Source organism: Pygocentrus nattereri, chromosome 5 (genome assembly GCF_015220715.1).
Source record: "Pygocentrus nattereri isolate fPygNat1 chromosome 5, fPygNat1.pri, whole genome shotgun sequence".
NCBI lineage: Eukaryota > Metazoa > Chordata > Actinopteri > Characiformes > Serrasalmidae > Pygocentrus > Pygocentrus nattereri.
Genome location: NC_051215.1, coordinates 28889508 through 29033686, shown reverse-complemented (window position 1 = coordinate 29033686; position 144179 = coordinate 28889508). Strand labels below are relative to the sequence as shown.

The 144179-nt window shown below is 39.2% G+C and overlaps 1 protein-coding gene across 1 annotated transcript; it reads right to left on the bottom strand.

Annotated features, from left to right (window-relative positions):
- Nucleotides 1–31322: 31322 nt before the first annotated feature.
- Nucleotides 31323–83077, bottom strand: pkdcca (protein kinase domain containing, cytoplasmic a). Its single transcript, XM_017690633.2, has 8 exons — nucleotides 82999–83077; nucleotides 80437–81400; nucleotides 61363–61485; nucleotides 52850–53118; nucleotides 51752–51831; nucleotides 50144–50251; nucleotides 36441–36614; nucleotides 31323–33357 (listed from the first exon to the last, which is right to left on the bottom strand). The coding sequence occupies exons 2-8, from the start codon at nucleotides 81040–81042 to the stop codon at nucleotides 33272–33274; spliced, it is 1446 nt and encodes a 481-aa protein (XP_017546122.1). The 5' UTR covers nucleotides 81043–81400; nucleotides 82999–83077; the 3' UTR covers nucleotides 31323–33271.
- Between the last annotated feature and the right edge of the window lie 61102 nt (nucleotides 83078–144179).

The window sequence follows — 144179 nt, the reverse complement described above, 5'->3', positions numbered from 1 at the left end:
CTCATGACCCACTTTGTAGTAAGAACATTAGTTTTTGTCTTCTTTATTCTTCTTGAGATATGAAGTTTACATATAACTATGCTATAATGAGTGTATTATTGATTTTTCATTCATGAGAAGCTACACATTCGAATCGAGCCAGTTGATCTAGGTGCTGGCTTCTTGAAAAGTAATGCTGTAGTGACTCAGCATTCTCACTCTTAAGAGCCTGAGATGGTCAAGACAGATAAGGCCATGGTCTGAGAGGGGACTGTTAGACCTGGGCAGACAGCTGACTGTTTATATTTGATTTTTTACAAGCTGTTATATTCAAAATTCTTTGTTCATTTTTAGGTTCTGAGCAATCTGCCTCATCTGCATTGTATATCCAGTGTTGTGCAAAAGTCCTCTGAGAAAATAAAATGAGAGTGGAAGACAATAAGTATTAAAAAACAGTAAACAAAATTGGAGTAAATACAAATACCCACATAAACTAAATTATGATTTTATGTATCCGTGTTATTTCCAAACTTTTCCTCAAAGGAGCTCAGTAATAACTGTGACCATCCATTAGTTTGACTAATCAACACATTAAAGGCTCCATATCATGGAACAACAATTATTCCACCTTTTCCTGAAATAAAGGAGTTTGATGTAAAATGTACATTTACATTTTTATCTGCCTTTTCATCCTACATTGAAAAAGAATGGCACAGTTCATCAATCAACACAGTTCATGCCAGAAGAACTTAAAGATAGCAAATATGTCAATGTAACATTTTGTCACTGTCAGATCTAAACCTTGTACCCCCCTTGTACATTTAATGGAAGCTAATGCAATAACCATTTGTATTGAGTTCATTGTGAAATTATGCCACAATGTAAAGGGCAGGCAGGCAGCATTTTTAAATTACAGAAGAATAAAAAACATAGCAAAAATGGAGATTCAAGGTTTTGTCCCAACAGCGTTATTTTCCTTGTGTGCAGCCACCTGAGTCCCTCGTGAACAATTTTTCCCAGTACGCAGGAGATTAGCCCTGCCCACTCAGGTTGAAGTTATGAGGGGTGTTTCAGCCTGAACTGTTTTTTTAAATGAGGCACATTTTAAATGTTGTATCAGTCTAAAAGCCACAGTAACAAAACAGCCTGTGCAGTTCTAAGAGATGAGGGAAGGTTGGACTGCTGTTGCTACATAAAACCGCACAAATGTTTTAGGTGGACCTCAGAGAAAAAAAGGCATTAAATGACATTAAATGTGCTGTGCTGAAGTGATGTTAAACATATCCATACACTCTCAGAAATGGGTCTGAAACTGTCACTGGGGGCAGTACAGTACTCTTTCCACTGGGGTGGTTCCCTGAAGGGTACATCTCAGTACCTCTAGGCAGGAAACATAATTGCACCAATATGAAATGATATTTTCTAAGTTGTACTGACTCCACACCCCATCTTGTCTCCAGGCTTTTTAATCTCAGTGTTCTGGTTTAAAACATAATGTTATGAAAAGGTACAAATGTGTTTTTTATGTAGAAAAATGTATTTAAGTTGCATGTTAAAACCACTGTTGTACCTTTGAAGGAACGTTTACCCTGTTTGTACCTTGATGAATGAAAAATGTACCTGCACAGAACCTTAATTTCTAACCGTGTAGAGTAGTTGGAGTGAAGTCAGAAACCAATCTCTGTATTTCTATATGTATGTTTATTTGTACTTATACCAATGTTATATATTGTTTTCACTGGCAAAAACACACAATAAACACTTTTAAACAAATTTTCTTGGCTGTGCAATACTGTACATTGTCTATGCAGCCTGCTTACAAATGACCTGAAGGTATCAATATTTGTCATGTATGATAGAGAAACTACATTGAGATAAAGTGATACATTAAACTGACGAATCCAATGCATTATTTCCATATAAATGAAATGACATCAACACAGTTTGCTTGGCAATAATGCTGTTGTGATGATGTAATATAAGTAATGAATGCAAAACTACACCTGCAATCTGCATCATCTTTTTCAGTGTAACACTGATCTGGCTGCTGGCTTCTTGAAAAGGAAGCGACCGTAGTGAGTTCGCATTCTCACTCTTAAGAGGCTTAGACGGTTGAGACAGATAAGACCCGGGTCCGAGAGGGGTCAATTAGACCTGGGCAGACAGCTGTACAGCTTGGAGACCTCTGACCTCTGACTGCCCTATCCGTCCGGCTCACATTCTCCTGATAAAGATGAGGAGATAAGGAGGTGAACAGGTCGTGTCTGCAGGGAGAGCGAGAAGAGAGGACAGGAGGTAGAGCGAGATAGAGAAGGAAAGAGAGAGACAGAGGGGGGGGGGCAAGAGGTTCAGGTGAACCGATCAAACACAGGGTTATCAGTGCTGTCAGCGAGGATTCTCATAGTGATGTTCTCTGCTTGTCTGAGTCTGTGAGGAACATGTGTAACACATGTTTGTGCCTGCAGTGATATGAGCTCAAAAAAACTGTGTAAGCCCACCCACCCCCACCCCCCAACACAAATGCCCATATAGGTAGTTTCAGGTTATTCCACTTGTATGTTGTTCTCAGAATTCAATGCTATAAACAGGAATGTTAAAACCTAATACATTGTATCTTGCATACATGACATAAGACGTGTACATTGTGTGTCAGTGGATCGGCTGAACTATGATCTCATTCGCAATCAATATATGAATTATGCTACATGTATGCGACAAGCGAGCTAACAATCCTGTGCGCAGAAATAACACTGCATGAAAGTAAGTCTGCTGTTAAATTTAAATAGTTTTTGTATTTACAGAACAACACCAGCACCTTAACTACCACATTTGACAAAGTTTGCTGGTTTGCGTGTTGTGAAGTTGGCAGTCTTATGATGTCAGTTCACAGCACAGCAGTGTTAACTTGCATGAAGCAATATTCACATCAACCTCAATTCAGAGGATCCAGTGACATTGAGAGGACAATTTTTCATACAGCAAAATGATCAGATTTGGAACATTTTTGTTTGCCACATTTTTCTTAAACGCAATTTCTCTTATAGAGTAACCAGTTTATTATGCATCATTTGGACGCCGTTAAGAGAATGATGCACGACTTCAGAGGGCTAGTAACGTCCAGAATGCCTCATATTTGAAAAGTGGTGATCAAATCCTGAGGGAGCTAACTGATTGATAAATTACTGTGAACAGATCATTACATTACTTTATTTATCAATCACTTTGATTCAATGAAATTCAGTACAATTAAAATTTGATGAATTATTTACACATTTATTTTATTTTCATAGCGTCCATTACAATATCCATTGTCACAAAGCAACTTTACAGAAAATCCAGGTCCAGGTCCCAAGTGAGCTTTGCTGAGGGCAACAGTGCCAAGCAAAACTCCCTAAGAGCAAGAAGAAGAAAGCTTGAGAGGAATCAGGACTCAAACTCATCCTCCTCTGTTCGACACCGAACAGAGGAGATAGCAGATAATTAAAGAGCAATATGAGGGCATGATTATACAACAGTGAATGTACAACAAAGAAAAGAAGTGAGTCTGTCATTGGACAAGAGTATATAGATTAACCATTGATACCAGATGACCATTTTAGAGGCCTATCAGACTAACACAGGACAACAGATCTATGAAGACCCATGACTGCTGCTAGAAGCCTGTCATGATGACACATTAGTATGAATATGTGAAGAATATGTAAAGGAAAAGATACACTATCTAAGATTGAACAGTTGTAGTTAATGTCTGTGCAGGCAACATCAGAAGGTTGAATGGAGCAAGGAGGTGACAACCATGGTGGTTAACCCAGAACCCCCCCCCCCCCCCCCCCCAAAAAAAAAAATAAATAAATAAATAAAATGCCTTCAAATGTCTTATAATTAAACAAAATAGCAATTTTTAATATGATAAGTGATTCAAACTTTATATAACCATATACAATATATCGCTAAAACCTTGTATCTCCATTTTGTCATTTTTCAGTTTCTGAGATTATTTAAAAATGCCTGTTACCCTTTACATTGTGTGTACATTTCATGATGAGTACAGCCAAAGAAATGGCCCAAATGACTTCTAAATACACCTGGTTCCACTGACTTACATTAAAAGTAAAGTATGTTTTTTACTTCTCCTGTAAAGTTACCATTTTGGAGATACAAGGTTTTGTTCTGACAGCAGCAAAATATGGAACACATGCAGGTGTGTGTGTGTGTGTGTGTGTGTGTGTGTGTGTGTGTCTGTCACTTCAGCAGATTCAAGTCAGCCAACATTACTGAAGCAATACTGTGAAGGTTTAATACAAATGATTTCTGACTTAATGACCTTTTTTACCTTTTATATAAAACCTCACTATAAAACGTGAGATTTCCTGTGGCACCAAGAAGTTGGAACTGAGTTGCAATTTTAAATTAACAATCAATATTTCCAAACCAGCTCCTGTTCCAACGCCAACGTCACACATTTTCACAACATCCAAAACACACGCACGCGCTTCCCATAATGGCAGTGACACAGCACGGCAGACTCCCCTCAGTTAACCTCTCTCTGGGTGGCATGGCCGGGGGCGCTGGGTACAGTGCTTGCCCCCCCACCCCCAGCCCACTCTGATTGGTGCTCGTAGAAATGCACTCACCCATGCGGCAGTCGGTGCCCTCCTCAGCATCAGATATGAGCTGGGGCTTTCCGTCCACATCCAGCTCTAAAGAATTCCTCCTTTGCGCAGAGAAAAGGACAGGCAGACAGAGAAAGGAAAGAAAAGGTCTTTTCAGGTTGTTTTGGGCACTGCCTGCCACACATCCGTGCTGGCGTTCCACAAACAAGCTTTCCTTTGTTATGGACAGCCGTGGCTTGCCTCTGTGCAATGGTGGCTCCTTTTGTGGAGGTGCATTCCTCCCTCAGCCCACTGTCTTCTGCTGCCTTGCCACTTCAGTGCTGTACAGTCTTTGGGTAAACATGCGTGAGTCACTTTCTTCAAACAAATTGACTTCAGTGTCACAGACAACGGACGTTTTTTGTATTTGCTGTGAAAGCCTTTGATACAATGACTGAAACACATGGTCAGTCTGATTTATTATAGCTCAGGGGACAATTGCAGGAGAATTCCACATATTTTTAAACATTTCTATATAACTGAGTCTTTGAGAGTCTCATTGAGAGTGGTTTGAAATGCTCCGTTCGGAGAAACTTGTTGATTTAGATTTTTTATCTTGGTGATAGCAGAAGTCACAGCATCTACAAGATAAATATAGACATTTTATTTTCTAAACAAAACCACCATTGAACCTACATAGGTCACAGTTGTATATGCAGTGTTCAGAAAGGTACAACACCCTACATCCCATGTATCAAACACAAGGCCTGTGGGCCAGTTAAGGCCCGTGACACAGTCCTATTCAGCCTGTGAAAATGATTTTAATTTTCTATTAATATTAGCCCATTTCGCTGTGATCTGCACTACAATCCCCAGCATGCACTGCAATGTAATGTGCCTCTATGGAACAGGATCATAAAAAGAAAAGATGCCAAATGTCTTGTTCAAGCAAACAGGCAGGTTAAAAAACCTACTGTATGCTGGGGACTTTATTTGAATAGATTATCTACAGATAATTAAATCATTAACACACTTTCTGGTGATAGTTGATTAACAGCAACATTCAAGTTAGGGTTAGGTTTAGGAGTAGGTGTAGGGTTTGCCTTGAGGTTAGGGTTAGGCTTAGTGTTAGGGAGAGATTTAATAGAATCTTCACACAACTTCAGTTGTATTTAATAGATGTTTTTTGAATGTCAGTTAAAGATAAACTGATTGTCTATATAGCATCTATATTGGACTATCCAAATTAAGAGTTGCCCACAGCTGACCCAAAGATTTGTTGAGATTTTGTAAAAAGACCCTTGTAGTGGTTGAGTTTGTGTAACGTGGAGCGAGGTTGAGGCAGACGCATACACTGAGATAAGTGACTTTTATTATGGGCAAATCCAGGATCGTGGTCAACAGTCCATTTTCAGGTATCCAATACGGAGAGCAGGAGGGACAGACATGATGAAATGAACACTGAATCAAACAACACCAAACACCATGAGCATACAACACATACAACACAGTCAAACAGTACAACCAGAACAGTACAAAGCCCAGCGAAAACAAAGGGTAAACACGGGGCTTATAAAACACAGGGATAAGGAAGGACAGGCGGAAAACAGGTGGTGACAATCAGGGGTGGAGTCACAAAACAAGGGGCCGGACTAGGATCAAAACAAAAAACACATGGACTAGACCAAAACAAACGCACATGGACCGGACTGGGAGGGGCCGGTCGTGACAGTTGACAGTGACAGTGACACTCCTGCCCTACATGTACCCCTCCACCATTTAATTGACTTAGCCCAAAACTTTATTTTAAAACTATCATACAACAAAATCTCAGGCATCAGGCAACATATTCATTACCATTCTGTGTAATCATGTTCTGTTAAGGAGTTTTTAGAGGCATTGAATTCTTCAGACGTCTGGTTCCTATCACCACCACTGTAAATGACTCTGACTTATAGTTTCTCTGCAACAGAACATTATGTACCAAAACACTCTAAATGACTTTATTTACATATTAGCCACTTGATTATGTTTGATTAGATACTTGGAAAATCAGTGCACAGAAAGCAGAAACCTAACCCATGTACTAGGCATTAGACCCCAAACACAAGATTTCATCTTTGTAGTATAAGCTCCATATGTTCCATTCATATTTACCACTATTTATTCCGTCCACAACCAGTGGTGGACAGTAACTAAGTAAATGTAATTCGTTTCTGTACTTAAATAGTTTTTTCGTGTATCTGTACTTTACTTAAGTGTTTCCATTTTGGGTGACATTTTACTTTCACTCCACTACATTTCAATGTCAAATATCTGACTTTTTACTCCACTACACTTTGTGAAATCTGTCATTCCTTTTGGTTTTTGTGTGTATAAAAACGTAACATGTCAAAACAAAAGAAGCGCAAAGCAAGAACACCAATCAGGGCACAGCGGTCACTTTGCTCTGAGCTTGTTTTGACTAGTTGGTCATACCGACCCAGTGCAAGCACACGGTTCAACATCAGTGCAGCAGTGTAAATTTTGGGAGTACATACGTCGACCTAAATGATGGAACTAACCTAACAATATAGAAATATGTACACACATGCAGTCGTGACTGACGTGTTTCTTTGTTCTGAATTCATACAAACACTTTCATTTTATAGTAAATTAGTTTCAGTTAGTTTATGTTTATGAACAGAGACCTACAGATCAATATAGTAAAGGAAACTCATCTGTGATCCTGAGTTTAAAGCCAGTTTTTATTAAACTTGGAACTAAGTTGCAAATAAATCTTAAACTGAAACTTTACTTGTCTGTAAAAGTGATTTCAGAGCCACTCAGGTCTCCCTGATGGAAACTGTTTACCTTCAGTGTTTTGTGCTTATGATCATTTTAATAGACGTCAGCGTCACTAATTAATGACATTCTATTAATAGACTGGTTTACCAAGAGAGACACTGGAGTATTTTCATCTAAAATGAGTTCATGAAGTTCATGAAACATCAGAGACATAACTAATCTTTTAGTACTTTTACTTTCAATACTTAAGTGCATTTGAAGACAAATACTTTTGTACTTTTACTGAAGTTGAGGTCTAGAGTAAGAACTTCTACTTTTACTTGAGTGATATTTTACCTTGGGAATCTCTACTTTAACTCAAGTACATGATTTGTGTGCTTCATCCACCTCTGTCCACAACTAAGAGGATCCACTTGGAAACACCACCAATCTGCCGGTTTAAAACCTTCTAATCTGTTCTATTAAAAGAAGAAAAACAACTCTAGAGGAAATGTAGCCTGTTCTCATGCTCCACTACTCAGAATAGAGGCTGAATTACCAAAGAACTGAACCATAAAAGACCTGATTACGGTAATGACCCTGTTCATCATGAACATTGCTGTATTCAGTGAACTCATTTAGACAAATACAATGAAAGCAATTACGATATCTGTCTACTCTCTCCCTCGCTTTCATTTCATATCCTTTTCTGTCTTTTCTATGGAGGGGAAGAGAGTCACGAGGACCTGGCAGCAAGCCACCTGACCCCCGAACAACCTCAGTGAGAGAGAGAGAGAGAGAGAGAGAGAGAGAGAGAGAGAGAGAATGAAAGTGATAGACAGAGGGAGAGTCAGGATGAGAGAAAGAGAGTCGGAGAGAGAGAAAAAAGTGAAAGGCAGCCAAAGAGAGATGAGATCAGAGCCACCATTCTTCTCGGCTTTACACTCTCGCTGCTACACAGTCTTGTTGCCTTTTCAGCCCGGCGCCTGCAGGGTTCAAACGTTACAGGATCAAAGGGCAGAGACTTTTACCCTCCAACACTCTCTCTCTTTCTCTCTCTCTCTCTCTCTCTCTCTCTCTCTCTCTCTCTCTCTCTCTCTCTCTCTCTCTGTGTTACTCTGTTCCCATCTGCTCATGGTTCACCCTGCAGTCTTCACTCTTTAGCAAACAGGAGCTCACTGTCTCTCTAAATAGGCCTTTGTCTCTCTTTCTGTCTATCTCTCTCTCTCTCTCTCTCACTCTCTCTCTCTCTCTCTCTCTCTCTCTCTCTCTCTCTCTCTGTCTCCCTGTATCTGTACTGTGATGCCCACTGGGTCAGAATCCAGTTCCTACTCTTCGCAGTCTGATGTGGTTCAGTATCTTTGAGCACTCATATAACTGATAACTGACACATTAACACTCTGCCCACAAATGTATTGTAGCACATGTTTCCAGGTTGGACAGGCTGGAATTCATTCAACCAAATGAGAAATTATAGCGCACAACTCAGTTTGGTGCAAAACTGTTTAATTACTCAAATCAGAGCGCTTCACTGTTGACTTACAGACACTTCATCAAATTGAGTTAAAATGCTACGCTACTGAACCTACATTATGTTATTGTAGTTAGTCAAACTATGCAGCATGAAAACGATAATGAATTTGCCACCATGCTTAAGCTAACCGGAATCCAGGACAAAAACATTCGGGTTAGCTACATACTCCAGCATCGGTAGCACATTTTAAAATGGGAACTTACAGACTTCCTAATAAAGTATAGTTCTGTAAATCTTATTCAGCCTCACATCAGCTGCCTATAAAACAACACAGTCACTCGTTCATATTTTGATTATAAAATCTGAGTGAGACTCTATACCTCATACTATACTAATGCCTGCTGTCAACAAACACAGATGTCCTTGCTTGTAACTTACACCAGCACACCAGCGGATTCCTCTCACATGCCCTGCACTCATTGGTGAAGAGGGTTGGCTGGAATGCAGCTGGAGGTGCCAACATGGTCAAGCAGGCCTGCTGAGTTCTTATGGTGGAGATAAGTGAGGGCTGTGTGGAGCTGCTGTTGAGGAGCTGAAAGCCATCACAAACTGGCATAATCACCTACAGTCTTAGAAGACATCTGTCATCAATCTTACACATAATTGTCCCTTTGTACACCAACATAATGATGCACTGAATGCATTATTTTCATGTTAATAAAACACATTAAATCAGCACAATTATTACCAAGCATTAATACATTGAAAGGCAAAATTTTATTAATGTTTTATATATATATATAATTGCCAATCCCAGCGGTCATTGTTTCAGTTTTATTGAGTGTTTGAGTCTGTTAGCCCAATCGATGGGCTGTGGATATTAGTCCTTAACTAGTCCTTAACCAGTCCGTCACAGGACAGACAGACAGACACACAACATATTTCAAAGTATCTTGAAGTAAAGAAAACAAAATGGATTCTTAAATCAAGTCAAGCCTCAGCTCTGACTTACAGCCCTCACTGTTAGAAATAAAGGTGCTGTGCAGGTACAATTTTCATTCATCAAGGTACAAACAATGTAAATGTTCCCTCAAACGTACAACAGAGGTTTTGAGGTCCAACTGTGTAAGTTAAAAAGTTTTTCCCACATGAAAACTCCGTCTTTGTATCTTTTCAAAACCTAATGTTTAAAAAAGAACGATATAATAAGAAGCCTGGAGACAAGACGGGGTGTGTACAACTTAGAAAATATCAGTGCAGAAAACCAAACTGAAGCTTTCATTTAAAAGAAATCAGATGAATCACAATCAGATGAATCTTGAGCATGCCATTAACAAGGCTGAAGACTCAAACAGAAGAGAGGACTTTCTGGAAAAATACTATTTACAGGGTCAACAGGTGACAAAATTCGAATTATAGACTCTTAATAATAATTATATATGTGGCCAAAAGGTATAAGGCAATGCCCTCTACAATAATTTCAGTGCCTACTATAAACACAAAACTGAAAAAGTATAATTTTCTATAAATAATACAATATATATACGCAGCAGCGTAAAAATGTGGGAGTACATACGTCACGTCACCTAAATGATGGAACTAACCTAACTTTGTGTTAATAGACCACAATAGAAATATGTACACACATGCAGTCGTGACTGACGTGTTTCTTTGTTCTGAATTCATACAAACACTTTCATTTTATAGTAAATTAGTTTCAGTTAGTTTATGTTTATGAACAGAGGCCTACAGATCAATATAGTAAAGGAAACTCATCTGTGATCCTGAGTTTAAAGCCAGTTTTTATTAAACTTGGAACTAAGTTGCAAATAAATCTTAAACTGAAACTTTACTTGTTTGTAAAAGTGATTTCAGAGCCACTCAGGTCTCCCTGATGGAAACTGTTTACCTTCAGTGTTTTGTGCTTATGATAATTTTAATAGACATCAGTGTCACTAATTAATGACGTTCTATTAAAAGACCAGGTTCTCTCAGGTTTACCAAGAGAGACGCTGGAGTATTTTCATCTAAAATGAGTCGAGTCTTGTTACAAAAATGATAACAGGACATTAGCGTCATAAATTTGTTTCTCCTTGATTAACCATTTTTAATATTTTTTAATTTTGTTATGGCTCAGCATTCCTTCATCCCCAACCCATCCTCATCCCCAACTGTGTCAGTATTACATTTATGGGTGCCACTTTACAAGAAGACTATCCTTATAAAGGGTTTGTGAATAGTTTCAGTTTTTAAAAAGTATTAATAAACAGCAATAATGCATAAAACAGGTAACAATGTGCTGTTATGTCTGATAAATATACATATCTGATGAAGCTATAGAGCAGACAAAGCAAGATAAGTAACCAGCAAGACCTGAGCTTGAAGAGCAGATGAATGTGGGCTTACTATTTGGCAAATAACAGGTCTCCGTGGCTCTTTTTATTTATGTGTTAGAACCCAAACAAAACCTTACAGTCATTGTCAGCAACTGACTTGGAATGAAATAGCCAATCAGAGTAAACATCATTTAAAAGGCCTGTCAGTATCTCTGCCTTTAAACAATACTTTTGCTTGATTAAAATTACGAGCAGCTGCTGCTGTTTGAAAAACTAGAAACTACTCGGTAGAAAGGGTTTAAAAACACATGGCTCAAATAAAATCTTTACAAATAAGATATAAAGCTTGCAGAGCAGTTTCTGAAACTTTAGTCTAGTGTTTGTAGGTTAGGCCCTTCTGCAGCATAGAGATCTTTATCTGTCAGCTTCATATTAGCCTGATTAGATGCTTCACTTTCAGTTTATGGTGTTTGCTGTGCTCATATCCACAACCAAACTCTCACAGTGAGGTGGAGCAGAAAGCACAGGCACAATGGATCACACTTTATTTTGGATGGTCCCTTTAGATGCTCTACAGATATTTAAATCATTAGCAAATTTTGAAGTGTTCAGTGGATTTTCAACAACATTGTGGTTCAGGTTAAGGTTAGGAGTAGATGTAAGTTTAGCCTTAAGGTTAGGGTTAGGAGTAGATGTAAGTTTAGCCTTGAGGTTAGGGTTAGGAGTAGATGTAAGTTTAGACTTGAGGTTAGGGTTAGGAGTAGATGTAAGTTTAGCCTTGAGGTTAGGGTTAGGAGTAGATGTAAGTTTAGACTTGAGGTTAGGGTTAGGAGTAGATGTAAGTTTAGCCCTTAAGGTTAGGGTTAGGAGTAGATGTAAGTTTAGCATTAAGGTTAGGGTTAGGAGTATATGTAAGTTTAGCCCTTAAGGTTAGGGTTAGGAGTAGATGTAAGTTTAGCATTAAGGTTAGGGTTAGGAGTATATGTAAGTTTAGCCTTGAGGTTAGGGTTAGGAGTAGATGTAAGTTTAGGCTTGAGGTTAGGGTTAGGAGTAGATGTAAGTTTAGCCTTGAGGTTAGGGTTAGGAGTAGATGTAAATTTAGCCTTGAGGTTAGGGTTAGGAGTAGATGTAAGTTTAGGCTTGAGGTTAGGGTTAGGAGTAGATGTAAGTTTAGCCTTAAGGTTAGGGTTAGGATTAAATGTAAGTTTAGCCTTGAGGTTAGGGTTAGGAGTAGATGTAAGTTTAGCCTTAAGGTTAGGGTTAGGAGTAGATGTAAGTTTAGCCTTGAAGTTAGGGTTAGGAGTAGATGTAAGTTTAGGCTTGAGGTTAGGGTTAGGAGTAGATGTAAGTTTAGCCTTGAGGTTAGGGTTAGGAGTAGATGTAAGTTTAGCCTTAAGGTTAGGGTTAGGAGTAGATGTAAATTTAGCCTTGAGGTTAGGGTTAGGAGTAGATGTAAGTTTAGGCTTGAGGTTAGGGTTAGGAGTAGATGTAAGTTTAGCCTTGAGGTTAGGGTTAGGAGTAGATGTAAGTTTAGCCTTGAGGTTAGGGTTAGGAGTAGATGTAAGTTTAGCCTTGAGGTTAGGGTTAGGAGTAGATGTAAGTTTAGCCTTGAGGTTAGGGTTAGGAGTAGATGTAAGTTTAGCCTTGAGGTTAGGGTTAGGAGTAGATGTAAGTTTAGCCCTTAAGGTTAGGGTTAGGAGTAGATGTAAGTTTAGCCTTGAGGTTAGGGTTAGGAGTAGATGTAAGTTTAGGCTTGAGGTTAGGGTTAGGAGTAGATGTAAGTTTAGCCTTGAGGTTAGGGTTAGGAGTAGATGTAAGTTTAGCCTTGAGGTTAGGGTTAGGAGTAGATGTAAATTTAGCCTTAAGGTTAGGGTTAGGATTAGATGTAAGTTTAGCCTTGAGGTTAGGGTTAGGAGTAGATGTAAGTTTAGCCTTGAGGTTAGGGTTAGGAGTAGATGTAAGTTTAGCCTTGAGGTTAGGGTTAGGAGTAGATGTAAGTTTAGCCTTGAGGTTAGGGTTAGGAGTAGATGTAAGTTTAGCCTTGAGGTTAGGGTTAGGAGAAGATGTAAGTTTAGCCTTGAGGTTAGGGTTAGGAGTAGATGTAAGTTTAGCCTTGAGGTTAGGGTTAGGAGTAGATGTAAGTTTAGCCTTAAGGTTAGGGTTAGGAGTAGATGTAAGTTTAGCCTTGAGGTTAGGGTTAGGAGTAGATGTAAGGTTAGACTTGAGGTTAGGGTTAGGAGTAGATGTAAGTTTAGACTTGAGGTTAGGGTTAGGAGTAGATGTAAGTTTAGCCTTGAGGTTAGGGTTAGGAGTATATGTAAGTTTAGCCTTGAGGTTAATGTTAGGAGTAGATGTAAGTTTAGCCTTGAGGTTAGGGTTAGGAGTAGATGTAAGTTTAGACTTGAGGTTAGGGTTAGGAGTAGATGTAAGTTTAGCATTAAGGTTAGGGTTAGGAGTATATGTAAGTTTAGCCTGAAGGTTAGGGTTAGGAGTAGATGTAAGTTTAGGCTTGAGGTTAGGGTTAGGAGTAGATGTAAGTTTAGCCTTGAGGTTAGGGTTAGGAGTAGATGTAAGTTTAGCCTTGAGGTTAGGGTTAGGAGTAGATGTAAGTTTAGGCTTGAGGTTAGGGTTAGGAATAGATGTGTCTAGCCTTAAGGTTAGGGTTAGGATTAGATGTAAGTTTAGCCTTGAGGTTAGGGTTAGGAGTAGATGTAAGTTTAGCCTTGAGGTTAGGGTTAGGAGTAGATGTAAGTTTAGCCTTGAGGTTAGGGTTAGGAGTAGATGTAAGTTTAGCCTTGAGGTTAGGGTTAGGAGTAGATGTAAGTTTAGCCTTGAGGTTAGGGTTAGGAGTAGATGTAAGTTTAACCTTGAGGTTAGGGTTAGGAGTAGATGTAAGTTTAGCCTGAAGGTTAGGGTTAGGAGTAGATGTAAGTTTAGCCTTGAGGTTAGGGTTAGGAGTAGATGTAAGTTTAGCCTTGAGGTTAGGGTTAGGAGTAGATGTAAATTTAGCCTTGAGGTTAGGGTTAGGAGTAGATGTAAGTTTAGGCTTGAGGTTAGGGTTAGGAGTAGATGTAAGTTTAGCCTTAAGGTTAGGGTTAGGATTAAATGTAAGTTTAGCCTTGAGGTTAGGGTTAGGAGTAGATGTAAGTTTAGCCTTAAGGTTAGGGTTAGGAGTAGATGTAAGTTTAGCCTTGAAGTTAGGGTTAGGAGTAGATGTAAGTTTAGGCTTGAGGTTAGGGTTAGGAGTAGATGTAAGTTTAGCCTTGAGGTTAGGGTTAGGAGTAGATGTAAGTTTAGCCTTAAGGTTAGGGTTAGGAGTAGATGTAAATTTAGCCTTGAGGTTAGGGTTAGGAGTAGATGTAAGTTTAGGCTTGAGGTTAGGGTTAGGAGTAGATGTAAGTTTAGACTTGAGGTTAGGGTTAGGAGTAGATGTAAGTTTAGCCTTGAGGTTAGGGTTAGGAGTAGATGTAAGTTTAGCCTTGAGGTTAGGGTTAGGAGTAGATGTAAGTTTAGCCTTGAGGTTAGGGTTAGGAGTAGATGTAAGTTTAGCCTTGAGGTTAGGGTTAGGAGTAGATGTAAGTTTAGCCCTTAAGGTTAGGGTTAGGAGTAGATGTAAGTTTAGCCTTGAGGTTAGGGTTAGGAGTAGATGTAAGTTTAGGCTTGAGGTTAGGGTTAGGAGTAGATGTAAGTTTAGCCTTGAGGTTAGGGTTAGGAGTAGATGTAAGTTTAGCCTTGAGGTTAGGGTTAGGAGTAGATGTAAATTTAGCCTTAAGGTTAGGGTTAGGATTAGATGTAAGTTTAGCCTTGAGGTTAGGGTTAGGAGTAGATGTAAGTTTAGCCTTGAGGTTAGGGTTAGGAGTAGATGTAAGTTTAGCCTTGAGGTTAGGGTTAGGAGTAGATGTAAGTTTAGCCTTGAGGTTAGGGTTAGGAGTAGATGTAAGTTTAGCCTTGAGGTTAGGGTTAGGAGAAGATGTAAGTTTAGCCTTGAGGTTAGGGTTAGGAGTAGATGTAAGTTTAGCCTTGAGGTTAGGGTTAGGAGTAGATGTAAGTTTAGCCTTAAGGTTAGGGTTAGGAGTAGATGTAAGTTTAGCCTTGAGGTTAGGGTTAGGAGTAGATGTAAGGTTAGACTTGAGGTTAGGGTTAGGAGTAGATGTAAGTTTAGACTTGAGGTTAGGGTTAGGAGTAGATGTAAGTTTAGCCTTGAGGTTAGGGTTAGGAGTATATGTAAGTTTAGCCTTGAGGTTAATGTTAGGAGTAGATGTAAGTTTAGCCTTGAGGTTAGGGTTAGGAGTAGATGTAAGTTTAGACTTGAGGTTAGGGTTAGGAGTAGATGTAAGTTTAGCCCTTAAGGTTAGGGTTAGGAGTAGATGTAAGTTTAGCATTAAGGTTAGGGTTAGGAGTATATGTAAGTTTAGCCTGAAGGTTAGGGTTAGGAGTAGATGTAAGTTTAGCCTGAAGGTTAGGGTTAGGAGTAGATGTAAGTTTAGGCTTGAGGTTAGGGTTAGGAGTAGATGTAAGTTTAGCCTTGAGGTTAGGGTTAGGAGTAGATGTAAGTTTAGCCTTAAGGTTAGGGTTAGGATTAGATGTAAGTTTAGCCTTGAGGTTAGGGTTAGGAGTAGATGTAAGTTTAGCCTTGAGGTTAGGGTTTGGAGTAGATGTAAGTTTAGCCTTGAGGTTAGGGTTAGGAGTAGATGTAAGTTTAGCCTTGAGGTTAGGGTTAGGAGTAGATGTAAGTTTAGCCTTGAGGTTAGGGTTAGGAGAAGATGTAAGTTTAGCCTTGAGGTTAGGGTTAGGAGTAGATGTAAGTTTAGCCTTGAGGTTAGGGTTAGGAGTAGATGTAAGTTTAGCCTTAAGGTTAGGGTTAGGAGTAGATGTAAGTTTAGCCTTGAGGTTAGGGTTAGGAGTAGATGTAAGGTTAGACTTGAGGTTAGGGTTAGGAGTAGATGTAAGTTTAGACTTGAGGTTAGGGTTAGGAGTAGATGTAAGTTTAGCCTTGAGGTTAGGGTTAGGAGTATATGTAAGTTTAGCCTTGAGGTTAATGTTAGGAGTAGATGTAAGTTTAGCCTTGAGGTTAGGGTTAGGAGTAGATGTAAGTTTAGCCTTGAGGTTAGGGTTAGGAGTAGATGTAAGTTTAGCCTTGAGGTTAGGGTTAGGAGTAGATGTAAGTTTAGCCCTTAAGGTTAGGGTTAGGAGTAGATGTAAGTTTAGCCTTGAGGTTAGGTTTAGGAGTAGATGTAAGTTTAGGCTTGAGGTTAGGGTTAGGAGTAGATGTAAGTTTAGCCTTGAGGTTAGGGTTAGGAGTAGATGTAAGTTTAGCCTTGAGGTTAGGGTTAGGAGTAGATGTAAATTTAGCCTTAAGGTTAGGGTTAGGATTAGATGTAAGTTTAGCCTTGAGGTTAGGGTTAGGAGTAGATGTAAGTTTAGCCTTGAGGTTAGGGTTAGGAGTAGATGTAAGTTTAGCCTTGAGGTTAGGGTTAGGAGTAGATGTAAGTTTAGCCTTGAGGTTAGGGTTAGGAGTAGATGTAAGTTTAGCCTTGAGGTTAGGGTTAGGAGTAAGATGTAAGTTTAGCCTTGAGGTTAGGGTTAGGAGTAGATGTAAGTTTAGCCTTGAGGTTAGGGTTAGGAGTAGATGTAAGTTTAGCCTTAAGGTTAGGGTTAGGAGTAGATGTAAGTTTAGCCTTGAGGTTAGGGTTAGGAGTAGATGTAAGGTTAGACTTGAGGTTAGGGTTAGGAGTAGATGTAAGTTTAGACTTGAGGTTAGGGTTAGGAGTAGATGTAAGTTTAGCCTTGAGGTTAGGGTTAGGAGTATATGCAAGTTTAGCCTTGAGGTTAATGTTAGGAGTAGATGTAAGTTTAGCCTTGAGGTTAGGGTTAGGAGTAGATGTAAGTTTAGACTTGAGGTTAGGGTTAGGAGTAGATGTAAGTTTAGCCCTTAAGGTTAGGGTTAGGAGTAGATGTAAATTTAGCATTAAGGTTAGGGTTAGGAGTATATGTAAGTTTAGCCTGAAGGTTAGGGTTAGGAGTAGATGTAAGTTTAGCCTGAAGGTTAGGGTTAGGAGTAGATGTAAGTTTAGCCTTGAGGTTAGGGTTAGGAGTAGATGTAAGTTTAGCCTTGAGGTTAGGGTTAGGAGTAGATGTAAGTTTAGCCTTAAGGTTAGGGTTAGGATTAGATGTAAGTTTAGCCTTGAGGTTAGGGTTAGGAGTAGATGTAAGTTTAGCCTTGAGGTTAGGGTTTGGAGTAGATGTAAGTTTAGCCTTGAGGTTAGGGTTAGGAGTAGATGTAAGTTTAGCCTTGAGGTTAGGGTTAGGAGTAGATGTAAGTTTAGCCTTGAGGTTAGGGTTAGGAGAAGATGTAAGTTTAGCCTTGAGGTTAGGGTTAGGAGTAGATGTAAGTTTAGCCTTGAGGTTAGGGTTAGGAGTAGATGTAAGTTTAGCCTTAAGGTTAGGGTTAGGAGTAGATGTAAGTTTAGCCTTGAGGTTAGGGTTAGGAGTAGATGTAAGGTTAGACTTGAGGTTAGGGTTAGGAGTAGATGTAAGTTTAGACTTGAGGTTAGGGTTAGGAGTAGATGTAAGTTTAGCCTTGAGGTTAGGGTTAGGAGTATATGTAAGTTTAGCCTTGAGGTTAATGTTAGGAGTAGATGTAAGTTTAGCCTTGAGGTTAGGGTTAGGAGTAGATGTAAGTTTAGACTTGAGGTTAGGGTTAGGAGTAGATGTAAGTTTAGACTTGAAGTTAGGGTTAGGAGTAGATGTAAGGTTAGCCTTGAGGTTAGGGTTAGGAGTAGATGTAAGTTTAGGCTTGAGGTTAGGGTTAGGAGTAGATGTAAGTTTAGCCTTGAGGTTAGGGTTAGGAGTAGATGTAAGTTTAGCCTTGAGGTTAGGGTTAGGAGTAGATGTAAGTTTAGGCTTGAGGTTAGGGTTATGATTAGATGTAAGTTTAGCCTTGAGGTTAGGGTTAGGAGTAGATGTAAGTTTAGCCTTAAGGTTAGGGTTAGGAGTAGATGTAAGTTTAGCCTTGAGGTTAGGGTTAGGAGTAGATGTAAGTTTAGACTTGAGGTTAGGGTTAGGAGTAGATGTAAGTTTAGCCTTGAGGTTAGGGTTAGGAGTAGATGTAAGTTTAGCATTAAGGTTAGGGTTAGGAGTAGATGTAAGTTTAGGCTTGAGGTTAGGGTTAGGAGTAGATGTAAGTTTAGCCTTGAGGTTAGGGTTAGGAGTAGATGTAAGTTTAGCCCTTAAGGTTAGGGTTAGGAGTAGATGTAAGTTTAGCATTAAGGTTAGGGTTAGGAGTATATGTAAGTTTAGCCTGAAGGTTAGGGTTAGGAGTAGATGTAAGTTTAGGCTTGAGGTTAGGGTTAGGAGTAGATGTAAGTTTAGCCTTGAGGTTAGGGTTAGGAGTAGATGTAAGTTTAGCCTTGAGGTTAGGGTTAGGAGTAGATGTAAGTTTAGCCTTGAGGTTAGGGTTAGGAGTAGATGTAAGTTTAGCATTAAGGTTAGGGTTAGGAGTAGATGTAAGTTTAGCCTTGAGGTTAGGGTTAGGAGTAGATGTAAGTTTAGACTTGAGGTTAGGGTTAGGAGTAGATGTAAGTTTAGCCCTTAAGGTTAGGGTTAGGAGTAGATGTAAGTTTAGCATTAAGGTTAGGGTTAGGAGTATATGTAAGTTTAGCCTGAAGGTTAGGGTTAGGAGTAGATGTAAGTTTAGGCTTGAGGTTAGGGTTAGGAGTAGATGTAAGTTTAGCCTTGAGGTTAGGGTTAGGAGTAGATGTAAGTTTAGCCTTGAGGTTAGGGTTAGGAGTAGATGTAAGTTTAGGCTTGAGGTTAGGGTTAGGAATAGATGTGTCTAGCCTTAAGGTTAGGGTTAGGATTAGATGTAAGTTTAGCCTTGAGGTTAGGGTTAGGAGTAGATGTAAGTTTAGCCTTGAGGTTAGGGTTAGGAGTAGATGTAAGTTTAGCCTTGAGGTTAGGGTTAGGAGTAGATGTAAGTTTAGCCTTGAGGTTAGGGTTAGGAGTAGATGTAAGTTTAGCCTTGAGGTTAGGGTTAGGAGTAGATGTAAGTTTAGGCTTGAGGTTAGGGTTAGGAGTAGATGTAAGTTTAGCCTTGAGGTTAGGGTTAGGAGTAGATGTAAGTTTAGCCTTGAGGTTAGGGTTAGGAGTAGATGTAAGTTTAGCCTTGAGGTTAGGGTTAGGAGTAGATGTAAGTTTAGCCTTGAGGTTAGGGTTAGGAGTAGATGTAAGTTTAGCCTTGAGGTTAGGGTTAGGAGTAGATGTAAGTTTAGCCTTGAGGTTAGGGTTAGGAGTAGATGTAAGTTTAGACTTGAGGTTACGGTTAGGAGTAGATGTAAGTTTAGCCTTGAGGTTAGGGTTAGGAGTAGATGTAAGTTTAGCCTTGAGGTTAGGGTTAGGAGTAGATGTAAGTTTAGCCTTAAGGTTAGGGTTAGGAGTAGATGTAAGTTTAGCCTTGAGGTTAGGGTTAGGAGTAGATGTAAGTTTAGCCTGAAGGTTAGGGTTAGGAGTAGATGTAAATTTAGGCTTGAGGTTAGGGTTAGGAGTAGATGTAAGTTTAGCCTTGAGGTTAGGGTTAGGAGTAGATGTAAGTTTAGGCTTGAGGTTAGGGTTAGGAGTAGATGTAAGTTTAGCCTTAAGGTTTGGGTTAGGATTAGATGTAAGTTTAGACTTGAGGTTAGGGTTAGGAGTAGATGTAAGTTTAGCCTTGAGGTTAGGGTTAGGAGTAGATGTAAGTTTAGACTTGAAGTTAGGGTTAGGAGTAGATGTAAGGTTAGCCTTGAGGTTAGGGTTAGGAGTAGATGTAAGTTTAGGCTTGAGGTTAGGGTTAGGAGTAGATGTAAGTTTAGCCTTGAGGTTAGGGTTAGGAGTAGATGTAAGTTTAGCCTTGAGGTTAGGGTTAGGAGTAGATGTAAGTTTAGGCTTGAGGTTAGGGTTATGATTAGATGTAAGTTTAGCCTTGAGGTTAGGGTTAGGAGTAGATGTAAGTTTAGCCTTAAGGTTAGGGTTAGGAGTAGATGTAAGTTTAGCCTTGAGGTTAGGGTTAGGAGTAGATGTAAGTTTAGACTTGAGGTTAGGGTTAGGAGTAGATGTAAGTTTAGCCTTGAGGTTAGGGTTAGGAGTAGATGTAAGTTTAGCATTAAGGTTAGGGTTAGGAGTAGATGTAAGTTTAGGCTTGAGGTTAGGGTTAGGAGTAGATGTAAGTTTAGCCTTGAGGTTAGGGTTAGGAGTAGATGTAAGTTTAGCCTTGAGGTTAGGGTTAGGAGTAGATGTAAGTTTAGCCTTGAGGTTAGGGTTAGGAGTAGATGTAAGTTTAGCCTTAAGGTTAGGGTTAGGAGTAGATGTAAGTTTAGCCTTGAGGTTAGGGTTAGGAGTAGATGTAAGTTTAGGCTTGAGGTTAGGGTTAGGAGTAGATGTAAGTTTAGCCTTGAGGTTAGGGTTAGGAGTAGATGTAAGTTTAGCCTTGAGGTTAGGGTTAGGAGTAGATGTAAGTTTAGCCTTAAGGTTAGGGTTAGGATTAGATGTAAGTTTAGGCTTGAGGTTAGGGTTAGGAGTAGATGTAAGTTTAGCCTTGAGGTTAGGGTTAGGATTAGATGTAAGTTTAGCCTTGAGGTTAGGGTTAGGAGTAGATGTAAGTTTAGGCTTGAGGTTAGGGTTAGGAGTAGATGTAAGTTTAGCCTTGAGGTTAGGGTTAGGATTAGATGTAAGTTTAGCCTTGAGGTTAGGGTTAGGAGTAGATGTAAGTTTAGCCTTGAGGTTAGGGTTAGGAGTAGGGATAGATTTAATAAACTCTTTCACATCTAACGTGTAGTTCAGTTGCATTTAATAGATATTTAGTTTGATGTTACTTATAAATAGACTGAGCATTTATAAAGCATCTACAGTGGATCCTCCAAATAACACTCAACTTAAAGTTCAGTTGCACTTAACAGATATTTAGTTGAATTTTACTAAGTGCTACCGAAAAATCTATATGCTTTAAATGTATCACATACTTAATATTGCTCTGAGATACACAATCAAACTGCACTTTTGTAGCTAAAGAGGTCTTATGAGTTTGAAGATTCTTATCTTCTACCATCCATGTCTTTGACGAGGGAAGGTGTTTCTGATCAGGCTGTTTGTCTTTAGCCTCAACAGTATGAACCGTCAAAGAGTTAATGTAGGGCCAGAAAATGATGAACAGCGAGTGGCAGAGGTGTGAGGATGGTAGAACACTCCCTAAAACTGGAACAGCTCGCTTCTATTTATTTGTTCAGCAGGTCCAAATTGAATAAAATTTGCATCCTGATTGCTTAGATGAATTCAGAATGACTAAAGTGGATTTGAATAAGTTTGATTCATTTTAACATAGTCTATTAGTCTATTATGAAAATGTATTTTCCACTAGCTAAGCCAGGGGTCGTCAACACGCGGTTCCACAGCAGAATTAGATTTTAGGTAAAATAAAATAATCCTCCTTTGTGGTAAAATAAAACTCTGACAATAAATGGTCTGAAACACTGGAGTTAATGCAGAACTGCTAATTCACCAACCTCTAATACTGAAGGTTGCTGCACAGACTACTGGTCACCATAGCAACACAGAAAAATCTCTAGCGCGTAACTAACAAAATGGCAAAGAGAAAGATTTAAGATGAACATCGATAAATTGGAGACGAATGGACTTATTGGTGTTTATAAGCCCTCAGCTGGTTTCCTTGTTCATTTAATCTGCAACCCGAAACTGTCAAACACTAAATCACAAAAATGAAATCTTCTCAAGTCTTCGGCGGCTTCTTGTTTGAATTCTCCCGTTCCACCTTAAATAACAAAGCAGTAATGTATGTTCTAGATAGAAACATTCAAACAAGAAGCAGGAGAATGAGAAGCTACTTCAGCCTCATAAAACAGTTGAGTGTTAAGAAACATTTTCCAAGAAACTATACTTTAGCGGAAAAGTTTCCATGAAAAAAGCGGCTACAGCTGAGCTGAAGCTGAAAGCAGAGCAAAGTAAGTCTGTGTTTTTATGTTTGGTCTGTACTAGCACATTAGCACCTACGGAGACATATTTACAGCAAAGATAAAACACACATAAAATGTTGTGGCTCCCAAGGTGGTTTAATTTTTGTTGAAAGGACAAAATGGCTCTTCTTAACATTTCGGTTTCCGACCCCTGAGCTAAGCCTGATAGTAAGGGGTGATCAGCGTGTGCCCATTTACTGTCCATGGCTCAGTCAGGATTGCACAATCACCACCAGCCCAGTTAATGACCGTGTTCTACGGCTTATATTTTGTGCGTATTGCCTGAAGTCTGTAGCAAAATTGTAGTGAAAATCATCGCTATGGCTACACAAAAATTTGTAGGCGCTACATTTTTTGTACTAGCTACAAAAACGTGTAGTTAGCTACAAAAAGCTACCCCCCATCCCTGCTTTTAACCTGATCATTAATAACTAATTTACTATCACTGATGTTCTCACGGCAGGTTTGTTCTAAGTAGTTTTCCATAGTGATTAGCGATGGTTTTGACTTGCTAAGAGATGTTTAACCCTTGTGTGGTGTTGATGTTGTTACTCAATGGTCTTGTGGACCCACTGCATTATTGGTTTTCCAAATCAATACAGCCATAACAATTTATGTAAAAATACCGATGTTTAAAATATCACAAGTGGTCAGCATAGGGGTCTCCTTTAGCAGCTGTAGCCAGTCAGCAGCCTGTCCATGTTGTCTAACCTCACACACACACACACACACGCACACACACTAACAGCAGGTCATGTAGGAGGAGAACAGAGTGAAGAGACACAGCAGCTCCACACTTTTACTCCCTGCGGCTTCACTCAACACTACATGTGTAATGTAAATGTATAGGGGTGAAAAATGTGTGTTATTTTATGTTAATAATAATAATAATAATACATTTTATTTCATGGCGCCTTTCAAAAACCCAAGGTCACCTTACAAAACAGGAAAAAGCAACAATAATAATACATGTGAGTCAACAATCATTTGAATACGTCAAAATAAAACAACACTAAAAGAGTCACGGTAAAACAACAAACCAGTTTAAAGAGAATATGCTTGCTTAAACAGGTATGTTTTCAATAGAGATTTAAAAGAGAGAAGAGATTCTGCATTCCTAATAACTGGGGGGAGGGAATTCCAAAGCTGAGGGGCACAGCGACTAAAGGCTCTGTTGCCCATAGTAACAAGACGGGCAGAAGGAACAAAAAGATGGGTGGAGGATGAGGATCTGAGGGAACGGGACGGAGTAGAGATGTGTAACAGTTCAGACAGGTAAGGAGGAGCAAGGTTATGAATGGATTTGAATGTGAGAGTTAAAATTTTAAAATTAATTCTAGCTTCAATGGGTAACCAGTGGAGCTGTTGCAGAACCGGGGTGATGTGTTTTCTGGGTGGAGTACGAGTAATGACCCGGGCAGCAGAGTTCTGGAGAAGTTTCAGTTTGTGGAGAGTCTTATTCGGGAGACCAAACAGAAGAGAGTTGCAGTAATCTAACTTGGATGTGATAAGGCTATGGACAAGGACAGCAGCAGCATGAGAAGTAAGAAAGGGACGAAGTCGGTTAATGTTACGCAAGTGAAAGTAGGCAGAACGGGTGATAGAATTAATATGAGATGAAAAAGAAAGCGTACTATCAAGTATGACACCCAGACTCTTTACCTGAGGGGAAGGATATACATGAGAATTATCAATAATAATGGGAAAATTCGGAGATTTGGTTAAAGTGGAAGGAGTGCCAACAAGTAAAACTTCTGTTTTCTTACTATTGAGTTTAAGAAAATTAAAGGAAAACCATGACTGAATTTCCATCAGACAGTGCGAAATGGAGGAAGGTGGTAGAGATGAAGTAGGTTTAGAGGAAATGTAGAGCTGGGTGTCATCAGCATAACAATGAAAATTGATATTATATTTGCGAAATATGTAGCCAAGGGGGAGCAAATAAATAATAAATAAAAGGGGCCCTAGTACGGAACCCTGGGGCACACCAGCAGCAACAGGAAACAAACTAGAGGAATGAGATTTAAACTGAAGAAACTGAGTGCGGCCAGAAAGATATGAACTAAACCATGCAAGCGGAGTTTGACTAATACCGATGGATGCTAATCTGTTCAGAAGGATATCATGAGAAATAGTATCAAATGCTGCGCTGAGATCCAGCAGGATGAGAATAGTGAGAAAACCAGAATCAGCTGCCATCAAAAGGTCATTGGTGATCCTTAACAAAGCTGTTTCAGTACTGTGGTGGGGGCGGAAACCAGATTGGAATTGTTCATAGAGATTATGTGTACTGAGGTATGAATGGAGCTGAGAAGCAACGACTTTCTCCAGAATTTTTGCAAGAAAAGGAAGATTAGAAATTGGGCGAAGATTATCAAAGTTGTTAGGATCTAATCCAGGCTTTTTTAGAATTGGAGTGACGGAAGCTGTTTTCAAAGATAACGGAACAGTTCCATTATTAAGGGAAGAGCAAATGATAGTGGTAATGAGAGGAGCCAAGGTAGGTAGACAAGCTTTAACCAACTTTGTGGGAAGAGGGTCAAGCTGGCAGGTGGATGAGTTCGATTTATGAATAATATTTATTACATCAGATAAAGACGGAAGAGTGAAAGTTGAAAAGGAATGACAGACGGACAACGAGGAGAACAGGGAATCAGCTTCAGTATAGAGAGCTCTTACAGAGCTAAGTTGTTGGTGGATATTAGAGATTTTATCAGAAAAGAAAGACAGGAGAGAATTGCAAAAATCAGGAGAGTGCATGTGAGAGGGAAATGGGTCAGGAGGCTTAGTTAGACTGGCAAACAGAGAAAACAGAGACTTGGAGGAACCTTCATTAGAGCTAACTAAACCAGAATAATATGCAGATTTTGCTGAGACAATACAGTCCTTATAATATAAAATATGGTTGTCATACATTTCTCTATGTATTGTAAGTCCAGTTTTTCTAAACAGACGTTCCAGTTGGCGTCCTTTGGCTTTGAGAAGCCGCAGGTTAGAAGTAAACCATGGAGCTGAGCGAGCAAATGAAACAGATCTGTGTTTGAGTGGAGCAAATGCATTTAGAAGATGCATCTTCACAGAACATTTTTTATTGTGGTAAACATTGAAATTGGGTCCCACAGACCTGAACACCACACAAGGGTTAATCATTATCACTTTCCTGGAGTGTCCAGTGGTCAAAGATAGCCCTGTTATGTGTCCTTAAGGATGTAAACAAACATCAAGCCTGGTTAACATAACGCTCCTCCATTCTCTGAGAAACATCCCGTCTGCAGGTTCAGAGAGGATTGTTCACTCCTGTTGTCTGAGAGACCGTCTGAGTGAACAGAGAGAGGACAGAGGTAAACAGGTGGAGAGGGAGCATGCAGGAGTGTGTGTGTGTTGGGGGGGGGGGGGGTCATTAGAGGGTTGAGGTGAGTGTTTAGCAGTGCGTCTGTCTCTCATTAGAGCCCCTTATGGCTGACCCATGGCCCCCATACTGCCTTTCTTCCTCTCTCTCTTGCTCATACTCTCCCATTGCCTGGGGCTGCACCTCAGGAAAAAGTTCTAATCCCTCAGGGCAATAAAACACAGATGCTGCTTTCTCACACACACACACACACACACACACACACACACACACACACACACACACACACGCACACACACACTTTATCTCTCTCTGTCCTTCTCTTTCTTACATTACTCTCATCTCACTCTCTTTCCTTCTCTCTCCCCCTCTCTCCATCTTCCTCTCTCTTTCCCTTCATCCCTCAGTCTCTCCTTCCTTTTTCTCCCTCTCTCCTCGTTTCAGTTTTCTTCCCCTTCTCTTTCCTTCTTTCTTGCTCTTCTTCCATTTCTCTGCCTCCTTCTCTCTCCCCTCATTCCTCCTCTCTCCTCTCTCTCCACCTCTGTCATCCTTCCTCTTTCCCCTCACTCTACCTTACCCACTCTTTTCTTCTTCTTCATTCTCTCTCTCTCTCTCTTTCTCTCTCTCTCTCTCTCTCTCTCACTTTGTCATAAATCTTTAATTCAGACATGCACATGCACTGTTATACATACACACAATGGTGTATCTAGATGTGTGTGTGTGTTTGTGTGTGACACAGAGAGAGAGAGAGAGAAATAGAAAGAGGGCATATGGAGCACAGCTGTTGGTAAAGGAAGGACAAAGGCCTTTACTGAGGCCCACTGTGTATTGCGGCTTTACCTGTTTGTGGAGTCGCTTCATGTATAGCTCTGCTGGATCTTGTGGGCTAGGAGTGCCCCCCCCCCCCCCCTCTCTCTGACTATTAAACTTTCCTAGTTGCTTTGTATATGAGCTGATCTGCTGCTTTGACTTTCTTCATTCTCTTTGAATGCTGGGAGAGGACGGCTCTGGTGCTTCACAGCGTGTACTTAAACAACAATCCATGTGTGATATCATGGCTAAAGAACTCTTTAATGTGATATAACCACATAGCCTTGAGTGTCTTGTTGCATAAACAAGAAAAAATATAAAAAAAATAAAAAACATAAAAAAAAATATATATATATAAAGAATATGATAAAATACACCAAAGTTTACATGCACTTAATAATCTGATAACTGCAAAAAATCTGATTTTGTCAGTAATCCAATCTACGTGTTTACACTGGATCTCTGCTTTGCAACTGCCAAAAGACTCAGAAGATGTGATGTAAAGGTAATGTAAGACTCAAACATCACGCCGTGGCTTTAAGAAAAAACACATCATGCCACCTCATTTAAAATATGAACATACATCATCTACAAGATAAAGATATTTCATCAAGCATATAGTTGGTTTTATTGTCACTCCATATGTGTTTTGCTGCTGTCTGGAGATAATACTGCTCGCTTATTTCCAGTCTGAGAAATCTGAAAGAAATCAGAGTAAGAGTTTACATGCCCTGAGAAATCTGATTACTGGTCCACTGTAGATGTTTTGTAAATGCTCAGTATATCTTTAAGTACATTCGACTAGATATCTATTAAATGCAACAGAACTTGAAATAGAGTGTGAAAGATTCTATTAAATCTCCCCCTAACCCTAACCCTAACCCTAACCCTAACCCTAACCCTCACCTCAAGGGAAAGCCTACTCTGAAACCCAACCCTAACCATAATGTTGCTGATAATCAACTATCACTAGAAAGACTGTTAATGATTTAAGTATCTGTAAATCATCTAAACAGGACCATACAAATAAGGTGTGACCCAAAACTGTGACAGCAAAAACAGACTTGAACTATTGAAAAATAATAATAATAAAAAACAATAGGCTTTATATAAAATGAAAGGCAACAGTAGCTACACACCTCTTGAAATGTCCCCGGTGTACGGTAGGTGTTTTAAACCTGCCTGGTTGCTTGAACAAGACACCTAGCATCTTTTCTTTTTATGGTGCTGTCCCATAGATGCACATTATGTTGCAGTGCATGCTGGGGATTGTAGTGCAGCTCATGGTGAAACAGGCTAAACTTAAAAGAAATTTAAATAATTTCACAGGCCAAATAGGACTGTGTCACAGGCCTAACTTGACCCACGGGCCTTGTGTTTACATGTGGGTTCTATAAGATGAGATTTGATCTGCAAGATTCCAAAGAAGAGTGTTGATAGCAGGACTGCATTAGATTCTGAACCAGACTTTGTTCTTAAACAAGCTTTTCAGCTGGCAGCTGTGATGGAGGAACAACTAAGTAAACTGAAAATATTATAATAATTTGCAACAAATGGGCCGTGCAATGTTTTACATACTGACTGGAACAAAATGACATTCAGGTCAATCTGGCCGATTTTGAAAAGGCTCAGCTGAACCTGATATTGTGACGGTTTATGGCTCTAAGTGTAACACAGAGGCTACTACGTTTTGGAGTGGAAGGAATTGCCAACGTCAAAGCACATTTACTGCAACATTCAGGGTTTTTTGCTTTACTTTGTTCTTTATTTTGCACAACTGTTTTGAACACTTGCCGTCACACGCTACTCCAAATCACATCACAGCTGCAGTTATCTATAATCACAACTGTTATGTTATTCACGATAACGCACAACCTCGCGTGTTAACTGGCATCTTCATAGCAGCTTTACCCGTGGCTCAGCCAATCAGATTTCAGAAGTGGATCTGACCTGTTTTATAATGTTGAATGAATAGCTTCAGAACAGTAAACAAGCGGCCTCTCTTTGTCAAGGACACACACACACACACACGCACACATACACTCACACACACACACACACACACACACACACACACACACACACACACACATACACACAGGCTTTAAAAGCCTCCCTTCTTTTAAAAGGTCACAAGGCTCTGGGGTCAGAGGTCATGCTACTTAATGTTCCTCTAAAGCAGGCAGACAGAAGGAGGAGGGGTCTTCCTCGCCCCTTGCTTCTCCCTCACATACACACACACATTACCATTTAAAAGTCTGCGATCACTTCCAATCAACTGATTTTTTTTTTCATTTTATGTACAAGCACTTACATGATGTGGACTTAAATATTACAAAATAGACACTGAAACGTGTCTACTTAGATGGTTATTTCTTTAGGATACAAGATATTACTTTACAAATCAATAAATGTAATATACACAGAAATACAAAATATATTAAACGCATGTAGTATTGTAGTACTTTCATATTTTTCTTGAATTTATTTCATTTATAGAATTTACTCTACAACCACGGCAAAACGCTCTTAAAACAGCCATTAACATACAAGATGTTCATTTTCTCGGGAAATTGCATACGAGGAAGGAAAAATGAAAGGAAAATGAGTGAAGTTTTCAACGGCCAAAAAATGATTAAAAACACTGAGATAGTGGAGCTCCCAGCAAGTGTGTAAGATCTGGACAAACAAAGCTCCTGGTATTCTCAGAGCAATGGACTGACCAACCCAGAGTCCAGATCTCAACATCACTGAATGTGTTTGGGAATATTTTAATCGCAAGAAGCAGAAAATGGAACAAACTTCTAAGACTGAACTTTGGAGATGAACTGAACTGAAAATGAGTCTCCTGAAAAGAATAGAAACTAATAAAGGCAAAGAGTGGACACACAACCATGTTTTATAGTATTCAGAGCACTGACTCCAAACTTTTGAATGGTTGTGTACACACACACACAAACACATTGAACATGTGACATCCACATGCACTGATACACATACTCAACCATCCATGCCTGCCCTCTTTTTTAAAGCTGGGTGCTGCTGCTGCTGCTCCTCTTGGCCCATGTCCGGCCTGGATCGGCCCACCGCTGGCCCACAGCTTTATGAGGCTGTTTCAGGCAGTGACCCAGTGCCAGGCCAGATGCAATGAAGACCCGTGCCAACCCTCCAGCCCCACTGCCTCACAGTCTAACTACTTCCAAGATTGTAAAATTGTGTTTGTTCTCACAGCAGAGACACACATACATTTGCTTTCTTTCATCCTGCTTTCTTTACTGAAGAACTGATTAAAAATCAGCACCGCATGTAAGAATCAGCACATTTACTTACATGACACGTTTAACGAGTTTCATTCCCTTCACTTGTGGCAAATATATATGTATGTAAGTGGCACAATACCACATAGGAACCCCTTTTGTTTCTCTAAAGAACCTTCTATTGTTAAAGAACCATCATTGTCAATGAGATGTGAGAATGTGAAGAACATTTTTAAAGTTTAAAGCCTATATTCTACATTTTTCTTCTGTTTGTATTTCATTTGTCTATCATAAGTCTTCAAACATCTTTTGTTTACTCTAAACGATTACATGTTCACGTCCCAGCCTCTCTTTTCCCCTTTTGACTTACTTTGTAAATGATCCAACTTTCTGTAGTTTAAAGATAAAACAGACACAATTTTATACAAAATAGCAATGACTAGCTGTTGGATTCAAGAGCCCTAAAGTCTAAAGAACTAGTACGTAACCTGGGTGTACTAATGGACTCTGATCTCAGTTTTAGTAATCATGTAAAAGCAGTTATGAAATCCATATTCTACCACCTTAAGAATATCAACAAGATCAGAGATTGCCTGACTAAAGCATGAATTCATCCACATCTTTATTTCTATCAGGATTGATCACTGTAATGGTCTCCTAACTGAACTAACTGAATCAAGCCGCTTCAGCTGATTCAGAATGCAGCTGTCAGAGTCTCACTAGGAGTAAAAGAAGGGACACATCGCCCCTCATTCTGAAATCCTTACACCGGCTACCAGTCTGTTACAGAATAGACTTTAAGACACTCCTCTATAAATCATGCTCAGTGGTGCAGGACCAGCATATTTATTTCATATGCTGCAGTGACATGAGACGAGCAGAACTCTCAGATCATTCGGAACTGGTCAGTTAGTCCTGCTGAAGGTGAAGACTAAACATGGATAAGCAGCGTTTGGCTACTATGCCACTCTTAAATGGAACCAGGGATCATTAGAAGAGCACAGACTCTGGACACATTTAAATTTGGGAAGCTTTCAGCTCAGTTTAAACACTTCTTTCTATTTTCTAAATTTCTAGCTCCTTTTCCACTGTAATCGCACTTTTTCCATCCTAATTTAATTTTTACTTCGATTATTTAACTTTCCTAATTTCTGGTTTGATTTTTAATTTAATGATTTTCTATTTTAAATCTATTGTTTTACTCCTGCTTTTAATTTCTATTCTGGTTCACTTTTTTAAACTATTTTCTGACGCTTCATTTGTAAAGCACTTTGAATGACAGCAGTGTATGAAAGGTGCTATATAAATGAAGTTGCCTTGCCTTTATAATTAAACAGACTGTTTTTGTTACTGTGCTCTGTTCTGATTACCTGTGCCTCATTCAAAAAACAGTCCAGGCTGAAACACAACTTATAACTTCAGTGTAAATGGGCTAAATAATGAACAATTGGATGTATGTTTGCGACATCACAAATACAATGAATTCACAACAGCTCTCTTTCCTTCTGGACTGTATGGAGGGGAATGAATGGCATGTTTAGAAATGTTTACATAGTACATCTTTTTTCAAAAAAGTGGGGAAAGTGGTAACAATTTTCTATGCTAATAGCCCTTTAGAAAACCTCCACACAATGTAATGTCTATGTGCATTATGTCTATATATTACATTTTTTCCTAGAATTGTACATCCATGTATTTAGGAGCTGTTTAAGAGTGAATATAAAACAGTTTCCATGGAAAAATGACCACCACAGCATCGTAAAGCCATAGGACTTATATTTTCATACAAAAATATTGCTTTCATCAACACTGTCATTATATACATCATTATAAAAGCCAAAGCTCATGTACGTGTCGACTTCAGTTTCATTGCTTTCTCTGAAAGCAGAGAATCATTCAGTCCTTCACCTGTCAAGTAAAAGCTTCACATTTCCTTGGGAAATTCATAGACTGAGAAATATACCTTGTTCACTGTGTTACAAGGGGTCATGGACACAGTGGGCACAAGCTTGGATCTCCACTTAACATAAGAGTAAATGGACAAACACATAGACTGATTATTACAGTTGGTCAACAAACATCCATTTGGAGGAAAATATATTTCAGCTTCGTCTTAATGTTTTACAGTAACTTTCATATATTTCAGTTGCTCTACAGAACCACCAAAATCCTGAATCCTACGTTGTACCATTTCTTTGTACCATACAAACAAAGCCCTTAAACAATTTGGAATCAAAGTGGAAGTTCTTTTTAAAAATTCAGCACAAAAATAAAAGACCCTGTTAGACTTGAAAAAAAGTGCTGATGACCTAAGAGAAGAAGGGAGAGGAGTACAAGAGAGTGGATATGCAGATATGGGCTGTACCAGACACACCTGAGATATGCAGACCGAATCTGATGGGTCATAAAAAAGAAAGGACGTCTTTCTTGACAGGTTCTTGATGTGTGTTTGACTGTGATTGAGAACACTTGGGCTGCACAATATGGATAAAAATGCCACGTTGCAATTTTAATTCTATACATAACCCTGGCAATATTTGTTGCGTTACATTAAAGTTTGTGTTTTTTTTAAAGAAATAGTTCACATCTTATGGGTGTTCTGGTGTAGTGGGTTGGCCAAGACATGTTTAGCTTCACTATGAAGGAACTGAAGCCAATTTCCTACAACAAACATCTTGGCTGATTGTTTAAATTTGATCAGATAATCGTTAGACGTGACACAGTTGCATTTATTAAGACAAATGTTTGTTGATTGACTTCATTTTGGGCATTCTGGTCTAAAATAAATGTCACACAATTCCTGTGGTGTCAATGAATCCTGACTGCTAGTCTAGCCACTAGACACTACTGGCCTGTCGATTCTATCACTAATCGCAGCAAAAAATGGACACCAGACACCACGTATTACCCTTTTAGCCACAAACAAGAAGCCAAACTGAGGTAAGTTGTCTAGAGAGCCAAGTAGCTGCCTTGCTAATTAGCTTTTAGCTTGCTATCTTCATCTCATGAGTCATTTCGGTCATTTGAGAGACCTATCCACTATTGTAATCAAAATAATTAACACAATTATACAGTTCCAATTGATATTTGGCCTTCCAGCAATAACATTACCTCTCCAGCTTCCTTCAGCAATTGCCAGCTCAAACAGTCCACCTCCAAAATTTCACCTTAAAGCAGCTGTACTATTGCAGACGTTCCTCCCACCTTCAAGATACATCAGAATGGGGGTTTCCTACTATTTAAACTGGGAAATCTCACTTTAGAGACTACTGCACCACTGTGTCCCTTTAATTCATCAACATATCCACAGAATTCTCTTAGCTTTGCTATGAGACAAAACTTTGTTTGTGATCTGCTAGAGGGCTTGTGTCTATTGTAGCATTCTGTGGTACCAATATTTGAAAGGTGCCTAAACAGACATACAGGTAGAAGTCCAGCCTGAACATTTAGCCCATTTGAAACATTCATATCCACGTTCAGAACCTCAGAAGAGGAAGCTAAGCTTCAGACAGAAGATACTGATATTGCACTCTGGTGGGGCCTCAATGTGGTCAGCTTCCTCTTGGATCATTCAAAAAAAACACATGGAGGAAGGAGCGTACAGATGATTTGACCACACCTTCCTCAACTCAGTCCCATAGGAGACGATTAGAGGGAGAGATGGCGGTGCAGGACCAACCTCTTCATCTCTCTCTCTTTCTCTCTCTCTCAGCTGCCCAGTTTGACGTATGTTAGCTTGCCTTTAGCTGACGTCATGCTGGTCGAGCCCGTCTTGAAGAGCACAAGCTGGTGTCCTGCAAAAAAGAAGCAGAACAAGAGACAGACTGTCAGAGAGAAGTGTCCACTGCCTGAGAACATTCTTTAGAAATGAGACATCAGGGGAAAGAGAATGACTACAGTGTGGGAGGAAATCATACAAGTTAAGATAGAAGGGAAAGATGTGGAGGGGTCAACAGAGGATGACAGAAAAGTGAAAGCAAAGAAGAGCGTGTTAACTCTAAACTCTGGACTTGTTATTCAGTTACTGATCATATAGTGCTGTAATTAGAAATAAAGTTTCTGTGCAGGTCCATTTTTTGTTCATCAGGGTACAAACAAACAATGTAAATTTACCCTCAAAAAGGTCTTAAGGTCCAATTGTGTACCTTAAGTTCTTCCAAGTGAACAGTACATATTTGCACCTTTTTATAACCTAATATTTTAAAAACAACAAAATAAAAAGCCTGTGTAATGTATGGAATGTGCAGGGAGGCTGGATATACGTGAGAGCAGACTTGAATAACCAAAACAAACTAACAAAATACAAAGTAACTAACTACAAGGCTTAAACAAAAATAGAAAGAGCAAACAAAACACAAGGTAGGGAAAGAACCACTACATCAGACAAAGTGACCAGACAAACAAAGGGCTAGATAAAGGCTACAACATGTGGGAACACCTGGGAGAGGGAGGAGACAGACTACAGACAGGTGAAGATACTAATGGGGAAGGCAGAGAAAGCACAAAGCACAAAAACCAAAACAAACACAAGCACATGGCAGAAAGCACATGGATACAACACAGAGCAAGAAACAGACACAGGAACAAGAGGAAACCATGACAGAACCCCCCTCCTAACGCACACCTCCCGTTGCACGAATAACATGCCATCAGGTAGGGACCAGAAAAACATGAAACATGACCAAACAGGAGACAAGAATGGGAGCTTCAACCAAACTGGGCATGGGACTGGACACAGTATAAAACATAGACTGAAAGTTCTTAGGTTGGGCAGTGGACTGCAAGGGTGGCCGGGCAGGGAGCTGCAAGGGCAGCTGGGGCACGGGAACAGGAGCTGGCGAGCTGGCACTGGAACACACCGGGGTAAGTAAATCAGGAGACACAGAAGCTATGGGCAGGTCCAGAAATTCTGAGGTTGCTGCAACGTCCTCGGAGCCAGGCGGGCCTGCTGCGACGTCCTCGGAGCCCTTACGCCTACGGTGTTTGCACTTCTTTAAGAGACTGCCTTTCTCCAATGTCTGTTCAGACATCACTTGCTCCTGGCTTATGGCTGGTTGAGGGACTCGGTCCAGGAAGGCTTAAGCAGCTATGACTTGCTGCTGGGCGATACACCGGGCCGAGCACCAAGTCCCTTGGCACCCCTCAAAATTATCCTCCGGTGGGAGACCAGCTCTCTCCCCATGCAAGATGGTGGACATATGGGCCGAGAGCAAGGTGGCTGAAGCTGGCGAACCCTCATGGAGCCTAAGCTCATTCTCTTCAATGGGCTTCTTTTGTACTTTGAACAAGCGTGCTAAATCCATGTTGAATGGTCTGGTCTTCTGTCATTTATGGAATAAGCAGGGAGGCTGAATAACCAAAACAAACTAACAAAATAGAAAAATAACTAACTACAGGGCTTAAATAAAGATGCACAAAGATGCACAAAGAGCACACAAAACACAAGGCAGGGGAAAGTACAACTACATCAGACAAAGTGACAAGTAGACCAGACAAACACCAACTGAAGCAAAGGGCTAGATAAAGGCTACAACAAATGGGAACACCTGGGAGAGGGAGGAGACAGAGACTACAGACAGGTGAAGATACTAATGGGGAAGGTGGGGAAAGTGCAGAGCACAAGAATTAAACAAAAATACAAGCACATGGCTACAACACAGGGCAAAAAACAGACATAGGAACAAGGGGAAACAATGACAACCTGGAGATGAGTTGGGGTGGGTGGAGTCAATACAATTTAGAGAATATAATTTCAATGGATTATGGTACAATTATGTTCCCTGACACTGAGATGTACCCTTGAGGATCCCACCCAGTCCCGTACCTTTTTCTCTGAGAATGTACTATGAATTATTCAGTCATTACTATAATAATAAAAACAATTTTACAGTGAACACAAATTATTTCACAAAGTAGAATAAAACAACATAATGTTGACAAAGCAACATTACAGAAAATTAAGCAATAAGCAATGAAATCACACTTTTTATACACTTTATTCATCTTCATTTGACTAAGGGTGTGTAATATGATCATATCTATTGCTACTACAATATAGTTTTCTAAGCATAGTGTAGATATCATCAGTATTGTCAGGCCTGTTTAAACGGATCTATTTCAGTGGTGTATCTGAAACATTCAATAAAGGTTTTTACATTTGTGATCATATCTTTTTAATATTTCACTACTGCTTCTTTTTTCTCTGTTCCAACTTATCAAACCTAAGAAAACCAAAATACTGTAGTAAGTATTGTGTATTGACAAAATGTCTTAAAGCGTGATTTTATATTTGCGCCATATCGCCCACTCCTGCAACTGAACCACCTGAATCATGTAAACTAAACACACCATTTTTCCATGTAGTTCTGAGAAGCAGGAGGGAAAATATAAACCTGCTGGCCGGTTATTAAACTTACAAAAAGTCAGGTTAAAAAAAAGATGAGACGACAGATGAGAAATGAGGAGGAAGAGAGAGTGTAAGAAGAAGAAGAGAGAGAGAGGAAAAGAGAGAGACAGAAAGAGGGGGGATGGGAGAGGAAGAATGCAGGACCAGTCTGCTCAAGGCTGTTTCAATAAAGATTAGTGATCGGTGTGCTGATGTACTGCTTTCAGGCCATGCTTTAATGAAGTGGCTGTGTGCTGCTGAGAGGGGGAGAAGAGGAGGAGCGCAGCAGAGGGAGGAAGGGAGGAAGCGAGTGATGAAAGACAAGCGCGCAGAGAAGGCGGGAATGACGGCCGCAGCACTGTTTGATCAGGAGGCCGTCTGTCAGCACACAGCCTTTACTGAACACAATCAACACTGAGCCATTTTATAATATCTGAATTACAGATGCTTCCTGCATAGAAACAATGCTCACAATTCAGCTGGGCTTCTTACCTGTCCAGGTGCTCTGATTGCCCAGGACAAAAGCTCTGCATTGAACGTGGCTCTCACAGACCCCAATGGCCTCACGGACATCATAAACAGACAGCATGCATCCGTCATGCTGATATGATGGCCAGCAGCGGTAGTTTTCTCCAGGAATTGAGGCGTCCACCACCCGTTTATATTCTACCAGAAAAGACAAAGCAGGGTAGATGAGGGGAAACATATTGGAAAAGTATGGGAAGATAATTGCTGGAAAAAAATATTGAAATCAGACAGATGTTCAGATTAAGAGTTTGATGGAGTACATATACATTGTTAAAGGTCCAAAATGTGCTGTTTATGCGCCAGTCCATGTACGTAAACTAAAGCCTTGGGTTCACTACATGACTTCAAATCTTAACAGATTATAAAAAGACTGGGCATCTCACATTACCACACCGTTTTTTTTTGGATGACTGAAATATTACAGGTCACACACTACTCAATTTTTAAGCTGTGGCTGAAGCGAACATAATTCTGAACTCTTGCAATCTCTTGCAATCTGTTATTTGGGGCTCCCGTTACTTGGAAACCCAAATAAATAAACGGAGCGGCTCTTCGGACACAGTAAAGAAGCAGCAGGCATACGTGTAAGTGAGGCTCATGGATTTAAAAATGTGATAAGCTGCAAAAAACAGCCCATTTAGAATGAATTGTTTTTGCAATGTCACTGAAAACAATTCATTTGCATAAATTCACATATTCAGCCTACAGCAGTTTAGCCCTGCTCATGTCCATCCATTCATGCTGAAGTTATAAGGAGTGATGCACAAAACAGGACAGCCTGTGCATGTATTGCTCTTAAAGGTACAGTAACAAAAAGTAACAGTAAAAATGGGCAAAAACAGCCTGTTTCATCCTAAGGCATAAAATACTTTCAAGAAAAATGAACTATGACTGTTTTTGGTACATAAACACACATAAATGTCTTAAGTGAACATCAGATGAAAAATAAAATACAAGAAAAATGTAGTTTATGGGCCCTTTAAGTATTGTATACAGTTATAATGAGCACTAGTGGTGTAACACATATTTTCAGGTTTAATATATTTTTTAATATGTGTTATGTTACAAGTGTCTTCATTCTACAGAGATCTAATTCTAAAATACACAATCTGGTTTGGGTCTTACATATAAGATTTCAAATAGAAATTTTTCAACACCTGCCTGCACTCTAACAAAATAATCTTCAAACATCTAGAATTTAGCAGGATGGAACAGGAAAAAAGGCCAATTATTTGCATGTGGATGTTTACAAGTCCTGCCCCCTTGACCCATTTTAACCTGATAGGATGCACATAGATGTCTACTTTTGATAATTAACAGTCTTTTTTATGAAAGACCGTAAATGAGAGTCCCTTAAAAGAATTTTAACTTTTCTCAATTTTTTTGATACTGTATTGAAATTATTACAGTCAATACCAAAGTACAGTCCATTCATTGTGAAATACCACTTCAGTCTAAAGGAGCAGCAGAGCACACATGAGACTTTATAACACGCAAAAGAAGAAAGTATTCCTGTATATAGAAAAACTTGTGTGTGCAGATCAATGCTTCGTTGCTACAGCACAGGACAAGCTCTCTCATTGTGTGAACTCGTTAGGGGTGTCTACAGACTGCTGTTGGTCTGTGCTGGACACAGAGACATTGTAAACGCCACTCGTCGTGACCCCCACCACAATGCGTCACCAGGCAACCACAGCTCGAGAACAGAAGAAAAGAAGATAAAGAGAGAGGAGGAGAAAGAGGCAGATAAAGAGATGTGAGGATGTGGAGCCTATAGAAAAATAAACTAACAACCACCCTCTCAATGCCGCCCACAGCGCTCTCTCCATCTGTTACCTCCCTCCTTCCCTGCTAACTCCCTCAAAATGTTACCTGGTATTTATCCTGGCTGTATCAGTACATCAATACATCTAAATGTCAACACTCTTTTCTTTTACTGGATCTACTTTTCTCAATACTGCCACCATTTCATTTTATCTGTAAAGAACACGTCTAGCCAAAACTTTAGACTGGGTTTACAGTGAGACTTTCATGCAACTTTGATTGCACTTGAGTTGCATAATGTAAATTGTCTTGCAACTCACTTGAAATGCAGCGGTAACAAATGCAAGAATTTCACCTTTATGGAAAAGGTTTAATGAAACATCCAATAATGCCAACAGCACATCCCATGACCATGTCAAATGACATACTTTCTAACCATTGATTTCACTGAATCAATATAAAAGTATAAAACAGGAGATGTTTTATTGGCTGGTTAAATAGAGACTGCACCCTGCCTACCAGTTTCAAGGGTGACAGCTTTTAATTTCATCAGTTTCCTGAGCCATGTACTTTCTCAAAGGTAAAGTAACAAACTGTGTTATCCAGCCAACTAACATTAAAAGCTGTTTAACAGGTACCTGTGCCATAGCTAGATTAATCTGCTTCTAGCTTGACAATTTTACACTGAGCACAGATCCATTAACTTCTTGTGCTCTTGAGGTAGGCTGACTGAAACACCAGGTAGGCTATAACTGTAATGGCTACTTATACAGAAAAAATAAAAAACTTAAATATATCTAGTAAAAAACACTAGACAGTCAGATAGAAGACTTCTTGTGTAACTGTCGTGTTGCACTGAAATTATATAGTGGGCAACTCACTGTGTAAATCTGTGTAAATCAATCTGTCAATCTGTCAATCTGTGTAAATCAAGCCTTAGGCATGTTAAACACATACTTCTTCATCTTGCTTTTCATTTCTGTACAGTGAAAAAAGCTATGAAAATGACACAAAAAATAAATAAACGTAAAAACACAGGCTACTGTGGCATGCGCCCGCTCCCCGGGCCCCAACGATGATGCCAGAGAGAGCTCGCAGAAAGGTGGGGCCCGAGCACTCAGCACGACGCACCTCGGCGAGGACACCAGGGAGCTGAGGGGGTGGAGTGCAGAGCCCGAGCTCCCCCAACATATGCAAGTCACGGGAGTGACGGCGGGAGGAGGGGGACGACACTGATGCCACAGCTACGAAAAGGCATTTATTAAATGAAATAGAAGTTAAACATTTTGTGTTAAATACATATTTTCCAATAGAACTAAAGGCCAGAAAATGATTGCCCAACCAAAAACTGCCATGAGTAAACAGCTGCAACATTGTCTTTTAGAAAGTGTCATTTTTATCAAGAAAAGCAAAGTAACTGATTTGACTATTTCAGTGTAGGTGTGTTGCTCTGTTCCACACCATAAGCTCTGTATGTTCAATGTGTCACGTTGATACATTGATCATGTCACAGACAGATAGTATATGTGAAACATGCCCCAGCATGATGCAGAATGCTGCTCTGTCCAATCAGAAACTTTTACAGTGCATCCAACAATAAACACAGCTCGGAGATTTTTAATACAGTGAAAGAAAACAAGGCAGCACAAACAAAGCTCCAATTCCACATGCTGATCCAGTTCACAACCTTCTCTGGGGCAGATATTAATGAGTTAAAGTCGGCAAAGCTGAAGTCACTAGCCATGTTTACAACCAGCCTAATAATCCATTAATAATCCGACTAATAGCTCATTCGGAATAGAATTTGCCGATGTAAATACTTTAATCAGAATAGTCTAGTCCGATTGAGGCCATTCGAAATACTATTTCTATCCGATTGAACAAGGTGGTCAATACTGTAAATAATCTGTTAAATAGAAGAATAATAGCCATGTAAACGCCTGTATCTGATTACATTTCCAATCAGAACATCTAAGTCCATTCTGCATGTGTGTTGCATCATATTGAAAGTTCATAATGTTCAACATGGCAGAGCAAATTTTGGATCGGATTACTTGTAGTGAGCATGTAAATGAAGATTTTCATTAGATTGTTGAGGACAGTGAGCATAAACACCTCAGTCTTAATCTACAAACGGAATGCATTCAATTGGATTGGCAAAAATCTTTGCATGTAAACATAGCAACTGAACGTGCCACCGTCGATACATAAGATTAAAGATTGGTATCAAATTACTTCTTCAGGAACAGTAATGATGGATTAAATAAAATGTCTCTTTTGAAAACTGTGATTCTGATGGTTCCTCACACAACAAATGCCATTTATTTGAACCCAATCTTCCTACAGTCTCATCTCTCACTTCCAAGTGAAGGAATTTGTCTCCGGCCTGCTGCCGATGATGAATATGCAGTGGGCGAACAGTCACATTTGTCAAAGGAATAGTGGAGAAAGATTAGGCAATGGTCTTAAGGATAATCGTTTGCTGTTCTCTTTTTGACCAGAGGAAAATATTCAGTGTATCCTGAAACATAAACCAAGAAAGAAAATCAAACAAGGATGGATGGTAGAGAAACAGGCCTCTGTAACTCGGCCAACACTCACATTAAACTGGCCATGCGGGCCAACTCTTAATGGCTGGACGCTGCACTGAATCATTGTTTTTTCTAAAATAATGGAGAGGCTGTATGTTTTTTGTCATGGTGGTGCTATGTTTTCCAGAATGATCCTATTTATACTGAGACACACAAAACTGACCTAATATTAAAACTCTGTTTACACAGAAGTCCACTGTAATACACATTTCACTGGGTAACTTCCATAAAGCTATGTCCACTCTAGACCACTCTACCTACATTTCACTAGAAGCTAAGACGTGCAACTTGCATGAAAGTTGCATGCAGTATCATTGTAATGAAGTTTGACAGTTGCAAAAAGCAATTCAAAAACAAAGTTGCATGCAACACATTTGAATGAACTGCTAGATATATTTATCTATTTTTATTGTCTTCATATACTTTTTCCAGCTGTCATTTAGGTTCATTTTTCAATATCTATATTTCTACAATGAATCCAGTTATGCAGATCACCATAACAGCAGGTTTTGAGTGACATTTGTTTGTTTTCATAGCTCAGAGAACTGGCTGAATGAAAAACTATCAACCTTCCAGTAAACCATCTTCTGATTTATGTTCTTGTCCATTAACTCAGTGAAATAAATAATTTGAAACTATGTCATTTGATATAATCATGTGACACATATCAACATTTTGATTGGCCATTTCATGAAACTTGTTCCATGAGGTTGCAACTTCTGTAGCTAAGTTTCAAATGAGTTGCAGGACACTTTACATTATGCAACTCAAGTGCAACTGAGTTTCATATACATGTCAAGCAACATTCTCCACAGAAAACTAACTAAACTAACTAAACCAAACTAAAACTAACTAACTAAAGATATCCACAGAAAACTAACGTATTTTACATGTTCCACATTTGTTCTGCTTGCAAACCTAACGCTGCAGTTTCCTCATTAAGAGCATAAACTGCGGTTTTGATTTGCAGGCCACTGTGGAATTTAATGTTCTTCTGATCTCAGAACTGATCTTATCCATGCAAGACTCATTACACTAAACACAGCCTGAATGCTGGTCTACCACAGCGCAGCCATAAGTCATGTTTGTGACTGACACATTTACAGTGCACAATCTGTTTTCTGCAATATGTTTTGTCCAGTGAAATGGTGGCGAAACGAACTCCACTGGCTGTCCGAACAGCAGACTTGTGGCCTTGAAATGCAGACTGAAGATATATCTCTTTTTACAGCACTTAAGTGAGCACTGATGTAAGTACTTATTGAAATGCATTGTATTGCACTGTGTCTAATTCTGTTTCTTTTTCTACAGGTACCAACATAGGCTTTTGTTTCTAGCAATATCTGGGCTCAAGAGTAGCTTTTCCTCTAACCCAGAGGTCAACAAAATACAGCTCTTTTACTGCCCTGTTGCGGCTCCACAGCAGATGTAGGTTTTTAGGTAAAAATACAATTATCCTCTGTTGCAGTAAAATAATCCTCTGCTGATCGTTATAACACAGCTTTAGGAATAATGGTCGCTGGAGTTAAAGTAGCCTATAACTGCTAATTCACCAAAGGTAAAGAGAAAGATTTAAGGTGAACATTGATAATCTGGAGATGAATGGACAGCTGGTTTCCTAATACATTTAATCTGGAAGAGAAACTGTCAAGCACTAAAAAGTTGTGAAGCTGAAGTCAGATTCTCATTCTCCCATTCCACCTTAAGGGGCACAGCAGGCACCGTTTAAGGTGGAACAGGAAAATTTAAACAAGAAGATGGCGAATAAGAAGTTGAAGAAGAAAAGAAGAATAAGAAGTTGACTTCAGCCTCGTAAAAATGAAATGTTGAGAGATATTTAATAAGAAACTATTCCACTTGTGAGGAAAAGTTTTCTGCTGGAGATGTGAGAAAAGAGGCCATAGCTGAGCTAAATCTTAAAGCAGAGCGAAGTAAGTCTGGGTTTTCTTTTATATTTTTTTGATTGTATGCATACATCAGCACATACTGAGACATATTTACAGCCAAGATGGTAAATTGTACATAAATGGACATATAATGTCATGGACCCCAAGGAGGTTATTTTATTTATTTATTCATTTTTGTTGAAAGGACAAAACAGGTCTTCTTAACATTTGGCTTGCCAACTCCTGGTCTAACCTACTTGTATTAGCAAAGATGCGTTCTCTGACAACAAAGCACTTTTGTAAGTCACTCTGGATAACAGCATCTGCTACATGCTGCAAATGTAAATGGGAATAAAACGTTTTTTAAATGTGGGCTGTCTATGAAAATAAATCATCATTGTGTGCATCAGAGAAAAGATCAGAGCACATTTGCGTTTGTGGGTAGAAGAGGAGAAAATTTAATTGATTATAATTTATATATATATTTATATATTTTATAATTTGAATGTGATAAAAAGTGTCTTGTGTTGTGTTCAGCCTAGTTTAGTGGGAAAGGAAAATGTGCCTTAGGTCATGTTTTTACTTTGAAAAAGTGGAAAAATGTCATAATTGTAAACTGAAACCTGTTTAAAACAAAATGTAAAATGTAAATGTAATTTATTGCATAGATATGTAAATGTGACTACGTGAGTATAATGTATAGCTATATAAGGATCTTTAGCGATATACTATAGTGTACTATATTATAAGCATGTATTTATTGTGAATCGTATAAAGCAAATTGACTGTAACTGGAACTGTAGAGTTCTAATTGAGTAAAGGACAGTGCTCAGTTGATTCTGTGCTGAGGCCGTGTGTGTGATCAGTGTGTGCGTATGCGGGCTGGGTTTAACTCGGGCGTGTAGAACGAAGTGCCGTCTCCACACTAGTCTATCAGTTCAGCTTCAAAACACTGTGACAAGAGACCTGATGAGAGGAGAACTTCTTCAAAGCCTCCACATCCCCTATTACTGCAAACCCCCCAACTGCTCAACCATGAATCACTCAGCCTCTCTCTCAGCCTCTCTCTCTCTCTCTCGTTCTCATTTTGTATTTCTGCCCCTTTCTCTGTCTCGTTCTTTCTTTTTCTGCGGTAATATTGCTCTCGCCCTCTTTCTTTTTCTCTTTCTGCCTCTCTGCCTCTATTTCTCTTTTTTTCTCTTTCTGTCTCTCTGCCTCTTTATTTCTCACTCTCTCTTTTTATCTCTTTCTGTCTATCTTTCTGTTCATTTATTTTTGTCTCTCTGCCTCTCTCTCTGTTCCTCTCTCTCTCTCTTTTTATGTCTCCCTCTCTGTCTCTCTCTCATTACCTTTCACTCTATCTCTATGTCTCTCTCCAGAGGCTGTGGTTTGGCTGGTTGATTTACTAGTGTTCTCAGCCTGTTCTCGTAAAGAGAGGGATGGTTTCTGAACGGGGGTCTCAGGACCCTCTGTCTGTGCTGAATTTAGTGCGTGGAGTGTGTCTTGGTAAAGTTATGGACAAGAGGGCGGGACACACACCCCCTCATGTGGCTCTGAATACAAGGGAAGAGGCAGTCAGCAGTAAATAATGCAGACTATTAGATGCTTTATAGGTCTAATGAACGCTTTACGGAGCTCTCGCTTTCGTTAAACGGCCGAGTTATATTCACGAGGGATGGCAGGGAGGAGAGAGAGGAGACACACTGCCCTGTCTGGATCTATGAACAGCACAAACACTGACACTGAGCAATGCTTTACGAGAGCCATGTCGCTTTATGAGACCTTTTAACAAAGAACCATCAGCAGAAAAGAAACACTCACTAATCCTACTGTACACACACAGCACCAGTCTAAAGTTCAGCAGACATCCCTACTCAAAGAAGGGCTTTCCTCATTTCTATGATTTTACATACATTATAATTACAGTGAAAACATCAAAACTATAAAACAACATGAAGAATGATTAGAATTTTTAAATTCATTTCAACTTGATGCGTCTTAACACACTCTTTTTCTCTCGAGCAGCTTCTCAAGAGGGAGACACTTAGAACAACTTTACACAATATTGGTTTGGAAGGTCATAAATAAAAATCAGCCACCCTATTTCTATTTGTCTTGGATGTGAATTTTATCAGCATTCAGGTCAAATTGACTTTAAAGAGCCCATTTCACAACCATATTTTTCTCACTTTTTGGAAACAAGGCTACATTAACACAGCAGGTAAAAGTGGCTTAAATCTGATTTTCTCACCAAATCCAAAACCAGATATTTTGGTTTGACTGTTCATCTTTTAAATGTGATCTGTATGCGACTTTGGTTTGAACAGATCAGCTCCTAAACTGACCCGCATGTATAAAAGAACAATACTTCACGAGGCGACTCGTCCAGACGTAAACAGTCATGACGGCCAGCAAATGCCTGTCACTCTCAGAGTTTTCAGTTTCGTCTTTGCCAGCATCACAGGAGCGATTATGAAGTTCTGGTGGTTGACAGCTGGGATCATCACCGAGAAAGTGTTCTCGCTGTAGAAAGGGCGCATTACTTTGCCACTTCTTTGGTTTGTGTCCTCGGATTGTTTAAACTGTTTTTTGACGCCACAGCCTCGGGCTCCTCCGGCCTCATTCGGGTGTTTTGTTCGAAACATCTTCGAACATGGAGCGGTTGTGATAAGTGCCTTCTAATTTTTCAGTACAGAAACATCAGTCTAAGTGTTTATGAGTCTCAGCAGTGCGAAATTACGATGAATGTCAAGTTGGACTGACGTAACAGTCGCATGAATTTCGATCTCATTGTTCAGACTGAGTCGCAGTGCTGCAGATGAGATACGTATCAGATTTCAGTACCACATGTGAAAGTGTCTCAGATCGGAATTTAAAATGTCAGATTCGATGCGTTTGCTGTTCACACTGACACACAAATGACATCTGTGTCACATACGGAGAAAAAGATTGTATTTGGGCCACTTTTACCTGCTGTGTAAACGTGGCCTAAGAGTTGTTGATGTACTAGATAAACACTGTCAAAGTTTAAAATGTACCATTCATTCTATATAATGTAATGTCATATGTAAACCAAACAGCCAATTCTGAATTACTGTTTTTGTGATGTCAAATACCCACACCCTCCCCCCAGGCCCCCGTCACACAGATTAATGTTGAAGTTGTACGGACTGTTTCAGCCAAGACTGCTGTTTAAAATAGGTCACTTACATATTAATTCTGACTGCTTTTGGAACATAAACCCACACAAATGACTTAAAAGGATACTGGGAGTGGGGGTTGGGGAAGCACATGAAAAACCTAGAATACAACAAGTTTAAAATTACAAAAATTATACACTTAATCAGCTTTGGCCAGACCTTTGACTGGCATTGCACTGTTCTCCTGCTTGTAACGAATAAATTGTAATAATCCCCTACCTGACAATACCGCTGGTACATTTACCCTCATGTGTACAGTGTATGTATTATAAGATGGAATAAATTCAAACATGAAGCTGAATTCAGCCTTGTAAAAAGCCAAATGTTGAGAGACATAAACTATTCTATTTTTGTGGAAAAGTTTCCTGCCAGAGATGTGAGAAAAGAGGCTATGGCTGAGCTACAGCTTAAAGCAGAGCGAATTAAGCCTGCATTTTTGTTTATTTTATATTTTTTAGCCACTAGTACATTGTGTGGAACTGCAGAACTGAACCATGCTTAATTTTGCTGATATAGTCCATTCAAACATGCCAGGATTAGCCTTTAGATCAGATCCATATTCTCCCATGAGCGCTGTGCAGTGTAGTCAATAGCAAGCAAGCTAATACAAATGGTTACAAGTGTCAAACAATAAAAATGTGTTAATGGCATCAAATACTGTTGCATTAATAGTTTACTGCACTACTTTGTAGCCGCTCTGTGTCAGATGAAGATGTGCAGCTTGAAGGAGTTAAAAAGCCTGGTTGTTGAGAATTTTTCTTAAAGCACTCATCAGTCAACAAGTATCTGTGCTTCTGCTTTACACAACCAATGGAGCGAGGAGAGGCGACAGAGAGAGAAAGAGAGCGAAAGAGTGGAGCAAGCGCTCTAGACTGTGAAGGAGAAAGAGGGAGAACAAGAGCAGACAGAGTGGATTGAAGAGGAAAGTAAAAGCGAGCAGGTGAATGAACAGAAAAGGGTCAAAAGAGAGAAACAAATGAGCAAGTGAAAGACATAAGAGGACAGACAGCCAGGCTTCCCTTTTTTCTCTAGAACCATCCAAAAGAAAACAAGAACAGCCAGTCAAAACTCTCTCTGGCCTCTTTTTCCCCAGTTATATAAACTCTAATCTTTTTAATCTCGTCTCATTTGTCCCGAGTACATCAGAGTTTTCCCTGCTTTGCACACACACACACACACACACACACACACACACACACACACACACACACACACACACAGAGAGAGACACACACACACACACACAGACACAAACTTGTTTTTGTATAGTGTAAGGATGCAAAGCTGTATATATTCTGTGTAATTACCTACATTGTTAGAAATCAAGGTACCATGCAGGTACATGATTCATTCATCAAGGTACAAACAATATAAGTGTACCCTCAAAGGTACAACAGTGGTTTTAAGGTCCAGTGGTGTTCCTTACATGAGTTTTTACTAGTGGAAAAGTAGATATTTGTACCTTTTCATAACCAAATGTTTTAAATCAGAGCATTAAAATAAAAAGACTGGAGACGAGACAGGGGGTGTGGAATCAATACAACCTAGAAAATATTATTTCAATGGATTCTGGTACAGTTATGTTCCCTGATTACAGGTGCTGAGATGGACCCTTGAGGGTACCACAACAGTGACAAGAGGGGTACTGCCCCAGTAACAGTGTCGTACCTTTTTTTCTGAGAGTGTACATATATATATATATATATATATATATATATATATATATATATATATATATATATAATTTTATGTGCCATATGCATTATACAAATCATTGGTGTTGAAACAAAATCTTATATCTAAGTTTTTGTTGTTTTTTCATTTTTTGGCATAATTTAAAAATCACCAGCAGCCTTAATTATTAGACATAATCTCCAAAATGGTAACTTTACAGGAGAAGGATAAAATATACTGTATTTTTAATGTAAGTCAATGGAACCAGACTTTTTCAAAACATTTTGGGCCATTTCTTTTGGTCCATTCATCACAAAATTTACACACAATGTAAAGGGCAACATGCATTTTGGCAATTATGTCAAAAACTGAAAAACGACAAAAATGGAGATGCAAGGTTTTGATTTCTGACAGCAGAGACATGTAAGTATTCATATGTAATAATATTCATATGTAAAGATAAAGTATTAATTCATATTAAGAATTAATATAATATATATTATATATGAATAAGTGTTAATACCTATAAATAATAATAAGTTCCATAATAAAAATCTAATACTATTATAATTAAATAATCTAATTATATATATATATATATATATATATATATATATATATATCATACAGCATGAATTATAAACGTTACTGATTATACATGTGTTTTGGCTTAACCGCTCAAATGACTAGGTTAGGGCCCAAAGTTTTATTACACGCTTGTCTAACCTGAAAATATAAAAAGTCAGGTTGCACTGAAGTCCCTTCAGTTACTGAATAATAAACCGTAGTATTTAATAAGCCTGGGATTTTAAGGGGTTAAAACTGTATTGGCTTATGAACAATAATGACTATATTCATATTGTTGATTTGGCTACCAGACACTTTCATATTCTACAGTGAAATCACTTCATTATACACTCTGAAGTGATACATTTTGTTTTGTGTGGACTACTTCTGTGAAATCCAGTTACAACCAGAACCTCATGATAATGATAGTTTCATTTTTAACTGATCAGGACTTGAACAAGAAGTTGCTTCTGGTGACAAAAAGCAGACGCAAAATATAACAGCCAATCACTCACTTTTTACATGCTAGTGTTTAGACAAGATGGGCCTCATACACAGTGAAAACACTGGTTTTAATATTCCCCCATTAAATATTTCCACACTGCAGGCATTTAGACCTCTTTGTAAACTTATATGAATGTTTCACAGTGCTGCAGGTTGTGGATAATGCCTGTTTACGTCAGTTCAATGTCAGTGGTCTAAATAAACTACAAAACACAAGAATAAAAGGATCAGACTTGAACTGAGTGTACTATTGCTGATAGCAGACCCATTACAATATGCTAGGATCAGCTCCGATATCCATGATAAGAAGAACTTTCTAACTTCTTTATCCCTGACCTTAACATCAGTAAGCAAAAAGAATTGGTTTTAGCCTTTCAGTTATAAACAATAAAACAAGCAGCTTTTATAAAGAGCACTTTACAAAGTCAGAACCATTGTGTTTTGTTTACCTGTTTTTTCTCTCACATAAACACAAGCACAGTCCTCCTCACCTCTCGTTCTGCCCTCTATTCACCTCCGACCTACCCAACCTATTTATTCTCATCCTCTGCCAGAAAGTAGGACATGTGTTTATTCAGTACATGCTGAACTTTTTGAAAGTGCAGCAGGAACAGGGTGGGAATGAAAGGAGTCGCTTATATAACTTCTACCACTAATCAGTCAAAACAGAGAAATATATGCTGACTGTAATTACTTAGAAATGTTATCAGATAGTGTGAATTGGAGGAGGCACAGTGACTTTCGCAAGAGCTCGGCAAGAGTCTCTGAAGCTTGTTATAGCAGGAGTTGCGCATACGTCAGTGAATTAGAGGTGATACAGCCTCTCTGCTCTGATTCACTCTCCTACACATGTTTTGGGCATGTATCATACTAGGAGGTCTGTAGTTATTATTCTCATTTTCCTATGAATTCAATTCACATTATTATTTACATTTGAGTTACATTGCTAAATATAACTATTTATTAACTATGTAATTACCAAATACTACCAGCTCATTAGTCAATAATTGAACCCTTTGGAGTTATTACAGCTTTACAGAGTTATTATTCTATTTACATGTGATTACACTGTAATTATTGAGTAATTACACAGTAATTATTACTTTTGCAGTTATATAATTAGGCAACAAATGATATAGCTATTTACAATCTGAAGAGGCAGATTTGAGTCTGTACTACCACTTTTTTCTTTCTCAATGTCAGTATCAAAAATATAAACGTGGCAGAATGTAAAAAAAAGTATGTTTTTACCTTTCCACAAAATTGTACAATCTGTACAATCAAAAATACCTTTTGTCAAATTAAGATAAAATATCTACACCTATTTACAAAGTACTCACTGAAAGCTTAGAATCTGTTAGCTAGAATAATATAGCTATGAATGAAAAATGATCAAACAATAGATAAGAGGAAGCATGGGGGGGGGCTGTCTACAGACGGCTGATCTGAGCTTTATGTGTGCGTTGTGTCAGTGTGTGTACCCGTTTTATGCATCTGTGTGTCGTTCATGAGGTACTGTCCACTCCTGTAAATGTCCAGCGCCTTCTCAAGGTGAGCTAGAGTCTCATCGGTGCCCCAGAGCAGCTCCCCTAAAACACACATTCACAACACAAGCTGTCAGTACATCACACTTACACACTGATCTGAGACAGTTCACAGTCAACATCCAGTCCGCTAACGCTGACCCACTCGGTTTACTGCAAATGAAACGCAGCGGAATTGTGCACGCCAAAGCCCTGCTAAATTACCTCAGAGCAAGGACTTTTTACAAGGAAAGAGAGAGATATAATCAGTGCTAAAGCCCACCCACGCTACCCGTGGCTTCACGGTCTGTTTTGCCCAAGATGAGCAGATTTCAAACTCTATATGACATACCATAATACTGATGAACAAGCTGATAGAGAGCACGCACAAAGCAGCCTGATCGGGGAGGGATTCTAGGGGAAAGGGGTACACAGGAAAGGAGACAGAATGCTAGCAAGGACGTAAAAAGATCTGTCGGAGTTCGACTGCCAAATACCTGCATAATTTCATAAGCTGTGTTTCTGGACGTTGAGCACATGCCTTACAAAAGCGGTTCCCAATCTAGCTCACATTTTAAGTGTTTTCCTAATGGATCACATCAAAACACCAATATATTCAGGACTGATTAGCTCCACGTACAGCTTGAAATATGTGTCTAACGTTGGGTTTGCTGTCCATGAGGTCTACATTCATGAGTAAACTGATACGCATGAAATTCAACAGCAAATCGATTTAGGCAAGTGCAGTTTATGGCAGCCAAAAGAACATTACTTAATGTGCTTGGCAAAAGAAATGTAGCACCTCACAGATAACAGCATGTTATGGAAAGTTTATCCAGACTAAATGTTTGGAATGTTGTTTAAATGCACTGCTTTCTGAAAAAAAAATGTTAATGCTGGATTTAAACTTAATTTTGGACACTGATTATTTGATTAAATCATATTATTTGATACTATTATTAAATCCATGACCTAATGATGGCTAATATTGTTACTATACTGTAATTAAACTGGCACTATTGTTATAAATATCGGGTTTTATTCAGCATTTTTAGTGACAGGTGATGATAGATCATGAAAATTTGCTTGAGGATTTTCTTTCTCAGGTCAGGTTCAGGGTCAAAATTTGGTGCGGTGGGTCAAGCCATGCTGGGCTCAGATAGAAGGTTATTGGGATGGTGTCCTACCTAAATTTCAGGCCCAATTAAATCTATGAATCCAGGACCATAATTCTGCTTTACTGTTATACGGAATAACACTCTGTATGCATTTAACACCACTGGTACTCAGCCAGATCTATTTCTGACCTTCTGGCAGTCGTTGGGTTACCAAACACTTCTGGCATCTGTCTAATCTGAGTGTCTTTATTTAATCTCACATGCAAACTTGTATTACTTTTATCATAATTCCACTATCCAGTCGACCAGAGAATCTCTGTGTTGCCCTTGTGAGCCTTGTTTCCTTTGAAGGTGTATTCCTCATGCTTTTAGATAGTCTTTCCTGCCACTGGATCAGGGTTTTGGTGTACAACCTACACATGTGCTATGTGTGAGAGAGTGCACTGACCTGTGGAGTTGACAATCTTGTCGAGAAGAGGCCTGAGGGCAGTGGGGGCACTGTGAGGGAGCAGGTAGGTAAAGAAGAACCTGCATACAAGAAAAGAAGGTCACCTAAAATAAGCCTTAGAGCACTTAACAAACCACAGCACATATTTACGTAGCTCCCCTGAGACGGTCACTAGAGTAATTTGGAGGTTGGATATCATGGCATACTGGTACAATAGATTTGTTTGTCCTAAATGTAGTTCAATTTAAATGGCACCAAAAAACTAATGTGACATAATAATATTATTATGTCACATTATCTATAAAGATGGACAAAAGTAAGGACTATTACTGGTTTTACCTATTCAATAGCGCTGATTAGTTATGGCAAAAATCATAACGATGATTAGTTTGGTCAAAATTAAAATCATGATCATTTTTGCATGATTACTCATTGACCATTCAGTTATTGAATTAAAAAAAACTTGCATTTTTAACAATGGATTTCCTTTGAAACTTCAACTGAAAGAAATAAAATTGTTAAAACAGATACATAAATAAAATAAATGTTATAAATAAATAATGCTAAATCAAAATAAATAAGAACATAAGAGTAACTTCACTGTAGTGTAGTTCCAAAACCTACTGAAAACTACTAAACACATTAAAATTACAGATAAAAATAAATTAGACCAAAATAAAGATGAGGGCTTTTAGGAGGGGCGAAAGGAAAGGGGTGCACTGGATTATAACACAAAACAAAATGAGAGCATTATTGCAATATGGAATGCGGCACAATAATCGTTTAATCTTGATTATCTTGTTTTCAAGCCAAAATCACCACTGAGAATAAAATTTGATTACTTGCCCAGCCCTACTACAATATATTTTTGTCTGTTTTTATAAAAAACTACACATTATACAGTGTCAGGAACACAAATGGAAGTCTATTTGAAGCAATCTGTAATAATTATGCTAACAGTTGTCTATAAGCTTTCTTTACTTGTTGGCTTCATCAGCCTGAGTACATTAGACGTAAGAGAAAAACGGTAAATTAGATTTTTCATCAACCTATTCCCTTAGCTTCAGATATGATCTATAGTCCATGTCCCATGTTCACCTGTAGGCATTGTACAAGTTCCTCTTCTCGTTGATGCCCTGGCAGTGCCCATTGCTGCACTGGAGTGTGAAGTTGCGGGCAGGGAACTCCAGCAGGCAATCTGAGGAGGAGGAGCAGGGTGTCTCCTCCACACTGGCATCGTCCAGGTCCGTCACCTTCAGCTCTCCGTCCACCAGCACAAACTGCCTGGGCCTGAAGTCCAACAAGGTGAGAGAGCCCAGCGGAGAATGGGTCAGATAGTGCAGCAGCCGCATCAGACTCAGACAGATCTGCAGGACAGAACCAGAGCAAAAAGACTGTTTGAGAAGATGACTCTGAATTAGAGTGCCAGCAAGAATGTGAGTCTGAATTAGCATGCTAATCCTGACTCACACTCTCAGACGTTACTCTGTGCATTGATTTGTGCTGGACGCAGCTTCAGGACACAGCAAATCTCAGAAGTTTTTGGTTAGTGGCTAATCCCAAAGGCCTAAGCCACTCAGTGTGCATGTGCATGATTGTGGGCGTCTGGGAGCAACTGCCTCAGCACTACAATCACCACTTAATCTCTCAAAGCACCACTTCAATGTGTGTGCGCCTATGTGTGAGTGCCTTGGGAATTAGTGCTCTTATTGTGTATGAGGGTGTTAGGGGTCAGTCTGGGGATAGCAGAAGGCCGCTGGTGTTGAAGAAGAGACCTGGCACGCAGGCCACAGCCAAATCCCCACTTCCAGCGGAGCGCTGAAAAGAAGGACGAACAAAAGCATTGGGAAGGAGAGGGAGGAGGGAACACTGCGCCTGCCTTTCACGCCACACAAAAGCTGTTTTTAATGTACTCAGGATTAGGAGCCACTGGGAAAGGTCAGAATCTGCCCAGTGGACTGTGTGTGCTGTGAGTGTGTGTGGTTTTATTTTATTCAAGCAAGGGTTTTTTGTAATTGTGCACTGGTTTGGTACACCTGAAAAAGGAAAAAGGCAGCCAAAATCAGAAATAGACAAATTGAACAGGATAGTTTTCATCACATTTTAATTTTCTGAGATTCTTGAAAAGCACAGTTGTCCAATTAAATTCCTGGAGATGAAAATTTAACTTTCCCAGTCTTCTGTTGTTGCTGACAATAGAAAAAAACATTGCAGAAACAATAGGAGAATAAATAATGTTGTAAAGTAAGATGCTGCAATGCACTGCCTGGTGATAGTAACCCTAAAAGAGTAAAACACAGTAACCCTAAAAGAGTAAAAGCTAGTTTACCACATGCTTAAAAACTTGACACTAATTGATTTATGTCACGCATACCAAAGGAAGATATAAGTATTCCCACATAAGAGCATAACTGAGCTTTGAAACATGTTGGGTGGTGTGATTCCTACATTAATATCATATTTCTTGTATTGAACAGAGATTATTGTACAAATGTGGCTGTTCAGCAACGTTGGCTGAGTGCGCTCAGTGCAGCAGGCAGATATGATGCCTAAAAAGCGACCTACAGTGCATCTGCAGACCACAGCTTCAAGTTTCAGACATCATACAATCAGATGTAACAGGCTGTTCAAAAACACACCAGAGAAGAGGGCAAGCTGAGCTAAGCGGCCTCAGATAGTGAAGTCTGTGACATTCAAAATCCCATTATTTATTACTAGATTAGCTACAGTTATGTGGCTAAATTAAAGATGACAACATACTACAATCCCAATTTATACTGAAAGCACTCCAAGATTAAGCTTCAACTCACACACTGCCACTGTTCTTGCTTGTTTGTTTGCACAGTTCCTTCCGTGTTATTATTATTATTATTATTGTTGTTGTTGTTTTAAATAAAAACAATACTAACCCACCCTGTGTTGTATTTTCAATACAGTTACCTGAATAAGAGGCCTCAGGCCTAATGTAATGAAATTTTCTTCCACCTAAACTCTGGAAAATAAAATATAAGGCTAAAACTTTTTTATGAGCGATGCTACAGCAGGACCATTCACAGGTTCCCTAAAGTAAACACATACACATACAATGAGTAGACGTATGCATGTGTTCTCAATGTAACCATACAGATGTAGAAACCAATGCACACAAATCTACATCTTCACCTGTCTGGTTTGATTTGGTGACAAGACAGTGCGTGCTCGTGAATCTCTGGCTGGTGTTTAGGGCACATGGCCAAGCAGGTCTGGCTATGAAAGCCTTCGTCAGCGTGCAGAGGAAATGGATCTGGATCTAAATGAGCCGTTTGGTAGTCAGCAGTTTCATCAGCCTCCCCAGAGCCTATTAGTGCCTCATATGCAATTCAAATCTTGCTGAAGCGCTCACTGTAGCGTTTTTCTCGTCCGCCTTGCCAGTTCCTCTTTTGTTCAACACGTACATGGCTGGACAGAGCATTCCAGACTAGAAGGAATGGAAAATGTACAGGTTATATAAATGAGACTGGTTTCTAGGCTGAGGCTTCACCTGGGAGCTGAATCAGTCAGGAATTTGGGAAATTTAAAGTCACAATCAATTATATGTATGTAAATGCATACAACACCTTTAAGATGCAACATAAAACTAGCATATCATATTGTGAGCTTATAATACTGCTGTTTGTTGTGCCACTGTATTGTATTCAGAGCTTATATGCATATGCATGTCTGCTTTTGACTTAAATTGAAAATACATGTTTCCCTTTACATAGTGTGTAAATGGTCATTGGCCCAAAATTACTTGGACAAAAAGTCTGGTTCTTGTAACATCTCTGTAACATTCCCTGTAACACTCTTTGTCCTGCTCTTTCTGTTTGCCTTTTTCTTGATTTCCTAGTGCTGCATGTCTTTATATCCTGTTGTGTGGTTCCCCTTGTGGTTGGTATTGTTTCCTTGTTTAGTTCTCATTTGCTTTGTTTTACCTTGTACTGGATTTGTCTGTCCCACTCACCTATGCCCTGATGTTTTATTGACACTCTGCATTGTGTGTCAATAAAAGCAACTCGCACTTGCATCCTGCCTCAATGCCTTGGACGCTAAAGTTCCACTGACTTACATTAAAAGTAAAGTATGTTTCTCCCTTCTCCCATAAAGTTACTATTTTGGAGATACGAGGTTTTGTTTCTGACAGCAGCGATATGCAAAGGTTTGTGTCATGATTGGCCCCTCCCAGTCCTGTCCATGTGTTCGTGTTGTGTTTTAGACTGCGTGTTCTTTGTTTTGGTTTTATAGTCCAGCCCCCTTGTTTAGTGACTCCACCCCTGATTGTTCCCAACTGTGTTTCCACCTGTGCCTTGTGATCCCTTGTTGGCCCTGTTGTATTTAAGCCCTGTGTTTGCCCTTTGTTTTGATTGGTCTTTGTCTGAAATGTTTGAATTGTTTGAACTGTCTGAACTGTTGGATGTATTGTATGCTCATGGTGTTTGGTGTTTGATTCAGTGTTCATTTCAACATGTCTGTCCCTCCTGCTCTCCATGTTGGATGTTTGACCCTGGACTGTTGTAACTATGACCCTGGATTTGCCCTTAATTAAGGTTGCTTACCTCAGCACATGCGTCTGCCTCCTCGGTCCCAACCGTTACAGTTTGAGAGGCCTGGTAAACTGACACAACTGAAACTTGTTGATTTACTGATTTATAATAAGCTATCAAATCCTCTACAGAGAACACACTTTTACATAAATATAGTGCATAGTTGCTGTCTATGTGCTGATTTTAGCATATTGAGGGGAAAAAATAAAACACAAGATGTCACCTCTCCAAGCCCTGTTTTCCATTTTCATTCATAGCTGTATGCAACTCTTGCTGGGCCTTTAAAATATAATATACAATGTGCCATGTTTTAGTGGAATTTGACTGGAGGTGTACATCCCCAATTCTAATGAAGTTGGGACGTTGTGTAAAACATAAATAAAAACAGAATACGATGATTTGCAAATACTTTTCAACCTATATTAAATTGAATACACTACAAAGACAAGATATTTAATGTTCAAACTGATAAACTTTATTATTTTTTGCAAATATTCACTCATTTTAAATTTGATGCCTGCAACACGTTGCAAAGAAGTTGGGACAGGGCAATGTTTACCACTGTGTTACATCGCCTTTCCTTTTAACACTCAATAAGCGTTTGGGAACTGAGGACACTAATTGTTGAAGCTTTATAGGTGGAATTCTTTCCCATTCTTGCTTGACGTACAACTTCAGTTGCTCAACAGTCCGGGGTCTCTGTTGTCGTATTTTGCGCTTCATAATGCGCCACACATTTTCAGTGGGAGACAGGTCTGGACTGCAGGCAGGCCGGTCTAGCACCCGCACTCTTTTACTACGAAGCCACGCTGTTGTAACACGTGCTGAAATAAGCACTGACGTCCCTGAAAAAGACGTTGCTTGGATGGCAGCATATGTTGCTCCAAAACCTGTATGTACCTTTCAGCATTAATGGTGACTTCACAGATGTGCAAGTTCCCCATGCCATGGGCACTAACACACCCCCATACCATCAGAGATGCTGGCTTTTGAGCTTTGCGCTGATAACAATCCGGACAGTCCTTTTCCTCTTTGGCCCGGAGGACACGACGTCCATGATTTCCAAAAACAATCTGAAATGTGGACTCGTCAGACCACAGGACACTTTTCCACTTTGCGTCAGTCCATCTCAGATGAGCTCGGGCCCAGAGAAGCCGGCGGTGTTTCTGGGTGTTGTTGATATATGGCTTTTGCTTTGCATGGCAGAGTTTTAACTTGCACTTGTAGATGGAGCGACGAACTGTGTTCACTGGCAATGGTTTTCTGAAGTGTTCCTGAGCCCATGTGGTAATATCCATTACAGAATGATTTTAATGCAGTGCCGCCTGAGGGATCAAAGGTCACGGGCATTCAGTGTTAGTTTTGTGCCTTGCCGCTTACTTGCAGAGATTTCTCCAGATTCTCTGAATCTTTTGATGACATTATGGACTGTAGATGATGAAATCCCTAAATTCCTTGAGAAACGTTGCTCTTAAACTGTTGGACTATTTGCTCACGCAGTTCTTCACAAAGTGGTGAACCTTGCCCCATCCTTGCTCCCTTTATACCCAATCATGACACTCATCTGTTTCCAATTAACCTTTTCACCTGTGGAATGTTCCAAAAATGTGTTTTTTGAACTTCTTTGGAACGTGTTGCAGGCATGAAATTCAAAATAAGTGAATATTTGCAAAAAACAATAAAGTTTATCCGTTTGAACATTAAATATCTTGTTTTTGTGGTGTATTCAATTGAACATAGGTTGAAAAGGATTTGCAAATCATAGTATTCTGTTTTCATTTATGTTTTATACAACATCCAGAAATCATTGGAATTGGGGTTGTACACATTTTTGCATACAATTGCAACTTTGGCATGCTTAGTTTTGTTCTTCTGAAATTTCTGACTGTGTTTACAAGACATTTAAGTCATTTAATTAAAACCTTACAATGTTTCCTGCAGTTGAAACAGCTATAAAAGATAGAAAATAGAGAGAGAACATTTAAAAAAGGAAAAGAGGAGCAAGTTTTTAAGAGCCCATGACAAATTACATAATTCACACCAGCTTTTCCACAGCCACATGTCAAATGTGGAATTTATTTTACATTAATTCTCTCAAAAAGTCTTCGTTGTTCTGGGCGCAGGATTCATTTGCTATTGCTGAGATGTCAGGAAATCGAACTAGAAAGTTAACTTGGCAAACGTGCCTCCCAGAACACTGAAGTCTGTGGTGAGGTGGCTCAAAAGGTCCTAGTGCAGTCCTTCATTTGAGGGAAATTGGAATTGGTAATGCAAAGCCTTTCTCGAACTTGAAAAGCAATCAGAGTGTTGAAGGGATGACGAGTCCGCGCGAGCTCAGTTATGAATTGCTCCGTTGAGTTGTGCACTGCTGTGATGACACACAGATGAGTGTGGCGCGCTCCGCAATACAGCATGGAAATCGGCTTCCACCGCTGCCCAGCGTGTGGGAGCGCTCCGTACACCAGAGAGCACCTACAAATCTATGTACAGTCATATGCAAAAGTTAAAGCACCCCAGGTCAAATGATGTTGGGTTGATTCTCTACTTGAAAACAAATTAACATATTTACTTACATGTAAATATGGCAGTATTTTGCAAATTTTTTTGCACTACATTTAGTTATTTCGGTTTAACATATTGGGAACACATACAATATAGTAAAGGTGCTATAAGCTTTACACTTGCCACATTTTGTGTTTTTCTTTGCAAATATATATATTATTTTAAAATTCAGCAAATAAACAGTAATTGTGCATTAAAATGTGCAGCAGTGTGTTCTCTGTTGAGGATGTGTTCATTTATTTTCACTTAGAAAAGCAACAAAATGTCATTTGATCAGTTTTCCTCATTTCCTGCTCAGAGCTGAATTTATGTTCAATTCTCTATTATAAAATGACCTGAAAAACATTGGTAACACTTAATTGTAGTACACGGCTCACAAGGCTACATGACACTTACATAAGCTTGTCATGACATCTGACATAGAATAGCTATAAATGTTACATTTGCCAATTTTGATCAAAGTTAGCTAAAGCAGCCTTTATGACAGATGATGCCTATTGGAATAAGCATTTATAAAAAGCATGTATATTTATATCAAGCTTATGTGGGTGTCATGTATGCTACAGTAAAGTGTTACCAAAACATCTAAGTAACAGCACATTGTGTTTTATGATTAAACAATAAAACAGTGTGATCATTTAAAGACTAGAATTCTGGCTTTTAATAATATGCAAGTATTTGTATATTTAAGTAGATAATATCTCATTTGCATATCTAAACTTTTTTTTCTTTTTTGGCGAAGCTTCCAATACAAAAATTACTCTAAAGCATTAGTAATTACTGGCAGAGATTCATATTTGAAACATTAACCCTTATCATCAGAAACCTATTGCTTAACATTAAAGCGCTACTCTATAATAGAGATAAAACCAACGTTGCTTTGACTTGATTCAGCATTAAATGCAGCAAGGGACAGCACATAAATGAAACTTGACATGGCAACACAACTCTTACCAAAAGAAGTGAAAGTTTTTTTCATGTGCCACTGACTGACATTTATTCATGATACTGTCAAATTTAAATCATGTAACTCAAAGGTCCAGTGTCTTCAGTGTGCTCTTCTCTTTGGATGTGATTTTATGTCTTGGGGACATTTCTGCCTCCCTGAGGAAGACCTGCTACAGTCTCAGGAAATAATAGGAAATAATTAGCATGGGTGGCAGTGCTGATAGAGATTAGTTGGGTCAGCTATGCTCGTCAGGAGAAACAGGAAGCAGAGAGAGTGCTGAGAGCTGGACATTACCCAGGCACTTCACCAACTTCCTCCAGACTGAGCAAGTTGGACAGAAAGTGCCATTTTAGCTATTTAGATTTATTTAGATTTTGATTTCAGATTTTTGTGTTGGTTTAGAAATGGACCTGGTTTTCTGTTGTTGCTGTTCCTCTCTCATTTTCAAACAAGGATCTCAAAAACACAACAATACCATCGAAAAAACTGCAGTTTACTCAGAACTTAAGTTGTTTTTGACCTGATACGTTTAGTCAGCTTGCTAGGCTAACTTTACTTATTTTAGTCATTATTTACTTGACTGTGGGTTTACCTTTTTGTCTAAGTAGCAGTACTGTAATACAGCAATATTGCATAATACTTTTAATACTGTTATGAATGCTTATAGATCAATTTGTGTTAGATACAAATGCTAGTTGCCAATGACCCAAGTGGTTGGCTAAACATCCATGCATTTAGAAGGTTAATTCATAAGAAGGTTAAACTGGAATTTAAAAATATATATTATTATATATAAAACAATATAGAATAACAATATAGAATAGATATAAATAAATTAAGATGCAAGTGAAGACATTTAGAGTGTTTTGGTGTGAAATGCTCTGTTATAGATAAACTTAGGGAGACTGAATTGTTCACAGTGGTGGTGACAGAAACCACACACCTGAAGAGTCCAATGGCTCTAAACACTCCTGACCGAAAGATATTACATGAAATGGCTATACTTGAATATACTACTTTAATCCGTGTATGGCAAATATGTACATGAAGGGTGTTACAGGGCAAAAACAATTCCTATTTTTCTGACTATTTTACCATCATCAACATTACACATAGAAACTCACTGGTGGTTTGGATCATAAATAAAATGGCTATATTTGAGTAGTTGACATTGCGACCCCTGCTTCCTATCATCACCACTGTAAAGAGTTGTTAAGTTACATGTTAAAAATGTTAAATCTCTGATTATGTAAAATTATGTAGAAATCTTGAAAAATTGCTGGAATTTCCCAGTAAATCACTCAACTTGAACCAGATCTTTTCTCTTTTCCAGAAAAAAGAGAGGAAGTCCATATCAGTGTCCAGTTTGTTTGTCTACAAACACCTTGGCCACCTTTACAGATGAGCCTATTACACGTGCTCATAATTGCTTTCATGTACAGTATATGCAGTTCCCCGAAGCCCCTCCCACTCTTCCTCCAGCAGCAGACAGACTGTTGATGGAATGTGTGATATGGTGGCTGCTGTCGCTGACTCACCCTGAATCTCTCCTCCCAGGGCGTCTGCAGCAACTGGATCATCTCCAGAGGGCTGCCCAGCTCCGTGATGGCAGTCACTGTGTCCTTAATATCATTGCTGTCCTGGTAGCAGTAGCCATATAGCTGCGGGAAAGAAAGAGAGAGAGAGGGAAAGAGAGAGAGAGAGAGATTAGGCAATCAATCACTGCTCCAACTGGGTAGATAACAGCACTGTGTAGAATTTCACTGTTTTGACTCAGACGGGGTAGATTTGCGTGCGTTACTAAGGGCAGGCAAGGAAAGCACAGTATCAGGTTAAAGATAAGAGTAAATCTACATGGCTTTAGAATCAGCGCCTGTCTACCACTTTAACAAAAAAAAAAAAAAAAGTACAGTACGGTACAAGCCACTCATCCAATGCACGGAATTCTAATTAGGAAATCTGATTGTATGGCTTTAAATGAATGGAGTGCGTGGGTTTCTGGAAATATATCCAGATTCGCCCAGGGTCTCTTTCCCCCAATACTGCTGAGGCATGCTCACTGCTACATTTGGCGCTTTGCTTACAGAAACATTTTCTTAAGCTAATTTGAGCCAAAGAAGCTAGTTAAAATTAAACAGCATGAAATTTCATCTGAAAGGAAAACAACCTATGGCAGCGTGACCGGCTCTTACCACCGCCAGAGTCTCCTGCAACAAAGGGGAAAAGCTGACCGCGTACATTAGCGGATCAGGCCCAAGGACGAGGCCATTCTTCTCTCTCCCTTCTATTTTTTTGTTTGTTCACCTAAGCTGCAATCAAACCCTCCAAAGCCTATTAGAGCACAGAGTTCTCTATTACATTAGAATGCTTATGAAGTGAAGGGCTGAAAACACTCTCCTTTGTATGTGTTTGTGTCCCTCTTTATTTTAGGAGAGAACACACATGTAAATCTATACTCTTCCACAAGGCATGCTAATCCACGATATTCTGCCTGCAGACACACTGACACCTGCAAATAGAATGTAAACATCTATTTCAGGAGCAATTCTTCTCTAAATGCGGATCGATCACTCACACTTTCTAACAATGCTTAACAATGCCTTGTTTGCAGTGGATACAATGGCACGGATGCTAAAAATGTCCAATGCCAAAGCCATGCATCTTAGCGTTGCTTAGTGAAAGCACACATACATTGGGACTACACAGTAGCCACAGTTTGGGTGCGCCTGGTACATTTTTAGCATGAGGTAAAACGTTATAGATGACTCTGTCCATGCCAGCCATGTGGGCTAAGAGGAACTCTGGGCAGATGTTGACGGAGTGCCTTTGCAACAGCACCAAGCCCCTGGTACTGAGAGAGAAAAATCAACACACATTATTTTTGAAGCACGCACTTTTCCAGCAACCATTGGAGTACTTTAATGTTAAGTACCAGCTGTTTATTTGACCAGTGTCATGGTGTAGTCATGGGGTTGGGTTGGAGGGGGGGTGGACTGTGTAACTGTTATTTATGCAACTTCCTCCATTTTAATGATGCACACTAAAGCTATCCATCCATCCATTTCCCTCAGGGGCGCAGGACACTAAAGCTATTTGAGCATTAATATTTCTCTTTTATGGACAATGTTAAGCCTGCTACACTGTGAGTGTTACATTACATGACGTGCACACAAAAAAAAACAAAATACAAAAACAGCTGGACAGTCAAGCAATTCATTAAACTTAAGAGTTAAACTATACAAGAACAATGGAACTTCATCACAATCAGTACAACATTCAACAAGACCACTAAAATATATGAGATCTCCAAAGCAACGCAATGGAAATCTAGCCAATTGACATGCCTTTAGCCACAGAGGTGAAAGTTTATAACACAATACATAAACAAGTAATGTACATGCAACATATATATAAAACATAAACTTTTTGGGAATACTCACAAAACCAAGCTTTGTCCTATTTAAACATGATTTCTGCCCATTTAACATTTATTTTTTCAACATTAGTTTTCTCAAATGGATTTCAAATGAAAAACTAATAAAAAGCTACCAGCTATATTAGCAAACAATGTTAAACTATGTTTACTAAACCTGACGCCACAGTTTTCAGCAAGAGAAAATGTGGCCAAACTTTTTAAAGCAATGTTTTTGTCAGCAATCATTCAATTGCTCAAGGTCGTTTTCTCCATCTCCCTGAGCCAGTGTTTTTCTACACTGCTGACTGGCTAACGTCAGAGCTTTGGATCTAATGGAGAGCTAGGAATGCACAAAGCAGACAGAGACCACTGCAACCACTTCAAGCTGCTGACAACATAGAATGTTTCAAACCTCCAGACAGTTTTACAGACATACATCAAAGCAAAACTGTAAGTATATAAGTATATTTCACATGTTTGTCTTTTTTTTTTTTTTGGTAGAGTGGCACCCCATTGCCCATAACGGATGAAATGCCCCTAGATGTGGCTACCAGTTACTTTTAAATGAGGCAGTAAAATCACATCATCTTTGATACAATCATATGCAAAATCTTGGCCACCCCTGATGAAATGATGTTTTATTAATTCCCTAAGTGAAAATAAGTTAACACATCCTTTACAGAGAACACACTATTAATGCACAAATATCATTTATTTGCTAAATTTAACATATTGGGACGATAAATAACAGATAAAACATAGCCTGTATAAAAGTTATGGCACATATCAAAGTGTATGTATACAGTTTGATTTATGATTTATTGTGAGATGCTAGAAAGAAAACCTGACATGATGAACAAGCAGAAAAAGGGCTCAATCTGATCTCAGATTACCACTAGCAGTCAAATGGGAGCGTTCCCAGACCAGGCCAGAACTCTGTCTGAGATTAGACCCAGTTGATAGTTATCAGCAGTGAGTGTGAGTGTGTGCATGTGTGTGCACATGTTTATTTGTTTGTCTTCAATCCACATGAGCAACCGTGTGACTGAATGTGTGTGGTAGACTCCTCGGCTGCAGTGAGCGCTCTGAGAGCAAGATAACACTCCTCTGCATGAAGCAGCGCTGTTTGTCTGCTCAGCCACGCGGTGCCATTTCGTCTGACCAAGCTTCACAGGTTATCCTGCCTGTCCTGTGTAGAGTCGTTTACCACCAGATTCACTGCATCTTGCCAGCCCTACTCGGCCGGTATTCAACAGCGCAACCATTCCATGACCACGACTGTAAAAGTGCTGGCATTGCTTCAGCTGCACTTTGAGGAGAATGTAAGAAAATATTTTTCTAAAGCAGAGTTTTCTTTCTTTTTTTTTTTTTTAAATACATTTTTCTCCACTCAACTGTTAATAAATCACCAGACTACATCTCGGGTTCATGTAATGAGACAAACTGATGTACATTTTTTTGTACAGAAAGTCCTCTAACACAAACAAACACATGCAGTAACAGGGACTAATTAAACCACTGTTGGAACAGTTAAGATGAAATTGAGCCCTAAAACAAAAGAAAACATAAAAACAACTGAGACTGCTTAGTTTTTATGGCCTACATTGCAAATAAAATAAGATTCATGCCTGCTTGTATTTATGTATGTGTAGGACATAAATAAATAAACACATTAGGTATCTACTTGGTGAGGTAATTGTAAAAGTACTGGCTATTTTCAGGATGTTTCCCAAGCACAAAAGCAGGTTTCTCCCTCCAGCAGTTCACTAATTTCTGAGAAAGATGGGGGAAAGTGAGTGTGGACAGCTGGAGAAGAAAAAAAGCATGCACCCTTACAAAGGGCCCACATCATGGAAAACTGAATTTACCTCACTTATTTGAAATAAAAGACTTTGATGCAGAATATAAACATGTTTCAAAACGTGTTCACTCCCCAGTCCAGTCCTCACAGCCCATATACAGAAACTAAGCTGTGAAAACAGCCTGTTCTGAATTCGCTATTTTCACCATGTAATGAAAAGCAGTGCATTTATAATTATCCAGCTGGTCAGCCCACAGCAGTTTAGCCCCACCCACTCACACTGAAGTCATAAGGAGTGTTTCAGCCCTGCCTTTTAAATCAGACACTATACATGGAAACCAGTCCAAACAGATGTCATTTACATAAACACTCTCAGAAAAAAAGGTCTGAAACTGTCACTGGGGCAGTGTCCCTCTCGTCACTGGGGTGGCACCCTCAAGGGTACATCTCAGTACCTTTAGTCAGGGAACATAAAGGTATTGTAATCCACTGAAATTATATTTTCTAAGTTGTATTGACTCCACACCCCGTCTCATCTCCAGGCTTTTAATTTTACTGTTCTGTTTTAAAACATTAGATTATGGAAAGGCACAAATACATAATTATCCTAGAAAAAACTAAGGTACAAACTAAGGTACAAAATTGGACCTTAAAACCACTGTTGTACCTTTGAAGGAACATTTACTTTGCTTCTACCTTGATTAATGGAACATGTACCTACACAGAACCTTTATTTCTAACTGTGTATCAGTCTTAAAAGCACAGTAACAAAAACAGTCTGTTTAACAATAATGAGAGGTTGCAAAATGTACAAATTAATAATGGCCTAATGTTATAGGTGGGCCTCAAAAATGCAGCACTCTCATTTACACTCTCAGTATACACTCTTAAAAAATAAAGATGCCATTGAAGAACCACTTTTGCTTCTCTGAAGAACCTTTCAATGGAAAGTTCTTTGGAGAACCAATTTCTGCAAATGAGATGTGTAAGTGTGAAGAATGTTTTAATTTAAAGAAAATTTAAAGAATTTCCACAAAACATACAATTTCTAGGACAAACCTTTAAACTGTTAATTGTTTTGAAAGGCTTTTCACACTCATGAATCTCTATTCAAACATGGTTCTTTAGAGAGCCAAAAGTGGTTCTTTTATAGTACAAAGAATGCTTTGTGGCACTTTATCTTTTAAGAAAATACTAGAAATCTAGTACCTGCTGTGCTTTTTTATATGAATGATGTGCTTACAGTGTGCCTTAATGTGTATTTTGTTTAGGTACAATGGGGCTGGATGTTTTTGTTAATGTAGAGATTTTGGTCCCATAATCCTCTGAGACATCTCTTTCCTGAAAGCGAGGAGGAAAAACCCATGAATCATGGCAGGCGTCATGGCATCCCACGCGTACAGAGTGGGGGTGAATTACGACACTTCCACGGTCCAGCCGGAATCAAGAACGTAGGATTTTCATCCTGAATGTCATCCAGAGCTCGGCCAAAAAGGGTGGTCAGTTAATTTAGGTCATTCTTCTGCAAAAATAGCACAAATTAGGCTTCTGTTCATAACTCAGATTTTACAGGCAAGAGTGGCTAATATGGCAAAAATGACATCCTTATATTGAAGGGCTTTTTCAAACTTGTTGTGGACGTTTGCAAAGCTGGAAAAGACAAAATGCGGCAGCAAAACATCTGTCACATTTAACCTTCACCATATTTACAAGAAGCGGAAAACTGGAAAAAAAAGACTTCTTAATTTGCAAACAAAATGAATTCATTAAAAAATAAATAACAAGTAAATAAGCAAGTAAATAATGCAGTTACTACATATTGGTTGTTTTGTTCTATAATTGGTCTAATTAGTCATATTTTTATGATACATGCAGTTGTTTAGTGTTCCAGATGTACTGGCCAAACCCAGCATACTGCAGTTGTATGCAAATGACTGAACACCTCAGGCCAGTTACATGTTTTCTTGATTTTCTTGGAAAAAATAATACATAAAATATAAAATGTGCCATAACTTTTGCACTGTTTTATTTCTTTCTTAATATGCTAAACTCAGTACATAAACAGTGAATTTGCATTAAAATGTGTAGAACTATGTTCTCTGTAGAAGATGGTTTTCTTAATTTCACAAAATGCATAATTTTACCTGGGGTCCCCAAACTTTTGTAGATGACTGCATTACACTGGCAACAACTAGTTTTAAGTTCTAATGCTAAGCTATACAGATTTCAGTACATCATGTAGAGAAGCTCATTTAATGCACATTAAACCACATTTAAAATGAGAGAAGGCACTGCAGACGAATGCTCACGTATCTGCAAGCTTCTACCCAGCAGCCCAACAGCCACTCCAGTCCATGCGCCAACGCTGCTGCGTCTGCACAAAAGCATTTCTGTGTGAGGTGTTATTAATTTGTAAATATACACTGGGCCTGACAGCCTCGGCACACGCGCATGCATGCTCTTTTAACGAGTGTGCCCTGGCAGCGCATCAAAACGGTCACGGAGATGGTGGTGTTTGTGCAGGCACATAACAGGACAGGGCAATGGCAGCCAAGCGTCCACGGCTCAGGGTCACTGAACGAGCGACTGTCCGCTAGAACAAGAGAGGCTCAGTAAGAGGAGCACGATCCTGAATGCATGACCCATACGGGTGGTGATTTTCAGGCTTGTATTGAGTGTAACTGCTGTGTCATTTTCATCAGAATCTGGACAGAACATGCCTGGAAAAACTTCTGAGTCAGTTTTCCCTAAATTGAGAATCAAGCCTATCTTTGAGACTCGCTGTGCTTTTAATAGAGCAATTAAAAAAGCATTAAAACTTAGAGCAGAAGGACGCCAGAGCTTCCAAACTTTCCAATATGAGCATTTGCTTTCAGCAAATCTTTAAAATGACTCTGAGGATTCTTAAAGGGGAACTGCACCCATTTTGAGACGTCATTCAGAGTGGTTTGATGCGCCATTAAAAATAAAGGTTCTGTGCAGGGACATTTTTTCTTCATCAAGGTACAAACAATGAAAATGTTCCCTCAAAAGTACAACAGTAGTTTTAAGGTCCAAATTGTGAACCTGAAGTAAGTCTTTCCAGGTGAAAAGTTTATATTTGTAAACCAAGCAGTTAAATAAAAAGCCTGGAGAAGAGACGAAGTGTGGAGTCAATACAGCTTAGAAAATATAATTTCATTATGGTACAATTATGTTCCCTGACCTAAGTCACTAAGATGTACCCTTGAGGGTCCCACCCCAGTGACAAGAGTGGTGCTGCCCCAGAGACAGTTTCATACCTCTATTTCTGAGAGTGTGTGAAATGGTTCATTGTAGAAACTTACAGATTTCTTTACAGTGGTGGTGATAAGAACTAGGGGTTGCATCATCTAGCACAAATTAGATTTTATTTACTATCCAAAAACACCTGTGGACGTTCATATGTCTTCTGAGTTTGATATATAATGTTGACAAAGATAAACTGGTGTGAAAAAGTCCTCTTTGGGCACTATTTTACCTGTTTAACATCCTGCATGTACCTCTCCACATTCATGAATTTAAATAAATACATTTTAGGGCAAAATCCAAACTCAAAATTATTGGAAAATAAAGTCTGAGACATCAGTCAGCATATTTGTAGCCAATTTCATGTAATAACCTTCTATTATGTGGCTTTTAGAGGCATTAAACTCTTCTGACGTCTGGTTCCTAACATCACTACTGTGAACAACTCTTGACTCTCTAAGCTTCTCTAGAACAAAGCATTTCACACCAAACTGCTCTGAATGACTCCCGATGCATCTCAATTATTTAATTACAAACATTTTACATTTTAAGAATGTCTCCTTAACAAAACGGCCAAATGTATAGGAGCTTAAACACATATTCAGATGAAAGTGTTGTTACTGCAGTGAAATATTGGCTCAAGTAGAAATAAAAATGGGCCTAAAAAAGCAGCAGATCAAAAAAACAACTTAAGTACTGAGTAACTTATAGATCTGCATTGGAACAGTCGGCATCTATCAACACAGCAACTGACGTTTGTTAGACTTTCTCGTTTTGGGATCTTTCTTAAAATAAAATGATAATGCTATAAAAGTGAATGATGCTAAAGTAGTCCAGGTGCTAAACCAATATAACAAAACAAAAATAAACATAATCAATGTGAGAGAGTAAAATAGAACTGAATGAAAAATTAAATTTTCCTCACAAATGAACCATCACTCAAAAGTTTGGACACACACACAACTGAACATACATTTTTCAAAATACTTATCACAAATGGCTAATGCATAAAAATTTGAGACATTTGTTTCAAAATAAATAAATAAATAAATAGAGCAGTGGATGGCTATGTATGAAAACATTTTAAATTTAAATTCAATGAATGAAAACAAGTTTTTTTCAGCAACACCAAGGTCTCGGCATATCGTTGCTGTCCATTGAAAAACAAGCATCTCTAAAATAGTGGCTTTACAAGAGAGAAAAGCACTCTACCTTTCAATGTAAGTCAATGTAAAGAGATTGTAAAGTCAATTGAAAGTGATTTCAGAGCATTTCTCCTGGCATTTTTATAACATTTTGACATTTTTACACAACATAAAGGTCAGTTGGTGTGTTAAAACGATGTAGAAAACTAAAAATCAACAAAAATGTAGAAGCTTTTCACTGGACAGCGATGATATAATCACTGTCTGAATGTCAAAATTCCAAAATGTAAGCTGCTCTTTACGAGTTAAAACTGTATGATGAATGGAGCAACAGTAGCGTTCCAATATTCTTGAAAATAAAGTTAAGAACATTTTTTTGGCTTCTCCAATAAAGTTACCGGAGATACAAGGTTTTGTTGCGACAATAACAATATGCATATCTTTAGTCCTGCTGGAAAAGCATCTCAGGAGGCTCCTCATGGCTGCTCGAAAGAACCATCAACCATGAACCATCAACCATTTCATATCAGTGTGAAAAACTGCTTTAAGGTTATTTGAATAGTTTTTTGGTCTTTGAATATTTCCATCTGTGTTATTTCATATGCTGAATATCTTCAGTATTATTTTAAATCCAGGAAAAATAAATGCATTCTTCTCTGAGCTGGCCCAAACTTTTGGTAATCTCTTGAGAATAAGTAATAGTATTATAATCTGAAAATCTTCAGAAAAGTTTGAATTTCACTTAAGTACAGTGAACTGAGCAAACACAGCCCACCTCTGCAAGCAACACTTAATAAACTTGAGTAAAAATAGCTTTAACCTGGTGATAGCATCTAAACGATAGCATCTAAACCTAATATGCCCAGTCTCCCACTATTTCTGAATTTGAAGCCGGAAATTCAACCATTAAGAACAATAAGGACCTTTGAAGGCGCAGGCAAGCGCGTGTGAAAGCAAGAGCATGTAGCCGAGAGTGAGATGGTAAGAGAGATATCAGCGTTCTCCTCAGCTTGTCCCTGTGGCCACAGAGCCTACCCAAACAATCAGAGTGCAGAGCACAGCAGGTTAGGAGGGTAAGCAGCTCTGCGTGGTAACTGGGAAATTGAGGCCTGTCTTCAGGAGAGCTCCACTCATTTCCTCTTGCAGCTCTGGAGCTGCTGTCTTTAGTGCACTGCACCCGGATGAGCACAGAGTAAGCACTTTCACTCAGGCATTCCAGCAGGTTTAATCATTAGAAGACACCCCTGCCAGATTCAGCGCCTCTTTGTTTATCATTTGAAGAAATCTTCTGCATCACTGACAGGCAACAAGCTGGCACATTAGATGTGAAAATGAATTGCACATTTTTAAAAAAGCTTTATTTCAGCTTGATTAACTTATAAACTGGTAGAACGTTGTTTTAAAAACAAATTCCTTTTTGTGTGTGCGGTCCTTGGCCTGTCGTTAGACTAAAGGTTTCCAAATGGTTCTTGGCTTGGACATACTGCTCTAGAACAGCCTGCACTCACAAACCAAGGGAGTCAATTGACTATTGCACTGGAAATATGTCGACATAAAAGGTGAATTTCTTTGCTTTTTTAAACATTTTAAACATATATTTAAACATATAATTAAGCAAACAAAATCAGACACTGTGAGTGGTGTGATGTGAAATGTGAAACAGTGGTGGTGAAGGGAACCAGACATCAAAGAGTTTAATGCCACTAAAATCTCTGTCACAAAATAAGCTGCCTGGTGCCTTAGGCATTTTTTACAGTAGTTAATTAGTTTTTAGTAGTTTTACAGTAGTTTTAGGTTCTGTCCTAAACGTTTCTAAAACGTATCCAGTGATGGTGAGATATCTGCAGATGGTTCCCATCACCACAACTAAATAATAAGTAATGAAAATCAGTAATTCAGTAAGTTTCTTTATAACAAACTATTACACATCATACCGGATGACTTTATTTGCAAGCGAATTATGTTGAAAGTGTGAAATACATTTTATGTGAAGGTAACAATGTCCATCACCCCTTTTGGAACAAAACCTCATATCTACATTTTTGTCGTTTATCAGTTTTTGACATAATTTGAAAATGCCTGTTGCTCTTTAGATGTTGTACATTTCATGATGAATGGACCTAAAGAAACGTCCCAAAATGACTCGGGAAAAGAAGTCTGGTTCCATTGACTTACATTAAAAGTCAAGTCAGTTTGTTCTTCTACCATAAAGTTACCATTTTGGAGATACAACGTTTTGTTCTGACAGCAGCGAGATATTGACTAAATCAAACTCAATTTGGTTGAATGTGAATGTGAGGCATTAAATTAATGTGTTTCACTTTTATGCTGCAAATAACATGAGTCTGGTAAGGCACTTTAAATGCTGCTGCTAGACCCATAGTAAAAAAAATGTAGCTTATGCATGACACATTGTGTTAAATGACTAGTTGCCTCTTACTTATTTGATTCATGCTTTTTTTTAATAGACATCTGATTTTAGGAGCAAATTATGTTGTTTATATTCCAAGTTTGGCTAATAAAAGGTACTAGACATGTGCTACTGTCTTTCATGTGTCTCAGCCAATGGGACCGCAAACAAATCAAAATCAGAATCGCCCATAAAACATCATGACTGGTGCATCTCTGGTCTGATCTTCAGACTTTAAGAAGGTTCCTCACCTTCATGCACCTCATTTCCTAAAGCGTTCTGAGGAACCATTAACTGAAATGTTCTTTAAGGATCCAAAAGTGCTTCTTAGACTCTTCTCTTTCTTGCACCTTTATTTTTAAGAATGTAGAGGGGGAGGCATGGGGGAGAGTGGGGTTAGACGGGGGCCGAGTGTGCCTTAGGCGGAGCTGCCTGACTCCCCTGCCCTCTGCCATGTTAGCGCCAGTGTGAACAAGACGGATTGGAGCAGATCAGAGGGGCAGATAACGGCGGGGGCTGCCAGGGGGCACTCTGAGAAACCTGCTCTGTTTGTGCTCCAGAGTTTCTGTGTCGAAGCGCAGAAGATAAACGAACATCAGTCTTGGCTCTGAGGTGAGAGGCATATCGGATAGTGCATGAGGCGCTTCTAGCGCACTACATGGGGGCCTGATTAGGGGTCTTGTACTGGGATTATATTTACGCTGGCATGTCGTTTTGTTAGCCCCTCAGATCTTGGATGAACTCACACACACACACACACTGACAGACAGGTAATCAGTAACCTGCTAGTGTTAATGTGAAAGCTGCATGTCCTGAACACAGAGGGCCCCGGGGTCTTTCTGGGAATGGGATAGAGAAGGGAGAGGGGCCAAGCGCTCGCTGTAATTAAACATGGGTTAACACTTTAACCCCCTGCTTCCGCAGGAAGGAAGTGGACAAAAAGAGAAAAGCTGGACAGATTTTTTTTTCCTGATTTGTCCTGGAAATCTACAAAGTTTCCGATGTAGACTCCACAGATTCAAAGCATCCAATTTAGTTTATCATGAAAAATATTGTCAATATATTAAAATATACTATAAATTATTTATGGTGACCAAATGCAACTTTTCCTTGGAGAAAGGAGTTCGCAGTTGTGACTCTAATTTAACCCTTTAATCTTTCGGATAGTTTTTAAAGGTAAGGTTTATTAACTAGTATGAATTATCCAACGACTGTTTTGTAACTGCTATGTAACTTATGCTATGTATTTATGGGAGTGATGGACTGAAGTGTGGGCAGTTTAAAGGATTAACACTCTCTTATCATTAATATTAACTTATTAAATTCTGCTCCCAGAGTAGCTGGGCTGTATGCATGTCCATGTTGGACATTCAGTGGGGTCCAAAAGTCTGAGACCATACTGAAAATGGGATTTTTTTTATTTAAACCTGGAGATAAACAACAGAAACAAAGGCAAATAAAGAAAAGATGTTGCCCAGTTTCTAGGTCAGTATTCACCTTTGTAACACTGACTATGACCATAAGTTTCAGCTTTTTTAATAGCATTATCTCCTCCATTGAAGCCTGTGTTCAGACAAATCTTAGACAGATTTGATCTACTCATCAGAGGCTTTATATTGTTAACCTCTGCCAGCTCGAGTCATTAAAGCAAATCGAGGCTGAACACATAGTGAGAAATTCAAAAATTTTTACAAACTTTAAACATTTTACTTTTCAAACAAATTGTGATGCTTAAAAGGTTATAATGAAAAATGTATTAAATTAGAATGAATGGAAAATAGAAGTATTTTCACTAGTGTTCTCAAATATCTGGACCTCATGAAAAAAAAAACACAGGCATGTGGAACTACCCTGCAAAAAATTGGTGCCTTGTCAAGTGAACGGATCTTAAATCTAGTTGAAATATGTAATATTCCCCATTTTAAGATGGTTGTGCACTTACAACATTTCCAGATTTTTTTTTTACTTGTTTTGGGTTATTTAATTAAGTAAAAATATCTCACTACGTTGGCAAATCATTTTGCTAGTTTCAAGCACATTTCCTAAAACAAGTTAAATTATCTGTCAATATAGTGAGATCATTTTACTTGACAAAATTACTTACAACAAGTAAAAGCTAGTCTAGAAATGAGGTAAGTAATCTTACATTAAGTTTACACCAATTTCAACAGGAGAAATATTAGATTTCATGGTAAGATTTAAGACAATTTTACTCTCAAGATACCATGTTTTGCTGTGTGGAGCTCTGTTGCTGTGCTACTGTGTTTCCTATCACTGTGTAAAAGAAGCTTGATGCTGCCTTTATTACTGAAAGCTGTTGCAATAGTTTATAAGTCAGCATGCACAAACATTCAGAGCAGACTAAAAGCTTGTTACTGATTGGTTTCATCATGGTAACAATAAAACAGATTGAATTGTGAAGTAGATTCCTCTTCATATTTTCTTGCTCAAAAATGTTAAATCATGTTCTTTATCAAAGTAAACAACAACAGCTTTTTTGCTTGGCCATTACAGGGTTAATCATCAGCAGCTGCTTTCAATGAATAAGTTTGAAGAGAAAATGTTGAAATTGATCAATAAATAATGTTTTGGCGAGTACTGTGACAGATTGGAACCCATGCTAAATCTCAGTCTTAATCCAGATATTTGGGCAGAATTCCAAGATAAGTTGGAAAAAACTCTTCTTCCTGGGGCATTTCACGCATACCTCTTCCTACAGCAGGTGTACCTTTCCATCAGAGGCAAACCTCATGGCTGCTGCCCCCTCCTCAAAAGACACATTATTTCTGGACGTGTGGTTGTGAGGCTAACCAGAAGCGTCGGTGCAGCGTGTCCTCCCTGTACCAGACGCAGAGAGAAGGCCCAGCAGTGTGAAACTCCACTAACGTGCACTCTTGATGAACCCCAACCTGGCTTTAATCAGGCCAACACATCACATCTTTTCACCTCTGACCCCACTGGACTTATAAAACAAGTGCCACACATTTCTGTCTAACAAGGCGTTCGCCAAACAGACGAAGAACAACACTTAGGTTAGAGCCTGACTGGTTAGGTTAAGCTTTAGCTCAGGGAGTATAGCAGCCAGCACTGCGTCTGTGAGTCTGTCTTCAAATATGGGAAATATCACAATACACAGGCGTGTGCAAAAGTTATGGCACCCATGCTTAAATGATGCACTTTTGCTGACATGCTGAATTTAAAATATTGGGAAAAAAATGTGGCCTGTGCAAAAGTTATGGCACATTTTATCATTTATGTTTATTTCTTTCCAAAATGTTAAAAGCAAATACATATCAACTGAAATTTGCATACAAATGCTATATTTAAGTGTCACAGTCATTTAACTGGGGGTGTTCAAACTTTTGTTTGTGTATATGTGTTATCTTTTGCTTTTTCCAGTGGTTTTATAAAAAGAATATTAGCTGAATCATATCACTGGCTCATTCAGCCAGTGGCTAGCCTGCTGGGAAGGACTGCAGCGCATTCGGAATGAGACGTGGCGCTGGACTCAACCCAAGCACTTACTGAAGTTAAATCTAATAAACAAAGAATGTGGCTCTTTATATGAAGCCCTGTATGCTAGTCAGCAGTGATTAATATTTCTGATCATCTGTGCGCATGTGACGGAAAAATGATTATCATTTCCCAGACATAATATAAAACAATACATTTTGCATGAAATAAGCCAGTTGTGAGTAATGAATAAAGAGAAAAGTGTGTGATTTATCAAATAAGTGATGTCTAACCTCAGTTACACTCCACTGAGACAAATTATAGCCTTATTAAGCACAAACTATCAGGTGAGAAGTGTCAGCATAGAGTTAAAGTCTGCTAAATCCAATTTAAATATCCAGCTCCAGGAAAACACCCTTGAGAGTTTTTCTGACAGTCGAAGAAATTTCCCCTCCTGGCTGAACGTGTCGTGTCCCTGAAATCATTTCTGATTAAAATCAAACCTTTAGGTTCAAACCGAATTTGAAAGGTTTGATGAAGTGATGACAAGTAAAATCAAGAGGAAATATTCCAGATTCTTCACTTTCTGTAGGTCATTATTCAAATTTAAGCAAATTTGTGACAATGACCATGTTTAGGCCTTTATACAAATCTGTCAGATTTTTTTTTAGTTTTGGCAATTAAATTCAATTCAAGTTTGTGTTCAGATTCTCAGGTGGATTTGATACAATTTGATACAGGATTTTTCATACAGGCTGTGGAGTCCATGCCAGTTTGAGTGCATGCCAACACGAGCTAGCAAAATAGCAACATACCAAATTACATAACTTAGAATTTGATAATATAATTCGTAATAAAAAAAACTTTGCACTGAATCAGAAAAGAATGCCAAATAGAAGCATTTCTACAAGCACTCTCAGGCTGCAGTATAAATAGCTTGTGGAACTGGAGCGTTCCATGCACACGCTACTGTGTTTCTTATCACTATATAAAAGAAGCATTTCGCTGCTGTCAGAACAACAGGTAGCTTTACAGGAGAGGAAAAAACAGACTTTAACTTTAATGTAAGTCAATGGAAACGAACGTTTTTCCAAGTAATTTTGGGCCGTTTCTGTTAGTCCATTCATCATGAAATTTACACACAATGTAAAGGGCAACGGGCATTTTCAAATTATGTGAGAAACTGAAAAATGGCGATACAAGGTTTTGGTCCGACAGCGGCGATTTATTGATTCATGCAGGTGCAATGTTTGTGTCGCTTTAAAATGCAGAATCTGTCCCTGATAAACAAAAAATGCCACAAGAAATAGAACCAAAAATAATAAAATTTAAAGAAGTAGCCTCAGAAACACAATAAATATTTCAAAACAAGCCTAAAGCTACAGCACTAATATTAATACTTACTGAACCCAAAGTGCAGTGTTGAAATGTAACATTGGCATTTAAACAATACATTAAAAAATTCAGTTCAATCACAAACTAAGCTGCAAAACACAGAACCTTTGCTGAAATGAAATTCAAATATTCCTTAAGGTTCAAAAGACAGCATATTAATCACACTACATATGATATACTTCACAAGTGCATCTTGCACTTAACCTCCAAAACCCAGCAGGAAAACTCCCCAAGACTAAAGGCCATTATTTAGATGTAAAAGTGGTCAAACTGATCTGGCCGATTTGTCATTTTCGGAAAAGAAAAATATGGTGGAAAGATGTCAAAACTACAATTTAAAAGAGAACAATTTTCAAATTACAAGAGCTCAAGAGCTGCCATTTTAATCATAGCCCTTATTAGCAACTATGTTGTCTCAAGTGGGTAAATAATAATGAATAATGAACTGAACTGAACAATAATAATGAACTGAACTGACTGACCAATCAGAGGCAACTAAACACTGTGACAACACAACCACAACTAACTAGCAGTCTGGCACACGCTGCTCACTATATAAGCCTCAGGCCAGAAAAGAAATTAGATTTTCTGGTCTTTTTGGCCAAATAAACAGACCTGGAGCTTAATTTGCAGAAATACTAACCATTTATTTAACTGTGGTCATTATATCAGTCAGAAAAATCACAATTAGACATTTTTCCAAATTGCTCAGCCTTAATTCTGACATCACTCTTTCTCTTCAGTCTTAACACCACATTAATTACAGACAGGCAGCCAACAACAAAGCATGTGTTTTTCATATAGGCTCATTTTTGCAATTTTTTAGGCATTGATCATCTGCTACTGTTCTACAGCTGTTCCACAGCTGATTTTATCCCTAAGGCCTAAAGACAATTTAAAACAAAACAAATTCGTCAAGGATGAAGCTTGTGCGTGTGTGTGTGTGTGTCTGTGTTTAACAGAGAGAGTTGGGCTGAATTCCATGCTCTCCAACACTGTGGTTACAGCTCCTTTTGTGGGGGGGGTTTTAATTGGGGCCCATGTTGAGCTCGCCATAGCGGCAGTCAGTGGAATGGTTTGGATAATATTTATGTGGAAAGAGTTAACGTCAGAACTCTATTGGTTCCGTACAAACCAGCTCATCCTCAGAACGGGCTTTCAATGAAATGGAAAAGTTTGTTTAGTAAGAAGTCAATCTTAGTGAAGATCTGCGGAAAAGATTTGCACTAGAATTTGCACATTCCCAGAGCAAAGCTCATTTTCAATAAGAGATGTAGAAAAACTTCCTTTTTTCCAATAACGTGTGCAATGTGTGGGTAGTTTTGTAGGTTTGTAATGTCATTTCTGTGACTTTTCTGAATTTTCCATAATTATAGGGCTGTACGATTGATCATTATTCAGTCTTTATTGCAATGCTGACCTTCGCATTAGTAATATCACAAAAAAGGCATGGTATGCAAATGAGATTCCAATGGGATTCGCAATATGCAAACTGCATTATGAATGCTATCAGTGTACTGACCCTTTTACATCTTCTGAACATTTTAATAAATCAAGGTATTCATATGAGCCAACAAATGTAAATGAAAATAACATAATGCAAGTAATCTTACATGACACAATAGGCAGCCTATTAATATATACTCATGTCAATACTCGGCAATGTAACCTCCGCACTATTGAGCAGCACTAACTACTAGCACTGATGATTTAGGCCTGCAGCTGCCTCTGGTCAGCAGATGCCGTTCACCTTCAGAGACCTTTCCTGCTTAAAACGTTGAGATTCATCACAAGTATCTGCAATTACCAAAAACACCTCTCTTATTCCAAGCAAAACCAAAAGCCAGACGACAAAACACAGACGGAGGACAGAACCGAGGAACAAAACCAGCTCATCGTCTCTCAGCTCAGAGCCATAGATCCAGTTATTTCTATTACATCTAATAAAAAGGACTAAACAATAGAAATGTCCACATTTGCAGATTACAGCTCATATACTGTTGGTCTGTACAACCAAGATACAGCAAACAACCTCAGAAACCCCCTCTGTAGGCTGTAAGAGCTGAGTAGGGTTTTTTGGATGATCAAAAAGCTCCAACTCCCCTACACACTCTGCAGACCAGAGTCCAAGCACGTGTGTGTGTGTGTGTGTGTGTGTGTGTGTGTGTGTGTGTGTGTGTGTGTGTGTGTGTGTGCGTGCGTGTGTGTGTGTGTGTGTGTGTGTGTGTGTGTGTGTGCGCTCAGCTGATCGCCTTCAAATCCAACTAATAACCACAAAACAGGAGTACACAGGGTGAAACAGAGAGCAGCAAACTCAGCACTGAAACACAGATCACACAGAATCCGTTCAGACCAGTCAGCCGATCAGCGCTGTTACGGCTCTGCTGGGGCAGCTGAGAGGCTGTAGAGGATGCAGGGTGCTGCACTGCTGGAGTGAAGAAACTAAATAAAGGCGTAGATCTGACACACTGAGTAAACCTTCACACTAGAGATGCTGATTCAGCAATCAGCTAAAAAAAGTGTGATTAAGGATTCCGCGATCACTTTCCCAGCCTTAATACAACTCAACTGTAACTGTACTGCTTTATAGGAGACAAAGACGGCTGCTGTTATTAAACAACAATACTCTAATGATTTATTTTTATTTGGCTCAGTTTGAACGACTAAAATTAGCACTAATATATTCCTAATATAATAAATGAAGCAAGTAATAGACTTTTTAATAAAATCAATGCATTAATTAACAGAGCACCTGATTCAATAAACTAAGAAACTAACAGTTATTGTAATATAATGCATAATGAATTGACATATTTATATTAATATATTAAATATATTAATATATATTAAAGCACTAGTAGCCTTTGAATACAATTACCGAAGCAATAAAAATATCCCTGATATATAAATCCACTTATAGGTCTCCAATAAATACATATATCTTCTTTTATAAACATAACTTTTAATATGATACATAACAGAACATTTATGATAATAAATGCTACTAAATCTGCTACTAAAATCTGAAATATAATAAAAAAGCTGGTATTAAATTTTAAATATAATAAATGTTTCTCAACAAACAACGCGACTAATAGATGCTTAATATTACTATATTTCTACTAAAGAACTGGGTTAATATATTTTAATATAATAAATAATATAGACCTCATAGAGCTGTAATAAATTAAGTGACTAATAAAGGTCTACTGTATTTAATAAAACACTATGGCTCTATTATGAATAATTAAAACACTAATAGCGCTCTAATATAATAAGTAAAGCATGAATAAAGATCTAATATAGTAAAGTGATGCTATGCCAGGCTTTAAGACACGGCTCCATTGTTAAAAAGATGGTTCTTTAAGGGTTCTCTATTATAGACAATGGTTCTATACATAACAACGAACACTCAAAGAACCATTTGCATGCTTTTGCATGGTTCTTAGCGTGAAGAAACGGTTCTGACAGACTAATGGAGAATGTATTATGGGTTCTGTAGCACCAAAAAGGGTTCTGCTATTGTTACAAGCTTGACATAGAACCCCGTTTGGTGCCATGTAGTACTATTTTCAAAAAGGAACCCTGTTCACCTTCAGTCTGAAGAACCATTTAACTATGCAAATGCTTCTCTGAGTGTTCTTGGTTCTCTGTAGAACCACTGTCTCGACTGAAGAACCCTTTTTTTTCGGAGTGCAGAGCTCTGGCTGATCCTGTGTGCCTTACCTTGAGGATGTTGGGGTGCTGCAGCCTCTCCATCAGCGCCATCTCCTTCACCAGTTTAACGGACGCCAGTCTGTAGCAGTCTCCCGCGGAGCCGTACTTCCTCACGCACTCCTCCATGTCGTGACCGCCGAAGTCCACCGATTTGAGCGCTACGGCGAAGCTGCCGTTGAGCGCGGCGCGGTACACGGCCTTGGTGTACCCAGAGCCCACGAAGCGGACGTCGCTCGCGGCGTCCACGCTGCTGCAGCCGAGCCGCGGCGCGCTCCCGTGCTCCCGCTCCTCGCGCTCCTCCTCTTGCGCGCGCTGCAGGTCCATGAGGCGCCTGCGCTCGAGCGGCGGCCGCGCGCCGCGCTCGGGGAACGGCCCGTAGCGGAGAGCCTCGCGCAGCCGCGCGCGAATCTGCTGCCGCAAGGAGCGGAGCAGCGCGTGGCCGCTGGTGGCCGCGGCGGTGGTGGGCTCGAGACTCGCCTCGAGCTGCTGCTGCTGCTGCTGTTGTTTTCCAAGCTGCTGGTGCTCGAACGCGGGCACGGAGAGCAGATTAAACAGCGTACCGAGGAAGAAGGAGAGACAGAAACCGGCCGCTACGACGACCTTCCGCCGCTTCATCTTCGCGGTTACGGTGGTTGCGATCAGGCAGAATGAAAGAAGTGATCTGTTTCTCTCTCCAGCCCTCGCGGTCTAATGTAACGGCGCCGGTTCAGCTCGCGACTTCATCGCTGCTGTGTGGGATTTCGAGATCCACCCCATTTGAAGGGCTGATTGCGGGTGACACTTGGTTCGTAACGGCTCCGCGCCGCTGCGTGTGTTTTTTTCCCCACCCGTATTCACACAAGCCCCGCCTCCTTCGAGCTGGAATTGGCCGGTGCCGTCTCCCCTCCGTGCTCTGGGATTGGCTGGTAGGTCATGTTCACAAGCAGTGCTGTTGTAGACCAATCGCAGCGCGGGAGTGGGCGGCGCTTTGTCGCTAGACGGGTGGGGGAAAAACACAATTGCAGTCAAGCAGTGCAGAATACAGGTGGAGACGAAAGAAATGGAACGAGGGTGACGTCAGAGTGAGTGACGGTTGACTCACCAGTGAGAGCTGAGCTTTGCTGGAACGGTTTAAGAAAGCGCGTCAACTAGGCCTACATTTCCCGGCGAGCCTTGCTCCGAGAGGTGTTGCCGGGGAAACGCAGCAGCTGAAGCCGCAGTGCGGTTACAGAGATTCGTTGCTAACGAGGTTATATTTTGATGATAGTTTAAAAACAGAACAAAAAGGGGTTTTTATCGGTGTCGACGCGTTTTAAACCTCGTGTCTGGGCTTGCCTTGATTGGGGCGTTCATTCGTGTTCGTGTTAACTTACCAAATTTTCTTTCCTCGATCCTGTAGCCTGCAGCTCTGCTCTGAATCTTCTCATATGGTCTTCATTTAACTTAGTTGGCTGTTTTTGTTATGTGGGTGCAATGAAAGAATTTCAAATTAAATCTACCGTTACGGATTTTCATCATAACGTAGGCTGTATATTATAATGCAGCGTTGCAGAGTTTAGAGGAGTCTGTCAGTTCAGTGTTGTGCTAGTGGCTGTGGATGTAGGCTATATGATAGCAGAGCGTGCTATAATCGATTTCCCCAAAGCTAAAGGGGAACTGATTTTTCATTTTTAAAACATTTGAAAACGTTTTATGCATAATTGTGTCGTTGCGACGTAAACAAAGTAATTCAGGTCGGTTTGGTGGGAAATGGTCTGTTGTGGAGAAAGTTCCAGACTTCATTTCTTTACAGTGGTGATGATTTCCAGGATATCACAATATCTACAACACAAACAGGGCCGTTTTATTTACTATCCAAATCCAGAAAGCCTCTTCTTTGTGTGTAATTCTGATGATGGTAAAATAGTCGAAAACCTGAAAAATATGTTTTGGGGGGACTATTTTGCCGTAGGACACTCTGCATGTACCCCACCCGCCATAGATTTAAATGAAGGGATTAAGAAGACGTTTTAAGCCAAAACTTTAATAGGTTAGAAAAAACTTCACAAAACTTCAGTAAAACAGTGGCTCGCGCATCAGGCAGCGCGTTAATAGTGCGATAACTTTCTGTGAGGGAGTTTTTAGAGGAGGACGTCTGGTTCCTATCACCACCACTGTGAACAGTTCTGACTCCGTAAGTGTCTATAGATCGGAGCATTTAACACCGAACCGCTCTGGATGGCTTTATTTACATCCTAGCCGTTTAATTATGTGAAGCTTTTGAAAAATTGGCGGAGTTCCCCTTTTAAATGAAGGCTGAACGGCTGTCGAGCATCTCGTCCGCTGTTTTGGGTCTGTTCTTTGCGCAGAGCCCGTCTGCCTCTCGGAGAGATGAATGTCTGTGATTATGTCTCTGGGGTCGGAGAAGTAAAAAGCCTAAATTAAAAACAGACCCGAGGAGAGGGGGAATAATGAAATAATGGCGTTAGGGGCTTAAGCTTTGTTTAACCCCGACGAGGTGAGACTGGAATGGTCACCGAAACGAACGCGACCAAAATAAAAACTGTAAAGACATCGCAAATAAATATTCATCAGCAAATAAAGTCCCCATACCTGACAAGTTGAGTGTGGATCTTGCTTTGTCCTCTTCTGTTGGGCGGCGAGCGAACCGAGTGAAATGTAATGACTTCATTTCAGCTTAAATTATTTATACTGCAATAAACGGAGTGAGTGCAAATGAATGAATACGAGCTTGATGAATGTGTGTGGGTGAAGTGGGACAGTAATAACAGAGAGAGGAGCACTGGTGCTGTTATAGTGACTGAAGGGGCTGCAGGGAGGGTAAACAGCAGCAGAGCAGCCGGCAGGTCCACGGACCTCTCATTCTCCCTCATTAGGCTCAGTACAGTACAGTGACGGACAAAACGCTTCCATAATCCGTAGAAATATAAACGAAATATAAATTATATGATATTATATATTCCTTTAAAATATTTTAGCGTTTGTCTGAATCTTTTTAAAGCTAAACTTTACTGTTATTACTTTCATGGAAATGTCCACTGGAACATCCATCTATCTATCTAGATAGATAGATAGATAGATAGATAGATAGATAGATAGATAGATAGATAGATAGATAGATGTAAAGGAAAGTGCTGTTTTAACGTTAAATAGTCATTATTAACTTTGACCTAATTAAGGTTAATCCGTGCTTTAGCTTGTTATTTGAAGTTACTCACTTGTTTAAGTTAAAACCCACCTATTTTTACAGAGCAGAGCAGAGTCCCTCACCCAAACCCCACTCCACCTGACTGTTATGAACATAGACAACCGTGTGTTATTTAAACAACCTGAAAAAAAACCTACTAAATGAAGCCTATGTGCCCAGCTTTGCCGCCAATATGTAGCATTAAGAAATATAGATGAGATGTTTAGCTCCATCTTCCGGACATTCAAGACTCAAGAGTTTTATTGTCATATGCTCAGCAGAACAGGCAGTTACACTGTACAATGACATTCTTACTTTGCTGTTCCTCATTTCAGCAAATATAATCTTAACATAATCTCAGAAGAAAGAACAAAGTAGAAAATATAAGAATAACACTAAAAACAATAGTAAAAAAGGACAGTTTTATGTGCATAATAATAATAATAATAGTAATAATAATCAATACTACTACTACTACTGATTTGAACGTGCTGAGTTGTTTTAGTCCAGCCCTACGTCACACGTGCGAAAAGCCGGTGTTTGTGGAGATGTTAGTTTAGTTAATGGGATGATAAGCATGAGAATTGGATTTAACACACAGTCTTATCAGCAGCGCTGAGCAGCTCATTAAACTGGCGGAGGTGTGAACACGAGCCACCGACGGCGGCCTTAACGCCCAAGGGCAGGGCAGTGCGGAGCGTCCACTCCAGCTGATCTGCACTCTGTCCGCGCTGAGCTGCGGCTCCTCTGAGCTCAGCGGTGCTGTGTCTTCTCTACAGCAGCTCCGCTCGCAGCTCCGCTTCTCACCAGGCAGATTTAAACGAGCACAGCGCCTACATTCTCTACATGATACAGTGAGCTCGAGAGACGTGCGTGTGCGTGTGTCTGCGTGTGTGTGTGTGTGCGTGCGTTTGTGTGTGTGTGTGTGCGTGCGTTTGTGTGTGTGTGTGTGTGTCTGCGTGTTTGTGTGTGTGTGCGTGCGTTTGTGTGTGTGTGTGTGCGTGCGTTTGTGTGTGTGTGTGTGGGTGTGTGTGTGTGCGTGCGTTTGTGTGTGTGTGTGTGCGTTTGTGTGTGTGTGTGTGTGTGCGTGCGTTTGTGTGTGTGTGTGTGTGTGTGCGTGCGTTTGTCTGTGTGTGTGTGTGTGCGTGCGTTTGTGTGTGTGTGTGTGTGTGTGTGTTTGTGTGTGTGTGTGTGTGCGTGTGTGCGTGCGTGTGCGTTATGAAGGACTCTTTCATATTTCCTCCGGGGTTGGTCAGCAGTGAGGTCGCCTCAGGGGACCTCACAAGCACTAATCCCATTTAAATAAGTTCATTAGCGGAGGGAGGAGGGGGGCTCTGGCCTGGACAATGGTGAAAACCTCTGTGTTGTTAAACCTGTGTTCTTAAACCTCGGGGTCGCCATTGACATGTAGGCCCACGTTTCCATGTGAATTCAGTCGGCGGAGTGAAGGATTATGGGTCTGCGAACCACCTTGGCGTAATAGGGGGGTTAATCTCTTTCTGGTCTCTTCTCCAGGGGCGTTAATTATACTCTGCAGGTAGCCGCATTCATTAAACTGAAGGGGGTGTGCGTGTGTGTGTGGGAGGGGGGGGTCTGTTCATTACTGTAAGAAATGCATTGCATTTCACCCAGAGGCGCTGATAAAAGACCTGTCAATCACTGAAGGTGTAAAGGCAGTTAAGCCAGGCACGTTTTGCAGTTTTAGTTAGGTGTAATATTATTATTTAAGCCGTACTGATGTTTATTAAGGCGTAATAATGTTTATTACGCTCTATTCATGTTTAAAAATATCTAATAATGTTTATTACGATATAATGAACGCTATTAAGCTGTATTAACGTTTATTGCAATGTCTTAATATTTATTAAGATGCATTAATGATTATTGAGATTTATCCATGTTTATTAAACAACAGAAATCATACTGGAATCAGCAAATAATTGTATAAAAATTATAAGACATATGTTTACATTTGATTGATGTTTCAATACCATTACTTGATGATGTATTTATTTTAATGGTGTGATGCTGGGTTACTGTAGTAAAATGTCTGCATTATTCATTTCACTGCATTTGTAATCAAATCCATATTAGCACTGCAGAGAAATGTAATCCAGATTTTAGTTTCTACATTTATACATGTGTATATATCATCATTGACAGACATATGCATGAATATTACAGATATTAGTCCATAATTCCCATATTGGGGCATCCCTACTTTTCAGTTAATTACAACTGATGATAAATGTGCAGATTTTCCAAGTAGACATACTTTTTTTTTCAAAAGCTTCAGTGCATTTCTAGCAGTGGACATGTTACAAGTAAGACATTCTCAACAACAACCCATTGGTTATGGTTTCAAACTAACACTTTTCAAACATACACCAGAATGTTTTAGTCCAATTCCCACAGCACTCTTTAAAGGGACAAGAAAATAAATGCATCAGGCTGTAATGGAACCAGACACTGCAGCTCAGGCCAATTCTGTTTAACCAACAATACAAGATTAAAGCAGAGTTTAGAAGAAAAAAAGGTTTATTAGCTTGTTGCTAATAAAACTGATCTAAAGCCTATGCAGGTCCAGCATATTCAAATCTGTCTGTCTGTCTGTCTGTCTATCTGTCTATCTATTTATCTGTCTCTGTCTCTCTGTCTATCTATCTGCCTGATAACCACGTGGTGGTTGGTTAGTGTAGTGGTTAACACCTTTGCCTTCTACGCTGTAAACTGGGGTTCAATCCTCCACCAGGGCAAGCACCCTACATTATACCACTAAGAGTCCTTGGGCAAGACTCCTAACACCACCTTGGCCTACCTGTGCAAAATGATCAAGTTGTAAGTCGCTCTGGATAAGAGTGTCTGCTAAATGCCGTAAATCTGTCTGTCTGTCTGTTTTAACAGTAAAGTGCTATTTAAACATCACTATTCAATTCTTTCAGACTGTGTCTTCAGACACAGATTAAACTGTATTCCAATGCTATTTTCAGAGCATTGACAGAAGTAGAGAATTCATATAAAAAGGCTTTGCCAAACAGCATTCGTTCAGAGTAGGTTCAGCCACATCTGGCTCAGGGGTAAAAGGTATTGACAGAAGTTGCTGATTACGTTTAAAAAAAAAGAACAGTTGGCTTTTGATTTGAAACTCTGTTGTGTTCCAAATGAGCCCCGTTAAACATGCTTCAAAACTGTGTAAAGAAAGTGAATCTGGCTTTGCTGCATGTCATCGCCCACAGCTGTGTTTTCAGTGCTCTTCTCTGGGGGGGAGGGGGGGAGGGCAAAGCCATAAGTTTTATGGTGCGTAAAGGTAGAAACTGACTCTGTTTCCATCTGAACCTGAAATAAAGATCAACCACAAGGTTTTCCATCCATCTTCTATCTTGATTTATGAAGAAAAACACTCCAAAAGAACCTTTGTGCTTCTTCTAGTGCTAACACCAACCTACGATCCATTTGAACATTGCTTCCAATGAGAACACCAATATTTTCTGCTAATACAGCATTCTCTATCTGTTGATAACCTTCATATAAAGGTGTAAATACAAGATACGCAGACCTTTCATCTGTGAGAGATTGGAAGGAAAAAAGTAGAAAATCAAGCTTAGATATTTCTGTCCATCCTTCCACTGTGAGAAGACAACTAATGCGATGAAGCTGAAAGGATATGTAGCTGTCAAGAAGCCCTCACTGACAAAAGAGAACCGACAAAAAAGGAGAAAATGAAAATTTGTGAAACTACCAAAGAAGCCACGGGTGTTCTCAGAACATTGACCTCTCCAGTGTCCAGATATCAATATCAATACACTGTAAATATATTAGCAAATTAGCAGTAAGATATCTGTGTGTAATAAAGGAAATGGTCTGTTATTCCTGATTTATGAATTTAAACTAAACAGTTACATGTATGTATTATTTTACTTCATACTAGATAAACCACTTAATAGCTTAGCAAGTTTCATTATTGTTGTATATCCTCGGCTGTTCAGCTAGCATTAGAAATAACTAATGTTATACTTAGCTAGCTAGCATGGCTAACTATAACATTAGCTTTTAACGCTAGCTGAGTTAACTGCAGTGCTTAGAGTAGTAAAGTTCAATTATGCTGTGAAGCGGCTGTGAAAATATGAAAAGTGGTAATCAGCGAAAGTTTCAGGCTTCATTCTGCGTAAGTAACGCTACAGAAGTAAGTTTTGCTGGTGTTTGTTGGCCACCAAGCAGTTAGCTTAGCTATGAGCTATGCAGCCACTACTTCAGCAATGTCGAAGGCCAGAGTGAGCTACAACATGAACAAGCTCGAACATTCTCATGTTTGCAGTTTACAGATTGAAGGTTGGGATTAATTTGGGAAGTGAGCAGAAGAAAATTCAACCAACTTCTAAGACTGAACTTTGGAACTTTTGAAAAGACTAAAAGCTGTTTTACATGTTTTCTGCTATTTTTCTATCGCTTCAAGGGAATTGACTGGGAAGTAAATACTGAAGTCTGGTCTCTGACTGTCACAGTACTGTATGTCTCTCAGTCACCTGTGGGGAGGTGGTCTATCAGTTTGTTGTTACTCATGGGGCTTAATTCTGCATCACTGTGCAAATATGTTTTATATGGAGACACTGGCTCTGTTTCTCATTCAGCTGAGCGCTAACACTGTTAGTTTACAGCTCATGCATCTCTTTACAGCTCTTAATGGCATCCACTGATTAGAGCAGATCATGAGTACTGAGGTAATGAATGTCTTCGCGCAGCTACACTGGAAAAATGCTTTAAATGTATATGATTTAAATGTGTCAAACGGTGGCATGTGAATAAGCTGTTACACCAACACAGAAGTAAACTGAAAGAAATCAATTATACTGATATAAAAGGCATATAATTTATAAGACTACGAACCACAGTGTACAAGATTTACAGTATAGTTATCAGCTACAGAGTTGTCAGGTAGTTGCTGCAGTAACTTTATATTACATGTTATTAATATTCATAGCACTTAATTAATATTCACAGCACTTATACTAATATCTATTCACTGTTATGAAACTATAAAGCTGTGCAAATTGACAGCAGAATATTACACTATTACTGGCACTAACATGACATTGCAAATCACACAGAGACTGAATCCCAGCGCTAACAAGACTTAGCATTATTTTAGCAGTGGTGGTCAGATACTGACAAAGAAAAAGGATAATTGGAAAGTTTGTACATTAAAATCTGCTATAATTCTATAAGAAAACACTCACATGAATATCCCACACATTATTTTATGCTGGTACTAGTTTCTGGGTAAGCTAGCATGTAATTAGATGTTAACTAACTACTAAATAGTTATACACTTGTTGCACATGTCCTCACAGATATCCATGCAGATCAGCAATTTATTTTTTCAAATTTAAATAATTAAGAACAGAAAAAGCCTAAATAATAGAAACTAAATTAAAAATGGTGGGAAAAAATTATATTTTTTATATATGTTTTACAGTGTAGGCTATATCAGAATACTTTTGTTGCCTAATATCACAGAAAGCTGATGATACTTTATGCTTTGATGTATTATTACAATACAGTAAGATGTGTTACACTGCATACTCTGCAGGTACTGTAAAAGTTTCACAGCATTCATCACAGTACGCTGCATAAAACTGTAACAGGCATGTAAAGTATTATGCTGGCTGGAACACCATATTGTAGAAATTAGAATTAAAGTTCTTTGCAGTGTGGTTGTCCATGTTGTTTGCGTCTCTCAGAGTTTTATAAGATTTTTTTTATAGGTAAATAATAAACATTTTAGGACGAACTTTATAATATATGGTGCTTAGCAATTCGGGTTCATGCTTTCTAACTGTAAAGCATTACAGCTGAGATTACTATGACAGTTCACTGTGCTTGTAAACAGATATTGATGTGAGACAGGCACACAGGCGATCCTCTCTCCTTCTTTAATACTGTTTCTATGTCAAATGCACTGAGCCAGCTACAATTCTGACTCCTAATTGTCGAGGAAGCTGTTGTTTGTGTATTGTTGAGGTCAGCCCCAACATGACCGACACCTACACAGGGAGAAGAGTAGGAAAGGAATTCCTCTCTCAGCATGCGTGGCTGTGTGCTGCGGCTGCGTTCAGCTGTTTCCAATCAGGAGTGTCTATTAAAGAGGTCTGCTCAGGTCACTGTATCTGCACACGGTATCACTTCACTCTGCTAGTGAGCCAGAAAATTGGATAGATGCTTTCTCTTCACTCTCTCTTCTCTCTGCCTGTACTGATTTTCCAAAATCATGTACAAAAGGGGTGCGTTCAGTTTACTTGATACAAATGTATAGAACCTGTACATGAATAATATATCACTGTTATAACAAAACCTTGGACCTCCACTTCTATTGTTTTTAGCTTTTGACTAAATTTGAAATTGACTGACGCCCTTTAAATTGTGTGCAAATGCCATGATGATTGGATGAAGATAAACAGCCCAAAATAACTTGGAAAAAAGTCTGGTTCCATTGACTTACATTAAAAGTAAAGTGTGTTCTTTCCTTCTCCTGTAAAGCTTCTTTTCTGGAGATAATAGGCTTTGTTGACAGCAGCTGTATATTACACCCCAATGTTGTCTTCCAGTTTACTTTGGTAGTAGTTGTGTTGATCTAATACACACTGAGGGGAAGCAAGCATTCAGAGACTGCCGTTTTTGTTATTTAATATGTCTCCAGTGCAAATATCCACACAAGTAATGTCTTCTGAATTTTACTTATAAGGGTAATTCTCCATTTGGAGGGGAAACCATGTTACCAAAGTTACCAGGGCTTAAAATATGCTTAAAATATTAGGTCCAGCTCCAAAAGTCGGTATGTACATTTACATCTCTAAGATTAAATAATACTTTTCCTTTATGATTTCTCTGATTTTTCTTTATTTATCCTGTTTCATAGTCACTCTGCGTATGCCAAACAGCTCGTCACACAACTAATTTTCAACATTTGAGAAACCATTTTTAATATAAAACAATATTTTTAAGAAATTTAACTTAGAAATTTGTTTAAACAGATTCATGATTGCTTTCTGTTTTGTTGACTTTATACTACATTTTAAAAATATGGATTTTATTTAAAGAAATCATTTGTCACAGATTTTGGTCACTGGTGTTATTAGGACTCTTATATTACATTTTAACACAGTATTTTCAGCTCTATTAAACTGATTCTTTGGATCGAGGCTCATCAGAGAGGAAGCATCTCAAAGCATGAGAAGGCAAGTCACACTCGCTCACTATATTTCATTAATTTATTAATATTGTTGTTTATCAGGCAGCACATAACTTCTATGTGTCACACGTGTTATGTGCTTTAACAGCTGGGTAATTAAAATTGTTAAAATAATGCCAAATATAATTTTTAATACTGATTTTAAATAGCACAAGGTCACCTGATGGCCAATCAGTCAGCCAAATTACAGAATGTCACTGGAGTCACTGTCACTAATGTTACACCATATTCTTATAACACCAGTGACTGTACCACAAATTATTAACATTAGTAGATTAGTAGACACAGTAGTAGATGTTGAGAATTGCAGTTTTGATAGGTCTACAAAAGAGTAACAAGAAGCTTTTTGCAGCATTGAGAATCAATTTTGGCTCATCCATCTTGGACTGTCTTCAATTCCTCAAGATTATGAGGGTCTCTCTGATGAACTTGCATTTTGAAAATCCCCCATTAAAGTTCAATGGGATTTAAGTCAGGAGATTGGCCAGGCCAGGCACATTCACCTCTTTAGAAACCAGTCTTGAGTGATTTTGGCTGTGTGTTTGGTGTCATTGTCTTGTTGAAACATCCATCTTCTTCCTAAATTCATTTCCTTATTCATCCAATCAAATTCTCCTCTACCCTGTTCCGGTACCTCAGTCGATTTGTGTCCTTCAACGACATGTAATGCCCCAGTACAGTTTGCATAGAACCTGCCATTGGTATACAGTCTTTATATTACATGGAACTGTAAAAAGGTTTTTACTCTCCATGTCTCAATACAAAAATGATTCTTTCACTGAAAGGCTCTTTAGGGAACCATAGGTAACCCAGATAACCCTTTTGGAGCCCATATTTTTAGGAGTGCTAAATGTGTAAATGATAGTTAAATCTGTAAAAAAAGTACTTAAAGCTTGCATTTTTGAGAGAGGTGAAGAAAATATATATATATGATAGGTATATCATATATATATGTATCCTGCTTTCCACCCAATGACTGCTGGGATAGGCTCCAGCAGTCACCCCCCATCTTTTTGTAAAGATATACACATCTTTACAAAAAAGATTTTTAATGGGCTCTTAAAAAAAGAACAGTGGTTCTGTATAGAACCATGAACACTCATTTGCATGCTTTAATTGTTCTTTACAGGCTGTTGTAATGTGTTATATATGGTTCCATTTTGAAAAGGGTTCTATATAGCACCAATAAAGACTCTATTGTTGGATGTCAACTTTGTAACAGTACAAGAACCCTTTATGCTGTTATATAGAGCTATTTTCAAAACAGTTATACAGTTTAACAACTATACAGTACCATATACAACACATTCTCCATCAATTAGAAGAATCACTTAACCATGCAAAGAACCCTTTGCGTATGCACATGGTTCATGATTCTATACAGAGCATTTATAACTAAAATGAAGCTCCACTCTTGAGTCCACAGGTGTTGTGGGTTATTTCTGTTTGAGTTGTTTTCATCTTTAAATCTTTGGCACTTTCTTTACCTTTTAGCTCTGAACTCATCCCCATTTACCTTCTGCCATCATTCTTTATCCACGCTAAGCGTCGCCCGTTATGCTTATTCATGTCCACTATTAAATTATACTGTTTCAAGATGTTCTCTGAAAGACTGTTGGCATGTAGGCTGTCTTTCCAAATGACTGTTTAGCCTAAGCCTTACAATAACATCAGAAAAAAAGAGACAGCAAAAGGACTCTCATTTGCATCTGCATGTAAGTTATTTAAACCACATTTACAGTAATATCTGTATCTATTACAGACGCACTGAATAAGGAATCACTGTTTCACAGATCCCGTCTGTTTCAGAGCGGTGCTGTAGAGCTGTCCAGCTTCTCAGCAGAGAAACGTGATCATTGTGAGCTGAAGCGCAGTCCTCATTCTCTCCACCACACAGATTATTTGTTTTATCTCTATGCCAGTAGTCTGTGGTCAGGGGTGTGTCATCCACCCACACCCACGTTTTCTCTGTAGCAGCTTTTTAGGCTCATATAGACCTACTAACTCCGTCCAGCCGTAGATACCCCTTGTTTATAGAGCTTAGGGGTGGAAAGAATTCATACTTAAACTAGACTAATTCTACCTTGGTGAGAATCGAGTATTATTAAAAGGGAATGACCAAAGAAAAGAATTACTTTGAATTACTTGTATATGTCCAAAATGAAAATTTTACAGAGGAATGAACAGTATGTACAATATCTCACAAAAGTGAGTACACCCCTCACATTTCTGCAAATATTTTATTATATCTTTTTATGGGACCACACTATAGAAATGAAACGTGGATATAACAAAGTAGTCAGTGTACAGCTTGTACAGTATAGATTTACTGTCCTCATCATGCCATGCCTTTCTTATGAAATTGCCCAGTGATTAAAAAATTATAGATAGTAATTCAGGCTCTGCTGGGGATTATATTCATATGTTGTGGCTGTGCCCAGTTGTTACCACTGCCATATTATGTCTTTTTGGAGATGTGGTACAAATGTCTGTTCTCCTAAATGTTGACATGCCTTTATGTCCAGGTTTGCTTTGACTGGGTGATGATTCTAATGTGACTTAATTCATAGCAAAAAAATGTTTTAATGGCAGTGTTAACAACTTCCAAGAAGTCTGTTTTAAAGGGGTGGTGTGCACCAGATATTCAGTTGTCTTCATCTTGGCATTGCTATTTTTGGATATTCTTATTTATCTTATTATCAGACTGCTCTAATTTAATTTAATATTTCTTGTACATTTCATTGTTAGATTGCTGGTCTATGGGCATGATGTAAATACTAACACAACAATAACCTGACACTATCTGTTTTTTTTTGTTTTTTTTTTAGTGTTGCATTTTAGGTATGTTTGTATCTAATGACAGTAACTATTCATTAACCAAAAAAAAGGCAAAATTATTGTTTTCCATAATTTCCAAATGTTTTCTACCAAATGTGATGAATTTTGCCCATCCTTAAAACATCAGATTTTTTGATGACATCACTATGAACTGGTGGGCGGGGCAAAATAATAGCATTAAATAATACTAGCACACCGGCTTGCTCATAGTTCATCCCTGAAACCACGTTTCACTCAGAAATACATCGTAGTACAAAAGCAAAATGCATTATGATGTTTTCATTCACGTGGACTTGAAATAAGCTAGACAAGCACTAGATAGTGATAGAGCATATATAGCCGTATGCTTGTTATTCAAAAACAATAAAGCCAGCTAAATGCTTCTCTACATGGTTCCTCAGGTTGGAAGTTGAGGTGTGAAAAGCATGAAATGTGTTATATATAAAACTGGACAGCTAAAAAGTAACTAAAACAGTAAAGGTTATCTTGAAGCCTGAATGTTGCCTGTGCTTTTGTCTCCTTCACAGACACTTCATACAGTATCAGAAAGCACATAAGCAGGCCTATTAACAAGTCAGTGTGGTTTGAGGCAAGTGAGTGATGACTTAGGCATGCAGTCTGCAGCAATGCTAAATGACGTAGCATAAACTTCTATGACTCTTGAATTATATCAGCTTTGTAGTTCCAGTTCAAAACCACAGCTGAACATGTCTGGTCCAGCTCCATTTGGGCTAAAGGGAAAACTGCACAACTTGAGTTTTGTCCTATCACTTTAATATTTGGTCATTTGGTCATTTGAAACTCTTATTTAGCTCAATTCCTCACATTTCAGACATCTGCTCTCGCTGTAACAGTATCATTCCCAGTGGTGTGGAGAGTGGCACTGACATCGAAACTGCACGCGGCCATCTGGCCTGACCAGTGGCAGACCTCCGGGTAGGAGCTTTTTACTGTCAGACGGCAGGGTCAGGGGCCTGTGTCGGCTACGCTACAGTGCCCAGGGGGCTCGAGAAAGAGAGGGAATGGAGAGCAGGGTCCAGCAAGAGTCCAAAGAAACTGATCCTCAGAGAGTGAAGCGTCACAGAGGACGCACAGAGAGTATGAGCTTACAATGGAGCTTCTGAATACTCATACGAGAGAGAGAGAGAGAGAGAGAGAGAGAGAGAGAGAGGCTGTTGGAACTAGAAAAAGAAGACATTGTTGTCATTGCACAGGTGTCCAGAAGATGAAGGTGCTGGGTAAGGAAGAAAGAGTGCACACCTGCAGTTTAAGACATAAGTTTAAAGGAATAGTCCAATGTTTCTACTGCATCTGCATCAAATATCATCAACTGCTTTGGACTATAACTTCCACCCAAGAAAAGAACAGAAAACCTACTGCCTGATTCACTCCTAATAGAAGCCATTTGGCAGCTGCTGAACGCAGTTACTAAATTTATATTATTGGGCATCAAAAATGTGTTATTGTCTATAATAATTAACAGCAAAGATGCAGCCCAATGAGCCATTTTGTCAAGTTTCAAAAAAAGTCTAAGCACTTTGGGAGCCACAACATTTCATGTCCATTTTACTGAAGTAACATTTCACCATCTTGGCTGTGATATGTTTCAGTATGTGCTAATGTCCTAGTATGGGCTAAAAAATATAATACAAATGAAAATGCAGACTTTAAAATGCTTTAAACTTTAGCTCATCTATAGCCGCTTTTCTTGCATCTCCAGCAGGAAACAATTTCGCAAAAGCAGAACAGTTTCTTGTAAAATGTTTTTTGCATTGGACTTTTTACGAGGCTGAAATCAGCTTCTCATTCACCAGCTTCTCATTCGCCATTGTCCCATTCCACCTTAAATGGTGCCCAAGACATCAGAATATATCTGCTGCACAATTTAAGGTGGAACGGTACAATTCAAACAAGAAGCTGGCAAATGAGAAGTTTCCCTTCACTCTGTTCTCATCATACATAACCTGCTGTTAATGTGTGTGTGTGTGTGTGTGTGTGTGTGTGTATGTGTTTGTATATGTGTGTGAGGGTGGACAACATGGACAGGCTGCTGACTGGCTATAGCTGCTAAAGGAGAACCATGCGCTGGTCATTTGTGATATTTTAAACATCTGGTATTTTTACATAAATTGTTATGGCTGTATTAATTTGAAAGACCAATGATGCGGTGGGTCAACCAGACCACTGAGTAACAACAACAACAGCACACAAGGGTTAAATGTGACCAGTTGCTAGCTCGACAGTCTATTTCATTATTTCATTGCTGTGAAAGGGCTCTCAACATATGTTACAGTGCAAGTCATTGACAGTGTTTTCTGTTTAGTCCTCACATCCACTATTATCAGCACTGTCACTGGAGATTAGGATAAAAATGCAGAAGAATTCCATCCATCCATCCATCCATTTTCTAAGCCGCTTCTCCGTCAGGGTCGCAGGGGGATGCTGGAGCCTATCCCAGCAGTCTTCGGGCGGAAGGCAGGATACACCCCGTACAGGTCGCCAGTCCCAGAAGAATTCCTTTAAACATAAAAAAGAGAAACAGACAGATAGTGGGAGAGAAAGACAGCGAGAGCGAGAGAGGAGTACTCATTACTCTCGAGGGAACTGATTATGTGTGAAGGTAAGGAACATTTGCTGGGGCCCCATTTCACCATTCAGGGCAGATATAAAGACATTCATTCTGTGTGTAACATCAGCCACCCCAGCCCCCACCAACAGGACCACTACACACAGGTGGAAAATTTATCTTCAAACTATCCTCCAAGATTCTCCTTACAAATATAAACCTCAGTTTCCTTCATGAAGTCACTTCGCTAACCGTTCCGCACGACAAAGCCTTCCTTTAGGGTGCTTCAGCAGATGTGCCACAGATCAGGAGGCAGGTTCGGGACATTTTCTAATTCCTTCAGAATTCCTAATAGTTTTACAGTTTTGCTCTGATTCCTGATTAACATGTGCCTAATGTATGTTTATGGACTCAAATGTTTGGCCTGTCATCGCAGGTCGGCCAAGTCCTGCTGCGTGATTGACTGCAGCATCAGGGTTAAATTCAGCCAGATTTGACCCCCGTCGCTCACTGCAGTCTGACGCCAGGACTCATCCACAACACATCTGGCCACAATGTGCAGCAGAGATCAAACTGAGCCACCATAGTCTCTCTCTCTCTCTCTCTCTCTCTCTCTCTCTCCTTCTCTCTCTCCTTCTCTCTCTCCTTCTCTCTCTCTCTCTCTCTCTCTCTCTCTCTCTCCTTCTCTCTCTCTCTCTCTCTCCCCCTCTCTCATTATTTTTCTCTCTCCTTCCCTTTCTCTCTGTCTCCCACTCAGTATCTCTCTCCCTCTTTTTGTCTCTTTTTCTGTCTCTCTATCTCTCTCTCTTTATTTTTTGTCTTTCTTTTTGTCTCTCCCTGCCTCCATATTTCCTATGCCTCTATCTCTCACTCTCGTTTTTGCTAACTCTCTCTCATTCTCTCATTTTGTCTCCTTGTCTTTCTTCTCTGCCTTTCCCTCCTTACTCTGTTGCCCTTCTCTTTTTATTTTTCCTCTGTCATCCTCTTTTCATCTCTCCCTCTCTCTTCCTCGCTGACCCTTATCTCTCTCTCTCTCTCTCTCTCTCTCTCTCTCTCTCTTTCCTTCTCTCTGTCCATATGATGAGGACACCCTTCTTTCCTGGATGTTTCCCTCATGGAGCTACACAAATTCCTTCATAACGTTATACATATTCCACAATCACAGGATATTGGGTCCCCATAAAGGACTAAATACACCAGCCTATATCTACTCCTCTCATAAAGGAAGGCAGCTACAGATTTACGGAGAGTTGTGTGATAAAGTCTCATAAACACAGACACAGAGTAAGAACCATAGAGAGAAGTTGGACAAAGTCATATGGAGACGTCTCTGACCTTGATAACTGCCCTCTCAGCCCTGAACCAGTGAGTCCACACCAGTGCTGGAGATAAAACATTTAAAGCACTCTGTGATCTGTTTGTAATTCAAAGAACTGTATGTTTTAGGACTATTTTTAAAAGACACAGCATGCTAAACAACAATATTTAACCAATATACAGTTACTGTAGTTGTTTTGCTATTGAAGAAAAATCTAACTCATCTAACAATCTAACAAATCTAACATTATTCTCTCGACTAACCATGATAGCAAGAGGATAGTGGAGTTTGCACATCATTTTCTGGGCGGCCCACCGGTGGTTTCACAGAGTAATAGACAATATTCCACTGATCTTTGCTCATTTTCCACTTACAGTCCAATTCACTTATTTCTCTTCCTTCCTTTCTTTAGTTATACTTTGTAAATTCGTTTAGAAAATCATTTTAATCTAGTGCAGCATCAACAACAGCATTTTCTATAAAATCAATTTACTTTTTTTTTTCTCCCAGTTATTTATTTTCTAAAACAACAGTCTCAGTGCATCTAAAATCTGTTTAAGGAGGGTGGACCAGCAGTGGCAAACAGTCAGTATCAAGACAGTGGACCAATATGTTCTTGCTGTCTTTGAATATTAATCTCTTTTGCCACAATCTGTAGATGGGTTAACTTTTCTATCTTTACGGTTGTCATGAGACATGGCTTTTATTTTGATAATGTGTTAGAGAATACTTTTAGGATACGTGCACCGCGTCTGGGAGTTGATTGGAGTTGTGTGATTCGGTTCAGATATGCATAACCTGTATGGTGTTCAACCTGTTTCCAATACAATTTATAAAACATCACTTCTTGTCCGTCCATTTCGTGACAATGGTATAAAATAAAAAATAGAAAATTCATCACAGAAATGTTTTTAAAAGAGAAAATATATACTGAAGTCTAATTATATATTATATATAATATATAAATATTATTTTTATATTAAAACCCATAAAAATTAAAAATAGAAAGTTTAATCATTTTTTAAAATTGAAAACAAAATAAAAGATTCTGCAGTATTTCACTTTTGTATCATCACTGTTTCACTATTGTTTCACTATTGTATTGTATCATCCTGTCTTGCCCCGTCCTTGTCTCTCTCTGTTTCAGCCTTTGTTTTCTTGTTCTATGTGCTTTTGTTTACATAGGCCATGAGCTTTTGTTGTTCTGGTCTTTGTCTCCTCTCTGGTCTTGCCTCCTAGTCATCTGTCTCACCTGTCTGTTGTCTGTAGCCCCACCTTCTCATTAGTCCCAGGTGTTTCTAGTCTGTTCCATGTGTTTTTATCCTGCTTGTGTGCGTATTATATTATATCTTTAAAATGTGTTAATGGTAGTTAGTAAAAATAGCTGTCAAGTATATTTTGATATATGATTTCAAGGCCAGTGAAAAGTAATGCTACCTTGCTGACATGGTGCAAACCCAGCTTTGTGTCCTGATATGCATGGGGCTTTTTGGCTCATTTATTTTGGGGTTGGTTGGCACATATTCAGCCTGTCTAAGTGTAACACTACTGTCACAAACACATACAAAACAGCATAAGTAACACTGCTAGAATGCAGGACTGTCCTGTACCACTGTTTGTATTACATTTATATAACTTTGAACGCAACTTCACATTTAATGCATGAGAAGTTTCTAAAATAAACCAAGGGCCTCTATTTTAACTCAAGTGATATTTTAACTTGAGTTTGGAGGACTGTATGCACAGTACGTTCTCCTCCACTGACAAACACAAACACTCACGTCTAAGCCGCTTAGCCTCCTGGGTAACGGGGGCCTTTCCCAGCAGTCATTGGATGGAAGGCAGTATACACTCTGGACAGGTCACCAGTCCATCGCAGGGCCTGACAAACATATATATATATATGTGTGTGTGTGTGTGTGTGTGTGTGTGTGTGTGTATGTATATGCGTGTGTGTGTGTATGCATGTGTGTATGTATGTGCGTGTGTGTGTGTATGCATGTGTGTATGTATGTGCGTGTGTGTGTGTGTGTGTGTATGTATATGTGTGTGTATGTGTGTATGTATGTGCATGTGTGAGTGTGTGTGTATGTATGTGAGAGAGAGAGAGAGAGAGAGAGAGAGAGAGAGAGAGGATATGCAGGGTAATGGTTACAGTATCAGCTGCATCCAGCACCCAGGAGCTGAAATTACACACCTGAGCTGAGTACGGTGCCACCCAGCTAGGCTGAGGCACCCTAAAAAAAGTACCCGCAAAGAGTGCATGTGATTTTACTGTCACACTGACAACAAATGACACCACACTAGAGATGGGTGATATAAGCCATCAGATTCCTCAACTCCCACGGACTGAATAGGCAGTTTTCATCTTGGAGGTATGTTTGGGTCTTTATCGTGTTGGAAAACTGCCATGCAGTGCAGTTTCCGAAGGGAGGAGATCGTGCTCTGCTTCAGAATGTCAAAGAACATGTTGGAATTCAGAACATGTTGGAATTCAGCTGCATGAGTACTGCCCCAGTGCTGGCAGTACTCATGCAGCTCCAGACCATGATGCTACCACCACCATGCTTGACTGTAAACAAGAGACAGTTGTCTTGGTACTCCTCACTAGGGTGGCACCACTGCTGGACACCATCTGAGCCAAACAAGTTTATCTTGGTCTCGTCAGACCACAGGACACGGTTCCAGTAATCCATGTTCTTGGACTGCTTGTCTTCAGGAAACTGTTGGCTGTTGTTCAGCTTCAGAAGAGGCTGCCTTCTGGGATGACAGCCATGCAGACGGAGTTGATGCGTTGTGCGGCGTATGGTCTGAGCACTGACAGGCTGACCTTCCTCGTCTTTAAACTCTATAGCAATGCTGGCAGCGTTCATGCATCTATTTTTTTAAGCTAACCTCTGGATATGACAAACATGTGGACTTATTTGGTCGACCTAGGCGAGGCCTGTTCCAAGTGGAGCCTGTCCTGGAAGACTACTGTATGACCTTGGCCACCGTGCTATAGCTCAGTTTCATGGTGTTACTTATCTTCTGTGTGGAGTTCTTTTCAGAGGACAGTAAATCTATACTGCTATACAAGCTGCACACTGGCTACTTTAAGTTATGTCCAAGTTTTCAAGTGTTGTCCCATGAAAAGATATAATAAAATATTTGCAGAAATGTGAGGGGTGTACTCACTTTTGTGAGATACTGTACATAACAATATGGGATCAACTCACTCCCTTCTTGCAGTTCCAAATTATGTCTGGAACACTGTATTTAAATATAATTACTGTATTTCACTGAAACATTTCATTTAATAAGACAGTAGATCTGAATACTTGTATTTTTTGCACATTTTATTTCACTTTAATAATGTTAGCTATTAGAATTACTGGATCAACCAAATATTGTTGCTGAATGTTGCTGCTCTGGTTGTTACCTCGGTGACTGCTATGGTCATATATGCTTGGCTAAGCTGCTAGTTATGAAGTTCCAAAGAGGGTGTGTGTGTGTGTGTCTGTGTGTGTGTGTGTAGGGGGGTGGGGGGGGGGGGGGGGTGTTAAATAAAATATCTTGAAAATGAAGATATTCATTCAGGCATAGCCATAACCTTGCATTGTATGTTACTGTATTGCACTGTTTTTTTTATTGTATTCTATTGTATTGCACTTCTCTGTGTTCAACTCTGTTCCTTTTTCTCTCTGTATCAACAGTGACGTTTTGCTTCTAGCAGTATCTGAGCTCAGGACTGGCTCTCTCTAACCTATTGGTAACTAGCAAAGACACTTTCTGTAGATAGACAAAGCACTTTTTTTAAGTCGCGCTGGATAAGAGTGCCTGTCTGCTAAATGCTGTAAATGTAAACCATTTCAACGGGATGGCCAGGTTAGATTTTATTGTGGTGGCAAACTGTTGGGGGGAAAAAGGTCTGTGATAATATAATGAGAGAAAAATATTGGGCTTGGTAATAAGTTAACCTAGGGGCGGCACGGTGGCGTGGTGGGTAGCGCTGTCGCCTCACAGCAAGGAGGGCCTGGGTTCGATTCCCCGGCCGGGTGGCCAGGGTCCTCTCTGTGTGGAGTTTGCATGTTCTCCCTGTGTCTGCGTGGGTTTCCTCCGGGTTCTCCGGTTTCCTCCCATAGTCCAAAGACATGCAGTCAGGCCAATTGGACATGCTAAATTACCCCTAGGTGTGAGTGACTGTCTGTGTTTGTCTGTCTGCCCTGCGATGGACTGGCGACCTGTCCAGGGTATATCCTGCCTTCCGCCCGAAGACTGCTGGGATAGGCTCCAGCTTCCCCCCGCAACCCTGACGGAGAAGCGGCTTAGAAAATGGATGGATGGATGGAATAAGTTAACCTACTGTAGCATTAACATGAACACATACTCGGCACTGGACTTATCTCATGCAGTGCTGCATAAATTATTAGTGTGGTTATAATGCTGTGAATATTAACAAAATATTACTTGGTCAACGTAATGCTTAAATATAGTTTTACTCTGTGGGGTGGGGGGTGGTGGCTGATAGTAGTTTTATCCTGTTTCCCAATAGGTTTTGTGAAAAATATTGGTTACTGCCCTGAAGGCAGATTTTCATTGTAGAACTGTTTATACAAAGTACCAGAACTTTGCTATGGTGAACACTTAATCGATGATCGCTGACTGTCTCACTTTCCATAACTGGGGTGGCTAGAGGGAGGGTGGAGCAGGCCAGCCCTTCGCTACACTCCTGCTCCTGAATCTTATCTTCCCACCTTTCTCTTTGTTTCAGGATTTTTCCTGCCAAATGTTATACTTTTCTGAATGTTTATGCCATTCTAGTACCTCATCCTTTTAATTGATTATTGTTGAGAAACTCGTCCCATCAGAAGGACATTTTAAGTGTAAAATCACAGTGAAAAGTTGGATACAAGTGGGTCAACATTAACAAATCAGTAACTACTCATTAAGGGATTAGTTAATGTTTATCATTATAGGCTTACTTTTAAATGTAGCTGAATCCAGGTGTTCATTCACATTTAAATAAACATCAGTTAATATTAACTGGTCAAGTTTAGTTAACATTTGTCATTAACAGTGTTTTATAGTCTTTAGAGTTTTTAATGCTGAAGTTCAGGGTTAATATTAACTTATACAGTAAATAAGGTTAGTCAAAGGGAACTTGATGTAAAGCTTTTATTTATTTATTTTTATTTAGTTATTGTATTGACTATTATTCCATCTTGAGCTTATAAAACAAACCAATGAGATGTAGTTTGCAAATACCTCTGCTCATACTTACACTTCATGTACTTACACAGCTTCCAGGTAGTGAGAAAATCCACAGGTGATTCTATTTTTAGTTCTATGTAGTGCATTTGTGGCTCACTGCTTTTGGGGATGCATATGATCCTATATGTCTGAATGGCTCTACTGTACTAAAGTCTTTTACAGCAGATGACATCCGTTCAGTGTTCATTATCATCCAAGTAAGCGGTTCATGTTTTTGCAGTAATGGAGAGTCCCTTTGGAGGTCCAACACTGACCACTAATTTGTATGATTACACACAGACTTCAGTAACTCAGTTGGATACAAGTGGACAGACACAAGCAATATTAAAAGATGTGTAATTGAAAACATACTTTCTGTAAGTCGGGCCATGGACACAATCAAGAGACACTGGTCTGGTGCTCTGGTAAGTCCTGACAGTGGAATTCAGTCAGAGATTTGCGGATGTGTATGTGTGTCTTTGGCGAGTCGTGTGGATTGAATGATTCATCAGAGGGTTTTCCAGCTTTTAGCTTTAAGGCCTAGAAACACTGAAGAGGTACAGCAAGATACAGTAAAGTCATGACCAAAAAACACAATGGCTTGCATCAGAGCTTGTGAGTGGGAACTGACCATGACTAAGTTAAGAGAGGAGCTGAGTAAAAAACCAGCAAAACATTTAAGCAGTTTCAGCTTCTAAGCAGGTGACCACATTGTTTGGCTCAACTTGAACAATACTTAAAAAAGTAAGTTAGGAGAACATTAAAACAAAATGCTCCACTCTGAAAGAAAAATGGATGCTATGTTTCAAAGTGTTTTTAATATGAAAAGTACATATGGTTTAATGTTTACCCTTTAAACAGATTTTTATACTCGATAAGCATATTATTTTGGATCTTAACAACCTGAGTGTATTTAAATTGAAATGATCAATTTAAGAACAATTTTAAGCTGCACCCAAGTAGGTTTAAGCAAGTAGTTTGTCGACATAACAGTTTAAAAATATTATAAGCATGCAGTTGTATGTGTTGATACACTTCAGTAAAACGTGCTTAATGCATTTTAAATTACAGTTCAATTACAATTCAAAAAAGTTTGGACAGTAGGTAAAATGTAAATAAAAACAAGACAAGATATATACAATTTTTTCTTATCAACTTAATTGTTGTAAATTACATTCAGTCTGAAATTGATGCCTACAAACACGTTCCAAAAAGTTTGGACAGGGGCCATTAAAGACTAGAAACATTGTCAAATTGTTCACAAAACATCTTAAACAGGTGACGCCATCATACTTGGGTATAAAAGGAGGATCCAGTACAGGCCGAGTCCTTCATGAGCAAGGAGGGGTTGAGGCTCATCACTTTGCCAAAAAATGAATAGGAAAATAATTCAGGTTAAAAATAATGATCATCAGTGAGATGTCATGGTTCCCTCTGGTCCCGCTGTTATTGCTTTCCAGCCTACAGACTTCATTTCCCAGAACACCCCACCTGATCACATGACCTCAGATCTACCTCATATGACTCTCCACCATTCCATCACCACACCTGATTACTGATTCAGCTCATCTGTTAAGCTCACTACAGAAATGCCCTCAGTTTGACAGACTCACTTTTCTGGGTTTTTTTACTGGTTACTGTTTTCTGGATTTGGCTTTTGACTCTGGACTAAATTAACTTGATTTTGGATACTCTTTTTTTCTAATAAACCTATTTTATTTCAATTAGGTCTGCAAGTGTCTGAATTCTGTCCGAACCTGACATGAGCATTTGCAAGGACATTTAGGTATTTCACCCTCTGCAGTGCATAGCTATACCAAAGGATTCTGGGAATACAGAGTAATCTCTGTGCATAAAGGACAAGGCCAAACCACAATGTGATATTGTAATATTGTCTATTATTTAAAATTCACTACTTTAGAAATATGCCTTTTGAAAAATACAGAAAATGTATTTTAGCTGTATTTCCATCAAACAACAAACAAACACATGGTCTTTGCTGCTTATCCTCCCGGGTCACTGGAGTGTACCCCAACAGTCATTGAGCTGAAGGCAGGAAAAAGCCTGGATAGGTCACCAGTGCATCACAGGGCAGACATTCACACCTAGGGGCAATTTAGCATCTCTAATCCACACAGAAAGGATTATGGTCACCCAGCTGGGGAATCGAGCCCAGGCCCTTCTTGCTGAGAGGAAGCGCTACACACTGCATATACTGTTAATGTACTTAAGTACACTTAGTTTCAAAAGGCTGTTCAGAATGATTTCTTAAAATTTGAAATAGATCTGACTTTACATCATACAAAACTAAATAAGATGTTGAATGTAAAATTGAGGCAGATTTTTCTCTAATCCACTGTAATCACATACACATCCAGCTCAGTGTTCATCATTTTGAACCAACTGAAGGAATTCCTGACTGTGTGGGTGGGTGGGCATGTGTGTGTGTGTGTGTGTGTGTGTGTGTGTGTGTGTGTGTGTGTGTGTGTGTGTGTGTGTGTGCGTGTATGTGTGTGCATGTGTGTGTGTGTGTGTGTGTGTGTGTGTGTGTGTGTGCAAATAGCTCTGATAACCAGTCAATGTGGAAGCGTTTTATTTGAATAGTAGATACATCTATAAAAGCCCAGCGCAGTATCAGTTACATATCTGCAGTGTCAGCAGTGTCTCTTTTGATCGGTAACATTTGAAACAGTTGGATGATTGGAACCATCCGTAAAATGATAAAAGCCACTTCTTGCATTTTTGCAAACACTTAACTCCACAAGCAATAACAAAGTGTACCAGTGTGTTACTGTCTACAGTTTGTAGTAAAGGTCAGCCTGAGGTCATCTGAAAGCGCTCAGGTTTCATCCTGCTTTTCTCTTCTGTTTTGTTTATTCTTATTCTTCCTTTTTCTTTTTTCTCTTTCTCTACTCTTTTGTCTGCCAGTGCAAAGCTTGTTTGTCCAAATCAATAAGCATGTATGTGGTCTTATGCCTTTTCCCAGCTGCCCTCTATGGCAGGCGATTAATCGCTTCAGTGGGTTTTACTTTTCCATGTAAATGGCGTCCACTTCTGCTCTCCTTTGCATATTCAGCATGCATGGAAAGTCTTCGCATTGAGGATATATTTTGTTTGTGTGTGAGTGCTGGAAAAGTGTTTTCCTTGTGCATTCCCACTGGTGTGAGGGAGCATTCCTGGGATGCTGTGGGGTGTGAGCCGCAGATAATGTAAACGCACAGCACCAGTTTACAGTCACGCTTAGGCTTCCAGATCAGCCCCTCGCTGCACTTTCTCACCTTTATGATGCCATTTTCAATTCAAATTCCCTTAAAGGTACAACAAAGGTTTTAAAGTCCAACTGCTTTCCTTACATACGTTTTTCCAAATGAAAATTATTACAAATATTTGTACCTTTTCAAAACTGAATGTTTTAAAACAGAGCAATAAAATAAAAAGCCTGGAGACAAGACGGGGTGTGGAATCAATACAACTTAGAAAATATCATTTCAATGGATTATGGTACAATTATGTTCCCTGACTAAAGGTACTGAGATGTACTTTTGAGAGTACCACCCCAGTGACAAGAGGGGTCCTGCTCCTGTGACAGTTTACTACCTTTATTTCTGAGAGTGTATCATGCAAATATAGCCATATTATTCACTATCCAAACAGACAGCCAATTAACCAGCATATGTCTTCTAAGTTTTTACATGTTGATGTAAACCTAAAAAATAGGTTTTCATAATGTACTGCATGTATCACCAGTAATATATTTAAAATACTCAGACATTAGGCAGTAAATTCATAACAATTTCATAAAATAACCTTCTGTGAGGCATTAAACTCTTCAGACATGTGGTTCCTATCACCACCACTGTGAACACATCTGGCCTGGTATGTTTCACTAGAACAGAATATTTCACATCCGAATGACTTTGTTTACATCTTAGCTATTTGTTTATGCAGGAATGTTTTGGTAATTGCCAATAAGTTCCCCTTTAAAAAAAGTTGTATTTAAGAGAAAAGAGTAAAGCAAGAGTAAAATTGTATTTTATAATGTTTCATAATTGTCACCGATTAAACAGCAGCAAAGTCCATGAAAGCCTTTAAGTGCATAATTTTGTGATGATGAATGAAGAAAATATAAACACAGTTATCATATTGAATTCATTTTTAGTTTAGAAACATTTATTGCTGAGAATTTGAGTTCAGTACATTGCTTTGCCATCCTGTTACTTGTGAATATAGAGAGAGATGTTTTGTGTGTGTGTGTGTGTGTGTGTGTGTGTATATGTATATATATATATATATATATATATATATATATATATATGGTCTGTATATATAAACCATTTAGCTTAAGAAAAACAATCTAGTTTCCACTAAAGCCTGGATGACCAGAAGTTAGTCATTATCATGCTTACATGACAGTGGTGGAGGACTTATTATTATTATTATCTATTTATTTATTTTTTAATTTATGTCAAAAACAAAGTTGGCTTTTCAAGGGTTCATTAGTAAAAACTGGTTCTTTTTAGAACCACAAGTTCTATATAGAATCACTTCATGCAAAAATGGTTCTTTGTATGGTGAAATGGTTCTTCAGATTGATGGAGAATGTGTTGTAAAGCACCTAAAAAGTGTTCTTCTGCCTTTCCCTTGTCAAGCTTGTAATAATAGAAGAACTATTTTTGTTGCTACATAGAACCATTTTCAAAAATGTTCTACAAAGGACCATATATAACACATTCTCCATCAATCTAAAGAACCATTTCACCATGTGAAGAACCGTTTAAGCATGAAGCTATATAGAACCATTGTCTCTACTAAAGAACCCTTGAAGAACCGTCAGTAGAAGTATAAGTAGTAGTGGCAGAGATCATAGTGATGTATTTTACAGAAATAACTTGGACTACCTTAACATTGAGCTCTGGTGTTTGTTAGGAAAATTGGCCTCCAGTTCTAAATTTAAGAAGCAACAAACATGAAGCCAAACATGTCCTGGTTGATCACCTGCATCTGGAATGGAAAATGGGGGCAAATGGCAAATTAGTTTTTTGACAAATTTCCTTTAAACTTTCTGTAGTGTACTTGCATCTAAAAATGTATACTAATATGCATATACACAGCAAAACATGCTGAATATATTAATTGGCATTGACGGTGTTTTTAGTAAAATACTTAACTGTGGTCAAATGAGCTGCATTAATTTTACTGTTGTTAGATACTAATACATTTTAATAACCGGTTATTACTGTAAGTGTTCATCAGAAAAAAGCTACAGTAATCTTGTGGTCCAGGTGACTGTAAAGTCACAGTATACAGTTACAATTTTGCTGCTGTTTACTGTTATTGTCATGTTTATTGTTATATTAATATGGTACAGTTAATAACTGTGAAAGTAATGCAACTTGTAGCCAGTAATTTACTGTAATTTATAGTTTTTACAGGGTATGATTGGTAGAAAGAAGGTTTAGGACTTAAGTGAAGCCCGACCACTGGAAGCTTTTCCTGTCATCATGTCTCACTTAAAGGACCATTTTCCTCAGGTACTATTATATCACTTATAAATACATAAGGAACAGAGTTATTTTACATTGTTGTCAGACCTACCACTGTAGACACACACACACACACACACAGACACAGACAAAATTTTCAAACAGTCTTGTATTCGAACATTTTTGTCTCAAACGCTTGTGTGCATTTGTCAACCAGTCCATCTTTCTAATGGCTGGTGAAGCAGTTCAGCAGTGACATGCAAACAGACAAGACAGCTCAAACAAACAGTCATTAATTGGGTGCCTGAGACACTGGCCTCCGTCTGTGTTTATGAAAGCATGCCTGTGATAGCACCATGCGGCTTCTGTAAAGAGACTGCGTATTGTCTGTAGAAAAGCTCCCTTACACTTTATCAATCTTCACCAGGTTCCTCCAGCCTGCTGTGAGGACCATTAGAGCAATGAGAAGTTAATGATAAGATCCAAATGGACTACATGCTGAGAATGAGATGATATGGCTTATAGTATCAGACTGTTACACACACACACACACACACATACACGTGCAAAAAAAAACAAACACACTTGCTCTCATACAATGGCAGGACATGTGTTTGGATGTGTATGATATGTTCCATATTTACTACAACTCTAAAGATTCCAAAAAAGCTGAGACGTTGTGCAAAATGTAAATAAACACAGAATGCAATGATGTGCAAATCATTTAAACTCTATACTTTACTGTATGTAGTACAAAGACAACATGCATACCAAACACTGAAACTGAGAATTTTTGTTGTTTTTTGAAAAATATACACCCATTGCAAATTTGATGCAACACTTAAAAAAATGGCACATGGACAATAAAATACTTTTAAAGTAGTATAATGCTAAAAAAAGGGGGGGGGGAGAGCTTGAAAGACTACATGGCCAAATAGTGCAACAATTCAAGAATAAGTTGAACATAAAATAGCAAAGAATTTGAGGATTTTATCATCTACGGTACATAATGTGATTAAAAGATTCAGAGAATCTAGAGAAATATCTGTATGCAAGGAACAAGGCCCAAAATAAATATAGGCTGGTGGTGATGTCTGGACCCTGAGGCAACACTGCATTGAAAACGCACAGATTCTATAGTGTAAATCACTGCAAGGGCTCAGGAACACTTTCAAAAAACCATTTTCAGTGAATACAGTTTGTCGTTGTGTCCACAAATGTAGCTTATAACTCTTCCATGTAAAGAAGAAACCATATATAAATAGGCTCTAGAAACTCCGCCACCTTTTCTGGGCCCAAGCTCATTTAAGATGGTCTGAGGTCAAGTGGAAAAGTGTCCTGTGATTCGACAAATCAAAATTTTAATTTCTCTTTGAAAAGCATGGACATTGCTTCCTTCTAAACAGGTGATGGACATTCTGGTTTGTTATTGTGAACAGTGGTTGTGACAGCAAATAAAATGGCAAATATAGCCATTTTATTTAATATCCAAAACCAACAGCGAATCTACACGTCTTCTTAGTTTTTATGTGTAATATTATTAAAGATAAAATAGTAGGACATGTAATGTTGGAAGAGACAAAGAGGAAGGATGCAAATGAAAGTCCTTGGTTTCATTCAAAATGCATTGCACAAAGGTGACAAAACAAAGATGGAACACTAATGATCAAAATACTGAACCATAAAGAAAACCAAAGACAGAGAGACATGAAGAAACTGGAAAACAAATGAGAGATGACAAAAACAGGGCCTGAGAGAACAAAGCACACAAGCAGGGGTGTATATATACACATGGAAGAGACCATAAACACCTGGGAATAATGAGAGGGTGGGGCTACATAATGCACCTTGACTATGTCTCCACCATGAATGGCTTTTAAAATTGTCTTTTAAACGTATCTCAAAACTATCATAAAACTGTCTCAGACATGTTTTGGGTAAAAATCTTCTGTGAGGGAGCTTTCAGAGGCATTAAACTCTTCAGACGTCTGGTTCCTATCACCACCACTGTGACCAATTCTGACACCGTAGAATGGCATTTGACATCAAACCACTTTGTTTAAATCTTAACGGCTGAATAATTCAGGAATTTTGAACAATCAGTGGAATTCCCCTTTATGATGTGCAGTGTTTCTGCTGTAAATGTTAGACTTATTTTTCTCTGGCTTTCCTGCAAAGTCAGGACATTTATGTCCTGCAAATGTACAAACACACACACACACACACACAGACGCTCACTCACTGGGATGATAGGAACAAGACCAAGAAGACACACTGCTGGCTCATTGTTTGGCCGTCACACCCTCAACTCATGAGTGTAATGAAGACTCCATGACCAAAGAGTTTGACAAGCATCTGAGCACAAGTCGGTGTGTGGGTGTGAGAGAGAAAGGCTGCACCTCTGTGATCTGCAAGACTTTCTGAGTTGACTGTGACGATTTCCATTCCAGTTCGGCATCCTGACCCAGCACAAAAAGCAGTGCGCATTAAGAGCCATGTCTTTAGTCTTCTACATCACTTACAGAGAATGCTAGAATAATAGAAAAAACAGCTGATAATGCAAAGTCTGCTGGAGCTTTGCTTTTGCATCATCTGCTCCCCGTTTCTGGTCAGCTGAGGTTATCCAGATTACTTAGATGCCTGTTATCATTGCAGAGTAATTTGGGTGTCATTAAAGCAATGCAGATTTTATGCATTTATATATGTTGCATATCAGTGGTGTACATAGTACACAAATCATGTACTTGAGTTAAAGTAGAGATACCCAAGGTAAAATATCACTCCAGTAAAAGTAGAAGTTCTTACTCTAAAACTCAACTTGAGCAAAAGTAAAGAAGTATTTGCCTTCAAATGTACTTAAGTATCGAAAGTAAAAGTACTAAAAGATTAATTATGACTCTGATGTCCTGTCATCCTTTTTGCAACAAGACTCGCTTCATGAACTCATTTTAGATGAAAATCCTCCAGTGTCTCTCTTGGTAAACCAGTCTTTTAATAGAACGTCATTAATTAGTCTGGCACTATTAAAATTATGTGATAGCGAGTCACAAAACACAGAAGGCAAACAGTTTTCATCAGGGAGAACCGAGTGGCTCTAAAAGACTTTTTACAAGCAAGCAAAGTTTCAGTTTAAGATTACTTTGTAACTTAGTTACAAGTTTAATAAAAACTTGCTTTCAACTCAGGTTCACAAATAAGTTTTCCTTTACTATATTGTAGCTGTAGGCTCTGTTCATAAACTAGACTAGCTGAAACTAATTTAGTATAGAATGAAAGTGTTTGTATAAATTCAGAAAAAAAGACACATGATAGTCACGACTGCATGTGTGTACATATTTCTGTATTGTGGTCTATTTACACAAAGTTAGGTTAGTTCCATCATTTAGGTCGACGTAGGTGCTTCCAAAGTTTTACGCTGCTGCGTTGATGTTGAACTGTGTGCTGCACTGGCTCGGTATGACCAACAGGTCAAGACAAACTCAAAACAAAGTGACCGCTGTGCCCTGATTGGTGTTCTTGCTTCACACTTCTTTCACTTTAACATGTTATGTTTTATGCACATATAAACCAAAAGGAAGACAGATTTCTCACAATGTAGTGGAGTAAAAAGTGACATATTTGACTTTGAAATGTAGTGGAGTGAAAGTAAAAAGTCACCTAAAATAGAAAAAATTAAGTAAAGTACAGATAGACAAAAAAACTACTTAAGTACAGAAACTAATTACATTTACTTAGTTACTGTCCACCACTGTTGCATATACACTGCTCATCATAGGTTTGGAGAAATATACAGCGCTGTGCAAATGTCAGAGGCCACCCTTTTTATATAAGTAAAAGTTATTCATTTTTCAGTGTCAGTGAAAACTTATCTTTTCAGCAGACTTGCTTTCAGTTTTAAAAAGAAATCTGCAGGGATATTTTTCCACAGCTCCAAAGTTTAGTCTTAGCAATTGGTTTTGCATTTTCTGCTTCTCTTGATACAAATAATTCCAAACACATTTAGTGATGTTGAAGGCAGGAATCTGGGGTTTTCAGTCAATTGTTCTGAGAACCAACAGCTTCTTTGTTTGTTTGAAAATTTGCTTAATTTGAGCTTGTCTCCTTTTCTCAGTAAGCTTCTTGACGGCTACACAGCCTTTCAGACTCATAGCACTGAGTTGTCTTCTCACAGTGGAAGGAAGGACAGAAACACCTGTGGATGTTTTCAGATCTGAAGCAGCTTGATTTTTTCCTCTCTGTCAAAGATGAAAGCTTTAAGTGCTGTTTATCTGATAGAGACAGCTTTGGTGGTCTACCTGGTCTTGCATGGTTGTTAACTCACATTTTCTCTTGTGAATACCTTGTACTTATTGGCCAATTTTACTGGAAATATAATAAATGAAGGGTAGGCTCTGACTACACAGTACTGTAGAGAACTATCAAAGAATAGACAGGAGTTCAATCGTCAGCTGGGCAAGCAACTAACACTGCCTATTAGAGGCCTTGGGCAAGACTCCTAACGCTACCTTCACCTGTGTAAAATGATGAAACTAAGTTGCTCTGGAAAAGAGCGTCTGCCAAATGCTGTAAATGTAATACGAAGGAGGACACTTTGATGCACTTAAAGCTGAGCACTACAAAATATACATAAATTATTCTCAAATGATTTCAGACAGCCTTTGTTATTTGTGAATTTAGCTAGTTTACCGTTTACATACTGTGCATGAATAGCTTATATGACCTCCATAGAAATGCATTGACCACTAGAATGGGATGCTCTTGAGTGGCCCACATGAGCCTAAGGTCACCATTACCAATGTCAAGTGTGGGCTAGAGGGATATGAAGCCCCCAGCATTGGGCTGTGGAGCAGTGGAACTGTGTTCTCTGGAGTGATAGAGCTAAATCCAGTACCTCTGGGATGAGTTGGAGTGACCCAGGAATAATCGTCCAAAACACTAGTACCTGACCTCACCAATGCTCTTTTGGCTGAATACAATCAAATCCTCACAGCAATGTCCCAACATCTAGTGTAAAGCCTTCCCAAAAGAGAAAAGGTTGTTACTGTTACTGTAACAAACTCCCTATTATCACCTTTTAAACCAAATGCTGGATAAGTTTGTGTATATCTACAAACATTTAAACCTGCAGTGTTGCAAAGTGTTTGTAACCATAAAACAGCATTCTTCTTAACTTAATTGAGCGTCCCAAGTGTCTCTGACGTTTCTCTGCCAAGTTGCTAGCAGTGAGGGTCAGCAGGGGGTCAATGCAGCTCAGGGCAGCAGAAGAAGGGTGCCAAGAGGCTCAGCAGGGCAGCTGCTGTCTGTTTCAGCCCAGAGGTCAAAGGCCAGTGCAGGCACAACAGGAGACCCCTCAGTGCTGAGTGATGTGCAGTAAGTACGTTTGGTTGAACAGCCGTACAGGATAGTTTCCGCCCACTCAATCCGTCAGTGCTCTCACTCTCACTAACAGGCTGACCCATGTATTTGTGTGCTACTGATATAATGGATACACTCCAAAAAAGGCAGAAAAGGGGTTCTTTGGAGTGATGTCACAGAACTTTTGACTCCTTGAAGAACCTTTCGGTGCTGTTAAAGAGGTTTTTGTGCATCTTTTTAATTTTTTTAGGCTTCTACATAAGGTGAAAGTTTTATACATACTTAAAAATGGGTTCCTAAGTGGTTCTTGGCTTGGAAGTATGGTTCTAAGAAAAAAATATTTCAACTGAACTTTTAAACCTCTCAAAAGAGTGCAAAGCTAAGGTTTCTTAGTCACTGCTTGAAAAGGTTGCTGTTGTTGAAATCTGTGCCAATAAATTCAAAACAAACTTAAAATTACCAAAGTTGAGAGTTGAAGATCACAGGTTGCTGCTTTTCTCTTTCACCTTCTTTCATCTTCGCTATGTATTCTATTAGTGAGTATTCTATAAGTACCACCTTCTCTCAAAGCTTGAACTCAGTCTTTTATTATTGGAGTGTTAGCCTGTTAGCTTCCTGCTAACCGACAGCCAGTTGCACCAGCTGAACGCAAGTTTGATTGTAGTCTAGTTTGAACATAAGTTGCCACTACATTCAAGTTTTCCTGCCAGAGATGGGAGAAAAGCAGCTATGGCTGAGCTAAAGCTTAAAGCAGAGCAAAGTAAGTCTGCATTTTTGTTTAGATTATTTTAGATTTTTTTTTTTAGATTATTTTCATTTTTGATGAAAGGACAAAATGACTCCTAATGTTTGGGTTTCTGACCCCTGTATTAGCATATGTGGTGTATATATACACATATTAGCAACCACCTGGGACACCACAACAACAATCTAGCAACACTTAAGATTGGATACTTTGGAACTAGGATAACATAGCAACACCATAGCAACCACTTGCGATATCATTGCAGTGGTTTTATCAAGCCAACAAAAGCTGGTTTACAAACCTAACCCTTCTACTCTCTCCAGGCTGTCCATACCACTCACTTTGTACTGAATCAGTAGTTTCACGCTTAGTTCCACCAAATGGTGCTTGCATAAGATTCCATTTCCTTAAGGAACCTGAACTGCTCATGTTTTGGTGACCGCTATTATTGCATTTAACTTCTCATGCTGTTCAAGATATGTGTATGTTTTTTTTCATGACAGACTCGTTTGTTATGGGTCTCAGAATTCAAGGGTGGCAAAGGGTGCCAGTGCCTCTGACACAGCTAACAATGTTTGGGTTGTGAGGCCTGCACAGCATGAGCAGGGACAGAAACGCTGGCCTGAACGGTTTTGCAGGGCTTGGTAGCGGTTCTGGTAGCACTGATGTCTCCAAGCAGGCTACTCTGTAATGAAAGGCTCATGGGGGGCTTTTACTGGCTGCCTAAGGGTTCAGTGGCCTCTGCTAAAACGATCAGAGCCAGCGCTGGCACAGGCCGGCCTGCTAAGTGGACGGCTGTAAATATGAAATTGACGAAGGAAACCCAACTCCAAATAGCACACACACACACACACACACACACACACACACACACACACACACGATGACAGATACACAACATATCCAACTTACTATTCAACATATTACAACATATTCACATGTTAATGTCTCCATATCATGACCATTAAATTAGAATATGGTTTTTTAATAATTTCAACAGTTTTGTGAACCTGCATCTTGCATTCTCACAACTCTACACATAAAACAGCTGCTGGCTTTTTTTGTAAACGACATGGATTCAAATACAGTAATCCGATCAGTGTGTTCTCTTCTTAAAATATGTTTTATTAATTAATGTGTGATATACAGTCAGAGTGCAGAAGTTTGAACAGTTTAATCAAATAATGTTTTGTTGATTTTCTAAGTAAAAAAGTTGCCACATCTGCTACAAGAGACATACTTAATTCTGGTCTTTTCCTGTCGTTTTACAGTGCACAATTTCTAATTGTAACATTTTAGCCCATCTGCTACCCTGTAGAGTTTAGCTCTAACCCTAATTTAATACACCTAATCCAGGTAAGGAAGGCCTTTAAGAGCATCTGACAATTAGAGCCAGGTGTGCTGGATCTGAACTCTCTAGGGTGGTAGATCTCCTGGACCAGGACTGAGCACTGCTGATTTAACATTTGAACAACCACTGGTCACATATTTATGTATATTTTAAATGCAGTGGGTAAACAGTAATAGTGCAGTTCTCTGTACTGATTTTCAATTCAGCGGTGCCCAGTATGTCGTTCGCGATTGACCAGTCGATTGTACAGTGCACGTTGGTAGATCGTGCCTCATTCAAACAGGCTCAAATTTCAACACGTTCTTACTGCTTCTGGCGCCAGGCAGGTCAATGTGATTGGCTGATGTGAAATATGGCCACTGTCTTTTTTTTAACTTACTGCTAGTTAACATAGCTACCCCACCACCCGCCTAAAGCACTGCTGTGAGTCTGCCTCTCTAGCAGTCTAGAAAGTAGTTTTCTTTTATCAGTAGCCAATCCATGTAGGCGACAATTTTTTGCGTTTTCCTTTTGTAACATACACTGACTCTTTCAGAAGGTGGGTGTGAAACCTGCACCTAGAAACAGAAAACTTACCTCTTCCATGCGGGGTGGGAGGAAGACAATCATTTTACAGTGTCAAACTCCAAATGCATCTGCTCAATTTGCCAAGTAACCATGGCACTTCCAAAGAAGGGGAATGTTGAGAGGCAATTTCAAACTACACAGAAACTACGACGATGAATTCCCAGCTAAAAGTGGGAGAAAAAAAGAGATCCACAAGAGACTAGAGACACAAACCAGGCTGACACCATTCAGTGCAAATCATCAGAATTAGGTTGGTGTGATTTTTCAGTTGTTCGCCCTGTAATGCTGAATACCAATATAGGCCACTGAAGTGCATTAAACAGTTTAAAAGCTTTTTTTTACTTTTTAAAAGTACATCACGATTACCTGCCCATTAGAAAAGTAGATCTCGAGCCACAAAAGTATGGGCACCCCTGTTCTAAATATACCAGCATGGCCAAAAACGGTGCTCCAAAATAAACCATGTTTAATTAAACATGTTGATCCATGTGAAATAGATATTGTTTTACTAAAATGTCAACTAAAATGCATTGCGGTCAGTAAAAATGAATCAAATTCAAGTGGTTTAATGAAATATGTGCACTACAAAAAAACTAGTGGCTGCACAGCAGAACTCTGGTATGGGTGGACACAGTAAAAAGACTAGCCTGATTCACTTGCTGACCCCTGCACTCCTTTTCCACTTCAAAGCTCGCAGGTATGTGAAAGCTAGAACACTTTCTTCTCCACTGAGGTTACAGAAAGCCAGTTGGTCTGTGCTCCTTCTCCTCTCTCATTCAAGCAGGAGGACAGGGTGTACAGGTGGAATCCCTTGTGCAAATAAGAACAGTTCCCCTCTGTAACACAAATCAGACTCTAAATTTTACCTTTATATGGCTGAAAGTATGTGGACAACTGACTGTCACACCTATGGTTGAAATGGGATGGTTGGACATCCCATTAAAAAAATCATGAGCATTAATATGTAGCTGCTCCACCAACTCCTCCTTTGTGGGTATAAAAGCCTCCACTCTTCTACACTCTTAAGAGGGTTCTTTAGTAAAGAAAAATGTTCTATGTAGTGCCATGAACACACAGAATGCATCATTAAAGGGTTCTGTGTATCCTGAAAGAGATCTTTAGATTCATGGAGACTGTGTTGTAGTTTGTTCTATATAGAACCTTTCTGAGAATGTTTCTGTTTTGCACCAAAAAGGGTTCTGCTACTATTACAATTTTCAAATAGGCTCTATATAGAACCATCTACAATACATTCTCCATCAATCTGAAGAACACTTTCACTATGCAAAGAACCATTTAATCATGCATATAGCTCTTTGAATGTTTGTAGTTCTATATAGAACCATTCTCTTTACTAAAGAACCCTTAAAGAGCTTTCTTTTTTAAGTGTGTAGTTAGGGTTTCCACAAGATTATGGAAGTGCTTCAGCACTCCATTCAGCTTCCATTTCACAATAATAGCATTTACAGTTTACAGCACTTACAGTTGCAGATCTAGAAAGGCAGAAAATGTCATGAACTGACTTTTGGCAAAGCTGGCATCCTATGATGGTGCCATGTTTAAAGTGACTGAGCTCTTCATTAGAACCAATTCTATTACATACTTAAAAATGATGGTTCTTCAAGGGTTTTTCAGTACAAAATGGTTATATATAGAACCATGAACACTCAAATAACCCTTTACATGATTAAAGGGGTCTTTGCATCATGAAAGCGTTCTTCAGTTTGAGGGAGAATGTGCTGTAGATGGTCCTGTAGAGAACCTTTTTGAAAATGGTTCTATATAGAACTGAAAAGGGTTCTTTTATTATTACAAGCTTGACATTGTGACAATAGAAGACCCCTTTTGGTGCTGTATTTTGTAAATAACATCCTGGCTGTGATTTGGTCGCTGTAGATCATCACAGCTGTGATGTTATTGGCGATAACACATGGCCTCACATGTTTTATTGCTTTTATACAACAGGTAAATAAATAAATAAGTTAGAAATGAAAAAAACTCGGCCGTGAATGTGTCATTTTATATGTTTTAATGTTCGCAGTTCTTTCCGCCAAATTATAGTTCCTTAACAAGCAGCTTGTTGCTACGTCACAGTAATGAGCTCCGCCCTATCGCTGCGCGGCCAGCAGTTCGTTCTCTAGCTCCTTATACTAACTTCTGAAACTGTCACTGAGCAGCTTTTTGTTTTATTTATTGCAGTTTTATGGCTCAGTCTTCAGACTCTGAAGATCAGACTACACGCCTGGCGAATGGTATCCGGTTCATTTCTGGCTGATTGCAGGTTGTTTAGCTGTTCTTCTGTCACAACTGCTGACTGAAAAGCTGCTCAGTGGTGATGACAGTTTAAAAATTTTGTGTAGTCTGATCTTCAGAGTCTGACCAAATCAGCTGTCGGTCAAATGTGAGCTTAAAATGATCCATTTTTGTTCGCAAAAAAAGAAGTAAAAACGTTCAAATGGCTTCAGCATCTCCTACAGCTGTCAAAGTTGTTGCTTAGAAACAGTGTCTTAGTGGAGTGATACAGTGTTTATGAAAAAACGTGATGTTACAGCGAAAAAAACAGCACAGTTAAAACGCCTCTCAACCAATCAGCTTGCCTGGCTGAAACCAACTGTTGTATAAAGAACCAATTTCAACAAAAGTCTATACAGAACCATCTACGGCACATTCTCCATCAATCTAAGTGAAACTCATGATGCAAAGACCCCTTTAATCATTTAAAGGGTTCTTTTATTGTTCATGGTTCTGTATGGAACCATTTTCTTTACTAAAAAACCCTTGAAGAACCATTATTTTTGAGTGTGTACTAATGTTTGGAGGTGTTTGGATCACTATGTAATTGATTTTATTCACCTGTTGTGGGTGGGGCTGAAACACCTCAGGGGTGTCCACATACTTTTGGCCATATAGTGTAGATTATACAAACAAAACTCTATCGGAGTGTAAAGATCATCTGGAATGTTCTTCAGAGAAATAATGCCTGAAAGGAAATAACTGTGACGAAAACAAAGTGATTTACGTTTTGCAGTTTAAATTTCATTTAAATTTCATCGGACCCACTCATGGGGATTGGAAAGGGATCGTTAGAGCTGGCTCTTTGTCTGGCTTTTCTCAATTTTCGTGTTTGAACAGCTTGATCAAATGAAATTGAGTCATATGAGTCGTGTTTAAGCAGTTAAAAAGCTATAATCCTCCCACTAAATAGATTGGAAATGTCTCTTAATTGCAAACACTTGTAGGATTATGGATTATTTGCCGTCATCAGCCTTAGCTGGAGTGCCACTAAGTATAGGCCAAGACCCTTGACATTGCAGTAATTACAGACATGATAACTGATACATTGTGTTTTTCCATTTCAAAGCTACAGTAATGGCTAAACAACAGCTGAATTAAGATACAGTTATGAGGACTCCTCTTAGATTAAAGTCTCTCTGGAATACTCATTACCCTCTTCTTAGCTCTTATCACTCAGTGCTTTTGTTAACAAAAGGGGTATTAAATTACTGCCGTTGAACCAGCAGCAGCTAAATCAAATGACTGCCTGGCTCAGACGACTGGGGGGTTAGGGGGGTTCATCATAACTTAATAGTCTATTTTTACTCCCATTCACATTCAGTTTGGGTCTCATTGGTTTCAGCTGAGTTTAGTCATCCAACCATAAAGCTTTCAGAGGCCAGATAACAGATGAACCCTGCCAGACACTGTGGCATCACCCCATCTGTGTGTGTTACAATCACTATGCTTGTGTATATGTGAGAGTGTACTACAGATTCACTCATTCATTTAAATGCATAACTTCAGAATGGCTGTCTTTTCAACCATGATGTATTTGTTTACATCTAAAAAATGAATCCCTTCACACGCACACACACACATTTTCTTAGACGCTTCTCCATCAGGGTCGCATGGGGGGGGGGGGGGGGGGGGGGGGTGCTGGAGCCTAGCGGTCATCAGGTGGAAGGCAGGATACACCCTTAAAATCCCAGCCATATTGTATACTAAGGCTTATTATTCAGTAACTACAGGTACTTTAATGCAAACTGGCTGAGCTATTCTTTGGTTATAGAAGTGTGTAATAAAACTTGGCCATTTAAAATAATTTTATGTGCAGCTGTGATCAAAAATGCAAAAGATACAGTAGCTATCAAAAACTCTCTCACAATTCTCTCAATTTTCACACTCTCTCTTTTCTTCGTCTCTCTATAGACTCGTCTTCCTGTGAGAAATCCCACTGTTATTAAAAAATGATTTAATGACTGGCGCTGTCCTGGCACCCTGCCGACTAAGGCACATCATAAGGTGGGAAACTAATAGACAGAGGAAGCAATAAGAAGAAATATTGTGTCACTGTGCAAAGAAAAACAAGTATCTCCAAAATGATAACTTTACAGGAGAAGACAAAAACCTTGTTTACTTTCAGTGTAAGTCAATGTAAGGAGATTTTATTCCAGGCTGTTTTGGAGCATTTCTATTGGTCCAATCATTGATGAATCCTCACACAATGTAAGTAATAGCTGCAGTGCTCAAATGATGCAAAAACGTTTTTGGACATTGATGATTTGCTTCCTTTGCTGAAGGAAGATTCTGCTAATATCACTGAGGCTGACTACACTGCCTAATAGATTTTCTTATCCTGGTTAGTCCAAACATGTGTCTCACTCCAAATTTCAATAAAGACTATTTGAGATGGAGGCTTATGCAGAACTGACATTCAGTTTTCTAACAAAATTCACTGCTCTGATGGTAAATGTGCAGGGAAAAACATTGGGCTTCATTCATCAGTATCTTCCTAAGTTTGTTCTTAAGTGTTCTTGAGTAAGGTCCTAAGACAAAGTCAGATTCATGACGTGTTCTTAAACCGCCGGACTGTTTGCATTTTTGTGCTCGAGTGTGTGTAGATTGTGTCCTTGTCAGAATCTTTGTGAAAGCTGCATGAGTGGGTTTTAAGAAGAAATTTTCTCTTAAGAACGGTTGGAGAATGAGGCCCCTTCTTAACATAGTCAGTCCATTTCATTAAAAAACATTCACACAATTTAAAGGACAGTGTTTTTAAACATTATAGATACATTTACAGCATTTGGCAGACACTCTCATACAGAGCGACTTACAATTTAATCATTTTACACAGGTAGGCAAAGGAAGTGTTAGGAGTCTTACCCAAGGACTCTTATTGATATAGTGAAGGGTGCTTACCCAGGTGGATTGAACCCTAGTCTACAGGCAGAGGTGTTAACCACTACACTACACCAACCACACTTTTAAATCAGGTTTGTTTTGAACTATCTATTTAATACCGCACCTCCAATTAGGAGTATGTTTGACATTTTGTCATCCTTCATTTATTCAACAGAATAATCCTCTTGAAAGTAAAAGGAAAATAAATGAAAAGCCAAGGAGTTTCAAAATTCCAAAAAAACTATTAAAAGAAACAGAGAATGGTGATTCTTAAGACCAGTGTAAGACCTGATAAAGAGGACCTTAAGCTTTTGTCTTTATAAGGGAGAAGAAAATCAAGCTGCTTCAGATCTGAAAACATCCACAGTTGTTTCTGTCCATGCTTCATCTGTGAGAAGACAACTCAGTGATGTGGGTCTCAAAGGATGTGTAGCTGCCAAGAAGCTCCTACTGAGAAAAGGAAACAGACACATCAAACAAAGAAGCTGCTGGTGTTCTCAGAACAATGACCATCCCAGAGTCCAGACCTCAACATCACTGAATGTGTTTGGAATTTCTTGGATGACACGAAGCAGAAAATGCAAAACTGACTAATAAGACTGAACTTTAGAGGGGTGGAAAAATATCCCTGCAGATTTCTTTGACGAACTGAAAGCAAGTCTGCTGAAAAGAATTGAAGCTATAATAAAGGTGAAGAGTGGACACAATAAATACTGACAAAGTTGCTGTGATATTTAGTTTATGAGGCATCTGTATTTTTCAGTTCTTTATATATTGTCTGCTTTATATCTGCATTTTGACCTTACCTCCAAACATAATCTAACCTAAGCTTGGAATGACTAAGACCTTAGGTTCATTACAACCATGTTGTTTACATGATCTTGGCTTTAATTAGGCTGGCAATTTTAGTCAGACTAATATTGCAACATCATTGTGCATAAAAAACATAGTAACTGTTAGATTTGCTTAGGCATATTTCATTCCTTTTAGATCTGTAACTCTGGTAGACAACACAAACAAAAGAACAGACTGTCCCTATCCTTAATTGGTGGATGGGATGGCCTGTACCAATTTTCCATTAGTGATAGTAGCAGAGGCAAATTGCATTAAAGTGCCTCTCACATTCAGCCAAGTTATTGCTGCCACTGGAAACAAAGAGACGTTTTCTTTCACCGTGAAATGACTTCCATAGTCTGCTGGAGATGTGTCGCTGGCTCCCGCGTCTGTCTCTGCTTCTAATTTCACCCTGCCTCACTACTCACATATACACTTTCTCTCTGTCTCTGTCTCTCTCTCTCTCACACACACACACACACACAGACACACACAGACAATCACACATGCTGGGTAATACCACTCTGGCATCCAAACGGATCAAAGTGCAGGCCTGTTGCCATGGCAGTACCACGTTTGAGTAAACACAGGAGGCTCCTTTCCGGCAGTCTGTCTCATGACCCCTGACCTTTTGACCTTGAGGTTGCTGACCTCACCTTTTCTGCAGAGGCCTTGTCCTCTTCGCTGTAGATTATGAACAAACAGCCAGTACTGCCAGTGCCACATCGCTCGCAGTTCTGTCTCAATATGCCTTTTTTAGGCTCAAAACAGAACTGCTGTTTTTCTTCTTCTTCTGCTGCTGGATTTCTTAAAGGTTGTGGTCAGAGTTTTTCGAAACTCAGTGCTGTCATTTATAGTGCTTTTTTTATGCAGCAGACATTAGACTAAACCATGGCAATCATGACAAAATTAACAAAAATGCGCTTGATCTGGTCCTAAAATCTGATTGGCTAAGCCACACCCAAAGCTGCTGGAACACATTCACTGTTAGAACAACATATCTCCATTTTTGTCATTTTTTACCTAATCTGATCATGCCGGCTGCCTTTTATAATGTGTTAAATATAATTATTTTATAGTGTATATTGTTTGGGACCAACAGAAATGCTTCAAAATCTTTTCAAGATCTGTGGTTTTTATGGTGTTATTATAATTTCACGGCTGTATTTTAAATCATACGAGTGTAGTGAGAGAGAACACACCAGCACACTTAATGGCTAAGTAAATGTCCATTAATCAGCTGTACACACCTTATGAATGTTTATCTTCCAATATCTGTTTTATTTTTTTGATAAGTTAGAGAGACATTTTCGTTTCATCTGCGGTCCACCTTCTTTCATGTCTTTTGCTACAGCCAGGCTATGACATAAACACTTGATCAGTCATGTGACTTTATTTTATTTGAATAGTATAGTGTTTATTTGGCAAAGCCATATTTGTAGTAGTTTATTTCATTCTTTTCTATTCTATTTTCATTCATTTTAGCGATTTTATTCAACAGTTGCAATTTACATTCTATATGCTAACGTTTCCTAATATGTGGCTGGAAACTGAGCTCATTGTATTTTCACAAAGAATCTTTTCCACTACACAAAGTACTGGAGCAGTTGGCATTGAAAAATTGGAACTATTCTCTTTCCAGTGGTCACTGGTCACTGGGTCTAGTTTTATGGTCTTTAGTCCTTGCTCATGATTGGTACCATCAAAATCCAATGATACTGGAGGGTGTTCTCCTCTGTCTTTGGCATCACTTGAAGGAATTCTTCACTGTTAATATAATTAGCAAGTTAGACACTTTAGAGTAGCACCAAAAATAATTCAGTCATCAATCGTGGTTATTATAGTGGTACCAGATGTCTCAAAAAGATGGAAAAGTAACTAGGACTTGAACCATAAGCTGGTTCCTGTTTGGTCTTATTGTTGAAAGTGCAGTGAAAAAGCGTCCTTTAATTGTTATGTTGCTAGGCAACCATAGCCTATTATGTCACCTAAGTTTAACACTTGTCAAAAGAACAGTTTATTGTGATTATTATTAATGATAAAGGTAATACTTTATGGAATTGAGAAATTTTTCTATTTCATGCTGTTGTCTTTTGTCTCTTTGCACTGTGCCTAACACTTAATTGTGGTAAAAGTTTGATGAATACAGGCCATTGTCTCCTTTTTCTCAGGTTCAAACAAGTTTGCAAAAACTGATCTCAGGTCAGTGTTCACACTCCACCTTTCTTTAGATGTCTCCACTAAAAACCATCTGCCTGGGACTGGCATGCAGCTTCTAAAAGGCCCATATGGCTTGAACATCTGGCTATGTTAGAAGCTCTGTCTCTGTGATCGGTGGCCACCACTGAAGACTCATTAGAGAAAGACCTCTCCCAGCAGCACCGGAGCCAAGGCCAGAAAACCACATGAACACCTCTCGCTCACGTAAAATATATACCAGACATATTGCTCACCGTTAAAACAATGCATGACTTCATTCAGGTGGAAAATGCACAATCAGGTTAAAGAGTACAGCTGTATGAACTTGACATGTAGTTATGTTAGTGTACATCTATATGTACTTCTATGTAGCTGGCCATCAGTTCAAACATTCTCAGAACAAATGTTATCGGAGGGTGAGGCAATAGAACAGCAGGTAATGATTTATTATCTGCACAATGCAGGAGGAAGTGTTTAGCCTAATCCTCCATAATGGAATAATTGATTTGCTTGTTGCGGCTCAAGCTGTCTACTTAAACTGCGCTTCATTTGCACAACAATTTAACAAATAGTTTCCACACTTGGAAGACTATCGTGTAGACAGCGGAACGCTGAGTGAGTGGCGGACGCTTCACCAGGTGGGTTGTAACAAATGACCTCTGGAGGGGAAAAAAACTTTTACAAAGTCCAAGCTGCCAGCACAAAGACATTATACTCTTTATGATAATGATTGCAATTTTGGTTCTGGCCACTGCCTCTTGTCCAGGACGATTTCCAACTCCTTCGCTGAGAACAATAGGTCAGCACAAACGTTCTGCTCTAGTCTGGACCGAACACTTAATATATAACAGATGATATTAGTCCAAATGATACATTAAAGGGTTGAGTGCTGTAATTTTTAAATAATTGGCATAAATTAAAGACTGCTCATTTTCATTACTGTAGGTTCTACTGCTCATGAGGAGAATTCGCTGTGTATGAGAGTTGAGGAGAAAGAATGACAGACCTTCATGAAAGTGTGTGAGAATGAGAGAGTGGCCGAGAGCAGGAGCAAGAGAGGGAGCCAGAGAAGCAGAACAAGATCAGGTGCGGGTTCAATCAAATGCAACATATCCTGTTTCAATGACTCGAGTTGCGAGGTTAAGCAGTGAAGCATATCGCCTGCCTGAACACATACACACTGTAATGTTGGGGAGCGATGATGAGGCGGACGCATATGCTGAGATAAGAGAGATTTATTGTGGGCAAATCCATACTCAGGGTCAAGACAGTCCAAGGTCAATGAGCCAACATGGAGAGAATGATGGGCAAACGTAACGTAACTAAACACAGACAGGAAACAACACGGAGGCCGGAACAAACAAAACACCACAGTAAAGCACACTACATGAGAATACAAAGATCAGCAAACTCACAGGGGAAAACACAGGGCTTAAATACAGGTTAACAAGATACAGGTAAAAATAATCAAGGGCGGAGTTTGAAAACAAGGGGGCAGGACCAGGAAGAACTCAATGAAAACAAAATCACATGGACATGACTGGAAAGTAAACGCAAGCACATGGACAGAACTGGGAGGAACCAATCGTGACACACACACACACACACAGGACCAGAACTAGGATGAAAATTTTAGTGAGGTTCAGTTAGCAAAGTAGTCTACATCACTTACTAAATAAAATAACTGTCGATTTTTAGTATCTTTGTTTTTCACCATTCATTGCTCCCTTTTCTTCCATCCATAATGTTTACCTTTTCTGTGTCAATGATATTCTGACCACAAAAAAACAGAATTAGAGTTCAACACAAGTGAGGATTCCTTCATGTCATTCCCTGGTTTGACTGGTACAGTAATAACAACTTTTAACACAAAGCAACATCTGTCTATTTTGTGGTACTGAAGCATGATTGTTAATTGTAAATGCGATATATAAATGATCATTACTATAATTCTATAATATAATTCTGGCCACTAAATAAAATTTTGGGCCCATTAACTGGGTGATCCAAGCAGCCAGTGATTTCTTTATATCTCGACTCCTGCTCAAACAGCATAAGAGTATGTGTTCCTGTCTTTGTAGTGAATTTCCATAGATTTCTAGGGTTATTATATTTAAAGACTGCCTTGCTACATCTAAACCAAGCTCTATTTCCAAACTTTAACCTCTGGAAGCAACTGTTTCTTTTATTTTTTTTTTTAATTAAACTTGCATTATTCATCAGAGGGAGCAGCCAAATGTCTCCACAACATAAAAATGTTAATGTTTTCCATCATCCTTAGGACATCTGGTCTCCACAAAAAGCTAAATGCAATGCATGCAAAAGGTGTGTGGGGGACGCTACCTTGTCATTAAACTGCAAACCTGTGCATTTTTATTATTTTCTCATGTAGCACTGTATCTGCTGGCATAGGCCTCAACACATCCATCAAAACTATACACAGTACATAAAACTTCACATATGCTTTTGAAAAAAAACATGCATTTTTTCCGCATTGTTTCACAAAGAATTTTAGGGAGTTTTCAAGCCACGTCAGCCCTCATAAAAAGCACAGTGAGTTTTCACAAGTGGTTCAGGAAGAGGACGTGTGAGCTTCAACCACAAAGGAATGTGTGTATGAAACAGAACGTTCAGAGTATGTTTCCTCACAGAAACCATGAGCAAGCAATCACGACAAACTGTAAAATTGTTACCATAGGCCTTTAAACTGTCCCATGCATGTCTCTGTATCATTAATCTAGAGATTAAAACTCTTCATCCTCTCTTCACAGTTGAACCTCTTTCATTTGGTCAATGCTTTAAAGTCCTGAACACCCACAACAACATACGCCAGCAAGCCAAAACATTATGGCCACTCACAGGTGAAGTGAATAATGTTGATTGTCTCATAACGATGGCGCATGTCAAGGTCTGGGGTATTTAGGTGGGAAGTGAACAGTTGGTTTTCCTACACTGTTGGAAGGCACTGTGCAGGTACATTTTTCATTCATCAAATTTCATCCCAAGTGAAAAGTACATATTTGTACCTTTTCATAACCAAATGTTTTAAAAGAGAACAATAAGATAAAAAGTCTGGAGACAAGACGGGGGTGTGGAGTCAATACAACTCAGAAAATATAATTTCAATGGATTATGGGAACAATTATGACCCCTGACTAAAGGTATTGAGATGTACTCTTAAGGGTACCACCCCAGTGACAAGAGGGACACTGCCCCAGTAACAGTGTCGTACCTTTTTTTTTTACTGGATGTAGGAGAAATGGGCAGATATAAAGACCTGAACAATGTTGAGAAGTGACAAACTGTTATGTCCAGATGACTCTGTGGGAGTATTGCTAAAACAACAAGGCTTGTGGGATGTTCCTAGTCAGCAGTGGTGAGGGAATAAGTCACAACACAGAGTGCATTGCACCCGATTGCATATGGGGTTGCATGACCACAGATGATCAGTTGCTAACCCCCGTCTACTTCTACAGTCAAATCAAATCAATTTGTACTGCATTTTTACAGCTGATGTTGTCACAAAGCAGCTTCACAGAATTCCAGTAAAGACAAAGTTTTAACAAGAATGTAAAAACCCCTAGGTGACCAAGCCAGGGGCAATGGTGGCAAGAAAAAACTCCTTTAGAGCTGAGGAAGAAACCTTGGGAGGAACCAAGGCTCACAAGGGGGGGGGGGGGGGGGGGCAAGTGGACAGTCGTTTAGTTGGAAAAAGGCAAAAGGCAGGGAGATAGAATTAATTTTATTCTGTTTGTTTGTATGTAAAACAGGGAATGTGAACATTTCCAGAGTGTGGCTAATGACTCCAGCAGATCTGACTATAACTTAACTAAAGCTTAACCAAAAGGAGAGAACCAGAAAGACACACAGACACGAGAGCACTCTGACACAATTTGGTATCCCTCCACTCCACCGAGTGACCATGTGCGAGCAGCGGGACAACACAATGAGCTGGCGAGAGTCAGAACTGGACCTTGGAGCAATGGAAGAAGGTCGTTACATCACATGGATGGCCAGGTACATGTGTGCTGTTTAACTGGGGAAGTGATGGCATCAGGCTGCACTGTGGGAAGGAGACATGCCAGTGGAAGGAGTGATGCTGGTGTGATGCTCCGGGCAATGTTCTCCTGGGAAACCCTGGGTTCAGGCATTTATGTGGATATCAATTTGGAACATGCCACCTACCTAAACGTCATTGTGCACCAGGTACACCCCTTCAAGGCAATGGTATTCCTAAATGGCAGTGGCCTCTATCAGCCTCTTTCAGTGCCCTGCAATTTTGCACACATTGTTTGGGAATGGTTTGAGGAACATAAAGAATTTGAGTTGCTGCACTGACCTCCAAATTCCCCAAATCTCAATCCAATCGAGCATCTGTGGGATGTGCAAGAACAGCCCAATCAACAACAGCAAATCCATACTCAGGGTCAAGACAGTCCAAGGTCAATGAGCCAACATGGAGAGAACGATGGGCAAACGTAACGTAACTAAACACAGACAGGAAACAACACGGAGGCCGGAACAAACAAAACACCACAGTAAAGCACACTACATGAGAATACAAAGATCAGCAAACTCACAGGGGAAAACACAGGGCTTAAATACAGGTTAACAAGATACAGGTAAAAATTATCAAGGGCGGAGTTTGAAAACAAGGGGGCAGGACCAGGAAGAACTCAATGAAAACAAAATCACATGGACATGACTGGAAAGTAAACGCAAGCACATGGACAGAACTGGGAGGAACCAATCGTGACACACACACACACACACAGGACCAGAACTAGGATGAAAATTTTAGTGAGGTTCAGTTAGCAAAGTAGTCTACATCACTTACTAAATAAAATAACTGTCGATTTTTAGTATCTTTGTTTTTCACCATTCATTGCTCCCTTTTCTTCCATCCATAATGTTTACCTTTTCTGTGTCAATGATATTCTGACCACAAAAAAAACATGTAGCAAATCCATCTAGCAAATCACAGGACTTAAAAGGTTGCGCAGGGCACCTTTGGAGGTCTTGTGGAGTCCACTCCTTGGTGGGTTGGAGCTGTTTTGGTGGCACACATAGAATCAACAGGTACTCATAATCTTTTGGCTTATCAGTATATATTAAAATATTATTCATGCATTCTAAAGCAAAAAGTAGGATTTTGTTCCGTAGCCTGTGTTGTTACTGAATGCTTGAATTGTGCTACTGATTCTATGGTAACATTTTATTTCAATTATGCTTCCATTTTGCTGCATTTAATGACATGTATAAGGCAAAAATAATATTTATAAACAGCTTTTACCAGTAATTGCAAGATAGCTCAAGAATGTTATGAGAAGGAAATAATATTAACTATCCATCCATCCATCCATTTTCTAAGCCGCTTTTCCGTCAGGGTCGCGGCGGGGGTTTGGGGGGTTGCTGGAGCCTATCCCAGCAGTCTTTAGGTTGGAAGGCAGGATATACCCTGGACAGGTCACCAGTCCATCACAGGGCGAACAGACAGACACAGACAGTCACTCACACAGTGACACCTAGGGGCAATTCAGCACGTCCAATTGGCCTGACTACATGTCTTTGGACTGTGGGAGGAAACCGGAGAACCCAGAGGAAACCCACGCAGACACGGGGAGAACATGCAAACTCCACACAGAGAGGACCCTGGTCGCCCGGCCGGGGAATCGAACCTAGGCCCTCCTTGCTGTGAGGCGACAGCGCTACCCACCACGCCACCGTGCCACCCATAATAACTAGTGACTGACATTTTTTCTATTATAACAAATTTATGAAACTCCATTTCCAAGTAATGGAACTTGTAAGGCAGAGACCTAGTTGGGAGCTCTACATATCAGTCCTATTGAAGTGATCATTTTCATACATATTTTCCCATACACATAAATATAAGTGCCCCATACAAAACTCCTGTAGTTGAGTTGAAGCAGAAATACCTTGAGGCAAAGTCTGAGTCTGAAAAATGTTAAAGTATCAAAAGTGAATGTACATTCTCAGTTTTTACATTCCATTGTTTTGATGAAAAAATGTGGCTGTAGACAAGAAAACATGCACTGGCTGTTCATGTTTACAGCCACATAGGTCATTAGCAGCATATGCACACAAGTACTTTGACTTAAATTGAAATATTATGTACTGAAATAGGCCTCTGCCTTATATGTTCCTGTACTTGAGAATGGCTTCATAACAGTATTATAAACAGAAAATGTACATCATTTTACTTGAAAAGCCCTTATAATAATACAATATCTTTTACTTGATAAAATGTCTTGTGATTATTGGCATAACCTGTTATCCATTGCTTGTGCCTTTGTTATGAAGTATATATGTAGGCAGCCTTCAAATAAAGTGCTTCCAACAGCTTTGAGTGCTTTAACATGTGCTTATGTGTTTTATGTAGTCTATTCTGTACAGACATGTAAGGAAACCTCAAGGACCCATTTCCACAATGGTGAACAATAAAGTCAATCTAATTTAACATGGCATTGCATAAAGGGTCGGGTTTAGAGTAACCGACTCTGAGTTTATACAAAGATAAATCCTTTAACATTCATCTTGGTTCGCGTGAGCTGGTCAAGCGCTTTTGCTGGTAATCTCTATTAGATGTTTAATCTTACTATTGGGAGTTATACATTAAAAAGATACGTGAATGAGGGATCATCTATTTTATGCCTTTTTTGCACTCTGAACAACTTCAGCTGTAGTAGGTGCGCACACACACACACATACACTCACAGTCTTTTGGTCTCCTGTTCAGCATCTGTGAAGCTCGTCTAGGCTGCGGTGTGTCTTTTGTGGTTTGTGTGAGCCCTAAGCCTCTGTCCAGAGCTGACAGGGTCAGCAATGATTCCCCTCCCAGGCATTTAGCTGCTCTGACTCTGCAACTCTGGGTAACGAAAGCCTTCAGCAGGAGAAAAAGGCCCAAATGGGTAATACTGTAGAGGATAAACAAATATATAACAGTATTTACTTATTGTCATATGAAAAACTCATCTCAAATAATTCCCTCAAATTGGCCTCTTTGTGTTTTATGTATGATTTATGTAGTTTTGGTGCCTCTTAGGTTTATCAGAATTCATGGTTTTCCAATTTTTTTGTCCATTGATGTTCTCTCACTACAATACCCAGCATGCATGCCATACCACCATCGGGGGTCAGTTCTCAGGCAATCCTGACATCTAGCCTTGCCAATGATTGTAGGCTAACAAGTACATCCTTGCTGATAGCAAGGCAATGGCATAAAGCTCAACTGTTCAACTGAACATGAGAATCTTCATCTTTCTGAAAGACATTGGTTTTATCTAAGGGTGCAGCATTTTCCTACCAAGTTAGAGCAAAAACACTTGGTTAGCTGAATATAACAAAGGAAACAATGTTTCATCCAGACAGGAATGCACCTAACATATTTTCCTACTTATCTCTCTGTAAAAGAACATCTGATCAATACGTGAAGATTATTTTTTACCATTTCCCTCAAAATAAATAGGTATAACATAAAAATCCTGCATTAGCACCATAGTATTAGCCAGCTAGTAAAAAAAGGCATGCAGGCATGTTCACAACAGATGTAGTGGTGGTAAAATTCATTTTGCTGCTGTGTCACTTTGTTAGCATACACTCTTCTTTAGTAAAGAAAGTGGTTCTATATAGAACTATCAAATCAAGTTTGCCACATCACATTTACACAGGTGGGAAGGTGAGTGAAAACCTTAAACGCGTAGCCCACTTGTAGTAGTTAAATATATAAAAATATATAAGAAAATTAAGATATATACACATATCCATATACACAATATACACATTTGTATGCACACAGTGTTGCACCATTCCAATGGACAGTTTTTGTACAGTAATATAAGTTATGAAAAAACAGCTATGATATATACTGTATATATGATATATACATACATACATATATATATATATATATATATATATATATATATATATATATATATATATATATACTCATCTCTCCCCTCCCTTCTTCACCATATTCTACAGGGGGACTGTGGAGAGCATCCTGAGCAGCTGCATCATTGCTTCGTTTGGGAATTGCACCGCCTTGGATCACAAGACCCTACAGCATATAGTGAGGACAGCTGAGAAGATCGTTGGGGTCTCTCTCCCCTCCATCATGGACATCTACACCACACGTTGTATCTGGAAAGCCACTAGCATTGTGGACGACCCCATCCATCCCTCACACTGACTTTTTTCACTGCTGCTGTCTGGCAGAAGGTACCAGAGCATCCGCCACCACTGCCAGACTCTGCAACAGCTTTGTTCCTCAAGCGATCAGGTTTTTAAACTCACAAGGACTGAAATAAACTCTCCCCCCACACACACACATACTCTACACACACACCTTTTGATGCTCTACTTGCACTATCTGGAACATTGCTGCTACACTGTGTTTACACTGTTTACTCAGGTTTTACTACCTCAGTAACTGCTGAGTTTATGAATGTCATCTGACTGCATGACTCACAGATCACAGCATGTTAAATATCTCTGTACCTTATTTTCACTACCTTATGTCCAGAAATGTGCGCTGTCGGCGCAGCACTGTCCTGTCTGTTTACTGTGTCTGTCTGTTTAATTTATCTTATTTATTATGTTGTTTCTAGCTTAATTTTTTGTTTGCACACTACGTCTGCACGTTCGCACTTTGTACTTTTTGTTCCTTGTTGCGCCGTGTTGCTCCTGGAGGAACGTAATTTCACTCCACTGTGTACTTGTACATAGATGGAATGACAAAAAAAGCCTCTTGACTTGACTACTGTTGTACACATTTACATATGTACAATTTGTGAGTCTGAGGTAAATAAAGAACACTTTGCATGATTAAAGGACTCTTTGCATCATGAAAGGGATTGATGGAGAATGGTTCTATATAAAACCCTTATTTAAAATGGTTCTACAGTTGGTTTCACCAACTTCTCTGGTACTATATAAAACCTTTTTTGCTTAGAGTGTAGCATTTAACCAAAGTATAGTATCTTTTCAATGAACTTCAGATGAGCTTCCCTATATTTATACGGATGAGTGGTCTTTTTAACACATTTTAAACTGTAGCATCTCAGGAAGTTACTTTGTGTGCTCAGCTTACGTGTGGCTGAGTAGAAGGAATCTTTCAAAGAGGTGAATTAGTTCAAATACTTTCAAAGTTAAAATTAATTAGATAAAATGAATTTGTGAAAATACTTTTTAAAGATTTTTGCAAAAAGGAGTCATTTGTGAGTGTCACACAGCTGCCATGAGGTCAGTGTGGCGTTGCAGGTGACGCTTCCCCGATGTCTATCTCAGGGTCTTGGGTGGCCTGCTGGGATGGAGCAATGCTGTCAGGTTAAAGTACCAGACTGCAGGGGATACAGAGAGACAGAGCAGGAATGAGAGTTAAGTGGTTAGGTGATAGCATGCTGAGAGAGAGTGTGGGGGGCCTCTGCATGCAGAGCAGATTCAGGGTCACTCCAGATCAATACACACGGCCACCCAATACTCCCCACACTCTCTTTAATCTAACACAGCCTCTCTCTCTCTCTGTATATGGTTTTATCTCTCTTCTCTCCCTCCCTCCCTCCCTCTCTCACTTTACTTTCTCTGTGTCCCTCTGTCTTTATTTCTCCCTCTCTTTACTTTCTCTCCCTCTCTTCAACTTTCTTTCTCTGCCTTTTTCATTTTCTCTTTCTACGTTTTCCCTCCCTCCACTTCCCTTCCCTTTTCCCTCTCTGCATCTCTACTTTCTCTCCATCTCTCTTTCTTTCATCCTGTCTTTATCTTCCTTTAATTCCACCTCTCTCTTTCTACTGCCTGTCATTTCTTTCTTTCTCTCGTGTCTTCTTCTTTCTCTCTACTTTCTCTCTTGTTTATCTTTCTCCTCTTTCTCTGTCTGTCATTCTTTCTCTTTCTCTTCGTCTCATTTCTCTCATTCACTCTTTCTGCCTCTACATTCTCCCTCGTGCCTCTTTCTCATTCTCTCCCCTTCTACTTTCTCTTCTTACTCTCTTTGTTTGTGTTTCTCGTTCTACCTTATCTATTTATCTGTGTCCTTCTCTGTCTGTCTTTCTGTCTGTCTGTGTGTTCCACTTGGGGTCCTCCAGGGTCCAGACACCTGAGTCTTTAATTACAGTCATTAAAAGTTCAAGGCTTTATCAAACGCTGTCTAGCTTTACAGCTCCATAAACACTCGCCGCTGTGGTATCCACCTGTGGCTCAAGCGAGAGTCATGCGAGTCGTCTCTTAGGATAAGAGAGTATGAGAGGGTGTGGGAGGAGTCTAAGGGACAACTTTAAAAACATTAAGCTGTTCTGTCCGTTTCTATGGTGTATTTGTGCTGGTAAGTGTGTGTGAAGCCTGTTCTGGCTCACATCACCGGCTCTGACAGTTAAACTCAGTTTTAACTGTCTGTAGAAGAAGCGCATCTGACAGTTTTATTCCCGCTAACGGCCTCGTCCAGGTACACTTGTGTAATAGCATTACCTCTGACTCCTCACAGGCACTAACTTAGCTGATAGATTATTGCTAACAGCCTTCACTCTGCTGAACACACACTTAGCTTAGCTTACACAGGCCAGACTGTAAAAGCAGGGCTTTCTGAAGGGGCAGGATAAAGTGTGTGAGTGAATGTGGAAACTAAGGCATACAATGGTGTGACTGCCTCTCTGCTGCGTGGGAGCGAGTGCATTAGCGGCGCTCAGTAATCAGCACTTAAGTGTGTAGGCTCAGCTCGTGGGCCTCTAGTTAAACTCCAGAGGGAGCGGTGAGGCTGATTACTCCTGTGGGGAGAAGCATGGAGGCCATGAGCGCACAGCAGCCCAGATCAAGCAGGCCGGAGACACTGGCTCCATCAACACCAGCCAACATCTGGAAACACCATCCTCCAGATGTGCCTCAGCTCCTACTCTGCCTTCCTTACACCTCCTGTAGAGGAGGAGCTAATGAGCTCAACCCTGTCCTCCAGAGAGACATTTCCCAAAGCAGGATTTGGAATGGAATGGAATGGAACGGTGTTTATTGTCATTGTAGTTCACTGAAATCTCATTTTGTGACCTCCTGAGCATGACGCTCAGGGTCAGACTGCCAAGTGGTATTTAGTAAAGATCTAGATAAGCCTTAAAAGCATTGTGGGTTGCTCTTAAGACACCTTGATGAATGTAAAAAATACCCACAGCATTACGAAATACCAGATTAAAACATGGTTTGATTAAAACTGTTTGGTTTTGGTTTGCGCAAAACGTTAATAAATCTACATCTGTGTCTACCTTGTCTCTTCTCTTCTGGGAAGGCTTTACACTAGATGTTGGAACATTTACTTTGAGGATCTGATTGCATTCAGCCGCCAGAGCATTAGTGAGGTCAGGTACTGAGGTTGAATTGTTAGTTCTGGATCACAAACACCACACCAATTCATCTCAGAGGTACTGGGTGGAGCTCCATGACTCCAGAGAACACAGTCCACAGTCCAGTACTCAAGGGGTTTATACCCCTCTAGCTGACACTTGACATTGGGCGTGGTACCCTTAGGCACATGTCTGACTACACCAGAGTGCCCCATTCTACTGCTTTTTTTAAGGAAGTGAGCATTTAATTGTCTGTATTCACTATTTCGTAGGGGTACATAGGTGCTTTTCAACTAAAGCCATATTTGAGTTGGATTCGTTTTACCAAAGAAGATACAGTAATGTAATATTTATGTGATTTGACTGGCCAATTTGTATGGGATAAATGATCTCTGCAATTTCCCCAAATCACCCCAAATAGCCCAGATTCGAACACTGCGCAGACCTTTACATCAGCATTATGCAACAGACCCCACACTTTTGAACAATAACCACATGATGTGTGACCAACTGGCCTATAGATTAGCATTAAGCTAGTAAAGTGGGTTCATTTATCTTACTAAATGCTGTCCAGCAAGACAGAAAACACACTGCTTTGCGAGAGGTGCTTCTGAGATATTTCATTTTCCTTCTCCTTGTAATTTAGCAATCACTAAAACGGTTGTGGATTTCAGTTGTCTTGTCATGAATTTGATTAAGGGGCAGGATGGCCTTGTCCTCAGGTCACAAAAAGAATAGGGAGCCATATTCTAGGAAGGTGAAGTCATCTTATTCATCAGCTGCTTGTTCAAATTTTCTCATTCCACCTTACCGCATCATTTTAGGTGGAATGGGAAAGTACATAAGACAAATGTTACATCAATGGGTTACATCAGCATAATTTTATCTCCCCCCATAGTACATTTTCTGTATCTGTTGGTTGCATGATGTTCTTTACTGCTGCTCTTAACTGTGGGGTGCCTCAGGGGTCCATCCCGTCCTTCTCTTAGGCTTCTTGATACATCATTTTAATCTTTATTTTAATTGTTATACTGATGACAGATTGTACCAATCTGTAAAACAGTGATTTTGGCTGGGTGGTCCATCTAAATGGAAGTCATTGGCTGTGATGGGCTGGATGTTAACTTTCTTAATTTGAATGAAAACAAAACAACAATAGCAGGTCCTTATTACTGTCTCTTCTACTGGTTCTCTTAGGATAAATGCCCATTAGTGTTCTAGGAATCTACACTCTTAAAATGATGGTTCTACAGGAGTTCTTTAGCAAACCATTTCATATAGAAACTTTTTGAAAATGGTTCAGAATAGCACCACCATTTAAGAATGAAATGATTCTACATAGAACTCATGGTTCTAAGTAGAAACTAAAGTGCTATTGAGGCAGCATGTTTTTTTTTTTATTTTAAACTCTTGTCTGAATTCCTCATTGAACACTATGAAGCTTGTTAAGTCTGGCTTTTTTCATTCAAGAACATCGCTAAAGAGAGGAAAGGCCTTTAAAGAAAAATGGAAAATGATTCATGTGTTTATATCACCACAACTGGGTTATTGCAAGACACTTTTTGCTTGTATTGAGCTCTTTCAGCAGGTCCACAATGCAGCAGCCTGTCTCCCAACTTTCCTGTGTTAGACTCTTCATAGGCTTTTAGTAAAATCTTCCTTTTTGTTTTTTTTAAATATTTGAGTGTGGTTCTTTATATATAAATTGTTTTATAAATTTATAAATTGTTTAAATATTATATTGTGCATTTATGTTTTATGTGCTTATTTATGAAACCTCATATTTTAATTCTTACTGTATATTTTAATTATTTTATTAATTTTCCTGTTGTGAAGCACGTTGCAGCTTTTGTCAAATGAACACAAATCAGTTTATTTTTTACAATTGAATCTGAAACATTTCAGTGTATGAGGCAGCCCTCAACTTTTGACCTAAGTTGGCCAGCTGAGTGAGAAATCTTGCATTGTAAAACACTGACCAGGTCTTTTGGAGCCAGTGTACTTCCTGAATATGACACTTTTATTTTGGACTAAACGTTTTTTATTAAGCTGATGTGTTGAGGAGGAAAAATAAAGCCTACAGGGTCCGGGAGGAGAGTGGGAGGGGAGGATGGGGGAGCAAACCACCTCGCTGCTAGGTAGTAAAACCACCTTCCTCTTTTTGCAGCCCTGTAATTAAAGCCAAATGAGAATTTTGTGGATCCCCATTAGCATTTTATTTCGGCCTACAAACAGAGACCGGGTTCTCCCTCCGCTGTGCTTTTAGCACCAGCAGCGGTAACCCTACTAGACCTGGAGCTCTACTCTTTCACTGTTAAAACACTATTTCACAAGGTCACCATTCCTCAAAGTCTCTCTGCAGCTAGGAGAGGAAGTTCTCCAACATTTAACCCTTAGAAACCCTGAAATTCCAGCCTGTACACCCTAAACAAACTGAACTAAGGATGTTGTTTTATTTACAAACATTACTTGTAATTAAACTTCATGTTAAAATTACAAAGCCTGAACAATGACTCTGCTCACTTGGACTGAACAGAAATAGCATCAACAATTATATTTAATTCAGAATAAAGTTAAAAAATGTATCTGTCTGATATGATCAGGTCAGAACATTATATATTACAAGGCATATTCTTCACACCACCACTATGTCTTTATGTTGGAGTATATGACCCTGGCTATAAGCTGGTACGTGGTAATTTACTGGCTGGGGGGCTGGAGGTGGGCCGACGTCAGGCAGCAGGGCTCGCTAATGTAATGCACATTCGTAAGAAAAGGGACTAAAGCAGAACAAGATTTATAGGATTTTGAGGGTGCAAATCACCACTGTCCCTGATAATGGCTCCCCAAAAGGCCCCCAACAGACATTAGGATCATGGTAATCTGCACCAAGGCTGCACTTAAATCTAAAACTTCCCCTACCAGGACCAGTAGAACTCCAGAGTGGATGAAGTTCATATCACTTTGAATGTCCACCATTCCAGTCATCTTCTTAGTAGAAAGTGTAATTGCATGGTACCACAGTGTAATTGCCTTCTACTGTTATTGTACCTGTACAGAGACACGACTTCTTTGTATCTCCAAAATGACAACTTTACAGGAGAAGGAAAAAAAAACCTACTTTACTTTTAATGTAAGTCAATGGAACCAGAGATTTTTCCAAGTCAATTTGGGGCTGAAAAATGACAAAAATAGAAATATGAAGTGTTGTTCCAACAGCAGCGATATACAAATGCAGCAATTAGCAGATGCTTTTATCCAGACTGACTTACAAAAGTGCACTCAGATAAAGTATCGAAGCTAGGAAATACCCTTGAGCTAAGATGCCAATAACAAGGGTAGCGCTAATACCTACATAGAAAGACATGCCATACAGAAATAAGACATAAGTGCAATACAACTCATTTCAGTATATGCAAGATTAGTGTTGATTTAAACACTGCCCAAAGAGATGGGTCTTCAGTTTGTGCTAGAAGACAATGAGGGACTCCAGTGGAAAGGTCTTGCTGCTTATCTTTTATGCCAAGCAATACTGGAGCTCAAAAAGTTTAAGGTATGAATCCAGTTTTGGCCATTATTATAAGGTAGGGAGGTGTAGGTCCATTTTTGGATTTATTGGCTTTGTAGGCAAGTATCAGGGTTTTAAATCTGATGTGGACAGCTAGGTAAAGCCAGTGAAGGGTATGCAGCAGTTGAGGGACATGAGTGACAACAGGTAATGCTACTGCATTCTGGATCAGCTGTAAGGGCCTGATGGTCCACATAGGAAGAACAGGTGGTCTCCCTAGAGATAAAGAGTTGAATTCTCCAGATGTTGTAGAGGAGAACCCTATATGACCAAGTCAGCTTCAGAAAGAATGAAGTCGCAGTTCATGCCAATAACAGAACATGATGTAATTTGATATGAACTATTTCTTATTTAAATAAGAAGAGCAATTTTGTCAATAATGATGATTCTAAACCCGCACTTGAACCTTGTCTATACTACATCTCAGCAAGCATATATATCGGTCCACTGGCTTGACAAGGTCCACATTTGGACCACCCATATTACTGTCCAGATTACAAGCTCTAACTTTTCCTAACTTCTTTCTCCAAAAAGATATTAAATACACAGAGACTTTTATTTTAGAAAATAAACAAATAATACAAACCACTGAGACAAAAAAAAAATACTAGGCGTAATATAAAATGATTTTATAGAAAATGTTGTTGCTCACACTGTCTGAGATTAAAATTATTGGCAACACTTTACTGTAGGGTACTGTTCATATAGGGTATATGACACCTACATAAGCTTGTCAAGACAACTAACATAACTCTACACAAATGTTCGCAACTGCTTATTCCAAGTGGACTGTCAGCTTTGCCATCAGCAGGCTGACAGTGGTCAATTATCCTCTTGCCATCAGGGATTATCTACTATGTAATCGCATGTGTAACTACATAGTTGAGTTTGAATAATGCAGTAAAAAATGTCTGGTAGCTTATTTGGGTCACAGATTAACCTGCATTTGAATGTAACCCAGCACAGTTGATACACTGCTGTGCATTTATAGTTAACACTTTTCAATGGAAGTCAGTTTGCAATACAATTATGAAAGTATGTGCCATATAAATGTGTGTGTGTGTGTGTGTGTGTGTGTGTGTGTGTGTGTGTGTGTGTGTGTGTGATTTGGCCCTCTATAAACACAACTTCTTGGTTCAGCGCAGTTTGTTCAAGCTGTTTCTGCACCACACAGCCAAAAGCTGTAATAAACACAGGCGTATTAAACGTGGTGAGGGGAACACACTCTGAAGGCTGTTACACAAAGCCTGGGGCTGCTCAGGGAGACAAGAGATGCCAAGAAACAGAGATAAGCTTGGCAGTGAAAGTACAGCAGGACAAAATAAAGCTGTGAGCTGTATACAGTGCTGTGTAAAAATTAGAATCCTTCATTTATTTAATTTCCAGTCACAACAATTATTGATTTTTCAGGAGTTGTTTAGGAAATTAGATTTAGGATAATTCATTTACAAAGAAGGAGAACGTAAAAAAGTAGCAAAAATAAAACCAAAAATAATAAGGGATACAGAGAAAATGAGACGCTTAACAACTGTGCAAGACCTGGTAGACCACCAAAACTGTCCCCATCATATAAACAGCACTTTCCTCTTTGAGAGAGAGGAGAAAATCAAGCAGCTTCAGATCTGAAAACATCCACAGGTGTTTCTGTCCATCCTTCCATTGTGAGAAGACAACTCAGTGCTATGGGTCTGAAAGGATGTGCAGCTGTCAAGAGGCTCTTACTAGCAAAAGGAAATAGACTAAAAGGAATAAAGCTCAGTAACCAGAACTTTCTGCTCTTTTATTTCAATATATATATATATATATATATTCAATTGAATACACCACAAAGACAAGATATTTAATGTGCAAACGAATAAACTTTATTGTTTTTTGCAAACATTCACGCATTTTGAATTTGATGCCTGCAACATGTTCCAAAGAAGTTGGGACAGGGGCAACAAAAGACTGGGAAAGTTGAGGAATGCTCAAAAAACACCTGTCTGGAACATTCCACAGGTGAACAGGTTAATTGGAAACAGGTGAGTGTCATGATTGGGTATAAAGGGAGCATCCCTGAAAGGCTCAGTCGCTCACAAGCAGGGATGGGGTGAGTTTCACCACTTTGTGAACAACTGTGTGAGCAAATAGTCCAACAGTTTAAGAACGTTTCTCAACACGCAATTGCAAGGAATTTAGGGATTTCATCATCTACAGTCCATAATATCATCAAAAGATTCCGAGAATCTGGAGAAATCTCTGCAAGTAAGCAGCAAGGCAGAAAACCAACATTGAATGCCCGTGACCTTTGATCCCTCAAGAGGCGCTGCATTAAAAACCGACATCATTCTGTAAGGGATATTACCACATGGGCTCAGGAACACTTCAGAAAACCGTTGTGAGTGAATACAGTTCGTCGCTCCATCTACAAGTGCAAGTTAAAACTCTGCCATGCAAAGTGAAAGCCATATATCAACAACACCCAGAAACGCCGCCGGCTTCTCTGGGCCCGAGCTCATCTGAGATGGACTGACGCAAAGTGGAAAAGTGTCCTGTGGACGTCGTGTCCTCCAGGCCAAAGAGGAAAAGGACTGTCCGGATTGTTATCAGCGCAAAGCTCAAAAGCCATCATCTCTGATGGTATGGCGGTGTGTTAGTGCCCATGAAATGGGTAACTTGCACATCTGTGAAGGCACCATTAATGCTGAAAGGTACATACAGGTTTTGGAGCAACATATGCTGCCATCCAAGCAATGTCTTTTTCTGGGACATCCCTGCTTATTTCAGCAAGACAATGCCAAGCCACATTCTGCATGTGTTACAACAGCGTGGCTTCGTAGTAAAAGAGTGTGGGTACTAGACTGGCCTGCCTGCAGTCCAGACCTGTCTCCCATTGAAAATGTGCGGCGCATTATGAAGTGCAAAATACAACAACGGAGACCCCGGACTGTTGAGCAAATGAAGTTGTACATCAAGCAAGAATGGGAAAGAATTCCAAATACAAAGCTTCAACAATTAGTGTCCTCAGTTCGCGAACACTTATTGAATGTTGTTAAAAGGAAAGGTGATGTAACACAGTGGTAAACATGCCCCTGTCCCAACTTCTTTGGAACGTGTTGCAGGCATCAAATTCAGAATGAGTGAATATTTGCAAAAAACAATAAAGTTTATCCTTTTGAACATGAAATATCTTGTCTTTGTAGTGTATTCAATTGAATACAGGTTGAAAAGGATTTGCAAATCATTGTATTCTGTTTTTATTTATGTTTTACACAACGTCCCAACTTCACTGGAATTGGGGTTGTATATATATATATATATATATATATATATCACTGCTGTCGTAAAAAAAAAAAAAAACTTGTTTCTCCACAATGGTAACTTTACAGGAGAAGCAAAAAACCGACTTTACTTGTAATGTAAGTTAATGGAACCATTACATTTTTTCCCATTTTGGGTCAAATTGAGCCATTTCTTTTGGTCCATGCTTCATTAAATTTACATACCATGTTGACTGTGTTTTTCCCTGATACTGAAAAAAGAAGAACAAAAGACTTAATGGCTGTTTGACTGGTAACTAGATAAATAAAATGTGGTCTTTGACTTTTGTTTTGTATGTAGGGTTAGGGATTTGGTTGTTAGTAAAATGTCAGGGAAGACATTTTGATTTTCTAACTAATGTTATTGGCACAGTTAATTTAGTTGAATGCTAATGAAATAAAGATGTGTAGTAATGTTCAGGGCCAGTGACTTGATGGTTGTTGTACATACAGTAGTTAAGACATACACTGATATGTGAACATTTGCACACTCTGTTCTTAATCTGTTTGTGGGCTCTGTGTGAGTGTGTTTTATTCTGTTCAGTCTCCGGTCGTGTGCTGCCTCCTGTCCCTAATAGGTACTTTCTTTCTGTGGTGTGAACAGGTCAGACTGTATCATTTATCCACTATTGCGCTGTAAAAACAATCTTATTATCCAGTTCAGTGTTTGCCCTACAGGAGGAAGGCTAAAGGAAAATGTGTTCTAATTTATGGGCTAATTAGGTTCACAACCTCAGGCTTGACAATATACTACCTTAAATAATCACACACACACACACACACACACAGACACACACACACACACCTGTCTCATTAGTCTTGTATGGACCTAAACTGATTTCTGTATTATTGTATCCAAGTAATACCAAACCCAAGAATGGCTCAGCCAGTTAGCATTGAGGCCCCTGTATTTACTGAATAATAAGCCTTAGTAGGCAATAAGCCTGGGATTTTAAGGGTTAAACAAACCTAAACTTAGCCCTAATTTTAACCAATTTACACCTAACCTTAATCTTGACCTCAATAACAAACCTAAACTTAACCTTAAACTCAATAATGTATACCTAAGTCTAACCTTAACCTCAGTAATTTACAACTAATACAAACCTTAACCTCAGTACCCAAACCTAAACCTAACCTTAACCTCAGCACCCAAAACTAAACCTAACCTTAACCTCAGTACCCAAACCTAAACCTAACCTTAACCTCAGCACCCAAAACTAAACCTAACCTTAACCTCAGTACCCAAACCTAAACCTAACCTTAACCTCAGCACCCAAACCTAAACCTAACCTTGACCTCAGCACCCAAAACTAAACCTAACCTTGACCTCAGTACCCAAACCCAAACCTAACCTTAACCTCAGTACCCAAACCTAAACCTAACCTTGACCTCAGTACCCAAACCCAAACCTAATCTTAACCTCAGTACCCAAACCTAAACCTAACCTTGACCTCTGTACCTA

What these genes read in the sequence shown, in the direction of transcription:
- pkdcca (XM_017690633.2), bottom strand. Translation starts at nt 81,042, where the DNA reads ATGAAGCGGCGGAAGGTCGTCGTAGCGGCCGGTTTCTGTCTCTCCTTC. An exon ending in CAAGATTGTCAACTCCACAG is followed by an intron (nt 50,252 to 51,751) that starts GTCAGTGCACTC and finishes TGTGTGTTTTAG; the next exon opens with GGGAGCTGCTCTGGGGCACC. An exon ending in CACACAGATGCATAAAACGG is followed by an intron (nt 36,615 to 50,143) that starts GTACACACACTG and finishes CTTTTCTGGTAG; the next exon opens with AATATAAACGGGTGGTGGAC.